This window comes from Camelus ferus, chromosome 1 (genome assembly GCF_009834535.1).
Source record: "Camelus ferus isolate YT-003-E chromosome 1, BCGSAC_Cfer_1.0, whole genome shotgun sequence".
Taxonomy (NCBI): Eukaryota; Metazoa; Chordata; class Mammalia; order Artiodactyla; family Camelidae; genus Camelus; species Camelus ferus.
Window position 1 is genome coordinate 90,347,145 of NC_045696.1, and position 144,179 is coordinate 90,491,323.

Consider the following 144,179-nt stretch of genomic DNA (forward strand, 5'->3'; position numbering starts at 1 on the left):
AAAAGGCAAGACTATGGAGACAATAAAAAGGCCAGTGATTGCCAGAGGTTGGAGGTAGGGAGGGATGAATCAGCAGATGACCGAGGATTTTTAGAGCAGTGAAAGTACTCTGTATGATGCTATAATGGTGGATACGTGCCATTATATATCTGTTACAACCCACAGAATGTACAACACCAAGAGTGAAACCTAATGTAAACTCTGGAATTCTGGTGATGATGATGTGTCAATGTAGAACCCTCAGTTGTAACAAATATACTGCTCTGTGGAGGACGCTGATAATGAGGGCGTCTGGGAGGATGGGGAGAGACAGAGAGTTTATGGGAACTCTCTGTACTTTCTGCTCAATTTTGTTGTGAATCTAAAACTACTCTTTAAAAAAAGTCTTTTTTAAAAAAGCAACAATTGTTTTACCAAATATTTGAAGAAAGATAACAAAATTCTTAAATAAAATGTTAGCAAACTAAGTCCACCAATGTACTGAAACTTTAAAAAAAAATGTAAAGTTTATTGCCAGAATGAAACAATGGTTTAACTTCAAAAAAAAAAATCTATCAATGTAGAAGCCAGTTTAACATGTTAAAAAAGGGAAAATACAGAATTATTTCCATAGATCTAAAAAACTCATTTAACAACTGTAAAGCCCATTTACAATTAGAAAATAAACTCAGCGAAGTAGGAATAGAAGGGAAAGCTTATGACCTCATAAACGATGTCCTCTAAGAAATTACAGCAAATATTATACTTAATGAAACATTGGAAGTGTTTCCTGACAATCAAGAAAAATTCAAGGATTTTCAATATCAGCTCTTCTGTTCAGCCCTTCTATTCAACCCAAGGCTTTAGTCCTCACAATAGGCCAGAGATAAATATAAAATATATAATGGTTGGAAAGGAAGAAAAAATTCTTGCCATTAATTGCAGACAATATAATTGTTTACATATGCATTTGTTTTCTGTTGCAGGGTAACAAATTACCACAAGTATAGCAGCTTCAAACGACACACATTTATTATCTCATAGTTCTGTAGAATTGTGTTCTCTGCTCAGGGTCTCAGAAGGCAGAAATCAAGGTGGGGCCCTGCTTTTGTTCTCAGCTGGAACTGAGGGTCCTCTTCCAAGCTCATGCGGTTGTTGGCAGAATTAAATTCCTTGTGTTTGTAGGACTGAGGCTTCCATTTCCTTGATCACCTGGGGACTGCTTTCTGCTCCCAGAAGCTGCCCGCAGTCCCTTGCCACATGGCCCACACTGTGACAGTGTGCTTATTTAGGGCTAGCAGGAGAATCTTCCCCTTCCATGGGCTATACGTGTGATATAACATAATAATGGGAGGGACTATCCCATCATCTTTGCCATATAAAATAACCTAATCAAGGCAGTGACTACCATATTCACAGGTCCTGCCCACACTTAGGGGAGGAAATTACATGGGTGTGTATATGAGAAGGTAAAAATCTTGGAGACTTTCTTAGACTTTTGCCTACCACACCACAGAAAACCTAGGAGATTTTTTTAAACTATTATACTTACTATGACCTTGTAACTGGTTACTAAATATAAGATCAACAGATAAAGAACAAAAGTATTTAGACAAGAATCATCTAATTTTAAAAATGTAATAAAAAAGAAGATTCCAATTTTAATACAAAACAAAACAAAACCACCAGGTATTTAACTAGGAAAAGAATTCTAACAAAAAGTGGTACATGATACAGGGAAAGTTATCAAACTATAATGAAGGACATGAAAAGACACCTAAACAAGTAGACATATTTACCACAGTCACAAATGACTAAACTTAATATTTTAAATAAATCAGTTCTCTCCAAAGTAATCAGTAAATGCAATGTGATTCCATACAAAACCCCAACAGATTTTTTTTTCATGGAATTGTCAAGTTCATTCTCAAATTAGTAGCAAGTAATGAAAGGAAAACTACTGCTAAGAAAAGAATTGAAGGAGCAGGAAGAAGGCGAGAAGGGAACTCACACTTCTGGGTACACTGATTTCCATGCAGGTCCTCACACACGTCCATTTATGGCAAAGGTGGCATTCAGACCAGTGAGTGATGCTGGGACAACTGGCTATTGATTTGGGGGAAAAGTCACCTTTTCACACATATATACAAAATTATGGATGCTAAAGACTCAGGGTGGAAAATAACATCTTAACACCTGTAGAAGAAAAGAAGAGGCTATTTTTATGACACTGGAGTAGAAAATGAACTTCCTAAATAAGATATAAAAGCACAAACCATGAAAGAAAAGACAGGTCTGATTACACTAAAATGTAAAACGTATGTAGAACAAAAGTCAATTGTACATGAAGTGAAAAAAACAAGCCATAGCCTGAGAGAAGACATTTTCAATATGTATAATCAACTACATCAACCTCTTGCTTCCACTGGGTTTATCAACGGAAAGCCCAGTGAAGTGGAGACAGGCTAGTGCTAATAGAGGGCATCTATTCTCCAGGTATCATGGATGTCCAAGTGACTAGCTGTGACTTTCAGTCAAAGACCACAGCTCCTGAAAGAACCCTCTGCACACAGCCTCACTGTCCCCAGCTTCCTTCTCCTCCCCACTGGCTTAGGGGTACAATGATCCCATTGGTAGTAGCCCTTATGATTTCCTTAAACCCTGCCCTCACCCTATTTACACTTACTTCCAATTGCCTAATTTAAATTTGCCCTCTGTTCTCTCCTGGGACGCTGACTGGTATAAATTCTGCTGTTAACGTGATGTACCCCTATTAGGCAAGTTACTTAACCTGTCTGACTCCAATTACTTCATCTATAAATGGTGCAGCCATGGGAATTAATTAACATGATTTACATAAGCTGCTCAACACAGCATCCAGAGCATGAGCAGACAGTAAGTGGTTGCTGTTGCTGTCATGATGGTGGTGGTTATTATTGTTGTTACTGCTAATATTTTTTCATTGCTACCCAATGATCTGAGTAGCACCTAACCAGCTGGGCAAAAAAAATCATTCAAAGATGAACCTACTGTCAGACTTAAAAAACTTCCCAGGGTTTTCCCAAAGTCACCATCATAATAAATGAACGCTCTTTACCAAGTGGAATTACATAAACTTGTCTTCTGTCCACTTACGATGAACGAGCCAGTCCAGTTCATCTCCTACAACAAGAGAAGTCCTCATTATTTGCAAAGCCAGGCCCCACCAATCACTCATATTCCCTCAGACACCTGCAGGTGTGTCAGCCGTAGCAGTCAGCAATGTGCTTGCAAACTCGGGTCTCCCTGAGCAGTAGCAACACAAACTAGCGGTGGAGGCTGGCCAGCACCCACTCCTGCACGTGTGTGCACCTCTGCTGTCTGCAGGCCTCAGGGGTCAGTTCTGCCAGCCAGTGACCATGACACTGGTCCTTGCATGCCTAATGACACTCATGTCCAGGTAGATTGTCCCCATTTAGGTTCAATTGTATACATATAGTTTTTAAATACTACAAGTTACAAAGCAAAATAAATACTTCAGTTGTTACGACATACTGAACTATTTGAAGAAAATTATGCAATGAGAATTGTGGGGAAACAGTGTTGCCTTGCCCCACGGAAAGGGATGAGACATTCTAAGCTGTCGGTATTTTCAAATCATGTATATCTGTTAATTCTGTTTTTATAGGGTATTTATCCCACCCTAATTATATTTGTGTAGTGTCTAAGATCTGTTAGAGTGTTAGAGCCTTAGACTCTGTGAAGGGTGAGGGAGGGAGCCTTTCTGGGGTGATGGACATGCTCTGTATCCATGTGCTAGTTACATGGACCCATACATTTGTCAAAGCTCGTGGAACTGCACATTTAAGACCTGGGCATTTATCTGTAGGCCTTAACTCAGAGGTTATAGGAACATGTAGAGGAATAGAAAAGTTAAAACACAAGTTCTAAAAGGATATACTTGAAAGTATATCCCATTGTACCAGTTTATTTATGTGACAGAATAAAATCTTGAAATACTAAGCAAATTGATCTGAACTCCCCACGAGTTTGCTGAATGGTTTCTGGTGAGAGGCGGTGACTCAGGGAGATTCTAGTGATGATTAGGCCTTTCCAGGGAGTAAACCATCCACATAATTCTAGGGTTAATGCCTCAACTATCTGTGTTCATTCAGAGTGAGGTTGACCTCTTGACACCCCAGCCTTCCTGGAAAAGGCTTCAGCCCCTAAGGGATTTTGATTTTTCAGGAGCATGTGCTCAGAGTCGCTGGGGTTACCCCCGAGGGCCAAAACACATGAGATCAATTCCTAGGTGGCTAAACAAGAAAACTCCAGATCATTGACTGACAGCTTACCATTAATCTAACAGGATGTCTCAAGCGGTATGCCCCAGGGCTTTTCCTCAAACATAATCAATAATTTGGATGAGAGTATAGAAAACGTGTTTATCAGATGTTCAGAAGCCAAACACAGGGGTGAGACCACCAGTAAGATGGGCCACTTGTTCTCACCTGGACAAGAACAACATCTGGGCCCAAGCCAAAAAGTTAAATTAGAATAAATTTAAAAACTAACTGCCATTAGGTTGAAAAAGCCAATTGCCAAATCCAGGGTGTGAGTGGGGAAACCTGATTTGATAGAAATAAGCCCTGTGGTTTTAATTGATCACTCGTGTGGTTATAAGCCAGTGCTGGTACCATTGGTACAGACTGACTGCACTGACAGGTCCACTAAACCCTGACTATCATCTTTGGTTCCAGGTGCCACCTTTTATGAGTGATGTGGACAAACTGGAGTGTGTACCAGAGAGGAGGACCAGAATGGTAGGAGATGTGAACACCTTGTTCTGCTACAAATGTTTTAGGAAACATATTGCTTAGCCTGAAAAAGAACAGACAGGTACAAGTTAGCTGACTCACCATCCTGGTTTGCCCAGGACTGAGAGGGTTTCCAGATTCAGAACTTTCAGTTTTAAAACCAGGATAGTCCCAGGTAAACCAGATCAAGCTGTCACCCTAGGTCAAGGTGACGGTGGGGAAAGAGGTGCCAGGACACAAGACTCTTGATTTCCAAATGCTGGAGGGGCTTATTCTCAGCTGCTGCCAAGTGGACCAGGGCAGTGGTAGAAGTTTCCCAGAGGCAGAGCTGAACTCGAGGAAAGGAAGGCTCTGAGGTTCCCAAGGAGCTTTCTCAGGAGAAGGAGCAGGTCTGCATGAGGAGGGGTTCATGACTCTTGGGATCTGAAAACCCTTTAAATACGTATACACCAGAAAATTCATCGTGGTCGCAACCTCCCCATACAGCAGTGCTTCGAAAGGAATCCATATGATATTAATCACAATTGTGTCTTGATACATTTGAAAGTGGAAGACATGATTTATTTTTTCTATACAGAATGCTTGGCTCCCAGCTCCCATACAAGTCCTCCAACCCCCTCCAACTCTAGCACACTTCTGAGTTTGCCATGGGAAACTCTCACAGGAAAGGCTGAGGCTGGTTGATGCTTGAGATTCCTTTCAATTCCAAGGTTCTACATGTCCAGGGCTTGGCATCCTGCCTAAGCTACAGTATGTGCTCAGGAAACCGTGGTTAATGCTTCTCGCTTCTTGTCATCTTTATCAGTGGCAGGGAGTACACTCATGTCCTCCCCCAAATACTTCCCTTCTTCCCGGACTCCATGCTGCCTGAGGCAGAACCCTCATAGGGAACCAAATAACCAAAAACCTGCAAAGGCCTTGTTGAATAAGGGGCTTGTTTTCTCACATAAGAGGAAGTCTGGAGATCAGCAGCTATGGGGAAGTCATTAAAGGGGCAGGTTCCTTCTTCCTGCCCAATTTCCTCAGTGTGCAACTCTTGTAGCAAAGTGGCTGCTGCAACTCCAAGCCTTGCATCTGCATTCCAGGATGGAAAAAAAAGGTAGAGGAAGGGCAAAGGGCGATAAGAGCAGGCCAGCTGAGCCAGACCCCTTTTAAAAGCCATTCCCAGAAGCCTTACACAGAAACTCCTTGTATGTCATTGGTCATCTCTGAGTCACACAGCCCCCCTGGGTGCAAAGGCAATGGCATGGTATTTAGAGGACATATCGCCACCCTGAACAACACTGAGGTCCAGTTAGTAAGGAAGAAAATGATATTGGGTAGGCAGAGAGCCGTGTTTGCCTCAGCCACCTCCTCTGGGCATATACACTCATCACCTCCCCAGCTGTTGCTGCTCCTTGGGGAACTAAAAAAACACCAGTCCTAATGGTAGGGCTGAAGTCTGCAGCCCCAAGCAGGAGGGCACAGACGTCAAGAAGAGAGTGAGTGCAGGCTGCAGTGCTGTGTCTTGGCAAGGAGCTCCATGACTCCCAATGCAGAACTGGTCACAGTTAATACAGAGCCCAGGGGATTTTTGTTATGAAAAACAGCACAGGTGGAAAAGGAAAAAGGAATGGATAAGTCTTTTTTTTTCCCTTAAGACTTTGGTGGGATTGGCATAACTGTTAAAAAGAATGTTCTACCAGGACCCTAGTTCTAAAAACAAAAACAAAACAACTGAAGATTGAGCCAAGAGGAGGCAGGCCTTGTCCAGAGTGAGTAATATTACATGGTTGTGCAGTAAAAAATACCAAAGAGCTAGTCCTGCTTAGATGATTCACAATTCTGACTCACTTGCTGTCTGCTGGGGCCTGGAAGTTGCCAGTGTGTGTACCCACATTAACCTGGTTGCCTCCAGCATCCGCTACTCAGGCACCCAGATGAGGAAGCCTATGAAGAAGGTTTTCCATCACCCCAACTGCAACTTCCTAAACCACATACAGTCCCTGGACCTGGACCAGCAGTACCAGTATCACCTGAGAACTTGTTAGAAATGCAAAGCTTCAGGCCCATCCGAGACCTACTGGGATTGTGATACATGAGCAAGTTTGAGAATCACTAGCCAAGGTCAGTGTCTACTAGCAGGGAGATATTCAATAAGAGTAACCAGACTATGGCCTTCTACCATATATCATGAGAGAGTTATTAAGCGAATAAAAAGTCTTCTGGACTCCGTACTATCTAATAAGTTCAGAGAGAGTTTAGGACACGAGATGAATTAGGAAAACCCTCTCTATAGGCCTTCAATTAAATTTAAATTTCTTACATTTTTATTATTCTAATCACAGCTTCTGTCTTGAAGGTCATAGCAAGAAATGATTTATTTACAGAAATTGATTTCAATAGAGTTTTGGCACCAAGTATAAGGATAAAATATATCAAAAAGCATTGCATATTTCTAGTATTGTTATAGCCTTGATTAGTGAGGCAGGCCTCAGTTTTAGCATGATACCTTCATATATTGAAGTCCTAACCCCCAGTACTTCTGACTGTATTTGGGGATAGAGCCTTTAAAGAGGTGATCAGGTGAAATGAAGTCATTAAGGTGGGTCCTAGTCCAATATGACTGGTGTCCTTATAAGAAGAGGAGGTTGGGACACAGACACACACAGAGGGTAGACCACTGTGAGGGAACCCGGGGAGGAAACAGCCATCTGCAAGCCAAGAAGAGACGCTTCAGAAAAAGCCAGCCCTGCCAAACCCTGATCTCAGATTTCTAGCCTCCAGAATTGTGAGAAAATTAATTTCTGCTATCTAATCCACCAGCCTGTGGCGCTTTGTCATGGCGCCCCTAGCAGACCAATGCAGTATACCGAAGACCCCTGACAGGGCTGGGGCTCACCTGGCACTAACTGTTGTGGGAGGCATTTGTGCTCTTCCAAAAACTTCCAGGTCCCTCCCTCCTGGGGAATGTAATGATATGGTACCTTCCCACCCCCTGAAGAAGCTAGGCGTGGCCATGTGATGTGCTTCGGCCAATAAAAGGTGAGAAGTGACATGTTACTTCTAGCAGGAACTTTAGGAGCCTGAGCACAACTGTCCCTGCTGTCTTTTCCCCCGGCCGGCCACAGCAAGGAGCGGGCTCCCTTGGGGGCTGTCCCTTCATCCTGCTCCGGGGGCGAGTGATACGGGCCAACCTGCAGCCAACCTGTGATGGACTTACAGTGAGAGCAGCAGATGAAACTTTGCTAGCTTAAGCCCTGCGATTTAGGCACAATCATACTTGCACCGTATCCTGTCCTCTCCTGACTGCTGCATCAGTTTCCTCACTATTTCAAATGAGTCAGCTCATTTATCAAATTTCAAACATTCAGTTGTTTTAATTCAGATAATAAGCATATCAGTTAAACCATTGTTGTTGTTGTTGTTTTGGGGGGGTTGGATTTTTTAAAGCCTAAAATATGTGATACCCGAATGCTGGTAAGAGGGCACAAGGCTTCTAGTAGAAGGTGGAAGGTGTCACTGAGGTTAGTCCCAAGAAAAGACAATTTAGCAAGTCTCCCTCTCAAGGAACAGCTAAAGGAGAATGTAACTCCTGGTTATCATCTCATTCATCCCATACCTGGCATTTTGTACAGAAGAGATGAAGCCAGTTGGGTGGTTAGGCTGGTACTAGACCTCACTCCTCCTGCCTCTCAGACCAGAGCCCTTTGCACCAGACTGTACTTGTTAGTCCTTGAAGAATTGGAAGAATTTTGCTTTCTAGCCAGCAAAATTACCTCCTTGTCCTAAAGCCTGGTCATAATTCTGTTATTTACCAATGAAAACCATTTTGCACTAGAATTTGTTCCCAAAAGCTAATATTCATATGATCTGACTCATATGCTTCCTTCAGCCTAAGTGTGCAGAACTTCTGAGGAACCTCTAAGAACAAACCCCATTTCTGGGCTACCAGGTCATCCACCTTTTTGCTTTACCTCAGGTAGCTCCTGGTGCCATTCCAGGCAGCCTCACTGCTGATCCGTGTTTGCTCACCCAGGCCTCCACTTCTGCCTAGAACAGCCTGCCCCTTGGTGGTCTCACAACTGGCCGACTCTTCTAAACCTGCCACAAATCCAGCCTTTCTTGATTAGCTTCCTGCCTTGAAGATCCTCCCACTGCATCATTACATTCCAAAAACATAACCTCTGCATGTGTATAAGTTGTCTTGGTGACTACGTCATCTCTGTGTTACCCAGATGGTTTATTTACTAGCACTTTGTCCTCACTCTTAGATGCATGCCCTGGTAAAGAGGGAAAGAAAAGCAGAGTATGGGTTTTCTAACACATTGTCCTGTTGCATAGGCTGCCATGTGTGGGCAAATGCCTTCCTCTGTGGTATGTGGAGTTGGTTTTGGTTTCCCTGATAACAACCTCCATGCAGATTTGATTGGTGAATAGTAATGTCATAAATAGTTGTGTAAGTCAATCGTTCCAGGAAGTTTATGGTATACAAATATTAACAACTATTGGGATTTTTCTTGGGAGAACATAAAATTCTAAGTATAATTGCTAGGGAAAAAAAAATTTTAAATCTTTTTTTTTCACTCTGCATTGAATGTAGCATCTTCTCAAACAGGAAGGGGTAAACTTTACAACTTCAAGCTTTAAATTATTTTTTGCTTGGAAAATCAAAACACTCCCAATTTGTAATATATTTAGCATCACACTTTACAAGTCACCAAGTAGAATGTTAGTTCATTCTCAAAATGGCAAATATCCTGTCTTAAGTGAGTGATGGAAAAACAAAATGCCATGCCAAAGTCACCAGAAAATGCATAATTGGCCTGTAACAATGCTGTGTTCTTAACCAGCATGACACGCCAAAAATGAGGGCTTACTTTGGAAAATTGCAAAATCCAATACATGTAGTACTGACTGTGTTCATTTCATTACGTTAAAAAAAATTCTGTTGCCAATTGTGTCAAAACTGGCTTGTCAAATCTTTGCAAGAGAAGGAGTTTTTTTTCAAAGTTACACAATCTAAATTACTTTTAGTTTTAAATGTGAACAGATAGTGGATTTTTAAAGAATTGTTTCATGCCCAAAGGTAAGTGGAACAGAGAATTGCGTAACAGTTCTATTCATCTGCTCAAGCTTGGTAATAACTTCAAGCTAGAAATGCTCTCCTTATCCTCCCAGATTCAGAAAACAATTGTTAGCTGTCCCACTGAAGCCCAGACCTGCATCTGAGGGCCCTTGGCACTGCAGCCTCTGCCTTGCCCCTGAGAGTCTGGCAGGGTGCAGGCATGACGCTGAAAGCTCCAGCCCTGGTCTTGGTCCCAAAGGAAAAGGCCATCTCCGGGGGCTCGCTGCAGCCAGTGAGGTGGTGTATAGGCCCAGTGTTTAGGACATGGTGAATTCACCCATGAGTCGCAAGTACCTCAGGGAGAGATTAGGAAGTCAAAAGCTCCAGGACAGCCCCTAGCTCCATTGAGCAGTTCTTTCCTTCACCAGCAAAGCGCTTCCCTCCAGGGGTCTCAGGAGAGATGTTGTGAATCACGAACATAGCATGGAAAATGTGCAGGTTTGGAGAGCTGAACCAAAACGCAAGCCAAGAGGTCACTTTGAGCATGGTAGTTGCGGACCCGGAGAACCAGATGAGCTGTGTTTTCTCCACGTGTGTTCCTAGTTCCACGGTTTGGAGATAAGGATCATCTCATCACACCTGAGCTTTGGTTAGGCAGCTTTCAGGTCAAGGATTAATTATCCATATTCTTGTCCCAATCCCACCAAGCTTCACCTTTGCCAAGGGGAATAAAAGGGACTCTGGAGTCACATTTCCTGACTCGCCAATAGCTCCAATAAAAGATGCGGTTAAGAAGGCTAACAGTAATAGCTAAGATTTTATTTAATGACCCAGCCGTTTTTAGTCCCTACCTTCCCTTCTCATGAGCTGTGAAAAGAAATTCACAGCTGATTCTATTCAAGATTATACCCAGATTTTTAAAGTTAATAATAATAATCGCAATCACATACATGGCCATTACTGTGAAGTGCTTTCATTTGGGTGGATATTAGTGCATGAGCCTCGCGGACAACTCTACGAGGAGGAGGTGCCCCAAGGCTGGGGGCGGGGGAAGTAACTGTCCTCGCCTCACACCAGTGCAGCTTTGAATGCATGCCTGGCTCCAGGTCCGCGCTCTGCGCGGCTGTGCCATCTGCAAATGGAAAGAGAAGTGAAGCAGAGCCTTATAGTTTGAGTAAGCCCCTCCTACCCCACTGTTAGCAGCTTCTGACTGTCCTTCCAGAGGTGTCCGTGTGAATGTCAGTGCTGAGAAAGGGGGAGTTGTGGAATCACATCAAGTGGCCTCGCTCACCTGTGTATCGGGGATGTTTTCATCTAGTCCCTGACACCAACTTTGCTTTTCAAGCCCCCACGGGAGAGAAGAATTTGTCAGTGAAGCCACTCAGGCCTTTGCAAAAGATCCCATCCATGCCAGTGGTGCGGCCATCCCCCAGGGGCTGACTCTGAGCCCTGGCCAGGGTTCCAGTGTCTATCTTAAGAGATTCCTTCTCCTCCCCCAGGGGCTTTTCTCCCTCCCACTCCTCCTGAGCCTGCTCTTCTTAAAGAAAAACCTGAGAGACTACAGCTGACAGCCCTCAGCCTGGGAGCAGTCACTTCTCATCTGGGCTCACAGCCTGGCCTGGCCCCTGAGGCTGGAGAGTTTCTGCAGCCAGGCTGGGAGTTGCGGGAGGTGGCGGGAGCGGGTGTCTCTTCACCAGCTGGTTCAGCCCAAAGTTGGCGGAATCTGCCAACATGGTCTTCTCAGGACAGAGACAGCTGATGTGTTCCCAGGCCTGGCACCCGCCACGGGGCAGCCTTATATCTCTTTGACTCCTGACAGCAGTTCCTGACTCCATAATCCATTAGGAACTGTCTAACTGGGGCAGCAAAATCATGCTTCAGTTGGCTTAAACAATAAAGTTGGCTTCTTGGTGCCTATAACTGAGAAGTCTGGACAGGGCAGGCTTTGGGTAGGTCATTAGCCCGCAGGTCAGTAGTATCCTGAGGGACCTGGCTTCTTTCTGTGCCTGGTCTCTTCCTTCATCCTGAGACCCACTCTCCTGAGGACAGCAAGAGGGCACCAGCAGCTTCTTGGGCCATGGCTTCCTCTCAGAGTCACAGCAAGGGAGGGAAGAACACGCTGTCTCAGAAGAGCAAGAGCCCCCACCTCATGACTCACTTGCTGTATGATCAGGCCACTCAAGATGGCTGTTCTCTTGCTCTCTGTATACCCCCTGCTCGACCAGGCCCCGCTTTGCTCACATGACTTTGCAATCTTCTTAATTATAGGGCTTAATCAGGAACTGCCTACGTGCTTGCCCGCTGCCCCAGCCACTATAAATGATAGCCTTCTTCCCCCAGTAGTGGAGCTCTGCTCACCCTCTGCTATGCACAGTGGGGTGTCACTCCAAGACCTTTTGCTTCAGACTTCAAAGATCCCCCATCTGAAGAATGATTGATGTCTCTGTCCTGTTTTCAGTCTCTTTCTTCGATCTTGAGGTTGGGCAGCTACAAGGCTTACAGGCCTGTGAGTTGCAGCCCGACACTTGCCTCAGTAGGTCCAGAGCCCATCCCTGAGCCCTGATAATGACCAGGAGGGTGAGGGTGGAGGGAGAGCCCTGGCAGGGCCCCAGGAGTGAGATGTGTTCACCAGCATTGGAGGGGGCAGGCAATGCTGAAAATCAGAGAAGCATCACCAAGAGGAAGAGGGGATAGCTTCTTTTTTATAACCATTTTTAAAATTGAAGTATAGTTAATTTATAATGTGTTAGTTTCAGGTGAACAGCAAAGTGATTCAGTTATACATATATATGTATATATATATATATATTCTTTTTTCAGATTCTCTTCATTATAGGTTATTACAAGATACTGAATATAGTTCCCTGTGCTATACAGTAGGCCCTTGTTGTTTATCTATTTTACATAATAGTGTGTATATGTTAATTCCAAACTCCTAATCTATCCCTCTCCCCCGTGCCTCCACTTTTCCCTTTGATAACCTTAAGTTTGTTTTCTATGTCTGTGAGTCTATTTCTGTTTTATAAATAAGTTCCTTTGTATCATTTTTTTGCATGTAAGTGATATCATATATTTGTCTTTCTGTCTGACTTATTTCACCTAATATGATCATCTCTAGGTCCATCCATGTTGCTGCAAATGGCATTATTTCATTCTTTTTTATGGCTGAGTAATATTCTGCTGTGTATATATGTGCCACAGCTTCTTTATCCAATCATCTGTCAATGGACATTTAAGCTGCTTCCATGTCTTGACTATTGTAAATAGTGCTGCTGTGAACATTGGGGTGCATGTGTCTTTTTTAATTAGAGTTCTCTCCAGATATATGCCTAGCAGTGGGACAGCAGGTTTATATGATAATTCTATTTTTAGTTTTTTAAGGAACCTCCATACTGTTATCCATACTGGCTGCACCAATTTATATTCCTACCAACAGTGTAGGAGGGTTCTTTTCTCTCCAAACCCTCTCCAGGATTTATTATTTGTAGACTTTTGAATGATGGCCATTCTAACCAGTGTGAGGTGATACCTCATTGTAGTTTTGATTTTCATTTCTCTAATAATTAGCGATGTTGAGCATCTTTTTATGTGCCTGTTGGCTATCTGGATGTCTTCTTTAGAGAAATGTCTATTTAGGTCTTTTGCCCACTTTTTGATTGGGTTATTTGTTTTGTTTTGTTTTTTGATATTAAGCTTTATGAGCTGTTTGTATATTTTAGAAATTAATCCCATGTCAGGTGCATCATTTGCAAATATTTTCTCCCTTTCTATAGGTTGTCTTTTCATTTTGTTTATGGTTTCCTTTGTTGTGCAAACACTTTTAAGTTTAACTAGGTCCCTTTTGTTTTTGTTTCCATTACTCTAAGAGACAGATCCAAAAAGATATTTCAGCGATTTATGTCAAAGAGTGTCCTGCCTATGTTTTCCTCTAGGAATTTTAGAGTATCTGGTCTTATACTTAGCTCTTTAATCTATTTTGAGTTTATCTTTGTATATGGTGCTAGAGAATGTTCTAATTTCACCTTTTACATGTAGCTGTCCAGTTTTCCCAGCACCAGTTATTGAAGAGACTGTCTTTTTTCCACCAGTTATTTCCTCTGTTGTAGACTGACCGTAAGTGTGTGGGTTTATTTCTGGGCTTTCTCTCCTGTTCTATTGATCTATTTGTCAGCCTTTTTTTTTTTTTTTTATTCTTTTGCTTTTCTTAGCTAGAAAAAGTATTTCCTCCCATTTTACTTGATAATGCATTTTTACAGAAACATAGTATTTACAAATATATAACTAAGAGACTGCTGGTCAAAAATCTTAAGCCGAAAATTTCATCAAAAACTGATTTACAAACAGCACCCCCAATTGTCAAGAGTGTCCCAGGGTGGAAAATCCGAACAGTGTTCTGTGATAAGAAATAAACTTTCCGGCTCTTCCAATTTCTGTAACCTCAGATGACAGAGCCGCGCGGGCTAAGCACCCACTCGACCCCACCTGTTCTTAGTGTATTCTCAGGGCTTGGATAAGGAACATGGGGCCTGTGGCTCATGGAACTGGCTCCTGAGTCCTCACCCACACTCTCCAAGCCGGGACAGCTGGGGATAGCCATGACAGCAGAGTCACCATGCCCTTCTTTTCTGCATATCACTGCCCAGTCCCCTCAGGCAGTTGGTGAGGGTACTTCAGCAGGCCTGTGTTTAGCCACTTCCAGGGAAGACATGTCCCAGCTCCTTCTTTCTGGTAGAGGGGAATGAACAGTTAATGTCTCTCAAAACCCTCCCACTCAGCTATCTGGCCTCTTGTTACTCAAAGGAGTAGGAAGGGGCAGGTGCGGATGCTCAGGGCTGCTGAATGCCTCTACTTAGCACAGCTGCCAGTGCCTGCAGTCAGTTCAATTAGAACTCAGGTCTCTTGGCTCAAGGCTTTGCCCCTTTTTAAAGTGACAAATACTCCTGAGAAAAGCAAGGCAGTGAGCCATGGCAGTCATTTACACCAACAGTGTGAATTAGCTCTTCAGCTCCTCCCCTGGACATTCTAATGTGGGGAAACACAACTGGGCCTGAGGCAAAAGAGTGTGGAAGAGTGAGGCTCAGAGGGAGGAAGACAAGCCTAAATTGTATGTCTAAACTGAGGTCAGGCTTGCTCTGGCTATGCTCAGTGATGGAATTGTAAAGTCCCTGTAGAAATGGTGGACCTTTCTACCACAGAAGAAACTGATTTGAAGTGCATTCATACACAGCATTTCATTTAGTTAGTTATTCAGAATGGGTAACACATATTAGAGAAAAAAAAAAAAGAACCACTGCAAAAGGGTATATAGTAAAAAGTTTCTCACACCCCTGTCCCCATCCTATAATTACTGATTTCTTATGAACCTTTTCAGACATCTTTGTATGTTTCCACATTTATGTATGTACTCATGTGTATACCGTTTCTTTTTAAACAAACAGCACATAATTTGCTCTACTTGACACTTCGTTGTCCGTTAACATTACATCTTAGAGATGGTTCAGTATCTTCATGCCTGGATCCCTCTCCTTAATGGCTGCACAGATCCCACTAGATGGAGGGAGCATAATTATTCAGCCATGGGATTTTTTTTCCCCAGCGTTTTACTCTTCATTCTTTCCTAAAATTTGAATTGATGCCTATGGTGTCAGGCACTGTTCTAGGGACAGAGAGCAGAAAATGAGATTATTTGAGGAGTTTACAATTCACATCCAGAGGAACATTCTCTTACATACTTCTCTGTGTCCATGTGTGAATTTATCATTTCTATAAACTATGGGGGTAGAATTCCTGGGTCAAAAGGTATATGCATTGCTAATTTTGATAGCTATTACAAATAGCCCAAGAAAATATTATATCAATGTCTTCACTCTCTGTACAGGATCTTTTCATGTGATTAAGTCACTATACTTTTTTATACCATTATATTTCTTAAACACAAACCAAGTTTTCTATATAAAAATGCTGACAGTAATCTGAGCAATGATTCAGGAACTAAGAGACATGACATATGGGACCCTCTTGGCGAGGATACATCTGGCTGAGGGCCAGATCCTGCTGGCCAAGACTTCCCTCCCTGCCTGTAGGGCAGTCTTCCAGCAGCCCCAAGAAGGAAAAACAGGGCAAGAGGTGGTACATGTGACCCAAGAGGACAGGCCCTTTGGAGAACATGGTGTGCATTTAACAATATCACCCCTACACAGTGTTTGACAAGGAGGAACAATCCACACACACAAGCACTGTAGGAGCTGAGAAAATATTGGTGGTACCCATGATAGACCTAGGCCCAATCTCCTTAGTATTTAAAGAACTTATACAAATCAATCAGAAATCCAACAACCCCACAGATAAATGGACAGAGGACATACAGTTCTCAATGAAGGAAATATTCTCCTATGTTGAAGAAAATCTGTTAATAAAATGAATGCTATAATGAAAAACTTTAGAAATGTGTGTCCCTGATCAATGTCAGTCTGCCCTAAGTGTAATTAATATCACTATTAAAACAGCTGACCTTGGAAGAGTCCCCTGTGCTCAGGCAGCCACACTTGTTCCCCTGGCTGTGTCTGTGTGTCTTCCCTCCTGTTTATGACTTTCCCAAGATCCTCACCATCTCATAAGCACTAATGCTGCCATCAGTCATTCCCTTCTCCCCCTCCTGGCCTCAGTGATAGATTCCTACTGGTCTGCCACTATCCTCTCGTCCTGTACGGATCCCCCTGGGGCTCTGCCCTGATCCCTTCCACTTCCTTTAGCTCCACAGTGTGGGGCAGGAGTCAGGGGTTGGGGAGGGGTGGACACCTGAACAAAATAAAGAGAGGTGGAAAAATGGTTGCTGAGAGTGCCTCTAATCCCTGGTTCTCCTGGTATTTCGCTCTTGTCTGTGGCTTAAGAATAATGGCCATCTCACCCCTTCACTGCCATGTGTCTAAAAAGAGTAGTCGACCCTCGCTGCCTCTACTGCCCTACAGCCCATCCATGCCTCACTTCGCTGGAATCTGGCTTTCACGCCCGGCTTTTGAATCTACACTGCACAAGGGTTATCAGTGACCTACTTGTTTCTAAGTTTAGTGGGGCTTCTGGGTCCTTATCTGCCTCTGCCCTGCTGACCACGGCAGCCTCCTCTCCAGCCCCAGTTCCCTGGAAACCTGTCTCACTTCTAAGGTCATTGTGTTATAAGAACCCCTATTAACGCAGGCTGCGCCCCATCCTTTCTCCACTCGTTCCCAATTTCATCTTATGGGAAATCACAGCTCCAAGCCTTGGAGATCTGAAGCAGGTTTGCTCTGAAACCCCAACGGCTCCGAAATCACAGCAACCGCAGGGGAGAGAAGCCGGTCCCCGAGTTGAGCTGAGGACACGGGGTGGCGCCGCGTGGGTCGCGCTCCCTCCGGGGAGTCGTCTCCAACGGCCTCCCTTTACCCCCTGCCGGCGCGGCCCCGCCCGGACACCCCCGGCGCGCCGCTGTGTGCCGGCACCCAGCCGGGGCAGCCGGAGCCTGGGAGGAGTTGGGCGGAACGGGGTACCCAGGGGCAACGGGAAGCGCCGAGAGGGCGCGGCCCGTCGCAGACCCAGGCCCTCTCCAGCCATCCGCCCCGAGGGCGGAGGGGGCGGGGCCCGCCGCGGGCTTATTTACTTGAGCGCCGGCGCCGCCCGCTCCGAGCCGGGATACGTCGAGCGTTACGCCAGCCACGTCCATGCAGCCCCTCCGGCAACCGCTTCCCGCGTCCCGGCGGGGGAACCCGCTCCCCGCCGCCCCGTTGCTCGCCCTGCTGCTGCTGCTCGCCCTCCAGGAGGCGGCGGGGGCGCCCGCGGGCTCCGGGGGTCCGGAGGACTCCGGGTGGCACCAGGACACGGAGCTGCCGCGCCGGCTTCTGTCGCAAGCGGCGCGCGTGGCGCTGCACTTTTTCAACTTCCGCGCGGGCTCGCCCAGCGCCCTTCGAATGCTGGCTGAGGTGCAGGAGAGCCGCGCGTGGGTGAGTGCGGGAGCGACCGGGCGGGCGGCGCGGGGGTCCGGCCTCGGGCCGCCTGGGTGGCGACTTTGGGTGCGCGTGCCTGTGCGCCCCGCGGTGGATCCGGGAGGGAGACTGCGATGCGCCAGGCGCCGGGGGAGATCCGGGCTCGCGCCTCAGCGTGGAAGGGCCCGTCGGTGCGCCGAGTCCGCAGAAAGCCGGCTCGTTCCGGCTGGCATTACGAGGCGTTAAGGAGTTTTCGAAGGGCAGCTCCCATACCTGGGAAGAGGTGTATGGGGAAACTGAGGTACAGGCCCAATAGGCAAAGCTGGGTCTTTTCTGAGACTACTCCCAGAGTTTGTTGCTATGAGGTGGTCATGGAGGGCGCGACCCACCAGTGGCTCGAGCATTAGGCCTGGGCGGAATTTCCAAAATCTAAGCTAATTCCCAGGCCGGACCTTGGACGGTCTCTTGTTAATTGCAGGTGCAGAAGCTTCAGGAATTTTCGCGTAGGCCTGGGCGAGAACCCTTCCTAATCCTGGCGTCTGCTTTAATCTAATGGGAGTGAGTGAACCAAGGCTGTTTTCTGTGTGAACGGAAAGAGTGATAATTTTGCAGCTTGTTTTTTTGGATGCTGATTGCAAGGCAGTGGCTGTAGGTACCATTTTGTGTCGATGGAGATACATTGCTTTCATCATGAAATAGAAGGTTACGAAAGTTACAGAACTATACAAAGTCTGCCCCAAAAGTAAAGATGCTCTTTCCAGTAATCCCCCAATACTCCTCAAAGACTGCAGACTCAGCCTTAAATAGAGTTCAGTAGAGTGTAAATAGGTAGAGTTTTAATAAGTGGCAGTAGGCTTTTTGTTTTTAAGATGTTGTAGACCTGGTGTTAGGGGTAGGGGAACGCCTTTTAGAAGCTTAGCCTTAGTTCTTCAAACACTTAACTGTACAACCCAGGTTGGCTTAATTTAACGATAGATGAAAGCAAATTATTCCTTGAAAAAGGCAACCTGTGTTTGTCATCTGTTATAACAAACTTTGCTGTCTCAGGGAGGAAAAAGTTCAGTTTTACCAGCCCAACAGAGAAGTGAAGGATCAGAGCTTGAGGCCTTTCTATCAAAGTAGGAGAATCACTACCTCCCAGAGCCCAAAAAGGGCCCCCCTGAAGATTTGCTCCCTGACTGTCAGTGGGAAAGAGTCCCTACAGAAAACCAAGGTCGCATATCTAAGGTGCACCAGTTTTCAAATCCTAGGTATTTTTTCTTCCTTCTATGACCATAAACGAATTAAATAATAAAGTAGTTTGCATTTTCATGCATTTAGTCACCCGCTTATTAAAAAGAATAAAATACTTGGCATCTTTCACAAAATAAACTCTCAAAATCTGAGTTAAAATTTTTCCTTTCTTTTCATAGAGAACTCAGTTACTGTTTTCATCTGTAATAATGTTGCTGAGTTTTAAAGGGATCCTTTTTTGTTTTTTGGCCTAAAAAAGGGAAGGAACCTAGTGACTTTTTCAGTCAAGAATCTCTAGAGACCAAAGTGATTTCAGTTTCTCCCAAGAATTCAGTGTAATTGCTTGCTTGATTCAAATTGCTTGAATAAGGAGAACAGACAGCACCTGCTTGGAGCCTTCAATGCAAGGAGTTTCTGCTTCAAAAACAAGAGTAGCTGTAGCATTGCCAAGAGGTGGAAAATGATAAGACCCTCAAAACTCTTTATCCAATCAATACATTATTAGAATGAGTGCTGAGTTGCTGCAGTGTTGGTCATTCCTCCAGGACTGACCCCGGGTGAGCAGGTGAGTGGGTGGGAGAGAGGTGTAGCTCAGCTGGTAGGGATCCTTCTCCATGCTGGAAGTCAGTGCACCCTTTGCAGATGAGAGGCTGGGACCAAGTCAGGATTTTTTCAAACTAATGGCACACTAGTGGGTTATGAAGTCTGTTTAGTAGGTTGCAGTTGTTTGTGTTTATTTGTTTTTAATGAAATATTTTGGAATACAAACGTTTAGAATGCATTGCAGAAAAAAAAAAGTAGTGCCTCAAAATGTTGCAAATTTATTTGTTTGAACTGGGTCATTATGAAGCATGCAGTTCTTGCTGTGGGTTTCAGGTGATAAAAATTTGAAAGCCAGTAAACCAAATGATTTTTTAAAATATATTTTTATTGAAGTATAGTCAGTTTACAGTGTGTCAAATTTTCAGTCATACAGGAACATACATATGTTCATTTTCATATTCTTTTCAGCGTAAGTACAGGATACTGAATATAGTTCCTTGTGCTATACAGTATAAACTTGTTGTTTATCTATTTTTTATATATTGTTAGTATCTGCAAATATAAAACTCCCAATTTATCTCTTCCCACCCTCTTTCCCCCTGATAACCACGTTTGTTTTCTATGTGAGTCTGTTTCTGTTTTGTAAATAAATTTTTTTAAAATTCCACATATAAATGATATATGGTATTGTTCTTTCTTTTTCTGGCTTACTTCACTTAGAATGACATTCTCCAGGTCCATCCATGTTCGTGCAAATGGCATTATTTTATTATTTTTTATGACTGAGTAGTATTCCATTGTATAAATATACCACAGCTTCTTTATCCAGTCATCTGTTGATGAACATTTAGATTGTTTCTATGTCTTGGCTAGTGTAAATAGTGCTGCTGTGAACACTGGGGTGCATGTATCTTTTTGAATTAAGGTTCCTCTGAATATATGCCCAGGAGTGGGGCTGCTGGATCATATGGTAAATCTGTTACTGGGAAAAGGGAAATAAGAATTACCTCAGTTCTTAGTCACCTAGAAAAAAATAATTTTTGATGAAAGACAAAAAGCATGATACAAGTAAGATCTTTATTAGTGAAGTAAAAAAAATAATGAAAGATACACTCCTGAGAATTGGGAGAGTGCCAACCCAAGAGAGGAAAAATGGCTCTGTTTCTTTGTTTTTCCTGTTTTTATATCCTGGTTTCATGATTGATTGATTGATTGATTGATTGGCAACTCAAGTTCCCTGCGCTCTGGTTGATTGACAGCTCAGCTTCCTTGTGTTGTGGATTGTTCCTTTCCCCTTCCTCTCTCCCTGCCCAGTGCTCATTTCTATCTAACCTACTTAACAAATCTATTTTTAGTTTTTTGAGGAATCTCCATACTGTTTTCCATAATGGCTGCATCAAACTACATTCCTACCAGCAGTGTAGGAGGGTTCCCTTTTCTCCACACCCTCTCCAGCATTTATCGTTTGAGGGCTTTTGAATGATGGCCATTCTGACTGGTGTGAGGTGATACCTCATTGTAATTTTGATTTGAATTTCTCTTTTTCTATTAGCGATAATAAGCATTTTTTCATGTGCCTATTGGCCATTTGTATGTCTTCATTGGAAAATTGCTTTTTAGGTCTTCTGCCCATTTTTGGATTGGGTTCTTTGTTTTTTTGTTATTAAGTTGTATGAGCAAATTAAGTTGTATTCTGCAGATTAAGCCTTTGTCAGTCTCATCCTTTGCAAATATTTTCTCCCATTCCATAGGTTGTCTTTTTGTTTTGCTTATGGTTTCCTTTGCTGTGCAAAAGTTTGTAAGTTTAATTAGGTCCCATTTGTTTATTTTTGCTTTTATTTTGTTGTCTGGGTAGATTGCTCTGGAAGAACATTGCTGAGATTTATGTTGGATAATGTTTTGCCTATGTTTTCTTGTAAGAGGTTTATAGTGTCTTGCCTTATGTTTAAGTCTTTAAGCCATTTTGAGTTTATGGTGTGAGGGAGTGTTCTAACTTCATTGATTTACATGCTGCTGTCCAGTTTTCCCAACACCATTTGCTGAAGAGACTGTCCTTATTCCATTGTATGTTCTTGCCTCCTTTGTCAAAGATTAACTGACCAAAAGTTTGTGAGTTTATTTCTGGGCTCTCTATTCTGTTCCATTGATCCATATATCTGTTTTTCTACCAATACCATGCTGTTTTGATTATTGTAGCTCTGTAGTATTATCTGAAGTCTGGGAGGGTTATTCCTCCAACTTCATTCTTTTACTTCAGTATTGCTTTGTCAATTCTGGGTCTTTTGTGATTCCATGTAAATTTTAGGATTATTTGTTCTTGTTCTGTGAGAAATGTCCTGAGTAATTTGATAGGGATCACATTAAATCTGTAGATGGCTTTGGGTACTATTGCCATTTTAACAATATTAATTCTTCCAATCCAAGAACATGGTATATCTTTCCGTTTCTTTAAGTCATATTTAATTTCCTTAGTCAGTGTTTTGTAGTTCTTCACATATAAGTCTTTCACTTCCTTGGTCAGGTTTATTTCTAAGTATTTTATTTTTGGGGATGTAGTTTTAAAAGGGATTGTTTCTTTTACGTTCCTTTTCTGATTTCATTGTTAGTGTAAAGAAATGCCACTTATTTTGGTGTGTTAATCTTGTATCCTGCTATCTTGGTGAATTCTTTTATCGGCTCTAGTAGTTTTTGTGTGGAGCCTTTAGGGTTTTCTATATATGGTATCATGTTATCTGCACAAATGATTTTTAAGACCTCTTCCAGCTCTGAAATTCCTTGATTCTAAGTGATTTCCTGATTCTGCAAGAATCACTCATTTTAGGAACACTGTTGCCCTCTAGTGATAAAATGCAGTAATAGCTGTGGTAGTAAATGCAAGGAAGTACGGAGAAGAAGTCAGACTAGCTGGTGAAAAGCCTGTGAGCATTCAGTTTTGTTTTCTTTACTAATTTGTAAGCAGAGATCACAGACCATGGCTTGTGTTCCCTCACTGCTGCTGCCTGATGCCATTTCTTTCCTGATCTTACACTACTCTTCTATGACCAGGAGGCCCCTGCTATTCTGATGTCACATGACATGGCCTCAGGACCACAGGGTGGAGGGGTGGGCGATTTGGGGTGGTGTTGAGAGTGCCTGTGCTACCCAGGGTATCCTGGATCAGCCCCGCTCCTGACGACTTGGGGCTGTCCCTTACACTGAGCAAGTCCTGCGACCACTGGCCCCTGCCCCAAGCAGCTGCCGGCCCTTCCCTGATGTTTAGAGGGACTGGCGGGATCTCTGTGCGCCGACTTCACGAGAAAGGCTCCATCAGTTCTTTCTACAGCATTTAACTTGGATTTTGTGGACATGACATCTTTTTTTGTGCCCACTCTTCATCAGTTTATGTAACATTTTTAATAATGCAGCTAGGTACTGAGTACACCTGGCTTAGGCAAGCTTAGGAGCAAAACAGCTGACTTCTGGTAAGGCCCCGGCCGCCCTTGCTGCCCCGGCGCAGGTGGGCTGAGCCTCTGTGGGCGCCCGCCCCGCTGTCAGCAGAATAGAGCCTGTCCTGCTGGGCCACTAGGCAGCTGGGAGAACGCCTGGTCTACTAAGAAAACGCTTCTTTGTTTATCACTTTTCAATCTGTAAAGCACTTAAATGCAGCATAATTCATCTAATTGCTGCTCTCCTTGAAGTCTTCCCTCCATTAGTGTCAATAATTCAGAGGTGATGGTTCACAAGACTAGGAAAGCAATACATCGAGCAGACCGTAGAAATGAAAACTGGAGAATGAAAGCAGTCGCAATGAATATGGAGAGGCAAGATATATAATAAAACACTAAAGTGAAATAATTTATACTTTCATGCAAGGCAGGCTCCTAAGTGCTTTTACAGCCCTGGTGAAAGAACAGGAAGGGGGCAGCTATCGGCAAGATGGAGGTGGCACTTAGCACGCACCCTCACTCCTCCACGGGGATGAAACATAGCAATCCTGGAAGCGCAGAACAGAGAGGCACAGAACTGCCCTCCTTCCTGGGCACTGCTCTGCTGAAATGGCAGGTGCCCCCAGGACCCCCACCCTACCTACCACCACAGCATCCACTTGGTCTGCAGGCTCTGATTGCAGAGTCTGGGTCCCGCCTGGGGTGGTCCTGGGGGTAAACCTGGGCCTTGGGCTCCTTGGCACGTGTCCCACAGTCACCCAAACTAGCATTACCTGGATGAGCTAGCAAGTAGGAATGCCTTCAACCAGCTTATTAATAAATTATTGTTGAATCACGAACATTTTTTGCCAGCCCACAACATTTCCACTTGTCTGAGCACATGTGTTTGCATAGCCCAGGATGTGTGTGATCATGGAGCATTAGTAGTGGTCCCAAATAAAGACCATGGTTGGTAGGTTGTAAATTTAACCATTGGGAATCTAGCTTGGCTGCACATGCTTCCTTGAACGGCATAGGTGGTTCTGCCGGAGAACAAATGTAAATAGCTTTAAAATAACTGATCTTAATGAGACGTGGAATGTTAAATCCACACACACAGTCTCGCAAGTCCAGCCTGACCATTGATCTCAAGGCATCAGCATGAATCACCCTAGAGACTTAGTCACACTTTTTGCAGGCGTGACATTTACTTGCCTTTGTGATGGTCCCTCAGTTGAAGAGGTTTGCACAGAGCTGGTCCCATAGTAGCAATAGCAATTCTCCACTCTGAGTTTCTTCTTAGGTTCATTCAAGACGCCTCTAGCCAGTAAAGGCGAGTTACGAAAGGATCTTGTACCATAGTTGTATACGAGACGGATGTGAATCCACAATGGCCCCAAGGAGACATGCCCACACAGAACACGACAGGAAGGATCACAAGTAATTTTGTATCTGTTAGTTTCACTGCTGTAACAGATTACTGTAAATTTTGTAGGGGAAAAAACCCCCACAAATGAATCCTCTTACAAATTTGGAGGTCAGAAGTCTGAAGTAGGTCGCACTGGGCTAAGATCAAGGTGTTGAAAGGGCTGCATTCCTTCTAGAGACTCTAGGGGAGACTCCACTCCTTGCCTTGCCCACCTCCTAGAGGCCACCTGCCTTCCTTGGCTCTTGCTCCATCCTCCGTCTTCACAGCCAGCAGGCAGCACCTCCTGAATGTAAGGAAGTCTCCTTAGAAGGACCCGTGTGAGTACACTGGGCCCACCTGACCATCCAGGGTCCCCTGTCCATCTCAAGATCCGTAACCTGGGGGGAGGGTACAGCTCAGTGGTAGAGTCCATGCTTAGCATGCACGAGGTCCTGGGTTCAGTACCCAGTACCTCCATTAAATAAACAAACAAACAAACAAACCTAATTACCCCCCAATTAAAAAAATTCCTTAACCTGATCACATTGGCCAAGTCCCCTTTGCTTTGTAAAGTAACATGTCCACAGGTTCCCAGGATTAGGACGTGGACATGTTTGGGAGCTGTTACTCAGCCTACCACCCCCAGCTTCTGGAGTGGCCGTGAGCTCCTGCCAGTACTTACCACACTGCCGGACACATGACTTTACCCAAGAAATGGCAGCTCTGGCTGGTCTCCGCAGCCTTGGTGATCTCACCCCCAAACATGCCTGCTCTCCACACCCCGTCTTGGCACTTGACTATAGGCTGCTGAGTGCTTGCTTCTACGTGGTAGTAGGCATCACTTCTCCTTGTTTCCTCCGCTGCGCTAGCATAGGGACCTGCAAGGGACAAATAGTGAGTATTTGTTAAATGGAAACAAAGGTAGCTGGAAGAGTGCTGGGACCATTGGGCATTCGGAACGGGAGGCCCTGACCCATTCCCAGCCCTTCTGCGGGAGGGAGGGAGACCCAGCACCTCAGATCCCTCTTACAACCAGCCTTTTCTGATTAGCCCCACCCTGAGCTAAGGGGACTTGGAGGGGAACACTGCCTCTGGCCACTTCCACTCTGGCTCCTTTGGAAAGGTCCAGAACTCGTACCCAGAGTTGGCTAAACAGTTTAACACCACAGTATTCCATCTCTTTTCTCTCCACTGCTTCTTAGCCTGATAGAGCAAAGTGTCCAAGGCTAAGATCTCCTTGGACCACAAGGGATGGGGCCTGATCCGAAGGCCACTGACTTTTGTTCCTTAAACTGCATTCGCCTTGTCTCACATGGCTCAAGAGAAGGCAAATGCAGTAATTCCAGGAAATAATGTAATACACTGATGTTCTCTCTGTCCAGAACAGAAGAACAGCACAGCAATTTTTATCCACAAATGAGTTGTTTACTTGTCTCCAACTGAGCCTGACTCATAAAACTAACCTTATAAAATGAAGAAGTTTGCTTTTCCTGGAATGGCATGACATTTATGTTTTCTTCCCAAATGTGAAGGCTGAAGAGGACATTTAGGAGCCGAATCTGTTAGGCCAGTGGGGCCCCCTGTGCGCAGGAGGGGAGATTAGAATCACTTGCAAGCTCTCAGCCCCTGACCTTGTCCCCACCGCCCACCCCCTCAACCTGGAAACATGAAGTTAAAGTGGACACCGTTGGCTCTAAGGCCACAGGAAGGGACCATGCTTAGCAACCAGCATCAGAGAGGGAAATCAAGAGACAGCCTTTTCCCACAGCACAGGGTTTTCTTCTTATAGATAAGCTTTTGGCAGAATCACGTCTTGGCTACTCCCAGGGTCCCAGCGTTTTTGTGGCTTCCTACAGCAGCCGACAACAGGGCTTCTCTGGGTACTGTCCCTGCTCTTCCATCTGCTCCAAGATTTGGCTGTGGTTTTGAGTTTAAAGGGGGTATTAGGTTTTTAAAATGTGCTCTTAGAATAAATAAATAAATACCTATTCTCCATCCCTTATCAAGTTTCTCAGGTTTATGTCCAGTACTCACATCCAGTATTTCAATGACTTGGCTTTAAAGAAGCACGCCAACATTATATAGTGTCTAATATACAAAGTTAGTCCAGTCGTGTGCTGGAGGAAACCTCTTTGAGCCACTGACATGAAAACAGCAGCTTTGTGTTTTAGAGTAAATAGCTTTTTCCTGAAAATGAGACATAACTTAGGAGAGTTGCTGTTGGCACTGCACTGGCTCAAGCTCCCATTTAGACCCTGCCTGAAAGAGTGTATCCAGGGGCTCCTTGCTAAGTCTCAGATCATCGTCACTTCCATACTGTTGTGGGTTGAGTTGTGTCCCCAAAAAAGATATGTTAAGTCAGCCCCCAGTACCCGCGATGATGACCTTACTTGGAAATGGAGTCTTTGCAGATGTAATCAAGTTTAGATAAGGCTATATTGGATTAGCATGGGCCCTGAATCCAGTGATTGATGGCCTTGTGAGAAGGTCACGTGGAGAGACTACAGAGGAAGAACGCCTTTTAGAGGCAGAGGCTGCAGTGATGGTGGCTGCAAGACGAGGAAGCCAGGGATTGGGGCCCGGCACCAGAAGCTGGGGAGTGGCAGGGAGGGCTCTCTTCAGAGCCTCAGAGGGAGCCCCACCCTGAAAACTCCCCAGTTTTGGACTTCTAGCCTTCAGAACTGTGAGAGGATCAATTTCTGCTGTGAAGGCACCCAGTTTGTGGTACTTATTACGGCTGCCCTGGGACATGGATTCACATGCCCTTCCTGGCCATCTCCCAGAAGGTCTGGGTGGTCTCGTCTACAGGAACCCAGCTTAAAGCAAAGTCCTACTCACCCAGTCTCTGACACACACACCCCCACACACACCCCCCCCACACACACCCACACACCCACACACACCCACACCCACCCACACACACACACACACACACACACACACACACACACACACACGGCAGCTTTCTTTCTGCCCTCCCTTAGAGTGACAGGATCTGTTTGACCTCCGTGCCATATAAGGAAAGAGCATATAAGTGGTCTGGAGCCAGGGTAGTTACTTACTAGCTTTATGACTTTGAGCAGTTCCTTAACTTTGGGCACGTGCCTCAGTTTCTCCCTCGTTAAAATGGGTATAAGAACAGTGTTTACCCGCAAAGGGCTCTTGTGCTGTGATAAGCAGTCCCGGGCACAGTGTGGAACCGCGGGAAGCCTGTGGTGAGAGCTCAGGACATGTATTACAGCTCTGATCCTGGTTCCCACCTGGTGGCTGGCAGGATGCTTTCCACACAAGCACTGAGTTAGTGCTTGACACTGATTTGATAGGGATCTGAGGAACATTTTTTTTTTACCCAAAACAAATAAACTAATGAGATGAGTTTGTCCTTTGAAAGCATTCCACTATATACTTTCTCAAATGGGACTTTAAAAGTGACCTGTGTCCCTCCCAACTGATGCAAGGGAGCCCAAAATCTGAGTTGCTGATCACCCCCCTAAAGAGCCCGCCCGTCCTGAGGCGGGGGGCTGCCCTTCCTCCTGGCTGATGGGGTCAAAAACCAGAAAACCTATAAAATAAACAACACACAAAAAATCACGTTAGAACATGAACCATGTCATTGGTGGTCTGTGATCGTAAAGCATTTAGTTCTAGGCTATAGTACATAATAAGTCCTCTTTTCTACACAATTCAAAAGAAATCTGTAGCAAAGAGCTGCTAATTCATTCCTTCAGGTTATACAGCCACAGGGTCATTTGCTTTGCTTGCTGGCTTTTTCTTTATATAAAGAGCCTCATTCTGGAAAAATTAGAACAAGGTGGTGTGCCTCTGGCTATGTTTTAAGAAAGGGATGTGAAGCCTCCTAGTCTGTTTGGCAGATGGGCGGTCTTGGCGGCGTGGGGGTGGGAGCCCCGGGATCCGCTCTCGTGGAAACGCCTCACCTCAGGAAAGCCAGGCCTGCCTGTCACCTTCCCTGTGTCAGCCTCCGCTCTTTCAAAAATGTCTGTTTAGCTTTTTTTTTTTTTTTTTTAATGTCTTATAATGACTGTGCTAGCTTTGCACCATGTGGCTGTGTGTGTAAGCGCAGAGGGAGGAGCACCTGAGCTCCAGAGCTTCTTGAGTCGAAACAAGCGTAGTGCGGTTCGCAGCACTCCTCAAATCTGATCCCACCAACAACACGGAGGACAAAGATGCAATTTAAGATGCAGGGTGGGGACATCCATACTGAGTTCCTTGGGACTTTTAACATTTTTAAAATGACTTTCTGTCTTATTAAAGGTCCATTCGTGTGCATGTTGGTCCTGGGTACAGAGCTGGAGGGGTAACACCCTCATCACCTTTGCTCACGGAGGCCCCTCTTTGACGCTTGCTCATTTTCTTTTATCTCCTTTTCCGTCGTTGACTGAAAAAAAATCACAACCTAAGAGTTGAGAATTATGTTTTATTCGGTGGCCTTACTGAGAACCACAGCCTAGGATACAGCCTCTACGATTGCTCTGAGGGACTGCTCCAAAGAGGTACGGGAGGAGCCAGGATATAGGGGAGTTTTTGCTGAAAACAAAACAAAATGAAACCATGTAGTTGAGTATCAGGAGGTTACTGCTAATGACAAAAACAGACATCTCAAGTTAATGATTTGAGTGCTTTTCTATGTATGGGAAGATGCAAGAGCTTGGGCTTTTTGAAATCCTTCCTTGGTGAGTATCTCAACTCTCTAGAGCCAGTGTCCTGTTTTTCTCCATCCTGAATTCCCCTCGAGGTGCACTGTCAGGGCTTGAAGGCTACAACGTTTTTTGTTTACTGAAATGGCAGGCGACATTCTTTGTCCACAGTGCCTCCCCTTGGTCATAAATTTGACCAATGTTTGGGATGCATTTCATGGCCAACTTTGTCCCATGGCTCTAGGAAGGTGCATTGTTAGATCAGGCGAGGATTCTGTTGATAGGCCACTCAACGTGCTGATTTTTTTGGATTAGGCCCTGTTGATAATCTAAAATTCTCTGCATTGCCGGCCTCACTCGTCTGTTATGATCCAGGAAATCTGTTCCCTTGTTGTTCCCCTGACTAGAGTTGCACTATTACAACAGTTATTCTATGTAGAGTTATATATATGATCAGTTGCCTCAAGACGTTTAGCCATCATTAATTTGTCAGAGGCCTGGTTACACACTGTAGTGCACGAGCCCACAGTCTTATCAAACAGAGAGGATACAAGTGATACAGCTAGTAGCGTTAACAGTCATAGAACAGCAGGGACAGGCATAAGGCATAAGTAATGTAGCAAATAAAACAACACAGCAAAACAGTAACAGTGAACAAAAGTAAAACAAATGATAGTGATTAGCGTAACTAGTTGTGATCTGATTGCAGTAAGCCACCACGTCCACAGGGGAGCCATCTGGAGAAGCCAAATTCTGGACAGGTCATATAGAGAGAAAAAGATAAATGTTTTCATCATCATTTACAAAGATATATTTTATCAGCTTGTAGGTCATAGTGTAAGAGGAAAGACTTTTCTGGAAAACAAAGATTGAGCCAGTTTATTTCAGAAAAAAGTCGTAAAATTATAAATCACATCTATCAATTCATTCAGCCCCATGTAATTCCAGCTAATCTGGATGAAGTCATCAGGTTTTCCATTAGAGTTTTGTAATTCCTTACCCAGTTCAGTGGTGTGATCTAAAAATTACCAGAAACATACTTGTCAAAAAGTCCTTTTTATGAATCCTCTTGAAGATCTTCATTTTATAAAAACATCAGAGTAAAACAAAGATCGTAAATGACAAAAGACTTAAAACAGCATGGTTAAAGATCTGATTAAAATGTCATTGACAGGAAACTTGGCTATTTCTGTGACACAACATTTTAAGATAATTAGAATTATGGCTGATGACACTGTATCAGGACATACTAGATTTTTAGGAATTCCGTATACATTTTGGAATATCTATATTCATGACATTTATCCATACAATATAACCTAAGGTTTTATCACCACTTATTTGACAATGTTCCCCATGTAATTTAACATACAAAATGAGCCTAATTAGTTTAATATCTCTCTATGGGATGTTTCAGGGGCTCTTTAAGTATCCCAAAGTTAGCTGGAGGTCAAAAGAATCTTAATTAGAATTTCATATTTGGGAAGTCTGTCAAAAAATCCAAAGATTTTAACAACACTTGGTCAAATAGGATCATAGGTCACTATGAAGCAATACTTACTCACTCAACCAAAGTAGCAATAAAAGATTTTTAAGGCAAGTACAGATCACGTAGAAGGCAAAGAAACTCACAATCTATTATCAAAAGTAGTTCAACGTTCCAGGAAGACTTTATCCTCTTAACAGAGAGAGAAACCCATACTCCAGTCCTGCACCAGCTCACTCTCAACAACAAAATGTATTTACCTAAGTTCAGTCTAATCCCAACCTGAACATGCACAAAACAGCTTTTTCAGAGCTGTCTTCCTACAAATCTTCCACAACGTTCTATATCCAGATTAGTTTGTCCCTTATTTTCCCATCCAGAAACAGCCGGCTCCAGGACAAAGTCAGTCTTTCCCCTTAACACAGTGGAGTTCCATTCCTTACACCTTCTTTTGCCAAAAACACACATCCTATGTTCCTTGCAAACAAACGTTTCCCTTATTGTTTTTAGTAGCTTTAATTACATATTACAGTTTTAACCCTTAAAAACTTTAGTGAAGACTCACAAGGAGCAAGTAATTGTGAACTATTTGTTGTGCCTGCATCTCCTGGTTGGCAAACTTAGGAATATTTCATTACCTCTAGAAACAGCAGAATTTCTTAATGTGGTTGGCACAAGACATATGCGTAATAAACCCAAACATCTTTAGTTTCCTTTTCTCACAAAAGTAGGTAAATTTAGACCTGTTTAGCAATTAATGTTCCAGTACTTTATCTTATTTGAAATGACCTGGATAGTCAATGAATTCCCATCATTTAACTTAATTTAGCAAAACTCTAAAGTTTTAAGGTTCCAAAAATCTGGAGAAACTAGTTTACGTAGACATACCCAAAACAGAACTACTAAAGAGTTCACCTGAAACTCTTCATCTCATTTATCTGTATTTTATAACTTGTGAAAATATCATCATACCAAGTTGAATTTTTGGTTTTTTGCTGATAAATTCTGCAACAGAAATTACCCTAGGTGCGATAAACTGGCATTAATGTGAGATATTAATTTAATATTGAGTATTTCCTAGATCACGTGAACCTGAAATTCATTCTGGCCAGTTTCCTTTATATTTAGAAATACTTAATTTGTAAATGCTCACTTTTAAGTCAGTTAAGTAGAGCTCTTTTATAAGTTTAACTGAATATTTTCAGAGGTAGAGACATCTCTAATGTACACACTGACATAAACAGACAAAAGCAGAGATCTCACAGCTTCACTTTAACACTTCATTCTGTATCAGCTATTACAAAATAAACCTACTAGTTTATAAAGAACAGTTGGAATAAGTTAAGTTTATTTGCTCAGATGACTAAGACTTTACTATTTGTGGAAAAGACTTTTAAGATTTGTGTTTGTCCTTGATAATTCCTTACAGAAGCTGTGAATTAGATTTTGGGTGAGGGAGCCTTTCCAACAGTTTGAGCTTTAAAAGACCACTTTTTTCCTTTTTTTTTTTTTTTTTTTTGTATCAGGTTTTACCTGATTGAGCTAATTAGGCTCAGTGTCAGGCCATTGTGGGCTGTATCTGCATTTGTAATTTGTAGAGATTTGCAAGACAAATATAGTTGCTTTTAATTCCCCAAAGAAAGAACAGATCTGCTGCCTGAATTATACTAAACGATTGATTTGCCCAACTACATTTTCTCTAAGTGCTGCTGAAGATTACCAGCTAAACTGAAATTCAAGAGTTTTATGTTCTAGAATTTTGGGCTTCAGTTTATCATGCCTTCAAAAGTTTGCACAAGGCATTTACCAAAGGCCTCCTTTCTGAATGCACAGGTTAAACCCACAGCAGAAATCTCTTATTATTTTTATTGGCCTCTGAATATTAGCTCCCAGTTTTTATTTCATATTGTGTGGGCTCAGGTCACCTTGCTGGTTTCTTTTAGTATGTTTAATTAATATTGTCTGGGGGGCAGATTTATGTGCCCTCTTATAATGCCGGGGAAGCATTCTCCAATGAGACATCGTGTTTGTCTCACAATATGATTAAGCAGGAGAGAGATCATCACCTCATATAAAGCCCATGTAAGTATGCCAGTTTACATAACCTTTCATCTCACTTGTATTAACTTTTATACCTTTAACTGTAGTTTCTGCTAGAACCCCATTAATAAGCCTTGCTCTTACAAGGAGTCTTAGAAACTTTTTTTTTTTTTAATCCTCCAACTATTTTTGTCTAAAAGGCTCTGGGGTCCCCAGTGAAGAGTTGAGCCAAGGGACTCAGCCCCTTTTGTCAATCTTTTAACTTGATTAGTTGGCCTGTTGCCCCAGGTAATTACTGGTAAGGTATCTCAATGTAATTTTTCTCCCAGCCTTTATATATATATAAAATATATATATATATGCAGAGTGGACTTGTTTGGGGTCCTTTAGTGCTGGGGACTAGTAAGGGGTCCCTTTGACTCAACCTTAGGTAGTGTTGTATCAGAACCTTTTGTTTTAATCTCATTAACATCTGTTTTATTTATCACATTTCTTAATAACCATGCAAAGATTTTTATCCTTTTGGGAGGGATGCCTTTAAAATTTCCACCTTGTTGGGAAGAAGTCTTTAGACTTCCCCCCTTATTCTCCACCCCCCATTAATCAACCTAATAACTAATTAACCTATTGTTTTTATTAGCATTTGTAAGACCTATTGAGGGGAAGCGTAGACCACAAATAAGGCTTCCCAAACTGTTTTAAACTAAAGGAGTTCTGTAGGTTAGCCATTTTATACACACACACATATATAAAACGCTGTGTGATTTGTTTTTTTCATAGGTGCCAAAAAAACAGCTGTGTACAGTGAGATCGCTAAAAATTTACCAATTTAGAAGTTTCTCCAGTTGAAAGGCTCCAGGCCATTAAAGAACTGTACCTTAATAGCGACGCAAACCAGTAAGATGCAAGAGGTGTCCCCACAAGAGAGCGCAAAGAAAGCAGCCTGCACAAGGGCTAGAAGGTTTGCTCCTGAGAACAGTCTAAGGCAGGAAAGACCTGCGTTGTACAGGCAGATGCAACAAAGGTTAAGATGACAAAAACCCCTGAGAGTTGGCACAGCCAGGCAGTAAGATGACTCAGAATCCCACTCTGTCCGCTGGCTGCCACACATGTGCACCACGTGTGTACCTTCCAGACGGCAGAGGCCAAGCTCTCAGCACACGCGTGCACACTGGGAAGGCCGGATAGGACAGCTGCATCTCAAAGACACAGGGAGAGAAACGCAAGTTCCCCCTAGAAGGGTTTTGTTTCTTTAAGGTCAGAGTTCTGAAAAGATGTTTTATCAAGCTGGTGTTTTGTAGCCATGCACATACAAAATTAGGTTGAGGATGTCAAAAGAGCCCTAATCTGGCCATTTCAGGTTGAGATCTTTAGTTTCCCTAATCAAATAAGTATTCGCAAGTATAAATTCCAGAGGTATTGTATGGGAACCTGGCTGGGGTTTTAGTTGGAGGCTGGCAATCTGTCGCTCCTTTTTCTTTTGTTTGAAAGCTTTGTTCTGATTTTGAGGTCCGTTTATCCAGATACAGTTGCTGCTGAGGACTGCGTGGTGGCCGGTGTGCTGAGCTCCTCTAGGTGTCACCCTAGAGTCATTTCTACTTTCTTATGTCTCAGTTTCTCCCTCTCGTAGTGTAAGATCCCTGTGGGTGCTCAGATCACTGAGTGGTCAACTCTTACGTGTTTCCGGCAGAGCACATTTTTAATAAAATGAGTGAGTTGGCTGCACGGTACGAGGACTTGTCTCCACTTGCTTCTCAGCTGCCTTGAGGAAGCTGGCTGGGAGATGTCCCTTCTTTGGAGCTGAAAGTTCTCATGAGCTATCTTCACTTTTATTCTGACAAACTATTAAAGTAGCCAATCCAAGGAAAAAATGACAGGCCAGGCTCCCACCTGAATTACCCATCCAAACCTACTGAGTGTCTTTCAAATGAGTACAATCTTCCCAGTCTTTCAGCTGGGAATAACCAAGGTAGCTCTTCTTGAAACTAAGCTTCAAGGATAACCTACTCCTCCAGAGAGGAGTTTAACACCACTGAATAAAACTTAGGATCACCAAGCCAATGATGGGAGGTGTGAGAACCAGGAGACACTCCCCCAGAGTCGTCTGGACTCTGAAGGGGCACACGGGCGCCAGAGGCCTCCGCTGGTGCTGCCGAAACCCTGCCTCTGTGCTCGTGGCTGAAATAGAAATGGAGACAGTTTCAGGAGATAGAAAAGAACTTACTGCTTTGCCAGGCACAGGGAGTCACAGCAGGCCTTAAAGACTGTGAGCCCTCTTTGGGGTAAGAGTCCTGGGGTTTTACAGGAAAAGGGGACAGGAGGGTGATAACAAATCAGGGTGTGAGCAGGGGCTACGTTTCTTTCATCTTGAGAAGAGCTTGCTGTTGTTACGGAGGAATTTAGGAGGGGCTGCCCATTCTCTTGAGGTTATCAGTCCATGACCCTCTTTCAAGACCTCTAGGGTAAAAGCGTAAGTTATTCTAAGAAAAGAATGCACAGGGAAGGGAGCATGTTAGTCATAAGATCAATTTAACTGGAAGCACAGACCTGAACAACTTAATGGCCATCTTGTTAGTTTTTGGCTCTTTTCACGGGCACCAAGGCTCCAGATCCTCGTAGAGTTCAGGCGAAGGGGAGAAGTCCGCCCTGGGTCCCTCAGATGGTCGCCAAAACTGTCAGCTGAAAAAAATGCGTAACCTAAAAGTTGAGAATTATGTTTTATTTGGTGGCCTTACTGAGAACTATAGCCCAGGATACAGCCTCTCAGCTCTGAGGAACTGCTCCAAAGAGGTATGGGAGGAGCCAGGATATACGGGAGTTTTTGCTGAAAAACAAAACATGTAGTTGAACATCAAAAGATGACCGCCTGTCACAAAAACAGAGCTCTCGAGTTAATGACTTGAGTGCTTTTCTGTGTGTGGGAAGACGCAAGAGTCTGGGCTTATTGAAACTGTTCCTCTGATAAACATCTTAACTCTCTCAGACTAGTGTCCTGTTTTTCTCCATCCTGAATCTCCTCAGGGTGCGCTGTCTGGGTCTATGGCTGCAGTGTCCTTTGTTTACTGAAACGGCAGGCGATGTCCTTTGTTCACACCATTCATCCCACCTGCCGTGGGCAACCACTTGAAAAGGGCTGATGTGTATGCTTCTGTCTGTAAGTGTCCTTATAAAAGGTATTGTTGGTATTTGTGAAAATTTTTCTTTACAACATTTTTCTAAGTGGCATTATGCCATGCATTGTGTTGCTTCTGTTCCCACTCTCAGCCGTGAGGATCTCTTTGTTGGTGTATGTATGGTTAGTTGGCTGCCTCTCCTGCCGCATAGCACCTCCATTTTACCTGCACCCCCCTGGATGCACACCAGCTTGCCTCCACCTTCCTGCCACACACACGAGGAGGCCTCAAGGAACATCCTCCCACGAGTCTCTTTTAACAGCATCATTTTCTCTGGGTGTGTACCCAGAAGTGGGGTGTTGGATCATAGGCCATATGTAAGTTTGACTTGATCAAGTCAGCCAACTGCCCCCCAGCCAGGCTGCATCAGGCTACCTCCCACCAGCCATGAACCCCCAAACCCAGCCAACGATTGGCCCTCTTCACTTTCTCATTCATTGCCAGTCTGACAGTTGAACAGTGCTTCCTCACTACTCCTGTAATTTGCATCTCCAATTACTCGCTTGTGCGCAGGGTTCAGAGCTCCATTTTCCCAGTCAGGACCTGTGACGTGCTAGGACTGTACCCAGCACAGGCCCAAGAGCATCTGCTGTTGTTCTGTAAATACAAGCATCCTTTAAATGATGGTTGATTTGATAATGTTGTCCTCCTACAATTCTAGAGATTATTTCTGATCTTGAGTGACGTCGCTGGTCCTGTTACCTTCCAGTTAGGACTCACGCCCACATCTGCTCCACTTCTGCCGTGCCCACCCTGGTCATCCACCCCCTCAGCTAGCCTCCTGGAGTCTCTGCGTTCACTCCGGACCTCTCACTCCAGCTCTGGTTCTCTGTGCGCCAGCTAGAGGGATCTTTAAAAGCCTCTCCTCCTGTCCATGGCTTCCCAGTTCTCTTATGATGAAACCCTCCCCGTAGCCTGCAGGGCGGCCCCTGATTACCCAGCCAGCCCCTTCCACATCCTGGCTCCTGTCTTTCTGCCCTCTGGCCCCTCCTGGCTGCTCCCACAGGGCCTTCAGCACTGCTTTTCCTTCCATGTGGAATGATTTGTCACCCCCACTCCACCCTGACACCCCCAAAGTCAGTTCCTTCTGAATCTTCAGAGTTCAGCTCAAATGTCACTTCCCTAGACTGGACTCCTTCTCCAGTTATCTTTTCATAGCTCTTAAGTCATCCATGATCAAATAATCAACTCTACAGTGATCTATTTGAAGTCCTCACCTGACGCCCTGAGGGTAGCCTGTGACAGTCTGTTCCCTGTCCTCCTGCCCCTAACCCTAAGCTCCTGTTCAAAACTCTGGGGTGGATGCTGAATACAAAGACCTCTTTATCACGGCACAGCTTAATCAAAGACAGCCCAAGGGAACACACAGCCCTAAAATGGCCCGAGGAGTACAAGACACTTTGTCCCAGAAAAGAAGGCCTGGCGGGTGTTGTTTTGCCCAAGGCCCAGGGCTGCTGCCTTATCACAGGAGAACCTCAGAGGAACTTGTGACTCAGAGGAAGGGAGACCTAGAGGCCTTTGTGGGAGATAAAAGGGCTGCGTCTTGATAAATGGTAAAAAAGTACAACCAAAAATATAAAAATCGTGTTTTGGACAAAATGCAGGTGTTTTAAGAGCGCCTAATTAAAACAAAGAGATGGAATCGGGAAAGAAGATTACTCTTCAAAAAGACAGGCTCCATCCTGACTCAGCTCACAGCCTTGGTTAGTCCAGTTGCTTCTTTCCCGACAAAGAACAGGTACCAGCACCTCACTTTGCCTCCAAGAATTTTCGAAAAACTGTTGAGTTAAATAATACCTTAAGTACTTATTTAAAATATGCACAATTATATGAAGAATAAGGCAGATTTTTGTACATCCTTGTGGACAGCAAATAAGCACGCCCCAGTGTAATACCGATGGGAAGGTTGGTGGTCGTCAGGTTCTTTCAGTGTACGCACCTTCCCCGGGGGATTGCAGCAAATTCCATGGCTTCAGCCATCACCGCTGCTGCATCATCTATGACATTTAGCTGCCTCCTGGCCCTCTTCTGTGTCCCTGAGCACAAAGACGGTACTCGCCACCTCGGCATCCCCCTCCTCTTCTCTTGAGGGCCTCACCACCCACCCCACTCACCCCTAACTGGCAGCCTGAGGGGCACCCGGCTCCTGTGTAGGAGGCTGCGCTTGGGCCCCTCGGGACGTGAAGGGCAGGCTCCTAGATCCCGCATGCGGCATTCGAGGGGGCCCCAGGGCTGGCTCAGCAAGCGACTCAAGCCTTAGAATGGCTGCCTTCTGTGAGTATCAGCAGGTGGGGGGTGCCCGTGGCTGGCGTGAGTGACCCGTGTGTTCCTCTGACTCAGGTGGGGCAGGGAGGACGCCGAGCTTCAGGAGACGTGGAGACAGAGGCCACGGGGCCCCTTGTGCAGCCGCTTTCATGGAGGTCCAACTTACACCTTCTGACGGCTCACTGTGAGCTTCCAGCAGGAGGAAACCAAAGTAAAAGAAGCTAGACAGAGTCCGTGTTCTCAGCCTTCCCTAGCCTCCACCATGGACCAGACCCTGCTTTCCAGCTCAGTTCTTTATCTCCCTCATGTGGATAGGTTTTAATGATAAAAATAGTGACCATAAATATCACTGACATCTGTGAGTACTTATACCCTGGCCCAGGCACCGTCCAAGCCCTTTTCGTGCTGTGTCTTACTCTCTACAACACCCTAAGTACTTCGTTATGTTTACTTTACTGGGGCTCCCACAGACTTTGGAATCAAGTTCCAAGTTCTCTTCACAAAAAAAAAAAAAAAAAAAAAAAAGGCTTTTTGTGACTTTGTGCCAGCCTCTCCAGACAGCCTTTTTTCTAGTTTCACTGCCTGCCCAGGAACAGCAGCCTCTGCCTTCCATTCCCACACCGTGGCCCGGCCCCCCTGGCTCTAGGGAGCCTTTCTAAGCTGAGCTCCCCACATGCATCAGCTCCGGCCACAGCCACACTGTGTAGCAGCCGGTGTGCCTGTTCCCACGCTGGAAGCCGGCTGCTGGTAAGGCTGGCCTGGATGTCCTGCTTCCTTGTATCTCCCCGGTGCCTGGCACAGTAGGTGGTAAACAGTGACTGACTGAGAAGACAGACTTGTGTGTGTGGATGTTGTAATCTGTATGACTTTGTAGTTGAAATCAGTGTTTCAGCTTACACCAGAACTTGCTGTAAGATTGAAAATCAGCACTAAGCAAACTGCTCTCATGTGTGTGCTCTGGGTGCCCCCGACCCCCAGCAGTATCTCCATTCATGTGTTGAAATGTTTTTTACATAAATACTTGACACAGAATCCTTGCCCTCCATCCTCGTTTCCCAGAATTAAAAAAAAAAAACAAAAACTAACAGTAATGTATGCTATCTGGTCTATTTAAAATAAGATAATCCTGTTTGGTGGTTGTGTTCCTGGGCTAAGTAGTATTCAAGGGAAATTGATGTTCCCACAATCTAACTTAATCAATACTATGTGAAATAACTTCAGCTCCATGCAGCAGAAAGTTCCTTTTCTTCTGTAGAAAACACTCCTTTTATTGAATGAAATTGTGCTCTTAAAAAAAAAAATGATGGCCAATAATATAGCATTCTCCTAAACGATCTAATGTGCTTCAATGACATGGATATGAATACTCTAAAACTATGTGTTGGAATCAATCAACTAAGAGGTTTAGAAATACTAAACATGCCTTTCCAAACGTTAGAGGAACGCTGGCTTATGAAAGCTGCAAGGAAATAGGAGACCATAGCATCTGAGGACTTCCTCCGTATTGCTGACCCAGCCTGCCCCCAGACACAGGCCCTTTGCTGAGTCCACCGAAGGCCTCACGGTGGGTCCCCTCTGCCCACTCCGGTCTGGGTGTGGCTGCTTCCATGTTGTCCCTGCCATCTCAGCTGAGGTCTCCTCCTCCCAGATGCCCTCCTTGACCCCCTTCAGAAAAGTAGCCATTCTGCCCCACTTCTTTTTCTTCACTCATCACCTCCTGAAAACCCAGGACTTATTTCTGGTTACCCCTTTGTCGCTGGATCCCCTGTTCAGCCAGGAGAGGCAGGAGGGGGAGCTTATGTGGCCCAGGGCCCAGCTCAAGGTGAGGGCACTGACCGGCGGGGACGGAGGGACGGGACGGAGGGACGGGGCTCGCTCCCCAGCCCTGCGTGCTCAGGCCTGCTTCTCGCCTAGCTGCTCCCAGCCTCGGCACTACCGGTCCCTCTCTCGTCCTCCCTCTTTGTGAGTAGGTGTCAGACCAGCGAGCAGAGTGGCATGATCAGACCAAAATTTGAGATCTTTTCTCCTTGTAAAAAACCCCCGATTTTCTTCAGGTATAAGTGTGACAGCTGCCGTTTGCATGTCATGTTATCCTGAGAGAGTCGTTCTTGGATATGATGGTGTTAACAGAGCTTCCATGAGGCTAACTTCTGTTTCTGTGTTTCAGATTAATCAAAAGAAGGAACGTAAAGTTGACCTCGTGTTCACCACAGAGCTCTACAACCCGGAGGTAGGCTGCCAAGATTAGTGAAGTGTCCTGTTAACAACTCCTGTTAATTTTTTTTAAAGTGAGAATCTTAATATATAGAGACATGAAGGTTTGCTTTTGTTTTTTTCCTGCTCTGTTTCCTATTTGTTCTCAAGAACTGAAGAGCAGAGTAGGCAGGACAGCACCATGGCCTTATGCAGGCTGTGTTCAAGACAGTCCACCATCCCCTCCTTCCTTTGCCGCTGGGAGAGGGTTTCACACTCCCTTAGGCACCCGTGCCCCTCCCTCGCATCTCAGCATCTCTCAAATGCCAGCCTGCTCTTTCCCTGTCAGCTGGTGACATTTCTCAGCAGGCAGGCATAGCGTGAGGCCAGTTCCAGGAGCTTCCATGCACAGAGGCATCCTGTAGCACAGCAGACCCGCCACAGCATCTCCAGCCTCTACAGTTCTGACTCGGCAGGCCATGGTTTGCCAAGTGTCCTTTCCCTATTCTCAAGAAGAGAGTAAACAGAAGACTCAGAAATCAGAGCCAGATGAACTTGGAGGTGCCAGGCCAAGCTGGGAGGCAGCAGCTGGAACCTGGGTGGAGACCAGCCCAAACCCCTTTGTGCGGCGCTGAGTCAGAGCAGAGGGACGGGCAGGCGGGTCCGGCATTAAGGTGTTTCAGGGAGGCAGAGCTTCGGTGAAGGCATGACCCCTTCATCCGATGCTTCTGGAAGAAAGCCTACTGGTAGTCAGAAACAGGTTCTAACAAGACAGCAACACTCTGACTTCGCTAATTAACCTGAGAATTAACATTTTCTTAAAGCTTAAGGAGGGTGCCTTTGGTTTCTGTGTTGCAAACAGAAGTGTTAGATTGAAGCTTAAGGGAAAACAATGACTAGATTATTTGGACCAGCCCTGTTTCTCTGAAGAGCATGGTTAGCTAACTGAAATGTTCCACTTCAGGGTAGGAGGCAGGAGAGTTCTTTCATCTTCAGGCAACTGCTTTGATTCTGTGGAGCTGTCTGGGGACAGGGGCACAGAAAGAAAAACAAAAGGGGGCAATACCTGGTTCCTCTCCTCTTCCCTGGAAGTGGCTGTGACATCAAAGGATTCCACGTACCAGCCTGGCTTCTGCCTTTGATAAGCCTCTTCCGGAATGCCCCTTCGGTTGCACAGATAATTAGGATGCTAATGCACCACTGAAATTCCTTCCCATTTAAACCAGCACTCACCAGAGGAAAAGCTGCCCATTGGAAAGCCTATTTCAGTTTTCTGAATCAGTTCTAGGAGGGGCTTATTAAGCAGATCCAGTTTTGATTAGTTTGTTTCTTTGTGGGCTTTTTCTTTTTGGTTGTTGCTCTAACTGGGACTCTACCCAGTTTCAACGATTGTAAAAGTGAAAAGAACTCAGCTGCTCACCTAACCACGTAGTAACAGGAGTTCTTACTTAGGGGCCCATGGATGGGTTTGAGTGGGTCCATCCACGAACTTCCTCAAATTCTAGGCCCAGTGGATGGTATGAGCGGACATGCATTTTTCTGGGAAGCAGTTCCCTGGCTTTTATTGTTGAGTTAAGGAATCTGTGACCTAAAACGGTGGAGAAGCACTGTCCCAGAAATGAGTCATGGACTTGATGTCTACTTAAAGCATCCAGCTACCCAGCTCCACATGTCTCTGGATTGGAAAATGAGTTGGGGTGTTCCCAGAACACTGCACATTTGAGTGCAGACACACCTCTCTTGGTCACTCGGGTGGTTGAATTTGTCCACCTGGGTGATCTGTGCCTCTGCTTCTTCCACATGAGGTCTCAGTGCAGAGGTGGAGCTCTCACAGGGCCCTGGCATCACAGACACAGCTCAGTTCTGGCCACTTAATGGCTGTGAGACATGGAGGAGTTTTCCCTGTAAACCTCAGTCTTAATCTGTAAAACTGGAATAAGCGGACTGAGTGCGTCAGGCAGCTGAAAGGTACTGTTTGTGTTTGTGGGAACCAGCTTCCTTTTGGTTCAGGTTAGCAAGCTGGAGGTCCAACTAAGCACTATGTTGGTCCACAGTAGAGGGAAGTACCCCTGTCCTAGCAGTACTCACAGACGCCAGTGATGGTTCTTGGGAAAAGGCCCAGCACCCTTTCATAAGGGCACCGTCAGAAAGCCGGAGTTTAAACGACAGCAGAGTGAAGACTGTTGTGTTCTGCTGTGAGCGCAGAAATCACTATCTACAGAGCAGACCACCACGTATTGCTGCCAGCGCACACCTGCCGTGTACAAGGAACTCCCCAGTTGTGTGTGTTTGTGTATTGGGGCCACGGGGAGTGAGAAGGAACCATTCCATTTAATTCCAAAATCTTTTTTTCAGGAAGGTAACAAACGTCTGGGGAAATGTTCTGCTCGAGTGTTTTTCAGGAATGAGAAACCCAGACCGGCTGTTAATGTGACTTGTGCTCAACTCATTGAGAAGAAGAAAAGACACGAAAAGGATTACCAGCTCTACAAGCGCATGAAGCAACTTCAAAACCCCGTGGATGTAGTCAGCATACCTGGTATGAACAGTATCTGGAATTCCTATACTCAGGAATGCATGTTATTACTAAATCTTAAAAAGAATGATCATTTAAAATTGTATGCCTCCAAATGGCGCTTTAATTCAGCTACAGAATATGGTACCTCATTATTTAAACAAAACTCAGAAGTATCCTCTTCCTAGTCTTCACCTCCAGTGCATCATAGTGACTCCTCCAAAATGCACATTTAACCCCCCCCACCACTTCCATCCCAGATGAGGCGCAGGGCAAGAGTGGAATTCCAAGGAAGGGGTAGAGGTCTTTGCAGTAGGACCCACACGTGGGGGTGCAGTTTTCAGGGCTGGGTCCAGAAGCTGAGGAGATGCCTTAAGAGGTTTCTGGCGGTGGCTTTGGGAACTTCAGGTGACAAGACGCCATCACGGCCTTTCCCGCACCAGGGCAGGCCGAGTCGACTGTCTCGGGAACTTGCTGTGGAGTCAGTTGATCTCATTTTTGGTCCCGAGCTGATGGGCAGCGGTGCCGTCTCTCAGAAGAAACGAGCCCTGCCTGTGACGTGACTCAGCTGAAGTGACGCAGTCTGTTCTGGCCCTTGGCGGGGTGTGTGGGCAGCATCTGGGACTTGGACTTACTGGCAAAACCACAGAAGTCATCTCTGAACTTGCGCACTTGGGCATTATGCTTGACATCTGACCATGACAGTGCTCCCCGTCCCTCTCTCTCTCTCAGGTCACTCATTTGCCGGAGACCTGTAACAGACCCAAGTCAGCCTGGGAGGACCTGTGGTCTCCACTCCTGAGCGTATCTGTGTCCCATCCATTTACTCAGACTAAGTGCTCTGAAAAACACTTGCAGCTGAAAAACGCTCCTAGTGTTTCAAAAATTCAGAAGCTTGGCTCATTCTCATTATAGTTCTCTGACAACTTGGATTAAATCCTGTCCAAAGAATTATGGGAACAATTCAAAATCTTACATTGTAGTAGAATTTGCTTACATTCAGTACTGCCTGAAATAAATGGGCCAATGACTGATACTTAAAATCTACAGTTATTTCGGGATTGTTCCCTTCCTTAGCATTAGTTGGGGAAATAGAGTTTTATATATTCTTCTTAAAACATAAATTTTTGAAATTGTATTGAACCTTTTCCAGGATCACTATATTTTGGAGACTTTTTAATAGTGTAGGTTAACTGGATCATGTTCAGTTAATAAATCCTATATGCCCACAAGGTTCATTCTGTAACAGTCTAACTTAACGTGGCTACTGTGAAGCTTCAGAAAACTAATACGGGGAACCTTTTCAATCAACAAAATCTACAAGTACTCTTGTCACTTTAAGTTCAGCAGAAACGTTTAACGGTGCTATTTATAGCCTGTGTATATAAAATTATCTACTTAAAGCTGAGAAGATTTGGTTTTTAGATAAAGTGGATCAAAACCTGTTGGAATAGCTCTTTCAAATCTCAGCAGATCCTATTCAGGATGTGCTCAACCCAGGGTACTGGCCTGAGTACAGCTTTCTCTACAGTTGACTGAGTGAGATCTGATCTGTTTTAGGATATCCTTGCTCCGCCCTGTTTTTCCTCTAAAAAGTAGTTGTCTGGTTTTTATTCTGAGTAAAAATTGCACCTTTTCTAGTGAATTCATAAACTTCTACAGATAAGCCCAAGTATACTACATACAAAGGAAAAGGCTGGGGACCTGGGAATAACCAGAGAAAGTAAAGTCCTGGCGCCTGAGCAACTGCAGCAGGGCTACTGGCAGTTTTACCTTCAGATGTCCTCATACTCACGGTATCTTGTATAACTAATTTTTCTTCTGCAGTAATTCTTTTTCATCTCACAAGTTAAACTCACAGTGGCACCATAAGGTGAAGTTGGTCACTCTCGCTCCCATACACATGCCAGGAATTCAAGGCTCAGCTTAGATCTCAACTCTATGAAGCTTTCCCCAAACTTTCAGCCCAAAGAAACCTCTCCCTTCTCTCTATCCCCTCAGCTCTCTGATCCTCCCTCTCTTAAGGAAGGTGTCAGCTGTGTTTCTCCACTGTCAGCAAGTAGAAAGTGGGGCCCCTCTTTGTGTCCCTCATGGCACCCAAGCAATCAGTGAATGCCTTTTGAATTGACTACCATTCATACAGACCAGCCAGGTCAGGTTCTACCAGTATACAGCAGCATTTATGCTCAAGATATTTTACCAAAAAGGATTCATCTCCTAATAAGCTAGTTAGTATTACTCACATACTATACTATTGTTGGGCTTTAATATAGACTAAGAATCTCTCTGCCAAATTACATAAATGATGGTCCATGAACAGTTGTCTCATAAGTTACTTGCTAAAATTGAGTTCCTAAAAGTCACAAAAGGTAATTTATTAGTCATTGTATCCTACATACCTGATATTAAGTACATTTTTAATAAATGTTTGCTGAGTTGAAAAGATTGCAGTTCCAAAAACAATGCCTCAGGAAAACCCACTTGATTGATTCTTCATGTGGTCAAAAAAGTGGCAGAGATGCTGCCGCTACAGTGATTAACTTTAACGCCAACAATCAGCAGAGGACAGAGACATGTGGACTAGCAAAGACCAGTACACTGACTGTAGACCGAAACCGAAAGGTAATGTGGAGAAGATAAATGATAGATGCTTCAGTAGAATTAAAAAATACTTCTCAACTAACAAGATTTTAGATTAACTTTGAGTATCATTCTAGCTCTTATTTTGCATTTATATAGAACAGATAGTCCTTAAACTGTTTTATAGTAGCTTTACTTAGGGCAAGTTGAAGCATGTAAATCTCCATATAACATAGAAACAGGTACAAGTTCTATTACTGAAATTTCTGAAATTTTGCCCTAAAAATGTCTTAACACAAATGTGCTTTTTTGTGTGCCTTCAGATAATCACGGACATATTGATCCTTCTCTGAAACCCATCTGGGATTTAGCCTTTCTGGGCAGCTCTTATGTGATGTGGGAAAAGACAACACAGTTTTTACACTATTACATGGCACAGCTCAGCAGGGTGAAGCAGTGGGTAAGAAAAACTGAAAATTAACTTGTACCTTAAGAAATACAACCAATGTGATGTTCTTAGGCTAAATTCATATGGGTTTATAGTTTCACGGCAAGAGTTTTAATTGTGTTTCATTCACTGAATAAATATTTGAATGCCAGGTGATGTTTTAGGGACTAAGGATGCAGCAGTGAACAAAAAACAATGCAGCACCCTTATTGAGACTAATTCCAGTGAGAGAAGGTAAGGAAGACAGTGAACTAATAAACAAGCAAATATATGTCCAACGGTGTAAGTGCTAAGGAGAAAAATTAAGTAGGGAAAAGGGAATGCAGAGTATGACAGGACTACTCCTTACGGTCTAAAGTAAGGGCCCCTTTAATTGGAGCAGAGGCAACATTGGAGCAGAGGCCTAGGGAAGTGAGAGTGAGCCACCCTTCCGTAAGGGAAGGCGTTTCAGGCAGAGGGAACTGACCAGCAGCGTGGCTGAGGGGTTGGGGAAACAGCAGTGAGGCTAGTGTGGCTGGAGCAGAGTGAGCAAGGCGAGTGTGTGGGGTGCTCAGGTTGTGTTAAGCCTTGGAGGCCATTAGAAGGACCTTGTCTTTTACTCATTAGAGGGTTTTTAGCAGAGGAGTGACACGGTCTGACTTACTATAGGGTCATTCTGGCTGCTGTGTTGAGAACAGGCCAAGATAGCAAGTGTGGAAGCCAGGGGACCAGTAAAGTATTACAATAATCTAGGCAAGGCCCAGTGGTAACTCGGACCAGGGTGGCAGCAGTGGAGGTGGTGAGAAGTGGCTGGATTGTGGATATATTTTGAAGGTAGGCCAACAGTATTTATTGATGAGTTGGATATGGAGATATCAGAGAATGAGACAAGTCAAGTGATGAGTCTTAGGATTTTGGCCTGAGTAACTGGATGGACAGTTTTCATTTACTGATTGAGGAAGACTACAGAACAACAGATTTGGGTGGAAATTAGCTTGATTTGGTGTATTCTAAATTCTATAACCAGGTAGAGAATCTGTAAAGTCATCTGGATATAAGAGGCTGAAGTTCAGGGGATAGGTTTGGGCTGCAGTATTCCCACATGGATGGTTTTTTTAATAGCCACAGAAGTGGATGAGATCACAGAGAATGAGCATAGACAGAGAAAAGTTAGGTCAGGATTGAGTTCTGGAACACTTCGAATTTGAGGTTGGAGATCTGAGAAAAAGTGTTTCAAGACTGAGGACTGTACAACTGTATCAAATGCTGCTGGAAAGTCAGGTAGGATGAGGACTGAGAATTGACCATTTGGTTTCAGGCAGTTGGAAGTCGATGGAGAGCTTATCTAGAGCTATCTCACTGGCACAGTGTGGGCAAAACCCTGACTGGAGTTAGTTCGGGAGAGAACAGGAGGAGAGGAAGTAGACACTCTTTCAGGGAATTTTGTTATAAAGAAAGGGAAGGGCTGTAGCTAGAGGATGGGGAAGCACAGGGTGGAAGGAGGGCTTTTGTTGTATCATTAGGTTGGAAGATTTAATAGCATATTTATATGTAGATAAGGAAAATCCAGTAGAGAGGAGCCAAGCAGGACTTGTAGGAAAGAGAAGGCAGGCTTGTTGGAGTTAATACCTTTGAGTAGATAGGAAGAAAAGGCCCATCTGGGAGGTGACCTTGGGTGGGAGCACGGAGAGCCCCCTGGAAGAAGGAGATGAGTGTGGCATAGATGCTGGTGAAGGGCAGGTGGTAGCTTGTGGAAGTTCTGAATGTCTTATCAGTGAAAGTGAGGCAGTCTCCAGCTGACAGCAAGGATGAGACAGAAGGTATGTGGATGAGAATGGATTGTGGAGAAAGGTGTGGACTTGACGCAGTACTGCAGGCCCCTGAAGGTCTATGGTCACGAATTTAGAGGTCCAGTCACTCAGCTGTGCAGGTGTGGAAGTCGAGGAGGCTGAGTTGGGGTTTCTGTCAGGCAAGTGTGATGTAGGGGGCGGGCACTTCCAGAGTAAGCAGAATCAACTACTCAGAGAGGCGGGCTGAGCCAACCATAAGCACAAATTTCTTAAAGTCATTTTCTACATGGATGGGTGAAGCAGTGGGCTCACCATGGATAGACAGCTAGAGCATCAGTGAGTATCTTCTGAGTACTAGGATGTGTCTACCATCCAGTCAGCATTATTGCCAGGAACAGCTTGGTGTGCCTTCCAAAGACCACTTGTAAAAGAGACAACTGTTTGAAATTTTTCCTTACTTATCTAAATGAACACATTTATTTCCCCTTATAGAGTGCTTTTTAATAGAAGTGACCATTTAATTGATATATCAAGAGTCAGGATATAGCACTAATTCTTTTGTTAGATAAAAGTTTCTCTCATCTATCAAGACAGTCATATCCTCAACAAAAGGCTTCTACCTTAACTGGGAAGTTAAGGGGAATTTTTTTGTTTGATGTAGAAAAAGGTGTCAAGATTAATGAATGTCAGAAGAAAACTCCTTAGGAATAAAGCAACAGAGACAAAAGAGAAAAAGTTAGGATCTCTTAATGTCCGTGTTTTCCATTCTTCTGCACTTGTATATGACACATCACCAGAGTAATGACCCAGATGTACTGTGGCTCAAAAACGGCAGCCCTGGTTTGCTCATTCTAGCCAGCCTTTGATGTCCATCACCTGTCCATTAATAGCCCTCAACCAACCTGCAGGTAGGAAAGTGGAGACAAATGTGATTGTACAGCTCAGAAAACAGAAAAGGAAGGAAGAGAATGGTCACTGAGTAGGAGTTTTTGATTTTTTTTTTTTTTACCCTGAGGGATTTGGATTTTACGTAAATAATAATTGAATATGCACCTGACTTGCTGGGTCACCCTAGACAAATTAGGACTAGGAAATGAGGATTAACAAACTTACTGAAGCCCTTGAAACAAACATAAATCTAAATACTGAAGCAACTGGGAAAGCTGGTTTCAAGGTCGATACGCATTTCATCTGAGGGCTCCCTTGAAAGCATGCACCATCCAAGTAGATTATCAAATTCTGCTACTTGGTGGCCATGAAAGTTTCTTATGATCTTTCAGAAAAAGAAGCAACAAGCAACAGTTTTTTAAAAACCACTAAGATCGGAAAGTCTAGGTCTGTCCTAGAGACTGGAAGTAGGACAGCAGGGCTGACAAAGCCAAGACACAGAAGCAGGAAGTGACCAGAGGTGCTCCATGGCCCAAGACAGTTCAGGAAACTATAGGGATTATAGTTTTTCCAAAAGCTTTCTGGGTGGGAATTGCTATCTCTATACTCTGAATTAAACTTACCTTTAATTCAATTATGTAAGGAAGTGCAGCCTCATAACCTCATAGCCCCAAAAGAACACAGCCTGGGAAAAGAGCAGGCTAAGACAGACTGAAACACAAACATAAGACCTGTCTTACTGGCATTATTGCCTTAGAACTGAAGAACATGTCATTCCCAAAGCATGAGGACTAAGCGAAGGGCAGGGGAGATACTTGTTGGCTAGAGGAAAAAAAATGTATAAAACCACATGGTTCTCTTAGGGATCATTCTTTTGGGTCGGGGGTGGGGGTGGGTCGGGGGGGTGGTGCGGGGAGAAACGGGGATGCTGTGGGTTATGAGTAAGTATAAGGAAACAAAACACTTCAGTCTGTCTCTAGGAACATTAAAGTGCTGAGTTACCAGAAAATGGGACAGTAAGTCATCATCAATTTGGACTCTAAGGATTTGACATTGGTCATTATCTGAATACATAAGCCAAGGAGGTTATTTCTGGGTAATATAAAGAATGATGGCTTCCTGGCAGAGCCTCACTTGGTGCAGACAGTGCAGCCTGGATCCTTTGCCAGCCAGGTATGCAGTGTCCAGGCCGCAGATCTTCAGTAAGGCCTGCTTTTGGTTTTGTTTGAGGGTGCTTCCTCCTGGAGGAGGAAGAACCTAGAAAAACAGAAATGTAAGGTGTGTTTCAATAACTTTATTCAGGAAGGTCTTAATTAAATGGTACAGGGTGTCTAAGCATTATAATAATCCCAAATTTTGTTTGGATTATTTAAAAATAGGTAACATTTTGTATTTGGCAGAACAGTTTGTCAGATGGAATTTGAATGCCATCATTTGTTTCAAGCCTTGCTTCCTTTCTGCCTAAAATCTGAAGATTCCCATGATTTCCTTCAGAAATGCTATTTCAAAAACAGAAGGAGGCATTGTCCTGAAAAAACACTAAGACCAATTTTTAAATTGTAGAAATACATGGTAAACAGTCAAGCCTTGAGGAACAATGCAGGCAGCACGAAAGTCTGAGACAGAAATAGTACAACATAGCAGCCAGCTGTGTCAAAGGTCAAGATCGTCACCAAAGGAGGGTCAAACAAGGCTAAATTCACCCCCAAACCCGGCAATGCCCAACTGATCACTGGAGCCTTCAGGAACTTACATAAGACACTGAATTTTCTCATGAGTTCTATCTTTGCAGCCTGTATTTTGGATATTTGCTTTCATCGTTCATAGGTACACTGTTAGACAAAAGGGAAACCCACCCAATGAAGCAAAGTATCATAGAAGAGCAGTCAATTTCTGATGGAGCCAGGCCCTCTCCTGTCCTCCTCCCTCCAGCACCCTCCCCAACTGCTGGAAATTTCATGGCTTGAAAAAATCTCCATCACTGTAAGCAAAGGGAAGATAAAACTCAGTATCAAGTTAAGTCGTTTTTGTTTTTTCATATTCTTAAGTAGTCTCAGTGAAAGCCTTGTAGATCTATTTTAAAATTCTATTCCATTTTTACTAGCAAAGGGATAAGCACCCTTGCCCTCAACCTCCCCCCTCCAAAAAAAGTTAGTGTCAAAGAAAACAGGAAATTGGTATAGTCACTAGTAAAGTTTATAAAAATCAAGTGAATAAAGAAGGTAAGAGGAAGACTGCCTAGCTACCTGTAAATATCCAAAGTGCTGGTTTTAGAAGTGGTATGGTAAAGCATGAAGAATGTGGATGATGGAGACAGTAGGTCTGGGTTTGAATCCTGATGTCACTTACTAGCTATAACCTCAAGTACCCTCCCTGTAAAACCAGGCTCATTATACATGTTCTCAGGGAATTCTCCTGTCTTCCAGAGTATTTACTAAGTGCCTAGCACAATCTGGCCCATGGTGGCCTAGAAATCCTGGCTGCCCTATCCCTTTTCTTACTGCCTGGCATATCAGGGCTAACCTATTGGCTTGAGGTGCATACACAGTAACTAGACTCCTAAGGTTGTCAAATTCTGCCTGTACTCAATAGACCTTAGCCTCTATCAAAACCCATTAAAAAAAAAAAAAGACATTACTAGGTTTTCACATGCCTCAGTGACAAAACAAGAAGAATCCATGACTTCCATGTCGTAACACAGAATACCAACCACCACAGGAGATGAGGCTTAGACTTAAACAGGTAGCAGGAGGTTCAAGGCACCTAGCCAAAGCAAGGGTTTATATAAGGGGAGCCTTCCAAATTCTGAGCTAAAGTCAACTTACTCTAGCTATTGCACTAATTATTGTTTTTTCCTTCCTCTAGAAAACAAATGATGATGCAATTGATTTTGGTTATACTGTTCTACTTCATGAATTCTCAACACAGGTAAAACAAAACAGTATACGGAATTGTTTTAGCCGGAAGTTTTTGTAGATCATCATTTTAGAACTCTTATTTCCCAGGAAATCATTCCCTGTCATATTCACTTGGTCTGGTACCCTGGCAAACCACTGAAAGTGAAGGACCACTGTCAAGAGCCACACACACCAGAAGAAGCCTCTGGAACCGAAGAGGGATCAGCTGTGGCACCAACAGAGCTTAGTAATTTCTGATCATCTGCTTACACCAAATGACTATACTAAATAGCCAAAATCATTACTCTAGTAAAAGAGCCAAGGTATAAGGCATTCTGGTAATTTAGGGAAGCCTGGGATTACAAGTAAATACTCAAAAGATGTTGGGGTTTCTGTTTTTTGATTGGTTTGGTTTACTTTTAACTCTGGGAGCACGTACACTCTGCTCAGTGCTAAACAGTCTCCCTGCAGGTTCCTCAGGGTCTCAACCCTAAATTGCAAAACCTAGTTCATTACTATGTGCTGCAGCTGGACCAATAAGTATTTAAAAAAACACAACAAAATAGACTTGATGGTCACATCTCTAAATCTGCATTTCTCAATATTTTGAATATACTGTAACCAACTATTTTATGATGCTTTTACCTAACATGTTAAAGAGATAATATATTTCAGTGAAAGCAAATTATACGGAAAAAATTACCTGTTTAAAAGGAATTTTATAATTTTTTATGATTTCAAGCAAGTATTCCTTTTTAACTGATACCTACTTTCAAATAAATGTTTCTAAATAAAATGTGTTAAATGTGTTTGTAGAGATTTGTCTATAGTCAAAATTTGTGCTAAACTGGGATTAAATGATCTCTAAATATTGTGTAATTCAAATTTTACAAAAAAAAATATAGTATCTCACAGATAAAGCCGAGTGTCTGCAAATACACATTAAATGAAACAGTGATGTAACTAAAAGTTTACAAAGTATTTACAACTTTCATTTATAAGGACAATCTGGACCTAATGTTGGCCTAAGTAATTTATAAAAGCAAATACAACATATACCATTATCAGATTCAGTGGAGTAGCTAACCAGGAAGGAAGATTCGATCCAGGAAACGGGCCAGCATATGCCTCTCAAAGTTAATATCATTTAATGAATGCTTATATCCATGTCTGAAAACCTGTAGCCAGGAGGTGGGGCAGATCTCATCCTCTTAAAGGCATTATTAGTGAAATCAGGCTCACAAATGTGACCATAATTCAACCAGGCAAGGAATCTAAAATGGCCCTTTAACAGACTTAAGTATATCTACACAAACATACAAAAACTTACCGAATTTATAAATTCACAAAACCCACAAAGTTAAACCACGAAAAAATTTCTCAGTATCACCACTAGAACATCTTTTCTAGCACAAACTCTAAAACTGCTGACTTGATTCTATTAATACCGATTTTGCTAGCTAACAGAAAAAAATTAATCTGTCTTGACATAGAATTAAACCTTCTAAATACCCTAAGCCCTCTTTTCAATGAGTAAAGAATTAAGACTCAATCCGACCCAGTGGCAGTTATATACAGCATTACAGTGATTTTCCTACTCTCTTCAGAATTTTCAGAAATTCTAAGATGTACAGAATAACACCAGGATTTTGTCTGCATTCCATTTGATTCTACTCAGTTGCATTTTTCCTATCTGAATTATGATTCAGTTAGAAGTTAAACAAATTCTTTTGAAAGTCAGTTGGAAGATTCTGTATTAGCCCTCGAATGTCTTCCATGACATGAGTTTACTACACTAATTTCTCACAGCTTAGAAAATTCGATGACCTGTTCTGTGACCTTTCCTAGATTTCAAAGTGCTACAGTCACCTAACATGCTGCCTGACGCTTATTTGAATTACGAATGCTCACAGTAAATTGCCTGTGAATACATTAACTACTTCAATGATGCATTACAGTGGTGCTTGAAGACACTAAGCAACAATTAAAGCTCTACTATAAAAATGTATAGTTTTAGCAACGCAAATAGCTGTTTTCTACACAGGGATGTATTCCTACATGTCACAACGTACTACTTACCTGGTGGCTGCCTTGTTTCACTGGTATCAATTTAGAGACTCATCCAGGTTTCAAAAACATTAAAATCTGAAAAAATCCTAAAGCTTCAGAATTGATTAAGTGTCTTCACAAACTAAACAATGTAAGAGTAAGCAAAGAGGAAAGGAATAACAGAAAACTGTATCTTTAAGGGTAAAGTTATCAAACTAAAAAGAAACAGCCCGAACTCTAACTTCACACAAAATATTAATAGTGTGACACATCTGCATTTCATGTTTTGGGGGTGCAGGTGACATTACAATGGTCTTTAACCTTGTCTGTATATTTGAATAAACCAGAAAACTTCTCTTCTTGATCCAAAGAATTAGAGTATCTAAGGGTTGGCCTGGGTATTTTTAAAGTGCTGCCAGGATTGGGAATCAGGGCAATACTGCCTAGTGCTGCCACTATTCTCCAACACAAATAATACTGTCTGTCTTTAAATTAGCCAATAATTATTCTTTAGTAGTATAAAAGTAGTATAAAAGAAACTTATTTATGAATATCCTCATTAATTTTTTCCTTGTAGAGACTTTGGCTGGTATATGGTTTTTAAGCTATAACCAGACTAATGACTTAGCAAGAGATGTGGGTTCTGGTCCTGGATCGGCCCCTGTGTGATCCTGTTCTAGTTACTCCCACCAGCTGGGCCTGTGTCATTGCCTATGAAATGCTGGTGTCACATTAGATATCTAGACTCTTTCCGGGAACCATACCATCATAACCAGACCAAGTTAAAAATAAATCCAAATTTATCCATCTTATGTTCTAATATTTCTAACTGTTGGCAATAACCAGAGGAACTGTGCTAAGTTCTAAGAAGGTATTTCCTCATTAGGAACACTATTCAAAGTCATTATCAATACCGTGAGATGCTCACGAAATGCCAAAGCAACAATACTTTTCAGGCCTGATGCTACTGTAGCAACAGATATATTTATGGGAAAATGCAGTTGGTTTGGTGAGTATAATAACTGCATTATCAACTTGAAAAGTTAATGAGCTATATGATCTTAGACAAGTTACTTACCTTCTCTGTGCTTCTGCCACCTCCATTACAAAAATGGACATTTAGTAATTTACTTTCATAGGGTTGTAAAAACAAAATTAGATCATGCATTTCAAGCATTTAGCAAATGCCTTGAAAACACTTGCTCAATATTTTTTAAAGATTTTTTTTTCTAGGAACCTTAAGTTATAAAGTCAAATCTATAAATCAAGAAAAACAAAGAAATTTAAGCCAGTTATTTTATTTGTATTATTCACTAAGGGAAAGGACTAGGGCATGTCTATTACATCAGATGATTTTTGGATGAAGCAATTCTGAATATGATGGAATTGTCTGGCAAAGCCCAACATATTCTAGGAACAAAAGCTTAACATTTGTTCTTTCACAATCTCAATGAATACAATACATGATAAATTCTAACAGACTCAAATTCAGCTAGCATTTACAAGGTGAATGAAACAGACTAGGCAGCAAGCCTGTTAATTATAAATTTTTTATTATTTTGAGCTGCAGAAACACTAAAATGAATATAGATAAGAAAAGCATATGCAAGGGTCTGTTTTTCACCTCATAGGTCTGCAAAAAGTAACATTTATACTCCTAAAAACAAGCAGATAAAAATCTGCAGAAGCCACAAATTGAAGCAATCAGCTCTACATAAAATAGCTAGAATCTAGCTAGCATTTTAATCTCCAAATAAAGAATCTGAAAAACATTCTCTATTAAGATCATATAGAATCCATTCCTTAAGAAATAATTTTATCGCCAGGACTCATTTATTTTGTAACTGGAAGTATGTACCTTTTAATCTCCCTCACCTATTTCACTCCTCTCTCCTGACTTCTCCCTCCTCTCTAACAAACACCTACCTGTTTGTTCTCTGTATCTATGAGTCTGCTTCCATTTTAATGTTGGTTCATTTGTTTTTTACACTCCACCTATAGGTAAAAATCATACAGTATTTATCTTTCTCTGACTTACTTCACTTAGCATAATCTCTTCTAGGGTCATCCACGTTGTCACAAAGGAATCCACTCTTAAACAAAAAGGCTGCCAACTAAAAGATGACAATCCAAGATAGTATCATGATATATGCAATTCACTTCCAAGTATTCAGCAAAACAATTTTTTAAAAAAATGGAAGTATAAGACATAGATGGATAACAGACAAACAGATAAAGCAAACATGACAAAGGAAATTATTTGATCAACAAACTGTTACCAAAATTGTCCACTGTTGAGTCCAGATGGAAGGTACATGGCCATTCTCTGTACTGTTTTTTCAGCTTTTCTGTATGTTGAAAATTCTTATAAAAAATTTGGAAGTTTATACACGTTCTAAGCTTAGAAGTATAACAGAAATAAGCCTCTTCCCCCTTAAATCAATATTAAATGTATTTCTGTAATAATATTTTATTTGAGGTAAAAACCAATCAACAGAGGAGATATACATAGAATTGACTTTGATATAATAGAAGCTCCTGAATTTAATAGAAAGGGCTTCTAAAATTACTTGTTCTCAGCCAGGTTTCATTCCATTAGAGTCCATTAAAGTATCTAAACCTTGCATATTCAGTCAAAAAACTGAAGAAAACTAGTTCTTGGCTTTTCCTTTTTTTACAGGAAGCTGACCTGTAGCTTCTAAATACTTATTAATGAGGTCTTCTTGTGTGGATGGTGAACACGGCTGGTATCTGCAGTACTCCATTGTATATTCTCCCTTCCCCTGGGTGTTTAAAACAAACAAACAAAACAAGCAGATTAAAAAAAAAAACCCAACTATCAAGTCAAGTCACATAAAGACAAGATTTCATAAAAATGATCATCTTGTAGGATGGTCTCTCGAGCACTGAATTAAAACGTAAGCACCTGCTTACCTCTGTGCATGACCTGAGTTCAGTGGAATAACCAAACATATTATTTAGAGGGACCTGAAAATAAACATAGTAGATACTTTAACATTGCTTATTGAAAATGTTTGAGGAAAATACAGAGAAGCCTTAGCAATTTAATTCTTTTAGACTTAGGTCTCTACTAACTACTCCTGGTTTAAAAGATAGAAGCCAAAGAAAAATTTATTTTTGTTTCACTGCAAGTAGAAACCCTATTTGAAAATAATTTCATTTCACAGTCACAACTAGAAAGCAAATCTTCCAGTTTCACAGAGTGGTCACCAACAGCCTTCCCTCTCATCCCACTCCACTCGCTGCAGCTCAAGTGCTCAGACACGTTTCTTGGGTGAAAATGTGAATACAGCTTTCCTAAGGACTCCTCAATGACATGTCGGTAGTAGTGTCTTCAGGAGGCCTTAGGTAACGTAATAAACCCTTTCTCCCATGAGATTTAAGTCAAGTAAGGTACAGGCAAGGGAACTAAATACCCCAATAAATTAGAGCATAATAAGACAGCTATGCAAATAAAGCTATAATGAGAAATGGAACTATACATCTAAGAAAATGACATATTCACAAAGTCTACATGAAATAAATCTTATTTTTAGCTTTTGCACTTAAGATGCTCTAACAGAAAATTACAGAAATTGTCACACATATATAAGCCACAAACTCAACACTCAAATAGCCAGCGAAATGTGTCAGTTTGCTCTACGATTTCCAGAAACAAAAGCTAATCTGATTTCCTCCTGTGGTTAATAAAAGCCAGGTTGTCAGGAACCAACAATACTTACATCTGCATATAGTGTAAAATAGTCCTCAACTCCATCTTGTCCTGTGATTATTCCATTGCGTCGGTTAATTCCTGCAATCACTGCTCCCTGAAATTCATTTGGAGCTATGACTTCCACAGACATAATAGGTTCAAGAATACATAATGTTGCATCTGCCAAGGCTGGGGTTTAAAAAAAATAATAAATTGGTTTATTGATCTTTAAACGAACTGGGACTCTTTTCTATCCAAATATACACAAGGAAGATAGAGTACTCTCCCAAAGGTACACACACAAATGATGAGGTTAAAATATTTGATCTGGACTCATTTTTCTAGTAGCAGTAGCGGTCACTCTTCTAAATGGAAATTCCAGTAAAACACCACTTAATTCTAATATTAGTATGTCCATTACCATATTTTTATCCTTAAAAATCATTAAGCTGCAGAGAATAATATCAAAGGAGTCTTACAACAACATTTGATCAAGTCTTTTACAGTTTAAATTATGCAGCTGGGGGTTACTTATTCTTTCTGAAATCTTTCAGGAGTAAAGACACTGTCACATCTCTGATCAAGGTAAATCAATTCTTTCCTGTTAGTCCCTGGCAGATATTTATTCTTGGAGACAATAATCAAGTCACACCTGGGATCTGTCTAGGCTGAACAATCTCAATACCCAATTGAGAATTAGGAAACCAAGTTTTTAGTTTCTGCTCTGCCTCTAAAAAGTTACATGCCTTTTAGAAAAACGCAATCTTTCCCGGTCTTGCGTTTCTTCACCTACAAAATAAAAACATGGGCCTAGAAGCTAAGGGCCATTTAAGCACTAAACCCCAATGTGTACGTACACTCTTTTATCCCACTTAGACATAACCGGAACATATTTAATTTGGACGTTATGATAATGCAGAATAATACCTCAGCTCCAGGACTGGATGAGTTATCTCTAAATAAAGACTTTAAGCAAAACACAGAAAAGGTGACAAAGAAAATATTTTGTTTTAAAATAATCATAATTTTCCAAACATCAATTTGTTTATAATAAGCCAGTCAGCAATTATTCTCGTATATTCATTAAAGCACTTCTTCTGAAGATACTATTACCTTAAGTGCAATAACGGAAGGAACAGTCATTTAATATAATTGTATTTCCTTGAAATATTTTCTAACTCAAATCTATTCTAGCTCAGACCTATCTTTGACAAAATAGTCCTAATTAATGAATTTGTTCTGAAAAGAGGAATAACTGAACTTTGTAGAGTCCTAAGTTTCATTAACTAAACCCTGCAGAACCCTCCTACACAGATATTTATAGCAGTAGACTAATAATTCTGGACTGTACAAGCAGCTCTATTTCTCGTAACTTCTTGGGTTATTACAACAGCAGAGCTTCCTTGGCTCTTAGTAAGTGTAATTAATGCAGAAGGTACCCAGAAAGAGCGATGTGAGCAGACTTATTAAGATTTAGTCACACATTGTATAGTGTTTGCAACAGGTTAGTAATAAAAAAGAGCTGGAGTATGAAAGCGTCTTATTCCAAAGGGAAGGAAGGGGCCAAGTATACAGTGCCTACCTCTTAATTGTTGAGGACAGCAGGTCTAGTACTCAGTTTCATATTCCCTTACTCTGCTCCTTCCCTTTTAAACTCCCTCTTTCCTCCAAAATCCACCCCCCAATTTTTTCAAAGAACCTCACCCTTATGCGTGCCTTTCTCTAACCGCATTCCGTGTGACAAGACTCCAGCGCTAATTCATTCTGCCGTTTTTTAAATAGTTACCTGGCAGCCAAGTCCCAAAAACAAATTTCCTCAAGCAGATCCATGTGGTCTTAAGGCAGGAAATGAAAACACCAATGTCATCACAGAACCTCTGAAGCCTAAACTGGTGGGTAGAGGTGGTAATATTTCTGTTTCAGCCCACTAAGGATAGCGTTGATAACACCACACCAAGTGCTAAAGAGGTTGTGTGAGGAAGTGGTCAAGGGCTAGGGCTGTGGTTTGGGTTTAACACTTAGCACCTCCACTAACTAGCATGGAACCTTGGGCCATTCAGTTAACTACTCTTGAGTCACAATTTTCTCAACTGTTGAAGACCAGATATGGTAATTCCTGTACTCAGCATAATAAACAGCACAAAAGTGATCACTGAATGCTCCTATGATCACTCTGAGACACAAAGCTGGGGAATGGGTGGCAAGGCACAGTGCCAGGTGAAAGCACGAAGGGAAGGGGAGTGAGGGGAATGAGCGTTCACTATGCCCAAACATGGATGTGCAAGTGTTCTCAAGTACACTCTCATTTAATATTGTGTAATTACTCTCTCCAAGCAGCCTGGGCTTGCCCATTTCCACAGAGTTAAGTATGAAGTAGAGGCAGGGTTCAAACTCAAAGCCCAGAGATTTAAAAAGGGACACTGCTAAGTGAAATGAGCTAGCCATGACACTGGGTAGGACTTTACTTCTCTTCTAGAGTAGCTACAAGTTCGAGTTTCTGGGGGAGACCAAACATAGTGGTCTTCCCAAAAACTGGCCAGAAAAAAACTGATGGCAAATGGTCACATCCACTCAATTTCACATTTCAGTTTTAGTTACATCACTGGTTAATCTCAGGGACAAAGTTTAAATTGTGACTGAAAATAGTTCCAGTTTTTTTTTTTTTTAATGAAAAATACATGAGAATTTGAACTATTTTTCTTCCAATTTTGATAACAGGGAATAGCTCAAAAGTATAAGCTAATCTGATTCTAAGTGTATTTATCAAGATTTTCTCCCTAAAACTCTCATAATATACAATGGAAGTCTATGCATGAAAAGCTGATTTTGAGCGTGGAAAAATTTCCTCATACCCTGTTACATTTTTGTCTTTCAATCATGGAGAAATAAGAATTAGATGATGAAACAGAAAAGTAATGTATTTTTCATGCTAGCACCCTGCTTATTTTGCACATGTTTATCTAGCAAAAAAAAAAAAAAAGCTTCTCAATTCAGTTATCATCTAATGCTTTTCCTTCGCACCCCCACCAGGCAATCACACATAACAATATTTGCACACTGAAGTATTTAAAAACTAAATGGTATATATTCAACTGTGTAGTTAATATTCATAGATATGCAGACTTTCTTCATGAATATGTATATGTATATTATAAGCATATAATCTATATTTATTTATATTTCATATAGGTACAATTAAAAAGGATGAGGTTCTTTGTTAACTGATTTTACCAATTACCTTGCCTTATGTAACCTAGATCTCCAGGAAAGTTACCAATCTCCAGTCAAGAACTAGCATAGAACAATTGGTGATTTCTGATTTGTTTTAACTATACTTCTAAAAAGTATCACAATGTATTCATTTATCAAATCATCGTATTATACACTTTAAGTATCTTACAGCTTTGTCAACTGTACCTCAATAAAGCTGAAAAAAACCATGAAGTGATTACAACAAATTTGTTTAAGATTTATTAAAGAGGCAGGTGTTACCATCTGAATCAAGCCTAACAAAGTCTTATTTTATGACTTTATTTCCCTCTTTTCCTGTGAACACAATTGTCAGACTGTGACAAGGTCTCCAGATCACAGGTTCCAATCACATTTCTAATCGCTAGCTGGCGTAAAGAAAATAGAGGATTCTCTCGCCCTTTCACACTGAGAAACTAAATCACAAATTACTAGTGGCTCCCATTAGTTTAAGTAAAATAAGAAATTAGCAGTCTGGTTAAGGAATGAGCAACCTTCTCCAACCACTGCCGCACACCCGATCACAAAGGCTAACAGCCCCATAACAACATGAAGCCCAGAATTTGTACAGAATCAGTAAGTCCTGATTTACCAAATGCTTGGAAATGGTGTGTTAAGATTAATTTTCTGCTGTCCATCCTGACCCTCTTCCCCAAAAATATTCCTGAAATGTTTTGTGAATCATAATTCTCCTGTGTAAACACACTTGCAGACATTATGAATGAATTACCTTATAACAGGTATGGAAGACATGACAAAAAGAATGAATTTTGTGGTTTCCAGATAGAACTTGGAACTCCTTTGTTGAATAACCCTGATGCCCTGTTGTTATTTGCTTTTCTCTTAAAAGCAATGAGTCAGATACATCTGCAATTGCTTAGGGTTCTGTTCCATCACGGTTTTAACACACATATTATTCTATGTGAGAAAGATTGATGATTTTAGCAGTTAAGCAAGAAGTCTACACTGTGAATAAGGTTTACCGAATTCTTTCAAAATACTCTGCAATCCTCAAAATGCCTAAAAGCCTATAATGTCATACATCAAAAAGTTATTTCAAATTTATGGATTTTCTGACATCTGAATAAGTCACTAAAAATAACATGACTATAATGTTCCTTCAAAATATTTCTTAGAATTCTGAGCATTTCTGTCTTCTTTTCCATTAAAAATGGAACTTACAGATTATCTATGAAAAATATCAGATAATTTAGAAAGAACAAAGTAGGATTTTAATTTTACGAGAAAGAAGACATAGCAATGTATTCTCACTCTGATTCTATGAATATTTTCCCAGAACTGATCATGTTCCCTGATGTGCTGCCTACCACTGAGGGGAGAAGACCTAAACAGCACAGTACTGCCTTCTGGGGCTGATGGTCCACCAGGGAAACAGACATAGGGACACGGCAAATGCCAGACGCAGCATACCTTGTTTGAGAGCACCTTCTCCTGCACGGATGAAAGAGATTTCATTGGAATCCACCATGTGATGTGCTCCATCTTGCAGGACAAACCGGAGCCCAGAGAGCTTGTGACCAGACAGAGGGCCCTTCTCGCACGCATCCAGAAACCCCTGTTAGTGAATGAACATAACCTCTGGAGCAGGTGGGTTGCACTTGCAGATGCATTACCACGAACCCCCAAAAGTCTCAGTATTCAGGAGTTTAACATTTTCATTTATGCTATATTTCATTCCTTAAATTTTTAAAAAAAAGTTGGACAGCCTTACCATTTAAGTTTTATTATTGTGGCCTCTAGATGAGCAATCCCTTGGAAAAGCATATTACTTAAAGGTGTGAGCTGGTTAGAAAATGATGATGAGAGTGCCAGCAATCACTTTCTCATAACCTCATCAGTAATTATACACTCTCACGAAGCATTATAGAGACAGCATGATCTTAATTTTATAAGGAGGAAACAGGAAAGGTAAATCTGAGAAACTCCCGAAAAGAAAACCTCCATCAAAATTGGCATCTAATTAACAGCTGTGTCTTGAGCTCCTTCTGTATACCTATCACTGTTCTGCTTCACTGGCAGATCACTACATAATATCTTTAGTGTTACACAATGTCAGTAAGAACTAAAAGTAAAAGGTACTTTCATTTTTCCAAACAAGTTCTTTTTCAAAAAGCAGCTTTACTGAGGTATGATGATATCAATAAAATAAACCTATTTAAAGACTACAATTTGATAAGTGTGCAGTTCTTTTCCATTCAGTCACTTAAATATTTGTAGTGCTCCTACAATTCAAGTTAGTTTTTCATGGCAAGACAGTCACACAGCTGCACATGTAGCACAATATATTTCTGACATTTTAAAACTGTAAACTCTCAGTGTTGAGAAATATCTAAGCTTTCCTTCACCTACATTAATCTTTTAGAAGATAATTTCAAAGTGTGAATGACAAAATACTGTCTTGAAATAAAGGGTAATGAATGAAATATACTAATCACAAAAAAAGCTACCAAAATACTGAAACCAAAATTATGATCTATTATTGAAGATTCCTAAAAAACCTAAAAACCTCAATCTATAAGAATAGACAGTTGCTAAAGATTTTTACAACAGTCTTAAAGCCAGTGACCCAGAAAGCAAACAAAACACTAATAGCCCATCATATATGTAAAGCTCTTCACATTTCCCAAAGAAATGTCACAGTCTTACCTGATCCTCAATTTGTGAGGGGTTCAAATTGAAGTATTATATGCTCAGTTTAAAATGAAGAAAGTGGTTCTGAACACCAGGGTTTACCAAAAAGCATTTGAATCAGTAGCAAAGATGATGGCAGCACCCAGGGACTGGGAGTCTTAATGAATGGTCATTCTACTGCAACAGAACACCTAAAACTTGCATCAATCCCTGACAACTACTACAAATTTCAGTTGCTGATTACGATCAATTAAGTAGTTTCAATTTATCAAGAGAAATGTAATAACTATGATTCAGACACAGAATTATTTCCCCTCATTGTCATAGCATACATTTATAGCTCTTCAACTTAATGAATTAAAGATTCTAAATGAGATGGAAAGCTTAATCAGAAAAAGTAAGACTGTAACGAAAATGAAACACAGAAAAAAATGATTTGATACCTAGAAGACTGTTTTTGATTTTTCAAAAATACAATAAAGTTTATTTACTTATTTATTTTTTACCTTTTCTACAGCAGGCACAAATTGCTTTGGAACATTTGCCCCAAATGTTTCATCTGAAAACTCCAACTTAGTGTAGTTCTCTGGGTCCAGAGGCTCCAATACACCTATCACTTTTCCAAACTGGCCTGCACCACCTGATTGTTTTTTATGTGTAAACTCAAACCTAAAAGTGATTAAGGAGGAAAAAAAAAATCAACACAGCATTATATAATTCCCAAAATAAAACAGCTCCTACTAATTTAAATGAGAAAACACATTTCATCATTTTTCCCTTCAAATATAACTTGCTATAACATTTTATTGTAGAATTCATTTAAAAAGGAATCCTCTCCTTTCTATTCTTACTTGGAGGGAAGGGTGGTACACCACTAAAGTAATCCATGGTTCTAATTCTACTAATTCTGAATTTCATAAGAAGAAAATAAAAGTCAACTAATTAAAATCAGTCAGCCCAAGGTTTCTATTGTAGTAATCTACATTCCAAAGAGCTTGCCCATTTCTTTTGGAATGCTTCCCTTCCCTGGGACACAGGGTTCTCTCCTTAAACCTATATAATCGAGGACAGTTACCTGAAAGTAGGAGCTGTGCAGTTAATTCATACAGGTAGCTGCTATTTGATTTTACAACTTGGACACTATGGACTGAGGCAAAAAAAGAGAAGGGAATTTCGGGCGGAGTAACTAACACCTGGAAATGATTAACGGCAAAATGATTATGATTAACATAAGCCACTCAAATATACACATATACAGACACAGGTCAGTGTTTACTTCAAACTACTAATGACAACATAAATAGGATAAACACCTTACATACATATTAAATATATGTAAACACAGGCTACTAATTCTTTGAAGAAAACATTTCAAGAGTATCTACTGTTGCAAGGCATTTCTTCCTTTAAACAGAACCTTCCTCAAGACCATAAGGTGAAAGCAGCCAGCTGCTTTCAAAGCTGACTGTAGATAACTGGAGTTAAATGGACACTAACGAGCGTGTATTCCTGCAAACAGATCTGTGAGTGGGTTGGAAGAAGTAAATAGCAATTTCAGCAGGAGATGTCAGCTTGGAACAAGCAGATTTCATAGCCTGAGTGTGAATGTGCCTGAGGAACTGCCTTTAAAAGTAGTCTTCCAGCGGCCAAGAGCTTGAGGATGGGCTGGGAAAAACAAAACGCTGAAAGATTAATTTTCCTGGGAGGGAAACAAACAGCTATCAGAACTGAGAGAAGGAAAGCAGAAGAGAAACAACTGCCAAATCACCACAGAATTACTAAAGGGATTCCAAAACTATGGTCCACTGACATATTCTCAAGTATGCACAACTTCTCTAAGACATTTTAAATTGTTTTCGATTTTGTTGATAGTAATAAAATATCTATACAACATACTCTGGAACTGTGCTATCTGTATGGTAATCACCAATCATAAATATTTACACTGAACTTTATATTAAAGTTAAATAAAATTTAAAATTTAGTTCTTCAGTTGCACTAGTCACACTGCAAATGGTCAACAGGCAAGTGTGCAGTGTAGCTAGTGTCCAGGGCAGCACAGACAGAACACTGCCATCACTGCACAAAGTTCTACTGGACAGTACTGCCCTGGAGGACCAGTTTACAAGTAATCCATGCAGTTTTCCAGGATCATGGCTGAGCTAATAATCAAGTGGATGCCAAATAACAGAATACTTATGTGCCAGGCTTGTGCTAAGCACTTTTTATGGACTGTCTTACTTGTTCTTCACCACAGACCTATAAAGTAGGTACTGTTTTTATTCATGATTTTATAGGTGAGAAACCTGAGGGTCAGAGAAGCTAAGAAACTTGCCAAATGTGATATGGCTGTTAAGCAACAGAGCCAGGATTTGCACCAAGACCAATACTCTTAATCAAACATGTTTCTAAGAAGGCCAATAAGAAAAGAATATAAACTGATTTAACCTGCATTCACTTCAAAAGCCATTAGAAGACGCTGCACAAGAAAGATTTTACTGCCGCTTAAGCAGAGAATTGGAAGAACTCAGACACCACTTGGTAGGCAGCTAACAGGTACACTGAAGACAAAAGAACCCATGCTCCTATGGTCAGACCACTGGCATTTTGTGAAAGACAAATTAGTTTTGGCAAAACATTCTCTCTCACATTAAAATTAATGTTAACTAGAATTGTGTTGGTTGGTTTTATTGTATATCTCTATCTTGTAGCTTTAACGTGACTTTATAGTCTTACAAAATTTGCAAGTCATAAGCGTTTTTAGTTTTATGTTCATACAGTTATTTAAAATAATTTAATTTGCCTGATCCCAGAGATCCGTAATAATTCTGTTACTTTCAAAGTAACCCATACATTATTCAAGCTCGAGGATAATGATCCATTAACTAATCATTCATGAAGCTTTAGTAAGCAACTAAGATTTCAAGGACTCAAGAATAGGAATGAAATTCTCTTAATGCAGTTTATTTATTTAACATCTAAATAGGCAGTTGAAAATTTTTAATATAACTAGTTATATTTTAAAAAGAACCTAAATTAATATATGTACTTTAAGTAAATAAATGCCTGACATCACAACCTATGTTACTAGCCTTGATCTACAGAGACAGTAGTTGTATTCATAAAGCTTCAAAAAGGTGACTTTATCTAGGAAGCTCACATGTACTTCTCACAATTCTAACTAGTAATTACACAAGAGATGTTAAGTAGCTATTTGTGAAACTTAAAAAATTTCATTCTCAGCAAAAATTTCTTTCTGCATAATCAGAATGTTCTCAGCCACTCTTTCCTGGAGCAACATAATTCACATAATTCACACACATACACTCGGTGACAACCTAAGAGGTTGGCTGAAAGATGAATGACTAGCCCTGCCCAAGCAAAAGAGAAAAACCTCCATTTTTTTTGTAAAAGTCTTAAGAGGAGAAATTAACTCTTTCATCGTCTAGTAACTTGACAACTAATGGCTAATATTAACTAGAAAGGATGGGAAATGCCTTACTGCTTACTATTCTTTAACACTTTGATCACCCGATCACCCACTGTGGATCAGGTGCCCCTGAGGAAACTCAACTGTCACCCAGATTTGGGTAATGTGGCAATCAACGTGTTAAAAATCTGCTTATTCCAAGGACTTTATTTATGAATAAGTTTTAAAAGATATTTGAGAAAACACATTACAAATACATTTTTGTTAACTTAAAAAAAAACCCTACAACGTATATATCTACCCAAAGAAACAACAAAAATCCATCTTGAGAAAAATAGCAAAGAATCTTTATTTCCAAGCCAACAAGCTAAAGTGTCAGGTTAGCTATATATCTGATGAAAAGAAATCTTAGCTGCCTGATCTACAGCAAATCCAAAAAACAGCCTAGATTATAGTTCCTCTAAAGGTGACAGATACAGGTAATTAAGAGATCTGTAGAGTAAAAACGTGTTGTGTACTAAAAGTTTGTGCTTGCTGAAGGAGCGTTAAAAACTACTTTTGTTAGAAACTACTTCAATGTAGTGCTTTAAGTTCAGTTTTTAAATGTTTTAATCCTCAAAGTAAAATTTTCAAAGTGGAAGCATGGTGTTATATCAAAACCTCATCCTTCTAAGATCAGTAAAGGGAGAGAAGGGTGCAAGTACCTTTTAAAATTTCTCCTGACCTAAGTTACATAATTCTCCAAATTAATGCTATGGTTTGCAGTCTCATATTCTGATTTGGTGGGGTTGAGTAAGTCTGTTCCTGGACTCTCACATTGGGAAGGGAAAAGAAGGAATCGCATGACTCACTACCTGGAGCTCCTTCGCACTTTGCTCTGTGCCTGACACTGGGGGTGGTGTATTAAGGAAGTTGTGTTCCAGTCTGCAAGTGAAGCAACCACTCTTTCCACTGAGAGGAAACTAGAAGCCCCAGGGGAGATGCTCCATTAAGGCAAAGTCCAGAAAGCCCCTCCCTGCACTTCTGAAAAAGTTAACAGAAGGAAGGATGTAGTCCCTGACCACCTAGCCCAGACTCTCCACCCCCTTAAAGGAAGAGGCGGCTCTCTGCTCGCAGGAACCGGAGAGTAACTGTAGGCGGTAGCAGGGCGGGGCCACAAGAGCAGCCCTCTCAGGAACCAGCGCCGAGGCGGCAGCTGTCAGAATCGGAAGGAACGAGGAAGAGAGGGAGGGAAGGAGCTGGCGATCCCGCCCCTGCCACGCCCAGCCCAAAGCAGTAGGGCCACGCGGGCTGGACCGGGACGCACTTCCCAGCTTGAGCAGCCCCACGAGAGCCCAGCCGCCACTCACCAAGAATGGAAATCCCTCCGACCCACTACCCAGCCTCCAGGGCGGCCTCGGTGGCGGAGAGCTGCATCAACTACCAGCAGGGGACCCCCCACAAGGTGTTTCTGGTGCAGACAGTCAAACAAGCCAGCCTGGAGGTGAGTTGGGCAGAGGGCGGTGGGGGCACCTGCTACATTCCCTCCACTCCCTAGGTTCTCAGCGTGGTCCGCTCCCAACCCCGCCCCCTACCCCCGACTCCGATGCCTCTTCTGGGTCACACTGCTGACCTTCGGTCGAGACGAGTTAGCATTTCTTGGGGTGGTCTACACTCCAGTCTCGGGACAGCCCCAGGGCTATTTGTTGTTTTCACGCGGGAAGGCAGAGACGTTGGTATAGTTTTTATGGGAACTAATATAAGGAAATGTTCTCAATGAGGGGAGGCATTTTTCCCTTTCCACAAGTGAAACCTGTAGGAACCATTTTCAAAACGATCTTAAAACTGCTACTGTGTTTCTTATCTACTATTCCAGTCTGGACCAACAAAAGCTCCGGTTGTGCAAATGATTCTTCACTACTTAAATTTTAAGACCACTCTTTTATTAGACTCTTTGACCAAAATGAAGAGGGAAACAAAAAAGCAACAGAAACTGACAAAGCAAAATCAGAAAAAAGTATTGTGAGCTGAGGCTCGCTTTACCACCAAACACTACTGCCACTGACTGCTGTGAACGATGGGCTCCCTCTGGCTAAAGAGTTAAATTAAAGGCTCAAGGCCTGGGCAATCACTAAGCTCACTTTCATTTTAATAAAATCTAATAGATTTGAGACCGTCCCTTATTTATGCTACAGAAGTTTAACTGCTAACAGTCTTGAAGAGCTGAAAGGGAGTAGATACAATTTCAAAACCACACCAGATAACATAACTAGGTATAAACACTCAATTGTATCTTAATTCAAGAGTGAAATACCTAAACCTTCGTCTTACTGTTATAAAAATTTGTTCAGATAGCATTTTGAAGGTCCACTAATACACAAGTAAAAACAGTACTTAACATCATTTTGTAGTAATATGCCCCAAATGGAATTCATCTTCATTGAACACCATCTGGAGGATACACAGGGCTTTATGAAAAGTATTTTCAATGGTGTATCTTATTTGTCATCTTTAGAATTAAAATTTTCAGAATCTGAAATTTAGGTGTGGAATTTAGGATCACAGATCCAGAGTTTAGAGCCCGCTGATGATTAAAAGTAAATTATAATTGATTTTATTCATATATGCTTTTATCCCACCCTTTTATTCTCATCCGAAACAACCCTGCTAGAGGGCCTAAATTAGATGTTATATACATGGTGACGTGCCTTTTTCAAGGTCTAAAGCTTTAATCACTTACCCTCACCAGTCAGTAACCCCAAACAAATGAGGATAGATTCTTCTAACAATGCAAAGAATTGAGTTATTAATAACACCACATTTTCTCAATTTTAGGATATTCCAGGAAAAGGACATAAGTATTGCCTGAAATTTTCTGTGGAAGAAATTATCCAAAAAGTAAGTGAAATGTCCTTTATTATGAAATAAAATTCGATTCTAAATACTCCAGATCACCTCTGCTGATCAAATCATAGGATTAATTCAGTTTTAAAGAAAAATTGTTATGAAATCCCTGCCTCAAAAAAAAATGATCACACAGGGTCAGTTTTAACTTTTTGTGTGTTCTGAGATACAGTTAATATTTATATTGAGTTATGTGGAAGAGACATTATATACTTCAAGTAAATTTCCTTTAAAAATGTTATATACTCATATGCTAGTTCAATTTATGCTAATATGAACAAGTAAAGTAACTAACTCTCCAATCATCATCACTGTCTTATGTCTGTCTCATTTTGTTTTTCATTTCTTTTAATTAAAGAAAACAGTGCTTTTAGATATTTATGAGTAACAGAATGGCCAACTGATACCACCATGTTCAGATAAGAATCTTTCAGTAATAGGGCAGGGAAATGTTAAAAAAATTTTACACCTCTCAAATTATTAATGAGACCAACTTGAAAAGTACTGCAACTTGTACCATAACCATCTTGAAATTTTTAAAAGTTTGCCTTTTTTCTAAGTATAATTAAGAAGAGATACAGGCTAACACAAAGAGACTCATTAAAAGGCATTTGAGCTGCCAGACAGTTTTATAAAACAGAATCAGTGCTACAATCTTTTCATTTTACATCTAGATACAGACTGCAGTACCTGAGTTTGAGAAAATTTCTGTTATTTTTAGGAGAAGAGACTAAGAGTAACGGAAAGACAAAAAGTAACCAGAGTCTGGAGTTGGTATATAAGTCAGACTAAAATCTGCCTTGCAAATAGACATCCCATTAATACTGAAATATTTTCAAAGTTTTAAGGTGTGTTTATAAGATTACGAGAACTTACAAGTTATAAAATAAGTTACATAAGAAAATTACTGGGTCAATTAGATACTTCTGGAATAAGCACTCCCAAGTCAAGTCTGAAACAACACCATTAGGGGGACAATGCTTTAAATGTAATATCTCAAAGAACAGTAATTAGTAATGGATGGTCATCTACATGTAAAGATCTTTTGAAAAATATTTCAAACAGCAAGTTACAGTGAATTGCACAGCTGAAGTACTTTACCCTCCAATGGGACAAGACTCCGCACCAGAAGTCAACTTCACATTTGAAGGAGAAATTGGAAAGAACCCAGATGAAGAAGACAACACATTTTATCAAAGACTCAAATCCATGAAGGAACCACTAGTAGCACAAAATATTCCAGGTATGTAAATATGGAATGGAAAAATAGTTTTTCAACTTTAAGGTCAATATCAATTACCTGTGTTCAGAATTGTTCGTTGTTAACACTATGCTGGAAATATACTGGCTTTTGCAAAAATACTCAGTACTAATCTAATTCAACAACAACAAAAAAGGCCTTGGGACTTTTAGATCAATCCATGGCTTAATTAAATTATTTTCTGCACACATTTGAAGAAAACTAAGATATGATTTAGAATTTAGATTTTTTAAAAGGTTAAATTAATACTGCATATATAAGATAATTCCATTTACCATATATATGTTTCCCTCACCAGACAGTTTTGGAAATGTACCTCCGGAAATGAAGCCAGTTCACTATTTAGCCTGGGTTGCCTCTAGTTATATCATATGGCAGAATTCTACTGAAAATACATGGTATAAAATGGCAAAAATTCAAACTGTCAAGCAAGTGGTAAGTAATTTCTATAAACTACACTCTTAACAGGGTTAACATTTACTGAAAGTGTTATAATTCACGACTGGATAGTGCCCTTTCAGTCATTTTTGTATTTAAAATAGTGAACCTGGTATTTGAAAGAGAGAACAGTTATCAAGGCCAGAGAAGGTGAAGCTGGTTTCAAGAGATTGAAGTCCTGAGTTATAAATAATTTGGCAATGGTTTTTGTGCATAGCTAATACAGATTATTTCCTATGGCAACCTAAATTTTGTGTTCAAATCACTATAGTCATGCGATACTGAAACTACTTCTGCTTTTTTCCTCTACTGAAATGGCAGTGCCAGAGCTAGAGATATGGCTGGAATTTTTTGCCCCCCGAATCAGCCAGAACAAAAATATTAGCATCTCAATCTTTGTGAAGCTTACTTATGTAATTTTCTTTTAAAACCCCGTTAGTCATAATTGACAACCTCTTCTTGTTAACTTTGTGTTTTAAGTCCGATATGACTATTTCAAACTGCTTCTTTCTAGACCTTAAAGAGATAAAAATAAATTCATTGAGTTTAACCTTATTAAGAGGTTTAAGAGAAAAAAATGTCAACTAGTAGTATTTAATGGAATAAAGGAAAAAAAGTGCAAAGAAACCACAAGAGTTGCAGTCATCTCCGTAGGAGAAAAGGACTTTCCACTTGATTTGTTTCAGCTTGCTGATAACAAACTGCAAGACAGCCGGAGCACCTTTACTCCACAGGCTCTTTCAACTACTTACTAGATCCCCTTGGGCACTGGAGGGCAGGTACCCAATTACGGTACTCAGAGCGTGATGTCAAATACCTACATCACTATTACAACATTTTAAGAGAGCCTTTTTGTAATGCATGGTAATAGGTAGCAACCTTGGTTACAACACTCCTATAGGGACACCGAGGCCTCAGATAATTGAGTAGCTGCTCCAGGTTACAGAAGATATACAATCTTTTTATAGCAAAATATGCACAAGACAGTGTCAGTAGTTTCATGAAAGAAAAAGCCTAAAAACCTGCACCAAACTGCAGTTTTAAAGTATTAATGAAAATTCCAATAGAAGGGTTTAATAATATATACAGTGCTTCAGGGTATATATATTACGTATCTTTACCTATTAAGAGCCAACATATAAGAAACCTTACTGATTTTGACCTTATTCTGAAAGGACATTCTTTGTTGATACAGTCAAAGAAAGGACTGCTTCCAGATACTGTAAGGAGGGACTAGTATAGTTTCATCCGCTCCTGGGGCCACGTTTGTAATTACTGTTAGCCGAAGGAGCCACAGGAGTTTGTGTTGCCTCTTGGAGTTCAGAGCTTGTTTCAATACATCAATTACAAGCCTTAAAGAGCCTTGTGTAAGTAACAGCAAATCTCTGATAATCATGGTTTTAAACTATGTAGAAGCAATATTTCTGTGTATAAAGTATAAAGACTTTAATATGCCCAAAGCAGTTAGCAGCATAGATCAAAGCTTTTCACAAAATCAAGCATGACATTTATTATTTCCACTTTTTAAAAGAGAATTTCTATTATAAAATTGGTTTTCTTTAATGTAAACACTCATTTTATTAGTTTATCCCTTAAATTATGCTTTTCTGAACAATGGAAACATTAAGGAATCTTAAATGACAAAATTATAGACTGTAATGCTCTTATCTAGCTACCACAACTCAGAAACTAAAAACAGAAATGGTAAATGACTTTTAGAGTAACAAACGAGAAAATCGTGATTTTAAAATGTGGTTGGAAAGAAATCTTATTTAGAAGAGAATAGTTTTTCTGTCAGGCTAAATAAATTACAACATTCAATTTTTATTTTTACTTAAGTGGAAGTATTATCATCACCTATTAAGAAAAGCTGGTTTTTAAAATACAGATATCATTTTTGCCAATGATATTAAGTTCTAAATGCCAGGGTTTTTTTTAATTATAGCAAAGAAATGATGACTTCATTGAGCTAGACTACACCATCCTACTTCATGACATTGCATCTCAGGTAGAGTATCAGTTATCTTTATTTGATGCCACTTTCAAAATTAAGACTTGTTTTGTAGCCACAGTATGCCTTATTAATTTTGACTCTAAATCAGAATTCCTGTCAATTCAAACAGGCACCAAGTTGAAGTATACTACAGTTATAGCAATTTAACTTGTTTTATGCTGTCTTTGAGGACTGTTTTGTCTCTAACAAAATATAAATCTGTTTTCTTAAATGTTTTCTAAATTTCATTATAGCATCAATTTCCTTTACTTGCAGGAGATAATTCCTTGGCAAATGCAAGTTCTGTGGCATCCACAATATGGTACTAAAGTAAAACATAACAGCCGTCTGCCAAAAGAAGCACGGTTGGAGTAAATGAAGACCCTACCACCGGATGAAGTGTAAACATGCTTATTAATGACGTGTGTGCCAGTCTTCATTGACATCTACCTTAAGGGGCCAGATGAATCCCAAAATTGTCACTCTGTATAAATGGCTTAATTATAGTACCAGAATTATATAGCTTTCATAATAAAGAGTGTCACCATGAAAAGTGTCTTATCAACAGTAACAGTGCTATGTATATCCCATAATAAAAAGCTCTTAATTCCAGCCTTCCAGTATGTTTGTGTTGCATACTTACGGGACAGGGGCAGTAATGGTCTCTCTGAAAGCAACTTTTGGCTTTCCTGTGATACATGGACAGCCATACTCTCTTTCCAACCTCTTAAAAAAAAAGCAGGAGATCACTTTTTGGAATATTTAAATTGAAACAAACAAAAAACTAGAAGAAAAATCTAAGAATCTTAACTACCTTAGAAACATTCATTTAAATATGATAAGCAAATGATAAATCTTAAATCATTTATGTGCCTTGTGAGGATAAATATGTGATACTAAACAATATAAACTGCTTTTATAGATTTTATATAAATGAATTCTAATTTAGACTGATTAATTTACACTTACTCCAATTAATCTATCCATTAAAACTTCACCTTTGTTCCATCTTATTACATATTCACTGGGATAGCTTATGAATATGTTGTCAGAATTTTCTACTATCTCAACTCCAGAGATATAATCACAACCAGAATTTATAATCGTTAAGTCACATATATTTTGTTTTCATTCATATACACAGAAGAACTTTCCTAGGAAAGTACAAGCCCCACCTACCCATTCATTTATCTACGTTATAACCATCTCCCAGTACTAACTTAAGAAAATAGGCAAGAAACAGCCTGAAGTGTGGCCCCTGGTGCACCGACCTCCTCAGCCAGTTTCCTCCTGCAGGTTTCTCCCTAAGGCTGAGACCAGGATATACTTGACCTAACCAACCATGATCTGGGAGATGATGGATGGTCTTATTGCAAATCCCCTGAACCTTGATTCTAGAAGTCTGCAATGTTTTACAAATAAAAAGATTTATAAATCAAAAGTGATTAATCTGTAACACAAAGTGGAGGATACCACATCTGAATACAAACAAGAGTGAGCTTGAAGAACCACTATTAGTTTATAAATTGAGAATTATTAACCTTTACTCTTACAAAACACAAGACATAAATAAAGTGAATTTAACTTCCTTCTTATTACCTGAGCATAGATTTCCAGATGTAATTCTCCCATTCCAGATACAATTGTCTCTTTGCTTTCAGTGTCAAAGTGGACTTTAAATGTTGGATCTTCTCTTGTAAATCTGCCAATACCTTTTGAAAATTTTTCCAGATCATTCTTTAAAAAAAGAAAATCATTACACATTTTATTAAGCATGACAAGCGATGAAACTATTGAAACAACTGAATGAAATCAAATACATAAGCAGTTAAGAAATAAAAATGGTCCACCACCTAATTCCTAGGCCCTTTTAAATGTGAGCTTGGATACAACACAGCCAAGAAAGCAAAGAATAGTAAACTGACAGACTTCTTTTCACACTAAGACACAACATAAAAGTCTAAGACTTAACTCTATGCCCTTTTCTATTATATTGACAAAAACTGTACATTTGTGAAAACTGCCCATGAAGTGAAGAGGAGAATCTGTGTTACTGTGTTATATTTTAGAAATCCTACACACAATCAAAGGAATCAACATGTTTACCAAGATTCCACGGTAGATTCAAGAAGACAGTAAAGACCAACACCAAGCAAATGCTCGCTGAAACTTCTCCCTTTCAAACAACCTGCCTGGATGTGGTCTGATGCACCTTTATTCTCCTTACGTGGTAAGCAGAATAATGGCCTTCTAAGGACAGCCCCTAATCCCCCCAAACCTGTGACTGTTACCTTACACGGTAAAGGGGCTCTGCGGCTGTGATTAAGGTTACAGACTATGAGATGGGGAGATTATGAATAATCCGGATGGGCTGAACGTAATCCACATGGGCCTTTAAAAATGGAAGAGGAATGCAGAAGGGTAGGTCAGAGATGGGAAGAGGGAAAGAAGAGACAGGAGGTATTTGAAGCATGAAAGGGGCTCATTTCGCAGTTGGTGGCACTGAAGACAGTAGGAAGGCGGCTACAAGCCTAGGAAGGTGAGCAGTCTCTGGCAGCTGGGAATAGCCCTCAGATGACAGCCAGCAATGAAATGGGGACCCCAGTCCTACAACCACAGGGGCTGAATTCTACCCACAACCTGAGTAAGTAAGGAAATAAATTTTTCCCTAGAGTCTCTATCTAGAAGGGAACTTGCCAATATCTTGATGTTAGCCCATTAAGAACTGTGTCAGATTTCTGACCTACACCACTGTAAAATAATACATTTGTGCCATTTTAAGTCACAAAGTTTGGGCTAATTTCTTACTGCACCAATAGAAAACGAACATGCCCTGAATCACCAGTATTACAGCTATCACGTGTGGCTGAAGATGTTTTTGTTTTGTATATGTTACCTCAAATTCTAACCACAAGACTGCAAGACAGAACCATCCACATTTACAGGTGAGGAAACTAGGTACAGAGAAGTTAAGTGACTTGCTCAAAGCCACACAGCTAGTGCATGGCAAAGCGGGTACTGACTCCTGGCTTAGTCTATCTCCAAAGTCTTTTCCCTTTTCCCTGTACTAGTCAGGGACTCTCAACTCACTAGGTCATCCCTGCCTCACTACTGGGATTCACAGCCTTATACAGAGACTTCATTATTTGATTTGTATTAATTCTCCAGCAAGCAGACACCTCAAGACACCAAAAAAGCCTTCTGAATATTGATGCATTTGATATCCCCCCCATTGTTGTGAACTCTCAACAGTTAAATGTCTTACATAAACTCTGAATTTAGGAATAAAGTAACATAATATCTTTAATTTCTAGCCCTTCATCTTCTGAAGGAAAAAGTGACCAATTTGGCAAAGTACTTGGAACAAACTGTGGCATCTCACTGTGGTAAGATGTAAAGCTTGCTTTCCCTCGCATTCCTGAGATGGAGTGATTAAATGTTTCTTGCCACCTCAACATTCTCTTTTCTATAATGAGAAGGGTCTGGAAAATCTCAAGTTCCTCAAAATAGATGAAGTAGTAGCTGTTAAAGTATCCATAAGACCATAAATCAGAAAACATTCTGTAAACGATGGTTCCCAGATGACAAGAGATCATAAAATGTTTACTCAGTGCACAAACGAGTTAATTGCAATATACCACATTAACATGAGAGTTATGACTGTCAAGGCAACTTAAGAACTACACAATTATGGTTCACAATCAGGACTAATTCCGAAGGCAAGCAATGTGAATGCAGAACCTATTCAAGCAATTTGGCTAAAAAGCTAAATGACATCAAATCCAGTCATAAAACTGTTATATTTGAAAGTGAGAAAAACGGTCTTGTTTGCAGACCTTCCATGTTATAATCAGACATTTACTTCATAACTACCACAGATGTAGAGATGCATTATAATCCACGAGGCAATTAATCTACACAATATTCCAATATACTTTACAGTGAGGTTTTTCTACAACTGAGGACAAATGCCCCAGTTTCCCCCTTTCCATCCCATTACGATCTGAATCTAGGAAGTTACAACTAACACTCTGGAGCCAATGATACATGTTTACTATAGTGAAGAGTTACAAAGCAGTCTCATGAATATTATAATACCATCAACTTTTTCAAATATACTGAGGAGTACTTACTAATAGACTGGTAAATTTTAACAGATGATCTGAATACCAAAAGAGGAAATCAAGACCGTAAGACTGCTGGTTATCACAAGAGAACATATACATTGTGGAGAGAGATGAAAAAGAGCTCAAGTTTTTATTGTGATATGCTGAGCATTAAACTCCTACCTTGTTAGAAGGCTTCATTGCTATTGAAATGACAGGATCAGGAACATGAATGGACTCCTGAAATATTTTTAAAAGAACAGAGGATTCAAATACAGTACTGTCTGTGTCAGAGATGGATTAATATTAATGTTCTACTTTACAAGAGAACAAAAGACAAACACTAGTCAACATCTTTAGGCTAGACAAAATATATCTTGGTCTGTTTTGCATTAAATAAACAAATATATTAATAAAGACGTCTACTTATATGATCTTCTCCCTCCCAAAATAACAATAGAGTACCTGTTTACTTACTTGTTTAAGACCTTTAAGTTTGTCGACACTTTCAGTTTAACATGATCATTATAATGAACCCAAATGCTGAAATACGGAATTCCTATTGGCTAGTGGCTACATTTTCTATAGCTATCGTCTGATAAGTTACTTTATTTAATCAAAATATACTACAATCACAGTTAAGAGAAACAGAGAAAGGGACTAGATTCTTTATACACATGATACCTCATTTAATCAATCACAACTCTGAGAGGCAGATATTATTATCCCCATTTTACAAATAAAATCATTAAAGGCTTGGCAAGAAGAAAAAAATGACTTGGCCAAGGGCCAGTAGGTAGCTTAGGGTAGAAGTGAGACTCTGATCAATATCTATTTGCTTCAAAGCCTGAGTGTTTCCCTAAACCTCCAGTCCGTTCATACTGCTGATGGCAAGTTTGGAAAAAGCCTTATCAATAATACTGATTAAAGAAGTTCCCTTATCTAGGTCTCCTCAAAACATTTATAGATTTAAGATCTCTGTAGTGTCCTAACTCAACATGTAAAACCACAGACAGTAGAGAGTATTATATACAAAAAAGCTAAATTACAAAATAAAGAATTCATCACATGATACAGGGCCATTACAGTGCTCATCTGTTAGGGAGGGACCAGTTCTTACATAAAGGACCCACTGTACACTCCTTCACTGCAAATCACCTATCACCTCTGTACTCATACTCTTCCCTTACTGGATTCAGGAGAGGAACCACCCTCATGAACAAACAGTCATAGTGTAGAAGAGCCTGCTCTCCTGTAGGGGCAAAAATGGGGAGTGAGGGAAGGGGACTGAAAGGCAGGAAAAGCATGCTGTTTCCTTCAGGCTCTGGGAGTAATGAAGAAGGACCTACGAGTTCCACAAGGCAGGCTGTGCACAGTAAGCTGGACTGTCCAGCTGCATCTCGCATTTGGGGCGTGGTTCTGCTCTATCCTGATAACCCCAAGTCTACTGTAAATGTTACAGCCCGCTCCTATGGTTCTCTAGGGGACTGAGGGAAGGGTTCACTCTCTGGCTGCTGAGTTAATAAGGAAGGAGCACGCAGTTGGGACTAGCCTGATGATGGTGACAGCAATTAGAGAAGTGCCCACAATGGGGAGGCAGATTTCAGGATACAGGAGTCACAGCTACACGGTCCCAGTGTGTTGAGTGAAGATTTTTCCTCCATCTTAAACCTTGGGGGATCGTGGAATGATTTTACTAAGAAAAACCAGGTAAGTTAGCTAATCCAGAGCACTTGTTTAACTGACATTAAAAGAGCCACAACAAATCTACACTGGATGCCTGTGGCACTAAATGAAAACATCTGTGGTTGTTTTTCTAAAGTACTAAAACACAAACTTTTGAAACTCAAGTGATAAATAACTTTGAAATTCAACGACTTACCATAGAAAGGCCACTACTGTCTTTGTTTGTGAATGTGTCTCCACTAGCACAGTCAATGCCAAACAATGCACAGATGTCTCCGGCAAACACTTCCTCAACATCCTAAATAAATAACACAAAATGATACTTGCAAGTAGTACAAATCAGGACATAGTAACTAAAAAGTAACTGCACAATAAATACAGTGTACAAAACAAACATGACAGAATCTAACCATGAATTCTACAAAGGAGAAATTAGCTAGAATCAATGCAACACCAACAATCAACCAGGGTAAGATATACCTTAAAAAGAGCCTTTATTAAAAACACATCTCAATTGACAAGATTTTACCTTAAATGGAAACTAAGAGCTATGGCATATTTACTTAAAGGATCCGCAGTACTGACAGAACACAGAGCCTCACGTTTCTAAAGTTATTTCTATAGAATTAAAAAGTATGTAGTACCATATGTGCTGCCACAGTCCAACAATGAGATGTGTATGACAAAGGCATACAAGGAAAACCAGTAAAGGAAGTTTTGAAAACAAAGGCAGGAGAATGGAGCCCACTGTACTTAAAATAATCTTAATTTCTCACAGATGCAAGCAGTTAAGAAACCACAGGAAATCTAAGAACAAAGCACTGGTGCCTCTAAGTTTCCTGGCCTTTGTCTTTTTATTGACAGTTCATTCATAACAGCTGTGGCTGTGAATAAGCAAGTGTGTGTGGCTTGTTTTCATGGGCACACAGCGGTACAGACCTCTTAGCGTCTGGCCCATGAAAGAGCTGTGACAATCACTAATCCCACTAGCCTGCCCCCTGCTGCCTATCTCAAAAACAGCAATGATGTTCGATTTTGGGAGACTGTCTACTCATTTTCTAGGAGATACAAAAGTTATGGCCACCCAAAATTTCTGAATGTCATAAGATTTTGCTTAGATTAATAAATTTCTCCAGGAGCATAGCACTGAATTGGAAAAGGGTGCAAGAAGGAGACAACCCTCACATACTTGGTATTCCTGCCAAGGCCTAACCTAACGAGCCACAAAGGTGAGGACGGATTCAAAGCCAATTCAAGAATTCAAGCGATAAGCCAAAGTTTATTTCCCAGACCAGACCTGGAGAGGTTTTAAATCTTCAGATGGATTCTAGCACCAATATGGCCTTTCCATGAATACAAAGTTCTAGGGTTAAACAGAGCCTTCACACCCTTCACTTTTCAGGAAGCAAACCTATTGAACAATGTGGGAAGCTATATGTGAATTTATTCCACTGCCCTAAAAACCTATTATACACTTTATAATGACAGCCCTTAGGGAAAGTGCTGAATCTTGTGTTCTGAATCTCAGGGAAACAATAATCTCCTGTCCTTAACACTGGCCGCTGAGGAAATACAGCTAACTCATAAATGGTGATATAAAACGCATTCTTAACCTGTGCTAATTTAGCCCATACCAAAGTGCTACCTCAGAACTGCAGCACATCTAATTAAAAAAAAAGGGAAGAAGCTAGGAAAACATGTTCAACTGGAAGCGACTTTCTTGTGAGGCTCAAGATATCAAGAAGGCAGACCTACTTTAGGTGTGTCACAGAAATTTCTGATCTCACAACAATGGCTGGGCACTTGCCTCCATCATGTCGGCGTGCATGCGAACCAGCCGTTGCACCCGCACTTTCTTTCTTGTCCTCGTATTATAGATGGTGTCACCCTTCTTCAATTCTCCTTGATAATTGCGAACATAAGTTAACTGTCCAAATCGACCTGCCTAGAAGTCAAAATTGGGTAAGGGCAGAAAGAATGAAAAAGAAACACAGGAATCAAAATTAAGAGGAAAACTTCACAATTACCTCCAAATATTCCCCATCAGTTTTAGTAGTACAACTTATATACTTGTTTCAGTTTATTATCATAAACTACTTTAATACTAGTTTTGAATTCAGTAAGTTCAATGGTTGCTGTTTTTGGCATCACAATCCAAGATACTACTTCTGTTTCCTCGGAAATAAAAGTTATTAGAAAGTTTTAAATTATTTATATAAGTTATTTCATAAGTTCAGTTTAATACAATAAGACATAAAAATAAGGTATAACTATTAGAAAGACAACAAAAATATCATTAGAAATGCTAAGACCATATACTACATGTAAAAAAGACTGATAATCACCTGGAAAACTATACAAGAGCTCTGCAAAAATGACTGAATATAAATGAATAATCAAGGATCATTTCCTCGTGAATATAACAGTAGCCTATTAGATATGTATTTAAAAGTTGCCAATTCTTCCCACTTTAATTTATAGGTTTAACACAACAGCACTCAAAATCTCAAGAGTAATTTTTTAAAAATTTGGTTAGTAATTTTAAAACTCATTTAGAAGAACAGATAAAAATAGAAATTTCTGAAAAACTATGGCAATGAAAAGAAAATAACTCTGACTGATATAAAAACATATTAAATACTCCAAGGCATAAAATGCATAAACTAGCACAAATTAAACTGAACAGCCCGTAGAGTACAGTATAAGTATCTAAAATGTTTAATCAATTTGTCAATGGATGATAAAGGAGACATGACAATCAATGGAAAAAGATAACATTGTTCAAAAACTGTTAACTGGACAATTGGTCTTCTATTTGGAGGCAGAGGAGATACATTCAGATACCACCTTATAGCCTTCAGCAAAACAAATTCCAGTTGGGTTAATAATGGAAAAGAAAAACAGAAAAAAGGAGAAGAAACAAAAGTATTTATAAAAGATACTCAAAGAGGAAGATTTATAAGGTTAAAAATGAGAAAATGACTAAAGACAAAGACTGATATATCTGACTATATAAATTTTAAACTAATTGTTTTTCAAAAAATTTTATTAGAGAAAGCTCATACAAACAAGTAAGTAAAACACTGACTCTAATTTTAAAAAAGGAAAGACAAAAGAAATAGATAATTACAAAAGAAGAAATACAACTGCATAATAAATATATGGAAAAATGTTCTTTCATTAGGAATTAAGTCAAGATGATATATTAAAATACCACTTTCATTTGTGAAATCAGTAATGATTTTTAATACTCAATGCTGATAGATTCACTGAAATAATAATCTAAATATGTACATGAATTCTGAGAGTATAAAAGCAATCTGGCAATATAAATCATTAAGTATTAAAGTATTCCATACCTTTTACTCAATAACTGCTATTCTGAGGAACCGAAGAAAATATTCCTAAATACATTATTCTTAAAAGCTTTAAGCATAAAAATTGTCACTGCAATGTTATTTCTACTTTTTAATTTAAAATTACTTTTTCTGGAATTGAACAGACATTTTTCCAAAGAGGAAATGCAGATGTGAAAAGATTTTCAACATCACTAATTATCAGGGAAATGCAAATCAAAACCACAATGAAGTATCACCTCACACCAGTCTGGCTATCATTAAAAAGAACACAAATAATAAATGCTGGTGAGGGTGTGGAGAAAAGAACTCTCGTACACTATTGGTAGGAATGTAAATTGGTGCAGCCACTGTGGAAAACAGTATGGAGCTTTCTCAAAAACTAAAAATAGAGTCACCATATGACCCAGCAATTCTACTTCTGGGTACATATCCAAAAAAGCCCCAAAACTCTAATTTAAAAGGATACATGCACCTAATGTTCATAGCAGCACTATTTACAATCACCAAGATATGGAAGCAACTTATGTGTCCAAAAACAGATGAATGGATAAAGAAGACGTGATGTACACACACAGAGGAATATTTTTCAGCCATAAAAAATGAAATTTTGCCACTTGCAACAACATGGATGGACTTGGAGGGCATTATGCTAAGTGAAACAAGTGAGACAAAGAAAGAAAAATACTGTATGATACCACTTACCTGTGGAATCAAAAAATATAACAACAAACTAGTGAATAAAACAAAAAAGAAGCAGACTGACAGATATAAAGAACAAACTAGTGGTTACCACTGGAGAGACAGAAGTAGGGGAGGGGCAATATAGGGGTAGAGGGAAAAAAATGGTTATTATGGGATTATATGAAATTATGTGTGTGAAACTTTTGAAAATTGTAAAGCACTACAGAAATTAAAGAATTTTTTATTTAATAAAAGAAATAAAATTACTTTTTCTGATTTTAGAGTAATATTATAAAAACTTAAAAATAAAAAGTACAGAAACTCCCCACCCCCAATTATAATTCCATTCCAAAAATAACCAGCCTTTAAAACCTCCAACTTACCCATCTTTTTTCCACTTAAAGTATTATGAACAGAAGCAAAAACACCACAATAAAAAGCACAGCCAGTCTCTAAATCTTGGTTTCTAATGCCATTCACTTTAAAAGGGACGAGGGCTCCTAAAGAGACAGCTGTCTCTAGGGCTGGAGCAGGGAATATACAAGATAAGCCAGGAGCATCCTGTAGTGCCAGGAAGTAAGGAAGTATTAAAAAAAAAAAAAAAAAAAGCAAAATACCAGGGAATGTCAAATGGACGCAGAGGCCAACTGAAAGAGCTCCAGTGGCCAAATCTGGCCAATCTGGTAACAAAATAAGTAACTACTACTGGATTGTAACTCAAAAGTACAAAATAAATATCCTGGAGTCCATACTGATAAAAAAAGAATCTGAAACAACTCATATGTAGATACTGCGCCCTCAAGGAGCAAGAGCATTATCCCCACCCCTTGATGTAGGCTATGCATAGTAACCTCCTCCTAAAGACTCAGTATGGAAAAGAGGGGGGAGGGATGGGGAAGAGTAATTTTACAGTGGAGAAATCTATAACCAAATTTTTCCTATGAATCACTGTGTAATAGGAATAAAAGCTTAAGAGAAAAGAGTATTTCTACATATAGCAGTTAAATACAATAGAAAGCAACTTACCTCCAGTTTAAAAGCCAGGCCTACAAATGGGTGGGAATTGTCTCTTTCGGAGTTCATTAAGATTTTGGTTTTCTCTTGTGAGTCACTTAAAACAAAAGAAATATACATCTATGAGATGTAATATTTGATATTTCTTTTATATCAGTTTTTTCATCAGAGTTTACCTGAGAAAAAGCACATGTGTACTAAACATTTCTGAGCTTACACATAAATGAAAGTTCACTGAAAGAGAGCAATAAAAATTACTTGTCTGGCCTTAGTTATTATACTTTGATAGGTGCAGAGTAGAATGAAAAACACAGAAATGGTCTGCTAGAAAAAGAAAACGAGAGAGCTTAAAAATTTTTGTTTTAAAGCTCTTTTTTTAATATGACTGGTCCCAAATGAGAAAATTTTCTAATAATACAAATCTTGATAGATAATGGAACAAATCATATTTCTAATTTACAAATAGAACATGATATGGGAAGGTGTAATAAGTATTTTTCTCTATGCCAAAATTGTTAACCAAATAGAAATGGAGGTTGGTTTTTGTAAATTAAGAAAAAAACAAAAACCCACAAGTACAGCAAAACTACAAGAACAATTCTTAAATTCTTCTACAGTGCATAAACTAAGAATATTTCCAAGACTTACTCCTGATTGAGAATAGCGTAATTCTGGACTTCTGATGGATCTGGGAGGTATTCTAAAACAGCATCTAAAAGTGGCTGAACTCCTTTGTTCTTCAAGGCACTTCCCAAAAAGACAGGAGTAAATGATCTATTTAGAGTAGCTCTTCGAATTGCAAGCTACACAAGGAAAAATATTTAATGATTAGTTTATCTTAGAATTGTATTTGGTGTTTCAGATCAATTAAAAACTAACAAATGAATGAAATGAATTGATACTCTTTGGAGTACTGGCTCCAGTGGAGACTAGAATCAGGTCCTCTATAAATTAAGGTCAAAATTTAAAAAAAAAAAAAAGCTATTTAACTGTGCAATTGCTTTTAACATTCCTGGAATGTCACTAACTTTAAATCTGCCCCCCCCCCCAAATATATATATAGACACACACACACACACACACACACACACACACACACACACACAGAAAATAGACACACACACAGAACCATATAAACAGTATGCTAACAATTGTGTAAAACAGAGGGAAAAGCAATATATATACCAAAACAAACAAACAAACAAACAAAAAAACCATACATCAGAAACTATTAATTGGCAATCTGTTTTAGGGACGGGGCAGAGAACTAGGCAGATGGGAGCCAGGTGGGAGACTTTTTACTGTGTTTTTAATTTAGTTTTTAAATGTTTAAACCATATAAAGTATCATCTTTTAAAAAACATTTAATTAATTGATTTGTTTTCTTTCTTTTTTTTTTTTAAGACTGTACATACAGGAAACCAAACAGTACGAAACTATCCATTATTTAAGCGCCATGACAGTAACAGGCTCTAAAATAATGACCTCTGGGTCTTGTCCTCAACCCATCGTGCGTGTCCCACTCTCGCTCCTCAGGGGCTACTGGCAAAAGCAGGCCTCCGAGCCAGCAGTGCAGTTTTAGCTCTAGCAGCTGGCAGAGGCCAACAGCTGTGCTGTGGCCACAACACCCCCACCACAGAAATACAGAGCAGCATGCAATTACTTCTCAGTCCTCAGGAAAAAGCAGAAAACGAGTTATCCCCAAAAAGCTTAAATCAAAACATTCATAACCACAATTGCTAAACATCACAATGAAAAGCAGGGTAACAGCTGAGCACAATAAAAGGAATATAAAAAAGGAAAAATAAGCATGGCAAGAAAGCAATTATTATTTGAAACTATCTTAAAAACTTGCTTTTGTTGTTGCTAAGAATCAGTAATGGCCAGGTCATTGACCACTGAGGCTACCCTAGACCACAAGGTCCATCTTTGACTTTACAACCCTCTCTTATGTGTAAAAGTAGGGACATAGGAATCTTACCACAGTGTATTTCCCTGAAATTTCTCCTTATTTTTATCAGAATCATATTTATACTTGAAAATTGTTGCCTTTCTACTGTCCCTAATACTATATATCCAACAACAATACAGAAACTAAACTACACCTATGTATCCTGTGCAAAAAACAGTAAACATAGCAGGACTGAAACCACCTCCTTAGAAAGGCTTGCCTGCAAGGCTGGTCCCTGGCTGGAATCTGGAGCCTTGGATTTCAGAGGGTTCCCAGCATTCCCAGAACTGGTAAGACTAGCTCATTGTGCCTATGCTGTTTGTACAAAAAATATGTTATGTGCTTAACACCTGCTTTCCTTCTGGGAGTCTGGAATTTGGTACATGCAGAGGGTGTCTATGTAACCAGCCCCCAATAAAACCTTGGGTACTGAGTTTCTAATGAGCTTCCCTGGTAGACAACATTTCACAGGTGTAGTCATAACTTGTTGCTGGAGGAAACAGGCATGCCCTATGAGGAAACAGACGCCACTGGGAGATGCCGCCTGGAAGCTTACACTTGGCTTCTTCTGAACTTCACCTCACATGCCTCTTTCCTTTGCTGATTTTGCTTTGTATCCTTTCACTAGAATGAATCATAGCCACGAGTACAATTATGTCCTAAGTCCTTACTCATAGTGAATCACAGGTCTTGGGGACCCCTGACACATTCCCTTTAATAGATCAAAGCCTAACTCCCTATTGTGGTTTCCAGGATATAATCTTGACTTTAAGGTCAGACCTATACCTTCCTACATGGTGTTCCTTACTCATCAGAGAGCTGAGAAGATAAGGCCTTTATGAATGGTAAAGGACTCTCATATATTAGTAAGCATCTCAGCTTCAATAGGGTTCTTTCCTTGTGCATCTGATTTATAAACTCCTTGAGTACAATGTCTTACAAACAATAATTACTTATCTGATCTCTGCTAAGTGCATCAAGTGGTTTGGCAAAATAAGTATCAGTCTTATTTTATTATAAAATATACATAACAAAATTGACCATTTTTAAGTGTACAGTTCAGTGGCATTAAGTACGTTCACATTGCTGTTACCACTATCCATGTCCAGAACTTTTCATCAACCTAAACTGAAACTCTGTGCTGATTAAACTCCCTATTCTGCCTTCCCCCAGCCCCTGGTAACCCCTATTTCACTTTTCTGCCTCTAGGAATTTGACTGTTCTGGGTATCTCATATAAGTGGAATCCTACAATATTTGTCCTTTTACGTGTGGCTTATTTCACTTAACATAATGTCCTCAAGGCTCATCTATGTTGTAGCACGTATCAATCTGATTCCTTTTTAGGGCTGAATAATACTCCATTGTATGAATATACCAAATTTGTTTATCCATTCTTCCACTGATAGACACTGGGTTGTTTCCATCTTTTGGCCACTGTGAATCGTGCTACCATCAACACTGGTATACAAATATCTGTTTGAGTCTCTGCTTTCATTTCTTTTGAGTCTCTGCTTTCATTTCTTTTGGGTATACAGAAGTGGAATTGCTGGATCATATAGTAGTTCTATATTTAACATTTTTGAGAAACCACCATACTGTTTTCCACAGCAGATGGAAACCACATCATTTTACACTCCCACCAGCAATGCACAAGAGTTCCAAGTTCTCCACATCCACATCAACACCTGTTGTTTGTTTTTCGAATAACTGCCATCCTAATGAATAAAGTGCTATCTCATTGTAGTTTTGTTTTCCCTAATGGTTAGCAATGTTGAGCACCTTTTCATGTGTTCACTGGCCATTTGCTATCTCTATGGAGAAATATCTATTCAAAAAGTGAGTATCAGTCTTAGGCAAGGCTCTTTATTTTTAAAGAGTTGAACAATCAACTGAAGGAATCCACATGGCCTTCCAAACAGCACAATAGTGCAAGGACCAACATTTAGTCTGCAAATATTTAACTGCTTTGCCTCTAAAGCTGTCTTATTGCTGTAACATTGCTAGTTTGTCTTCTTTCTTCTTAACAAGGATATGCCCAAGAGGTAGGCAGTTTAAGTATCTTTTTGTCTAGAAAAAACTTTGACTTTTCCCATTGCAAGATATTATTACATAACTCACTACTTTAAAAAAATGCCATGTCAAGTATTTTTTGAAGAAACCAATTATAGTCAATAAAATTACTCAGATTTCATTAATAAAACTCTGCATAAAAGCATCATGTCCCCTCCCTGTAAAACAAAAGAAAACAAAAAACCTTTTTCATATTAATATAAGACATATTTTGAGAGCACCTGCCTTTAAATCAGAAGTTGAGGGAATTTTTTCTTCCAGAAACATCTCACCAAGTTGCTCATCTGAATTTGCAACACATTCAATCAGCTCCTGCCTGTGGTCAGCTGCTGCCGCCCTGAATTCTGCTGGAATCTCCTCATAGCGAACAACCTGACTAAGAGTAGAAACGTTTTATTTTAGTACTTTAAGAATATTCAATTAAACATATAAACCACCAATGAAAAAAATAAGAGTTCTGATATATTTGTATTAAAATGGCAAATAAAACTAATGTACATTTTCAAAATTCAGATGGAACAATGGGCAAAATACTATAAACAGGCAAAGCAAATTGCTCAAGGTTATACTATTAGTAAATGGATAGGCCAAGATTCAAAGCCTGTCTGACTCCAAAGCCCATGAGTACAGTTGACCCTTGAACAACAAAAGTTTGAATTGTGTGGGTCCACTTATATGTGGATTTTTTCAATAATATGCAAAATATGTGTGTAGAACATTGTGTGCAAGACTGGCATTGAAGTGGATAGCCTAGCCTTACATAGGCATAAGGTGAGTGATATTTAATATAAAATTAATAATGTGTTCATTTTCTTACTGTTTTATAACTTTGCTTTCAAAGAATTACATTACTGTACAGAATGCCCTTCTCTTTCTCATAACTGGAGAAACTGTATCATCATAGGTAAGAAAAAATTTAAAATGTAACAATGTTTCTAATACTGTATTATGAATATGATTGTAATATCATATGCAATAAAAATTTTATGATTCATTAATTAGCTTATAGTCTAGGCTACTGTGAATCAATCATATCAATTACCACAGGCTACCATAAAGCAATCATAATGCTACTTCTTATCAATGCATGAATCATTATACCTGTAATTAAATATCAATTTCTTCTCATATTGCCTTTTCATTTGTGATACCTAGTGTTAGCAATACACATAACATCTACAGTGCTTTCTATCATAAGAAACTCACTGTATTGATAAATATATACAGTACTGCAAACGTATTTTCTATTTGTTACGATCTTAACAACATTTTCTTTTCTCTAGCTTACTTTACTAAGAATACAGTATACAATACATATAACGTACAAAATATGTTGTCAGTTGACTGCTTCTTATTAGTAAGGCTTCCGGTCAGCTGCAGGCTATTAGTAAAGTTCTGGGGGAATCAAAAGTTATACTCAGTTTTCAACTGATAGCCTCTAATCCCTACATTGTTCAACGGTCAACTGTGCTTGAAAATTCTATTAACTAAATTAATCACAACATCACAGTCTCTAACAAGCAGATTAGAGACCTAACTATTCCTTTCCATTAACAACAAACCCAATCATATAATTTTTAACACAGAAAACACCATTTTATAGTTCAAAAAAAAGGTTATTAAATATGATACTCTTCAACCTTGACCTCAGTTCTCCATTCCTCTAAGGGCCAGATGGGTAAGAGTCACAAATACAATATAGACAACCAAGAAATGGACATAATTGATATTTAGAAACATCAGTCTGAAAGTTTTCAAAGTATTTCTTTAAAAATGGAATCTAAAGTCAAAAAATAACAAGATTTTCAGAAAACACATTCCTAAAAAAATAAAAGGAAAAGAAGGCAACTGCAAATAGACAATAATTCTTATTACCCTAAAGAATGCTCTTCAAAGCCTTCAGAGCTTAACTTCTTCCTTTCTGACAAAGCTTCCTGGTTCCTAGCCTTTCATGTCAGAATCTTCTGTGGAATCAAGATATACATACCCAGTGGCTTAGTGCTGGGAAAGGGGGCAAGTACAGTAAAACGTTCCATCTGTGATTCTGATATACAACAAAGTTTAAAAGCCTCTACTTTAGAAGACAAAAACACATGCCCTGATAATTCTAGGGAAGTGGATTTACTCATACACTTACGAATATCTTTTGAGTCCTTATTTTTTATCACACAGTTCTAGGGCTGGGGACATAGCAACAAATAAACCTGATAAAAACCCCTGTCCCTTACATTCTAAGGAATGATAGATAAGCTGTGTTGTCACTTGCTTAGCTGTCACACAAAAAGTGACAGAAAGCCTTGTCCACTGAACCTGCTCGATCTTTCCCCAGCCTACAAGACGGCTGATAAGGATACTTCCCACAGGTAACCGATCACAATGTCCTTTGCCCACGTGCCAGACAGCAGTCCTAGTTCCACAGCAGGGGAGGGAAACCCCTCAAGAAGGACCTTTGGACAAACTGCCAGGCTACTGGGGCCACTCTCAGAAGAAAGGTTCATTATGAGCTCCTCACTCTCTAGACTAGTGCCACTCAAACTGTGGTCTGCAGACCTGAAACATAGCATGACTTGGGAGCATTCCAGAAACGCAAATTCCAGGCCACACCCTAGAGCTACTGAATTAGAATCTCTGAAGGTGGATCCAAGAATAAGTGTTTTAACAACCTCTCCAGGTGACTGTTCTGAATGCCATGGTTTGATAACCACTGGGCAATTACAAAGCTTTGAATGCAAATGTCTCTCAAAAGTTGACTGACCGACCAAATACCATGACAAAAGTTACCAACTTGCTTCTTGTATTGGCCAAACCACATCTGTACAATTTTAAACTTCTTTTATATGTTAATCTTTTTATCTTTGTAACCCCTTAAGTAGGTAGAGGAAATATTTATGATCCCTATTTTCTTCCCAGGTTTTAAGACAATGCCCATAGTAAATGCTCCAGAAAGTCTACAAAATGAATGAAAGAATGTATAAAGAACAAATAGATAAAGAGATATTACATCACTAGCCCAAAGCCTCCTTACACCACACGATGTATGTTATAATGTGATATAAATGTATTACTCAAAGAATAACATACTCTCTCGGAAGGAATACTAAGCAAAATGGGAAAGTAACCAGGACTAAAAGCATTAAAACAAAATCATTTCAACGGATATTCTTCCAGACATATTTCAAAAAGTTTATTCTGTTTTAAAGAACTCATTCTTTTCCTTCTCTTTGATACTTTTTAAAATATAAAATTTTAATAGTGTATTTTTAACACTTACCCAAAGTCTCCATCAAAGTAGATAGCTCGTTCCTCGATAAGATCTATAATACCTTTAAAATCACCCTCCAAACCAATGGGTAACTGCACAAATGCTGCATTATGACTTAGTTTAGACCTGAAAAATAAAAATACGTATGTTTACCCCTTTTTTCTCCCCAAATCCCTTTGAAATGACAAAATAAATATAAAAAGAAATCAACGGCAGACCTGTGGAATTTATCAGTAGGTGAGAGCAGGAGATATAAAGCAGTTAGAAACAGACTGACAGCTAAACTCATTGTGCTCAGGAAGCCACAACCTGATGTAGGCAACAAAAAGAATTCTACAATAACTATTTTCCCATCAGATCCCCAGAATATCCTGGATCAGAAACAGAAAGGGGAAGAACAGGTCATTGAGTGGTTGGCCAGGAAATTAAAGGATGGTGTGGTAACTATGCCCACATCTCATTCTTGGCTCAGCTGACTCTGCTGAAGCTGAGGACAGCTATGTGAAAAGGAAGTTCTTAGAGGGAAAACTCTCAGAGTGGGTATTAAAGCCAGACACTTATCGTCAACCTGCACCCCTGCTCTGGCAGAACCACTGAAGAGAAACTACACTCACCAACAGGGGTTCTCATCCAAGAAAAAATATGGTCTAGCTACCACAGTTTAGTCTAGATTCCAAGTGCCCATCTATAACTAGGGATAGGTAACTAAGAATCACCAAATTTTGAAGGAAATCAATAGCTTGAAAGACAGTGAGCTCAAGAAATAGTACTAACCTCCAAGGAGAGAGTTACTAGAAAAAAATAAAATGTAAAAATCTGAGAAGTACTCACCTCTTTTAATAAAGATGTCACAATAAAAGGGAAAGTTTATGGAAATTAACTATATAATTGCTGGGATTAGAAAAGAATAAAAAACAGGCTAAATAACAGAAGGGATGTAGATGAATATCAGATTAGTGAGTTAGAAGACTGAGCTCAAGAATTCTCTCATAATCCAGCGCAAAATGAGAAGGAACGAGAAAGTGTAAGAAAGTACTGTAGAAAAGTTAAGACATGAGGCTAGATTCAGAGGTTTCAAAGTGTGTTTAATCAGAGTTACAAAATGAGAAAACAAATAAAAGGCAGTGGAGCAAAGAAAGTAGTCAAATAAATGCGGAAAGATAATTTTCCTGCAATTCAGAAAAAGACTCGGTGGAAAGAACCCGTCTATTGCCAAACACAAGTAAAACAGAATAAGGCTAAAAGTGAAAATGTTTCCTTCTACCAAGAAAGTACTACAAACACCAATAAAGGAAAAGTTCACTCTCAAATTCTCAAATACGTTAGTTCCATCAGAGAGCACACAGCAATACTGTCACTTGAAGTTCCTCAACACTGTATCATTTGTCATCAGACAAATCACTTAGTGTCTCCACTACCACAAGCATTGCTGCCTACAACCATCAGCTCTGCCATGTAAAACTGCAGTGGGAACTCCACAGCTCCATTTACACATCTACCAGAAAGGTGAAAAGTGCAAACTGTGACACTTTTCAAAGGCTGTGTGAAATACGTAGTATTGTGCAAAATGTAAAATGATATCAATACCACTTACTGGGTTACGTCCGGTTCAGAAAGGAAGTGTTGCTGATGTCTTAGCAAATATGTTACCAAGTGAAAGCAAGAGAATACAGCCCACTACTTTAAGGCATTAATTAAAATTCCTCAAATAAAGGTTAAAATTGAAGAAGATCCTCGAGGTTTATCTAAATAAATGCAAAGTACTTTTAGAACCTACCCTAGACTACAACTTCTCTAATTATAGCAAAACACTATAAATTGCCAGATTGTTTGCTGAATTCACCTTCAACTTTCCTAAAATTTAAGTCATATTTCCCCCATTTTACAGAGAAAAGCAGTTGATGAAATCACATTACAAACTGAACTATGGACCTCAGTGTCTTATTTACAAAGTTAGTCATAAAAATGAATTTTAAAAAGGAAAAGAAAATTTAAGGATAAAGCTTAATGACACTGAATTAACTGTCCTTCTGGATGTAAGTTGTTATCCAGATCATGACCTGCCTCTGTTCTAAGGTTCAGTACCTCATTTGCTGCAGGGCCCTGGCTGGGTTGGAGCCCATTCGGTCAAGTTTGTTAATGAAAGTTAGAAAAGGAACATTGTAGCGCTTCATCTGACGATTAACAGTCATGGTCTGGCACTGCACCCCTCCAACGGCACACAGAACAAGGACCGCGCCATCCAGTACTCTCAGGGCTCTTTCTACTTCTATTGTAAAGTCCACGTGCCCTAAAAGAGACAGTGAAGTGTGTGAGGGTCTTAAAAAGCTGTCTGATTTTTCACAACATGAACAAGTAAAAGTTTTTGTATCTCTGATCATACATAAGTCTTCTATTTAGAATGTGAATTCCTTAAACCACCAATACCGTTCACTTACCACAAGGTCCAGGCGCCCAACCAAATCAGTTCAAAAAGATACTAGGCCATGGGCATCTCTGGAATCAGCTGCAACATGTAAAAGGCAAGAACTTTCCTACCCACAATTTATTTGCACTATTTTCCAAAGAACCCACTTAAGGATGAAGTACTTGAGGTCCCAAGTCAGATTTCTCTAAAAGGGAATTCACAGTCACACTTTTGAGTATTATTTGATACTCAAAAATGAGCTGGGTCATAGTGAAGAAATGAATGTGCTGTTGCCAAAACAAGCTGCAATAAAACCCAAAACGCAACTCACCAGGAGTATCTATAATGTTGATATTGACATCTTTCCACATGGTATAGGTGGCGGCTGACTGAATAGTGATTCCTCTTTGTCTCTCTAGCTCCATGGAATCCATGACAGCACCAACCCCATCTTTACCTTTCACCTAAACACAAGCACAGCCATTCAGATTTCTCTGTCCCTGCATTCCAAGAAGAAATCTTTACTGAGATCGAACCAGAACACAGAGTTAACTGACACAATTTTCAGAGAAACCTCATTGTCAAACCATTTCATTTCATGAAACAGAAAATTGATTACAGGTTCTGCCCTCTATTAATTGCCTAATCCTTTTTTCACTGCCGTTTTCAGCAGCTGCTACCACTCAGCAATTACCTGGTCTGAGAGCCACCCTTGCTCTCTGCACTGTTCCTGCCCACCAGCCTTGTTAGTCTGTGAGCAGGTGTTCAGAGAACAGATTTTTCCCTGTTGTGCTCCTTGTGGATTTTGAGGCCTGGGTGGGAAAGATTCATCTTTTAAAGTCTGTGACTGAACAAGATGCTCTTCATCTGAAGTAACATTTTTAAGTGGAGAGTAAAGTTACTCAATATGTAATTTCTTCAGGAGTTTTAAGATTTTCTAAAAAAAATTTTTTCCCAAAATATTTTTTTAACTATTAAGCTTATACTACATATCATCATTTTAAACCCTTTTTCCACTTAACATTATAAACATCTCTTCATAACATTTAAGGTCATCTAAATATTATTTTAATGGCTGCTTAAGAATACATTATATTGACTTAATATTCTTAAAAAACAACCTACTCAGGATACCCATAGTGATGGTCTCTAGACAGATTTCTCAGAGCAACATTTCAAGCCAACTTGAGCTAGCCACTTTGTGGTATGACTGTGGTTAAAGATCCACTGTTATCATTCTTTTAATCTTCCAGGTTTTGTGAAATTTATTAAATCCTTACAAAACAAAACTGCAGTTACACCAATCTGGAATCAGCCGTCAACCACATACCTCATGCATCTTTGCAATTCTGCCAGTATAGTAAAGCACTCGTTCTGTTAATGTTGTTTTCCCAGAATCAATGTGAGCTGAGATTCCAATATTTCGTATCTTTTCATTAGGAATCACCCCTGATGAACACCATCGGCAGATCTTCCAATTAACCTGAAAAAATAAGAGCGCTCAATTCAATGCACTTTTAATGGGATAATAGTGAGCAATTAGAAAGGGTTTAGTGGACATTTTTCCTTCAAGAAATCTCAATGCTCATAAAACATCATATGAAACAGCCTGGAAAGGCAAGAGGGAATGTTTCAGCCTAAGAAGGGACTGCAAAGGACAGAAAGGACATATTCTTAAAAATAAATAAATCTGAAAAGAGATATTCAAATTAATTAAATAAACAAAAGGGGACAGATACTTTTAACACACGTCACAGGTTTTAAAATATACACTGGGGCTGATAAAATCAGAAAGACAGCTCCCAACAATTACTTTGACAAAAAATTCAGTTTTTACTTTAGATTTTACTTTGATTTTTTTTTTCCCTTCCCCCTTACTAGCTAGTAAGGATGTCTGAGGACTTCTATGCTCGATGCAGTGGTGCCAATAACTTCAAGGCAGCCCATAAAAGGTTTCCAATTCCTTCTTCGCCAAAACAATTAATGACATTAAAAAAAACCCGGATTTTACTCTGGAGGTGAGAGGGAATCCTGCATTTTATAGAATCAAGGCACAACATTAACTTCTCTCTATAAGGCTGCACATCCAAAATGCACTGCAGCCATTTCGGGGGAAAGGGAGGCAGAACTTGGAAAAGATAGGTAAAATACTCAATGGAATCTGGATGATAGGCGCCTAGCTAATTAAATCCTAGGGCTACCAGCGCGTAAAGCAAAGGAGGTTTGCATGACGGGGAAGGCTCGACTGCGACCTAAACCTACTCCACTCTCCGCCCCACCTCTACCCTCCCCGCAAAAGGCAAACAAACCACCAAAGAATAGTACTACTATTTAGGCACTAAACCAAATAACCCAGGGTCGGTTCGAAAGAAGGAGCAGTCAGCTCAACGGCACTCGCAGTGAAAAGAGCACTGGATGAGTCAGAAGCCCCGGGTTCGAGCCCTGGACACACTAATTCTTCTGCTGTCTTGACCTTCACTCCAGTCACTTCTCTTTAAGGTATACCAAAAATAAGAGGCTTAACCATAAACCGGAGGCCCACCCAACCTCCCAAGGCACCGAGAAGCTGCTCCTTAATGACCTACAGCTGTGCAAATAGAGCGGCTTTTCAGCACCGAGGTCGACAGCTCGCTTTCGGAGCAGTCAGTAAAGAGGTGCCAGGGAGGGAAGGCCACTTCCTCCCTGGCCCCGTAGGCACCGCAAGGTCCTGGGGACAGTCCCTGGTTCGGTCTCACTTCGCCGGTCTCCACTACCTGTTTCCCCTGCCAGCCCAGGGAGGCGGGCACCCGCAGGAGAGGCCCGCGCCCCACGGCCGTGGCGGCAGGCGGCGGCGGCGGCGGCTCCCAGCAGCCTCATGACGAGCGCAGAACTGGTACGAAGGTCCCGCGGCTCCGGCTTTGCCCAGCAACCAGCACCACTGCTGGAAGCTTTCAAAGTCACGCCGGCAATCACGCAGAGAGAACACTTCCGGGGCAAAGGATGCCAAAGCGGAGAGGAAAAAAAAGACGGAGAAGCTTCCGGATCTCAGAGCAGAGCAGCGCCCTCCGTTGCCCCGACGCCCTCTGCCGACGTGGAAGAGAAAGTGCAGTCGCTTTGTGGCGCTAATTCTGGCTTTAAGACGCAGCTCTTAAAGGTGGTTGTTTTGCCGACATAATGGAGAAAAGTTTATACTTTAAGTTTAAAAAAATGCAAAAATTTTTATCTATGCTACTACAAATATGAAAAAAATTGATCTATAGGACATGACCTGAAAAGAACGTGGAATAATAGTGAATTATCAACTGCAAGTGCTTTTACTTATTTCAAAATGTCCCATCACTGTTCGATGTTAAACGTTATGTGTACACTCCATTTAAAAGACGGCATCCTTGACGATTCCACTTGGACTTCTTAAAGGCAGCTCAAACTTTTTATGTACAAAAAGGAGCTAATGATCTTCCACCCAAAAACTTCTTAAGTCTTCATCAGATAAATGTAAATAAACTCCGTTCTTCTAGTTGCCCAGAACAAAAATGTCACTTTGACACCACTCTTTGACTCTTCCGGTCTAGTCTGTCAGTATATGTTATGGGCACTACACTCAAAAATAGATCCAGAACCTACTTCTCCCCACCAACCAAAGAACCACCACCTCTCTACGTTATTACTGGAATAGCCTAGCTGACCTTATTGCTTCCGCCCCGCGGCTGCTCAGTCTATTCCCAACACAGTAACTGAAGGGATCTATGGAGAGAGACCATGTCATCTCTCCGCTGAAAACACTCATCCAGTGATTTTCTTGTTGCTGTTCTCTACTTTTGTGTAGGCTTAGAAATTTTCCTAAAATTTTAAAAAACTACTTTAAAATTTTAAAAGGACTAAATTAAAAAAAAATTTAACCCTCAAATAAGCAGGTACAAGGCCTTGCTTGCGCAACCACACCAATGTAGCCTGCTTCACTTGCTTGCTTTCCTCCAGACACTTGGCCTCCTTAGGAGCTGATCCTCACAGAACCAGAGCCTTTGCTTCCCTCTAGATACCTGCATGGCTCTTCTTTCTTCTATTGAAATAGCCTCTGTCAGTGAGGGGTTCCCAGACCAACTCTTCTGAAACAGCCAGCTCTTCCCTATGTTCACACACTGCTTCATTTTCCTCCAGAACACTTAGATATATCCAGACATTTTACGTAGCTATCTGTTGTCTGACTGCCGTCTGACAACGAGAACCTAAGTTCCATAAGGACAGTGATTTGGCTTTGTTCATTGCTATACCCCTTGTTGTGCTAGGAGCTCAACAAATACTTGTTAAATGAGTAAGATCAAATAAATAGAAATCAGAGTAAATTACAGGAGACAAGAAAAGAAAAACCAGAGATTCAATGCTGAATTTCGAATTCATTTTTGGTATGTCATCCATGTATTAACTTGTAGTCAAGGATTTACTTTGATGAATAAATCCATTAATGTTGAATATACTTTTAAGTAAACTTGTTCATTTACAGGCTTTCGAAAATGTAGTCTTTCTAAGCCTTTGTATGTATTTGTTTAAAATATATAAATTAAATAATAATTACATAGATGGTAATAATATTAAGGTTTTACTTTAATTTTAAGATATAATTATGTTAAGTAAAAAAGTGTAGCTGTTACTTTTGAAATTACTTTAACAAACTATGTTTCCTTAAGTAAAAATTCATACTCATTATCTTGTGTGTGTGTGTATTCATATTGTCTGTGATTATACCAAGTATAATATACTTTTTTTATACTGAGTATATCTTCATTATTTTTATTAATCACCACTTTTAACCAAATAAACTTTTTTCTCCACAGAGAAAACTGGAAGACAAAAAAATCAAGAAATGCCAGCTAAAATTTTGTAAGTACACATTATAGATTTCTTCTGTTAAGTTTTAAAGTGGCAAAATACACATACATTATGTCATTCAAAGCATTTGCACTTTCTGTTGATTTGTAGTCATTTTATAATATATAAGAATAAAGATAAATTCAAACTATCTTTAGTGACCAAAGCTTTGTATCGTTTCTTTTCCTTAGAAACTGTCCAAGTATCCAAGGACTAATTTAACATTTTCTAAGGTCTGGAAAAGTTAACTGAGGATCTGAAAAATTAGTTTTAGCTCACACATTGTCCTTATACTTAATAGTATTATAGTAATTTTGTAAGATCAAAACCCCTTTAAGACATCTGTATTACAATTTTATTCAGATACACCATTTGATATTTTGTAATCTTATTTTGTACACCATTGGTGGAATCAATAACTTACTTGAGCTGTAAGATCAGTATAGGAAATTTAAAAAGTTTAAATCATGAGAAGTTCAATCTTAGTTTTATATAAACTAGAATATTTCATTAGCATTAATATTACATAATACAGCCTGGAAGAAGACATATAGCTGACTTTAAATATTCATGCATTAGTTGGCCCAAATCCATCTACTTGTCAGAAATATTTTTTGTCTTCCTTAAAAATACATTTATAAACCTTACATTCATAATCATTACTTAAAAGATCATTTGTTTTGAAACTTTTATTTTATTTTATTTTCCAGAGAGGGAAAGATTTATTACTTGCAGCAAGTAAGGAGCATACTTGGGATCCTTCCCAAAACAGTGACTAGAAAGCTTTAGTCTCATAATCATAACAGAGGCTATTATTTAAATTCACTTGTCCACATCCCATGCAAAAGCAATACAAATGGTTTATTGATTTTTTCCTCTGAAGACATTTTGGACTATGGGTTTTTTTGGACTAGATATTCCTAGTGACACATATTTCATATAAATAATTGTTTTCTGAAATTCGTCTTTAAAATGTGTCAAGTAGGAGGAGAAGATGGGGAGAGGAAAAAGCAAGAAGGAGAGCTAGAGCCAGCTTTATACCAGCTTAAAAGATAAACTGAGACATTGAAAATCTTGAGTTTGAGCAAAACTCAATTTGAATCAGCAGCACCAAACAGGAAGAAGGAGCGCTCCACCAAGTGGGGCTGGGAAGAGACTCGGAGGGAAGAGGCAGAGGGAAAGCAAGGGGATTAGCTGATCGGCTAGGGCTGCCTGCTGTGGGAACGCCGGGTTGGCTGTTTTTAACCTAGAGGCATTGCAGGCTTAGGTTTTGGTTTGCTTGCATGAGCTACTAAGGCATTAAAGCTGTCTCACTCTAATGGCCTCATTCTTTAATTTAGTAATACAAACATGAAAGTATCCCTGTAATAGTCTAATTACCTTCCCTCTTCAAGGAGAGAAGAAAGTTCAAATATAAGCCATACAGTTAAAAAGCGCTGAAGTATGGAAATAAAAGATGGGCAGACTTCTACATAAACAAAGTGGTCTCTTTAGACAAATTACAGAGAGGCTCTCTTCCTGAAGTTTTGTCAGGTGGTTGGTTACTTTGGGAGACAATAATAAGAATGACACTGGGACCAAAGAGATCATCACAATGCAGAGTTACTGCAAAATCCATGTAGTAAGGGACAGAGGGACCTCAAGGTTTCTCAGATATGTATACTTACACCAAATTCAGGGTCCTAATTCACTGCAGTGAGGTAGGTCTAGGTCAAACTTCAGTAGGATCTCCGAACTGACCACTGTCAGTCCCTTCAGGCTGCTATAGCAAAAATACCAGACTGGGTGACTTCTAAACAATAGAAATTTATTTCACATAGTTCTGGAGGTTGGGAAGCCCAAGATCCAGGCCCCAGGAGATTCAGCAGTCTGGTGTGTCCCACTTTCTGGTTCGTAGGCAGCCAACTTCTCACTGCGTGTGCACAGGAGCTCTCTGGGGTTCTCTTTTACAAAGGCATTCATCCTGCTCTGAGGGCTCCATCCTCATAACCCAATCCCCTCCCCGGCCCCACCTCCTAACTCCATCACATTGCCTCAGGCTGGGACCATCTGATTCCAGCATGCTCCTGCCACTAAAAGCTAAAGGAGTCTTAAAGGTAGAGTAATGAAAACCTATCACTGAGACTGAAAGTCACCAGGAAAATCACTAAAGTAGCAAGGAGCCTAAGTATTCAACTTGGCCTTATTGTTGTTAATGTAAGAATATTAACATTTTTAACAATTCACCGAACTGTTAATATCCTTACATTCCCCAGAGACCCAGGGTTCCAGAAAGATCAGTGGCAGTCCATAAAGAAAAAATAATATGTGAACCACAAAGCACGGAGAGCCTTCTTTTTTATACTGGTTAAGTTGACTTCAGAATTACGATAAAAATAAATTCTGAAAAAAGCCAATTTCAGCATCATGTGAATGTAAAGAATTGACATGTAATCCACGTCACATATTTTATAAGTGGCCCCTTAGGAAGCACTGTGGCGTAAGAAGAAATATATATTTAATTCAATTTTAATTTGCTTTTTATGGTAAACAAGTTGGGATGAAAAAAAGTATCTATGAATTCTCTAACTGCTATATGACACATAGAAGTTATACTGTCTTTAGTACAATTATTTATTAAATCATGTTTTCATATTTGAATATAATGACTCAAGTTACCATCAGTGTAATAATTTAGGCAAAAGGAGAATTACAGTGTCTACTGGGATTTTTCTCTGTCAAGTGAATTTATGCAAAAGTGTTATTTAAAATGTATGCCTTTATGACAACTTCCCAATATGTTAGTATGTTATTAGTATGCTAAGTTATGCATAAGAGGAAAAATTTAACATCTTTAACTAATACATGCTCAATTATTTTCCATTATAAAAATGAATCGACACATATGTATCTTATTGTAGTGACTAGTTAAAGGCATGAAATGCCTGACTGGTACAATTAATAGGACATGATACAGAAAATTAGAAGAGTAGAAGCACAATCACCCAATTCTACTTCCAAAGTTTAAAAAGAAAGATATTAGGATTATAGAGTGATAACGGGATTTTGTTCTTTTTCCCCCTTGAAACAACAAAAACTTGAGTTAAGATTTTATATTCTCAGAAATTTCAAACCTAACTTTATAAAAACAGATTAATGTTTGAATTCTAGAATGAAAAAAAAACAAGAGCTGAATCTTTAAATAGTATAATTAAAAACAGAACAATTGAATTATTAAGTACCTTGCTCAAACACACACATCACCCGTCTAAGAAATTTTGAGACAATCAATCATTCAGGTTTGTAGAATACCAAATGCATTTTTCTAAATGTCACAAAAAGGCTGAGCAGAGTTTCTCCAAGGACACTCCAACTTTAGAATGTTAATCGGGGAGATAGATTAAGCTGTCTGTGGGAAAGGAGAACAGAAATATTCTACCTTAAGATGCTAAAGACAAAGGTCAATGTAAAGTCTGATGAATGTTAAAAATGTAACACAGAACAAAAAAAGAATACACAGTAAAAAGAAATTATAAGAAGAAAATTCATGTATATTAGCAATTTAAAATCTCTTTGAAAATGAACTATTTGATTATTGTGTTCTTTATAAAAGTAATTTTTTGTAAGAGTACTAGTATAGATTCACTTTATTTTTAAAAATTCTTTAAGCTAGCTTTCACCTTTATGAACATCACTCTTATAGTGTTAGTAAAAACAGATAATTTTCTAACATTTCACTTCTTATAACTAATTTTACATGATAGACTAGCTGTACATTCAATATTGAATATATAGGATACATAGCAACAGGAAAATAACTGTGAAAGCAAAATCAGCATGTGAGCTTTAAAAATTAGTATGTTTTAAAATGATATAGAGTGTTTAATGCTTCTTGCATTGTTGAAAATCAAAGCTTTATTCCTAAAGTAGGGACAATATAAAGCTAGCACTTCCAAGAACATTCAGACATCAGAAGAAAGTTGCTAAATACAGTATTAATTCAACAACAAGAGATTGGTCTTATGTGTATCACCCAGCACCATTACTTTCTCTGTTAAAACCATGGAAACTAAACAGATCAAGTGCAATGCTATTTATTTTTTGTTGATTTTCACAGGTGATCCTTTGATGTTGAGTTTGTCCACAAAAGCATTTGATCTTCTTCCATATTCAATGGCTGGACTTTGGTGAAGTTTCTCCCTGAGAAATATACATGTGAACATTAATATCATTTTTAAAGTGGTCATAAAAAATCAATACAAACACGATAAAAACCACTGTACTGTAAGGTGAATTTTATCTTAGAAGTTCCTTAGTAGCTTTGAAAAACATATAGCAGACAACTTCACTTAATATTTAAGACAGCAACATCTGCTTTCCTGAGACAGATTTAACTCTTTACCGTTTAACCGTACTGTCCAACATGGTAACCAGTAGCCACATCATTTACATTTAAATTAATTAAAATAAAATAAATTTTAAAAATTCAGTTTCTCAGCTGCATCAGTCACATTTCAAGGGTGATTCAATAGCCACATGAGGCCAGTGGCTATCATACTGGCAGCACAGATACATAATGTTTTCACCATTGCAAAAAACCATTTCAGAAAGTTCTGTTGGACAGTGTTGGTTTATAGAAAATGCCACTGAGAGGGCCATAAATTTATAGATCATCTATAAAGAGCATGCTTTCTCTAACTGGGACCTGGATTTCCCAGTCAAACTTGGCACCGCTAGGTTTTTATCGATAAAACTTTTCAAAGTGAGGCAAATACTATCTAAAATTGGCATGGGAGCAAGTTTTCTATAGAAAACAAATCAGGTTTCTAAATTTCTAAACAAGTATTTTAAAATAAAAGATGGTAGCACATGAAATTCTACACAAGGCTTCTGATTTACTTGGTACCCACTTGTCCACCGCTGGTTCAGGGAAGCCTTCCACCTTCTGCTGCAATCCTCCACTCTCTTATAGCCTAGAACAGATTTCTCTTTTAAGGCCTGGTGAGGCCTCTCTCCCTCTCTCGAGTTTAAGTTCAATAGGAATTAGATAGTGTTTTCCATTTTCCCCCCAGAGAACCAAATTGAATTGCAACTCTAGAATATATACTAAATGTGTCAAAATCTCTATAATCTTTAAAGTGTGGTTTTAGTACATTTATACTGTCACAGCTGTTTCAAAAGGTAATTCCAAAGAAGGCTAAAGTTTTTGCAACATTCTTCCAAAATATCTAATAACAAAATAATACAGATATTAGTTTACATTATACACATGTCCAAAAATGTGTTTACCATTAAATACTCTATTTTGACTTGTTAGGGAAGTTTTGTTAAGCCTTTTAGAGATAGCCCCTCTCTCCTTACCATACCCCTAAGCACCAGTATCTCTGTCTGGTACGGAATGTATGACTCCTGTCATATCCAGTTGAAAAATCTGTTTCACAAGAACAACCACATCATAGTACAGCACTTTTCCTTAGGAGGATTTTAGCTCCTATTGACTAAAGCATAATTTGCCAGTGAGTTACCAGTCATATAATCCTAAAATATTATTAGTTTTTAAATACAAATTTAAATTGGTGCTGGAAAACTCAGATATAATGTAAAATTATTACAGGTTTCACAAAAGATATTATTGATACAAACAACTTGGATGTTAATAAAAATTTCCTGATAACAGAAGTAAAATGACATAACTTTTCTTCTAATTTGTCTTTTAAAAACACAATTTATTTTAGAGATAACTTTTACCTTCTTTTAAGCTCTCGGGATCCTGAATTCTCAGTGACCAACGCTCCGCATCCTAGAGTTTTCTAGATTGCGCCAGTGTCCCCCCGGTTTGTACTTCAAAATCTCATTTTGCCACTCCTCATCAAAAGCATGAGCATCACCTACATTAAATATCAAAATTAAGGGGTAAGTATGAAGGTACCAGCTGTCAGTAACTGCCTTGCTCCCCATAGATTTCATTCTAGCCTGGTGTTTCCATCAGCCTAACCTTAAAGTAGAGGCAGGAAACTGCTTACAAATATGAAGGTCTCGGACTCAGAGTAATATTTCCATTCTATTTGTTCATCTCCTATTTCTGTTGATAATTTGGTTATTGATGACCTGGTTTTTCACACACCTGCCTGGATATCATATTATTCTATCCAATGGACCCCAGGACCCAATTGCATTCTATCTCACAGTGATCATGCTTTTCCTTTGTACTTGGAGGAAGCTACTCCTGTGGCCAGCACCTCACAATTTCCCGGCATAACTTGGCCTCACAAGCTTCTGTTTCAATTTCCTGAGACAGGTTACTCATCTCAACGGTCAATTTATTTGTTATGAAGTAGGTAATCTAAATTCCATAATAACAATAGGTAAATGATAATACTTATTCTTTCAGATTGCCTATATAATAATGTGTTACTTTACTAAAATTTTCTTCAATATGTTAATTATTGTGAATTACTCTGTATATATTTAAATATGGCCAAATTATAAAGGTTAAAATTAAAGAAAGGTTAAGATGTGGCTTTCCCATCGACAGATAACTGGATGAAGAAATTGTGGTATATTTATACAATGGACTACTACTCAGCCATAAAAAATAAAATAATGCCATATACAGCAACATGGATGGACCTAGAGATTGTAATTCTAAATGAAGTAAGCCAGAAAGAGAAGTAAAAATACCATATGATATCACTCATATGTGGAATCTGAAGAGAAAAAAAAAGGACACCATGAATTCATCTACAAAACAGAAACAGACTCTCAGACATAGTAAAGAATCTTATGGTTACTGGGGAAAGGGGATGGGAAGGGATAAATTTGGGAGTTTGAGATTTATAAATGTAGGCCACTATATATAAAAATAGATTTTTAAAAAGTTTCTTCTGTACAGCACAGGGAACTATGTTCAATATCTTGTAATTACCTTGAATGAAAAAGAATATGAAAACGAATATAGGTATGTATATGCATGATTGGGACATTGTGCTGTACACCAGAAACTGACACACTGTAACTGACTGTACTTCAATAAAAAAAATGAATAAAAAGAAAGAAACTACATACCCATTAGCAGTCATTCCCCATTCTCCTTTTACCCCCAGCCCTTGGCAACCACTAATCTACTTTCTGTCTCTGTGGAGTTACCTATTTTTGGACATTTCATATAAATGGTATCATAGAATTAAAAAAAAGATGTTGTGGCTTCCATCTCATTGCATAAGAATAATTTTATCCAACTCCAACCTTAAGATAATTTTTTTCTAAAATGATATAATCATTTAAATCCTTTACTATGATAAAACATTTTTATTCAAAATACTTCCTAAAAACTGGAAATGAATATAACCTGAAAGCTATAATGAGAAGAGTGAAGACACTAGAAAGACTTAAATGCATTGAAGAATGCATATAAAATCTAGGGAACCGAAAGGTTTGCTTGGTACATATATGATTTACTATCTAACAATACCAGAAATTTGAATCTTATCTACACAAAAGCCTAAGTGCCCAAGAACATAGAATAGTTTAAATAAATTATGGCCAACTTATGATAAGGTAACCTATTCCAAATGTTTTCGAAAAATAACATCATACATAGGTGACTTCAGAATTACAGTGTAGAATTAAAATAAGCACAATAAACTATGGCAATAGTAAAATACTAATTTTGAAAAAAAGTATGTGTGTTAATATGTTTATATACATATAAAACTATAAGAAAGAAATACACTAAAACATTAATCATAGTTATTTGGGGTTGGAATTATGGATAATTTTAATTTTCTTTATACCTTTTAAAGCTTTTCAAATGTACTTCTTTGACAATCAAAAATATATAAAAACTCCTATTTTCTACTGACAGCCTTACTATAAAACAATTCAAAAATTCCATTTCCAAGTATAAAACAAAAAATAAATGATACTCAACAACAATCACAATAAAAAATGGATCTACAATGAAACCACAATTTTATTACTGCTTTGATAGCATATTTCCTATATATTCATAAACTGCCTGAAATGATATCATATGAAATATTTCTATAAAAATATTCACCAAGTTCTACTAGTACAGCTGCTATTTTAACTTTCAGAGAAAGAATGCTATTTTCTGTGATAACTTACTTTCATTCATATTGATGAACTCTTGATTGACCTCTTCGTCTCCGGTCCTGTTGTTCTTTGACTTTTTAATGACATGAGCTCGGTCTTGGAGATGATGACCAACAGCCATTTTTTCTAATCCACTTTCAGAATCTCTCAGTGCTCTCCTAGTTTCCTTTATCTGTGAAAATGAAGAAAATAAAAATTGGTCATTATTTAAATAAATATAGAATGGATATACTTCCAAACTCCTCAGAACCTATTTACCTACAGACGTAAGACCATAGATCCAATGCTCTAAAAATAATAGGTACTCAGTTCCACTACCAACCTGTCTCTGATATTTCCTGAACTGCTTTAAATTAAAATGTCCAGGACAAATAGAACCAATACAATTATTAAAAGAAAGAATAATTTAATTTTATAAAACAATGCCTTCAACACTGTCCTTGACAATTAATAGATGGGAGTACATACTAGCATTCCTACAAGCAAGGGCGACTTCATGTTGGTGGGCTTGAATCTCATGACTCCTACCTAATGACCCTATCAATTAGAATATTTATGAAAGCCAAGGACTGTTAACATGGTTTGCTGTGGGACATCGACAATTGCATTCTCTTTTCATTTAAGATGTATGTCACTTATAGCAAGTTAAAATTTAAAAGTCTTTGCTGTACTATGGCAAGAGTATCATTAAAAGGTATGTCTTTACAGGTAAGAACTGAAAAATGAACTACTTACACCCATTAGACAGGCAATCCCAAACTTTCTTTACTATAAGTACTAACAAGGAAGTGGAGAAATGGGAACTCTCATTCCAAAGTCTGTGGGAGCCATTTGTTTCAATCAACTTGGTAATTTCTAGGTAAGGATGAAGACACATGCCTCCTCCAACTCAACAATACCATTCCTAGCCCCTCTGCACAAGGAGACAGGTATCAAGATGAGTAAGTGAAAAATTAGAAACATCTATACATCTATTAATAGAAAAATGGATTTTAAAAGTGTGGTATATTCATATTTCAGACACTATACAGAAGTTAAAATAAAGAAACCAGAGTTACACATATCAACTTGAATAAATCTCAGAAGCAATTACTGAGCAAAGTCATGTTGCAAAGGACACATGCAATATGAAACCATTTACGTGAAGTTTAGAAACCTGTAAAATAAGTCACTATACTGCATATGAAGCATATATAACTAATAAGATTACAAAAAGTATGCATGAGAATGATAAATTCCAGATACAGGCATACCTCAGCGATACTGTGGGATCACTTCTAGACCACCGCAATGAAGCAAAAATTGCAATAAAGTGAGTCACATAAATTTTTTGGTTTCTCAGTGCATATAAAAGTTATGTTTATAATATACTGTAGTTATTAAGTGTGCAATAGCATTATGTCTAAAAAAGCAATTACATACCTTAATTTAAAAATGCTTTATTGCTAAAAACTGGTATCATCTGACAACACAGGGTTGCCACGAACCTTGTTTGTAAACAACACAATTTATCTGTAAAGTGCAATAAAGCAAAGCCCAGTAAACGAGGTACACCTGTATAAGAAAATGGTTCTCTTTGGCAGAGGCAGAAAAGGAAAAGGAGGAAGGAGGAGCATTTTGGAAACCTGAACTGAATCTGCAACGTTTTTGCTTAAAAAGAAAACAAAGTAAGAGACAAAGTAAATAGAGAAAAGTGTTGATTTGACTAAATTGGATGGAAGGAATTTGGGGTATTTATATTATTCTCTATATCCTTTATGTATACCTGAAAAATTGTGAGTTTAAAAATTCATTTACTGTAAATATAAATTAAAAGTAGACATTCATTTCATGAAACAAAGACTTCTTCTAGTATCTACTTACCTTGTCAACATGTGAAGGTAGTAAACATTGATAGATATTTACATGAAAAAAGCCACCAGGACAGGGGTGGAGGGGTTTGGGGAGGCAAAGAATGCCTTAAATAAATACAGTTAGCTTTATTGCTTTGCACAGTGACCCATGTTTTCTTCGACCCCACCCCTTCCCTGGCCAAGACCAGGTCAAATTTTAAGTTAAAAGTTGATATAGGTGATCTATTATCCCACAACTTTATAAAGTTCCAAGAAAGTACTTACTCCTCCTGGAGCCCTACGGGTTTGAGTTGAGGCCTGGAAAACCTTTGGCGGTTCATCCCCTACTTTGGAATATGTCATAACTGAGGAAGAGCTAAACGAATGCCCATTTGGATCCATTGAAAGCTGACCCTGGGGGCAAACATAAATTGTAAATCCAGAGAACTAAGTCAAATACGAAGAACTAATGTCAGAGTATTCAAATAATTAACAACACAAACTAGAAGTTCTAAGGATACTGTAAGTGATGAGTATGATCTATCCAAATGGTAGGTACCCCTAGAAAGGTCCTAACTTCCTTCCATATTTAACAGTTCCCACTCTCCTCGTAAGGAATAAACAAGTGATTCACTCAGAAACCCTCAAATTTTTGAGATCAAAGACTCATGGTTAAACTTATAGATGCTGTGCCCTGAAGCATGTGATACTTTTACAGTCAGCGGTTGACTGTGTGTGCAATTTTGCCAACCGTGAGCCAATCAGCCTTATGCCAAGAAGTTTTACACCTTCTGTGGGTACCGATCGCTACATTTCTAAAATCATTAATAATGCCCTGGATTTGAACATTCTGAAATGAACCTCAGATTTCAAACTGGATGACTAAATAATATGGGTGGTCTTCATGCTAAATCAAGTTATTATTTTGATTAATATGAGTAGAAAAGTAAGAGTATGAGTACTAGTTTTTAAGTATTTAGACCGTATGAATCTAATCCAGTGCCTAAACATCATTCCTGAGATTTCTATTTTTCAAAACACTAGAAGTTAATTAATCTCTTAGGTGCTACAAATCTTCTTAAGTAGACAAGTTATATATAATTTTTGAAAATCTAAATTCATATAAAATTTTCATTTACAATAGTGACCTTCAGTAGGATAAATGTTTCTGAGGTTGAATTTTTTTATTTTGAAAATTTAATTAATACTATTTTTCAGACTTGTAGGTTGTGAGATCATTTTGAGATCATCTGACCAGAATTTTTAAAATGTGAAATAAAATAGAAAATTCTATCAGCACAATCTGTAAATAGTATGATCATTTTCTCATGAAACTGTTATTTCAGGTATACAATATAAATAGTACACAAGTACTGTCATGATGTAAGATGTATTTTTCAATCACTGTGACCAGGGTTAGAAGACGGTTGAAAGCCACTATAATATAGGGTTACCAATAACTGAAAACAACGTTCTCATCAGTTTTTTAGTACTTACAAAGTTTCTTTGTAATTCCTGCATACTGTTTCGCATATTTAACATCATTCGGTCCATTGCCTGAAAAGGGTTGACATCTGGACGCTACAGGATATTAGGAAGTACATTATTAACTACGAAAGAAGCAAATGAACCTTCCCACAACAGCTGAAAAGTGTTTTCTTGATTTTTGCTGTGGGACCTCATGCCGGGATCTACCAGGCAAAGATAATTTAAGGAAAATACAATGAAAGCAATTTGTTAAAGAAAAACTTGAAGCATACACAAAATCCTAAATAGCCAACATATAAATGGTTAGGAAGTTGTAACACTATAAATACAGGCATATATATATGTGTATATATAAACATGTATATACATGCAACATGCAATCATTCAACTTGCTCAAAACATAATTTGGTTAATATTTAAATACTGAGTCGTGCAGTTGTGGGCGAAACAGCTCTAGCACAGGCTAGTTTTCAAATTATTCCTTTTTCCCTCTGGGTACCCCACCAGGCAAATAAATAACACCTGGGTATAAGACAACAGTGTCACCTTCAGCAATACCACAAGGCTGACAGAAGCTGCCTTGGAGTAGCCAGCCCTCCTGTGATCCACTCCATTAACAGGCCTTGAATTTGCTGCCTACCACTGAAGGCTCAGTAGGGCCCACCCTCGAAGGATGAGGTATGCTCCTTTAGAATAGTTAAGAATTCCTCCACAACAGTGGTTTCTTAGCCAAGAGTGATTTTGACCCCAGGGGGACATCTGGCAATAATTATACTCATTTTTGTTTGTTACAACTGAAGAGGGTCTGTGACTGGCATCTGCTGGGTAGAGGCAAGGGATTCTGCTAGACATCTTATGAAGCATAAGACAGTTTCCCAGAACAAGAATTATCCAGCTCAACATGAGAGTAGTAGCATTGAGGCTGAGAAATTCTGCTCTAGAAAGTCTGCTATTGCTTTTTAGGTTTTATCACTAGAACAGTTACCAGAAATCAAAAAATGAAGCACATGTTCTAGTGTGTCACCCAACACATCATCTACTATTATAAGGAGTGTGTGAGTCAAGGAATTCCTACCACTCAAGTAGAAAGAGTCTTTTGAATCCTCTAAGGCACTGTTGTTCAATGCTGGTATTTCAGCCCTTCTGGAGAGTCTTTTGCTGTGTGCCACGCTGGGACTCAATATAAGACGTAGCAAAGGCCTGTTTATGTCTCTGCATTCTATTGGGTTTTTATTGTTAGTTACAATGGGAAAACAGATGGAAATTTCTCTTTAGAACCTGCACTCAGCACAGTAGGGAACACAAAGGCACGTTTAGGAGATACTGATACATCTATGGGACTCAGAGGACTGCAATAGAATCAATCTGCATTTCACAGACTCAATACAATTCAGGAAATACTCTGAATTTTTGACTTCAACATGTAGGTTGAGAATCAGGGCTGTTTTAGAGATACAATTCAAGAGAGATGGTAGGGAAGGGGCGGAGAAGCAGGAGGAGGAAAAGATCAGATGTTTGGGTGTATTCTCTCTCTTCTCAATTCACTGTCAAATCAGAAGGGCTATCTTCTCTGTCTTATTCACTACTGTATTCCCAATACTTTAAAAAGAACTCCTGGCACACAAGAGGGCTCAATAAATATTTGCTGAATGAATGAACAAATTTTCTCTAGCTTAGCTCCCGTATATCCAACAGTTTACCAGATAAATCCACCTGGACAGCCCACAGATGACTCAAAATGCAAAACATCTGAAACTGAAATGATCTCTCTGAACACCTCTGCCCTCATATCTGCACTGCATCAGTGCTCTGTTCCCTAGCTCAGTGGCCAGGGAACTACCAACCTACCTAATTCTTCATGCCAGAAAAACAGGCATAATACTTTCCTTCTCCCTCTCTACAGATCCACCCCAACTCAATTCAATAAATCACCAAGTTCTATCCATTCACCTGTTTAACTCTCTCTCAAATGAGATTACTTCTCTTCATCACCACAGCTATTCCCAGAGTAGAAGCTATAGCTAATACTTCCTAGAAGCCTTCAACAGCTTCCTAGCCTCCCTGCCTCCACTGTTGTCCCTGCTAATCGCTTTCCTACCTGCAGGCACAATGATCTTTCAAAAAGGAGAACCTGATTCTACTATTTTGAATTGAAAATTCATCAATTGCTTCCCCTGCTCCTAAGATTGAGCCCACAGTCCTTAGCAGGGCCCAGAGAAGTCCCTGGTCACCTCTCTATGCTTATCTCTATCTCTCCTTGAACTCACACCGTAGGGCTAACTGACCCTAAACATCTTCGAGCTCCCTAGCCTCCAGGTCTCTGCACAAACTGTTTCCTCTATGCTGAGCACTCTTCTCCCATCCCTGCTTTTCCTGGCTAATTCCTATTAATCCTCAAGGTTCAGAAAGTCTTCTCTAATTGACCTCTACCCACCATCGCAGAAGGTCTGGGCTTTTTTCTATCTGTGCTCCCACAGCATGCTCAACTCCCTTATCATTTTACTGATAACTGTGTTATAGCTGCTTTTGTCCCCCCATTCATTACTTGTCTCACTAAAAACTGTCCAGGAAGGACAAATGTCAAACATTGAGAGAAATGGCTGAAATCTAACACAAGAGAATAAAACAGGAACTTTCTCATGAGAGTACAAATGCATCTGTAGGAAATGCTCTAAGGTCATGCTATTCTCTGCTACTCCTCAGATTGCTTTTAAGTGTGTCAGAAACTAGCACCACAGAAAACAGAACCAAAGCCCAAACAGGTGGGAGAAAAGCTGGTTGCAGAGAAGCCATTCGTGGACATGGGAAAAGAAAAGCATGAACAAATTGGCAATAGAGTCCTGGAGAGAGCAGCCAATTTGAGCTTTTCCAAATGTGCTTGCCTATCATCATGAGCATGAGGAAGTCTCCAACTTTCAAACACAACTAAGGGGATCCCTTTTGTAAATCAGGTGAATGGTCACGTATTAAAATGTACTTTTTCTTTTTGAAGATTGATTTTATATATGTTGAAATGACTCACTTCACAAAACATATGCCTAAACACTCTAAGATAAATTTAATACATGAAATAAATTTTCAGTAAAAATGCTAAAAAGCCATCATCAAAGTAAGTGCAGCTGCATGCCAATTCAATTTGCTTAAGCTAATGAAAAATAAATATTTTTCAGAAAATACTGCTAAAATGGTTTGTGTCTTACGATACGAACCATACCACCAAAACTGCCAAAAGGCACAAGGGAACGCATTGCCTAGGGAAAAAAATCCAATTAATTTTGGTTATGATATTTGTTACATGATAACCTCTGAAAAAGAAGTGTACTGCATTAATCACATAGTTCAGAGCTAACCAAGTCATAGAATTTTTTAATCAAAAAAACTTCAACATATATTTAAAACTTTTTCTGCTTATTACTCATGGTCGAGCCTGACAGGAGCCTGGCAGGCAAACAGGGAAGCCTCATGTCACTCGTAAACAAGACTACTCTAGTATTAGTTATTAATATAAAGGCAGTTCAAAGACAAAGTATTTGCTATGGATGGAGACAAACATTTCTCAAAAGAAATGCAAATTCACACAAAAATTGAAACATAAGATACAATGATTAAGATTATATCTTTCTTTTGCTCAACTGTTCCATCTTTTTAAAAAAAAAATCAGTTAATCTTGCTGGTAATCAATTAAAAATAAAAGTATCTACACTAACAACATTTTAAAAGATTAGTAGAGATATTGGGCACAAAAATTAATGAATACTTCCTAAGAACTAATTTATGGAATAAAAAAATGTAGACTTCAGCAAGGCTTACATGCAGATTTTAAAATATTTGGTCTGTGATAGGGAAAAGAACAGTAAATATAATAGATGAAATGATCAAAATTATAGTTCATAAACTGTATTCCTTAATAGGTACAGATGGATAAAAATAAATTTTTAGATGTGTATACAAATTAAAAACTTTTATTACTTGGAAGTTTCAAATGTTGAAAATAAATTTTGAATTTCTTTGTAAAAGGTATATACAAGGTTTTATAATCATTCAGTGAAAGATAATTTTCTCCCTGTGTAAGTTATATTGAAAACTAGAGAAAACTGTGTGTTTATATTAAATTTTATAATAAATTATATCATATGATATATACTTATACTGTATATCTAGAACAGTAATCTCCAAAGTATATTAGAAGCACCAATAAAATTTCTCTTTCTATTTCTTTGTACTAAAATGAAAAACAGATTTCAGATTGACTCTGGCATTATCTCTCAGTCTAAGTGTCAGAAGAGCACATGTCATAATCTGAATTATAGATTGCCTAATTAAATAAATTTACAGATTAAATGACCTAGCTGCAAATAAAACCAATCCTCCCAAAATGGACAACTGGCTTAAAAATATCCCAAAAAAGAAATCATTACCTGAGGAAAATGCTAATAACACAAACACAATAAAGTGGCAGAGCTGCTGCTTCTCCTACTTTTATAGGAGTCTTTGTTTTCCTTCACAATATGGCTGATAAAGATGACAAATGTCAAGAAATGGGCCAAAAACAGAAAAAATTATCAAGGTGTCTATTTGAAATATAAATTTTCATCCATTATGCTTAAAAGGATCAGTATAATGACTTGCTACTTCATCAACACACTCATTTTAAAATTTATAACTTCATGAAAAGAGAAAAAAGAAAGCTTTGTATAAATCGTTGTTAAAAGTTCAAACAGAACAGCTAGCATGCTCAAAAAGCCTACTGTTTTCTTGGCTATGTTCTTTTCAAACTAGGCAGCAGTCTTTTCCATTTTCTGCAGTTTCGAACTTCGAATATCTTTACATCTACTTACAAAACACTGACTTAGAAAAGTCAAGTTGGGATAGAGATCTTTTGTTGTTATTGTTGTTTGGTTTTTTATTTCTTTTAATTTCTTTTAGTTTCAGTATGACATAAGTCTTTCATACTGAGCTATAAACATGTCAGAAAAACATGTCAGGAAAAAAAGGAAAGTCGTATTTCACCAGTATACATTTTTAAAAAAATGAGTTTTGGCTAAAAGAGAAGCTGAATGTTCCTTGGAAAACCTGCTGCAACTGGATGAAGTTCCTACATTTAAAAAATTACTACTGTCCTTCAACTGCCCTAGGACAATGCTCAGTGCTCTTGTTTGGCAAAGGATGTTCAAACTTCGAAAAAAATGCATTGGTGTCAGCTTTCCAAGATAGCTGATACTGTATAATGTAACTGAAGAAAAATATATATGACTTGATTTTAGATGTAAGAGGCAAGTAAATCCTACCTAGCAGTATTTACTATCTAAAAAGTTATAAAACTCAAGGTTTTAGGAAATGGTTTGGTCTAAATCTGATATAGTGAAAACTACCATTTACTTTTTATTTAGTAGGTCGATGAATACTGCAGTTTTTCTTGGGAAAATGTTGAAAGATATTAAATTTAAAAATAAGATGATAGGTTCATATATAGGCGATCAGTGCTCTTAACTCAGCATTGGCTAAAAAAAAAGCTTAAGGCTTTGGAGCCTATTTGAATATCATCATGCCCTCCATTAAGGCAGCCACTAGCCACATGCGGCTATTTAAATTTAAAAATAATTAGAATTAAGGGCGAGGGTGTAGCTCAGTGGGAGAGCACATGCTTAGCATGCACAAGGTCCTGGGTTCAATCCCCAGTATTTCCATCAAAATAAAACAAATACATTATTTAAATAAACCCAACTGCCCCCCTCCCCAAATAATTAGAATTAAATCAAAAATTCAGTTCCTCAGGTACCACTAGGCATATTTCAAGTACTCAGTAGCCATCTGTGGCTGGTGGTTACCATACTGGACAGGGTAGATTTAGAGCATTTCCATCATCCAGAAAGTTCTGTTGGATGCTACATACTTCAGCCTATAGATATGGGTCATAATCTGAGAGAAAAGTTAATTTATGCCTATAAATTGGACAAGGTTGCACCTATTTCACTTTTTCATTCAAATGTTGGTCGTGGCCTTCCTTTATATTCAGAATTGTTTATCTACTTGACTTTCTTTATTCAATCTTCACATTTACACAATCATATTACTTCAGCTATGTGGGTTTTTTTGGTTCCCAAAACTTGATTTCAAGCCACACTGGCAAGGCAAATATGAGGCAAGCTAAAATACAAACAGTTCTAAATTATAAATCTTACAAAGTGGTTTCATGGAAATTTATCTCTTTGTTTGGTTATATATTTCTTATTCCAGCTCACTAAACATTCAGATGTTTTAAACAAGTAGCCAGGAAAGAAACAGTTCTACTTCCAGTGGGTGACCAGCAGAGTTACAGCTGATGTGACAGGCATTTGCAATGAGATCTTTACAGATGAACTATAAACAACTCTCTTTTCTATGCTTACAAGGGAATAAAATCATCACTTCTTGCTTCTTCCACAAAGGTTATGAGTAGCTCATTTATGCACATAAATACAAATACTATGTACAGCCCTACTCTTCCTTGCTAGTTATATGGTTATGGTTGGATGGTTGTGTGGCTATAGCAAATTATAAAATATTTCAATGCTCACATGAAAGGTAAAATTTCAGAATGTCATAATTGATTTGATATTTTCTGCCCTCTTTGATAATTTTTCCTTTGAACTTAACTTTAGACATTTATGGAAATTTATAGTCCTAAAATTTAAAAAATATATATGATACCACAATTAACTAATTAAAAAAACTAATTGGAATGTGAATAACATATATATTGGAATAATATGCATATGAAAATGTAAGGATTACTTTTATTTAAATGAAAAATGCAACTTTATCCAAAACTTCTTAGGAGTATTTGAAACATTTTGTTCTATTTAAGATTATTGCAAACAGAAAATAAGAAAAAATTTTCTAGAAGATTCTGAAAGTTTCCCAATTGACTAACTCATATTTACTGAGCTCTAAAAATCTACATTTCAGTTGCAGAGATTTATCTTTTAGAAACTTTTGTGAATTTGTTGTACTAGAACTTCCATTCCTGAGGCTGAAAAAGCAATACAAATAAAATAAGCAGGAAAGAAATTAGTTAAGGTATATAAATATCCTAGGTTTTTTGGGGGGGCGGTTTGAGCTGAGTATGGTTTGTAACCTTTTAGCTTTGCTCTCAGACAAGACTATAAAAACATATTGTAGTTATACAAGGCTTTTGGATATAGTTAAAAGTTAATCTAAGTTTTGAAGGTCCAAGGTAGCCATGAAGAAGACTGGTTTTTCCTGGCCCAACGGAGATAAGCATATACTATAGCTTTGGATGCTATTTTAAAGCAGAAAAAAAGTGTTGTAGGGGACAGGAAGGATATTTCCCTGTCTGTTCTAATTTGATACATGGGAGTAAATTATAAGGTGAGAGAAAAAACCTATATATATATAGAAAACAATGCTTTAAGTTTGACTTATAATTTATAACTCTACCGTGTTAAAAGTTTTGGTAGCACAGTAGAATGCTATACAATTAAAAAAGCATTGTTAAAAGAATTGAGCTTTCCCATAGTTCCCTCGTAACAGTTTTCTTCACTAACTTTAAAGTAAAGAACTTACAGTCAAGGAATTTTCACCATCCTCATGTCCCGTATGATTACGAGCTCTTCCTCTACCATCAGTGATGCCGAACAAGTCTCTTCCGAAAGGTTCAGAGAAATTTCTCATCATCTGTCGCATACTTTCTCGGTGTGCAATAAAAGAATCACTGTTGAAAATACATGTAATCGTGTAAGAGTAAGTGTTGGAATTTAAATAGTAAGTAGGCAGCTTAATACTACAAAGAATTATTTTGAACTAATATGCTTGTTAAAGAGACAAAGGAAGAATTTAGGAGAATAGATTTATCCCATAAAGACTCACTATTCACTAATACAAAACCTGTTCTATTTGTTATCTACCATATTCACTTGTGTATAATAGTTAAAATACATGTTTATTTATCCCTTACTGTATAAAGTTGATAAACACAAAGTAACACATCTCAGGTGGCTTAAGTCCGCACTAAAGGAAACTGCAAAAAAAGGACTCTGAAAGATACTGCTACCAGGTACAGGTCACTTTGGGCAGTCAACAATATAAATTCTAGCGAGAGCTAATAAAGAATGCTGACTTGTTTATTTTTGTAACTCTTATTTATGGAATGTGAGCATTGAGAACTATACCTATGTTATGAACACCATGAAGATACAACATTATTTTAGTAAAGACAAAGCTGCAGATCACCTCTCTGAGGCGAACTTTTGTTTCTAAGAATTCTAAATACTAGAAATCACCACATAGTAAAAATATCTTCTGTCTCAAGATAGTGATTCTCAAATTATTTTTGAAGTTACCAATCAACTAGTGAACAGGTTAGAAATGCAAGTTCCTGGCACCCCTCGCCCCCAACCTCCTAACTGAATTCACTAGCTCTGGGTGTGGTTTGTGGACATGCATCACTAGCGATCATAACTCATGTAGTCCTTCAGGAGCCTTTGAGGAATATGCCCCTTCTGTGTCTATAGTGCCTTAATTAATTAGGATTCACAGCTTTCCTTCTAAGTTTCCACAGCTGTAAAATGAGGCTACTATCACATATCCCTGCTGTGGAGATTAAATCATGTAATCTGAAATCAGGCACAAAGTACGGTATCATATAGTTTGTTGAATGCTAATTTCCTGTATCTTCTTAGCTCATGTATGAATGCCACTCCCTTTTATTCTATTATCAAATACTTCTAATAAAAAAGCGATGTATTTTATTTAAAAACACATAAAGCAATAATCACACTCCAGGCCCTCTTCTTCGTGCCATATAAATATCCATGTTTTTAATCTGATGTTGTTCCATTTATCTCAAATCTCAATCAAGAATCTAAAAGTTTTTGCCTTATCACAGTGGTAATGTCATTTCTGTTGGAAAGTCACTGACCCATTGGTCAATTCCTTGTTACTCATCCTAGAACTTAAGGCACATCACCACTGGTGCTCACTTTACCAAGGCAACCTTATTCTTCCCTGTAGCCCCCTGTTAGGACTGAAGCCCCTCATAGTTTGCTCTCCTTTTAGACTTCACCTCACTTTCATCTGCCTTAGGTCACCCGCTTCTAATTATAAATTCTAATCTTCTGATGTGATCATGAGAAAGCTCGAAAATTCCATCTTCCTTCAGTTCCAGGCAGAAAGAGCTTCTCTGAGTTCTGCAGTATTTATATACATAAACCTATCCCAAGGGAGCTCAGATTTATTCATATGTAACCTTGGAGGTTAAAAAAGAAAAAGCTTCAAGTGCAATTCATGAGCAAGCCACTTAACTGGATTTGTGTGTGTTTGTGTTTACTAAGAGGTTTTTTGTTTTAATTCAGCTTTGCTTAGGTATAATTTACATACAGTGAAATTTATCCATTTTAAATGTACAGTTTGATGAATTTTGAAAAATGTATAGTCACAACCACCACCACAATCAAGCTGTAGAAAATTTCCATCGCCCTCAAAGTGCCCTCTTGCTCCTTTGCAGATAATTACCTCCATCCAACCCTAGTTACCACTGACAGGCTTTCTGTCACTACAGTTTTGTCTTTTTCAGAATTTCACGTAATGGAATCAGACATTATGTTGTCTTCTGCGTCTAGCTGCTTTCAGTCAGCATAATGCTTCTGTGATTCATCCATGTTATCTGTAGTTCATTCCATTTATCAGCAGTTTACTTAAAGTGTTATTGCTAGGTCCATTGTATACGTATGATTTACATTACAATATTATTACAAAACTGTTTCTAGTTTTTGGCTATTATGAATAAAGCTTCTTTGTGTATACACAGTTAACATTTCTCTTGAGTAAAATACCTAGGAGTGGGATTGCTGGGTTGTATGGTAAGAGTGTGTTGAACTTTAAAAAAAGGTAAACTGACAGTTCCAGTGGGCTACATTCTTGCTAACACTTGGTATTGTCAGTCTTTTTAATTTTAGCCATTTCAGTGGTGGTATAATAATATCCCATTGGGGTTTTATTCTATATTACATGGCATTCAGATACCTTCTTTGATAGAACATCTGTTCAAATTTTCCTCCATTTAAAAAACCAGGTTGTTTGTCTTACTGTTATGGAGTTGTAGGAGGTCAGAAGCCCAGAATAGGTATCACTTGGCTAGAATCAGTGTGCTGGCAGGGCTATGTTCCTTCTGGAGGCTGCAGGGAAAAATTTGTTTCCTTGCCTTTTTTATTTTCTAGAGACTGCTTGCATTCCTCGGCTTGTGGCCCCTTTCCCCATTTTCAAAGCCTGCAGCATAACATTCTCAAATCTCTCTCTGATGTGTCCATATTTTTAAATGACTCGTGTGATTAAATTGAGCCCACCTGGATAATCCAGGTTACTCTCCTATTTTAAGGTTAGCTGATTAACACCCTTACTTCCATCTATAACCTTAATTGCCCCCTCCCATGTAAAATGACACACTCACAGCTTCTGGGGATTAGGATGTGGACATCTTTAAGGGGGCACTATTCTGTCTACCATAGACATATTCCTAAAATCACAGTATTTAAAGCAATTTCCAACTGTTTCTGCCAGTCCACATAAAATAGTCTTAGAAGACTGAAAAGCTACAAAATACAGCTTGTGATTAACCTGGCACTCATGCTGAATGGGATGTCTAGAGCTGATGATAGAGACAAGAGATTAGAGAACATAAACCTGAATTAGGACCAGCCAAAAGAGACTCTGAAAGCACCAGCTTCTGAAGAAGTATCCACTCCAATGGCAGCATTCTCTCTGCACTGATGGCCTGATTTGTAACTATTACTTCTTGTTACAATTCAAAGGGACGTTTGAAGTCCTTTATTAGACTACTAAATGATTACAAAGGGTTTTTTTAAGTAATCAATTTATGATCCATGTCAATGAAAACTTTCTGTTCTTGCTGTACCAAAGAAAGGCTGCTATTATACTTCCCCTCTCCCTCCCCTCGCCATGTTCCCGATACTCTTCCAGCTACTATTTCCTTTTCTTTAGTTCTTACAACCTTCCAACAGTCCCCTATGCTTGTGTCCTTTACTTCCTTGTAGCTCATTCCCTTTACTTCTTCTTAAATGCCTTTTTCCTTCCCTTTACCTCTGCATTAAAACTCCATGGATTCCCTTAACCTTCCAATTACTAATACCCAAAGGTTGTCCCTACCCCTTGAATTCTCAGCAGCATCTGTTAACTTCAGGGGCAGTGCACTGTTCTCAGCCTTGTTTGATAAATTTTTCCTTTAAATTCTCCCTTCCTTCTCACCCTTGACAGAGCTGCCTTAGCATGAGATAGGTTACTGGTGGGTCAAAATGTTGATACCGTATCCCTGGGGCAACAGCCAGGTGGGCCTGAACCCTCGAAAGCCCTGGGGCTGCTTACTTCCAGCTTCCATCAGTCTCTCCTTGTACCCCAAGGTGCTTTGCAAATGTTTTCTACTTGTGAATGATGTTAAAATGCTGAGAAGCACTGCCCTCTAAAGACTTAATTTCTCTGGACTTTACCTGGTCTTTTTTCTCCCCTCTGTGGATTCTTTCTATTAACTTGACCATGTTTCAAAGTCCCCAGAGGCACTCAGTAAAATGCAGATTCCTGACACATACACCAGGGATTTTTGAGTCAGTATTCTGGAGCGTGGCCCAGTAATCTGCATTCCAACAAGCCTTTCAAGAACCCTAATGCAGATGTTCTAAGGACCTCAAATGAATAAACATTAATCAATCCTCTTCAACCATTTTATCACGGACCTCTAGTTCAATTTTTGCTTGTTTTGATGCAAATGGTCTCCATTTATTTAACAAACATATACTGAATACCCATGTAAAAGGCACTGTGCCAGGCAGTGGGGACAGAGCCCTGACCAGGAAGTTGTAATACTTTCTGAAGTACTCAGAGTATAAATTGCAAATAATGATAAATTATTGAGCATTTGCCTACTTCTATCCAAGTAAGTCTTTGTGTTTACTGAAGTATAGTTGATTTACAATATTATATATTAGTTTCAGGTGTTTTAATTACCATAGTTTTGAAGTATAGTTTGAAGTCAAGGAGCATGATGCCTCCAGCTTTGTTCCTTTTCCTCAGGATTGCTTTGACTATTCAGGATTTTTGTGGTTCCATGTACATTTTAGGATTTGCTTTAGTTCTATGAAAAACGTTATGAGTATTTTGATAGGGATTACATTAAATCTGTAGATTGCTTTGGCTAGTATGGACATTTTAAAACTTTTATTCGTATCATCTTCAATTTCCTTCATCAATATCTTATAGTTTTCAGAGTATAGTTCTTTCACTTCCTTGATTAAGTTTATTCCTAGGTATTTTACTCTTTTAAATGTGATTTTAAATGGGATTGCTTTCTTGCTTTCTCTGACATTTCATTGTTATAGAAAAGCAACAGATTTCTATAAGTTAATCTTGTATCCTGCAACTTCATTGAATTCATTTATTCTAATAGTTTTTTGGTGGAGACGTTAGGGTTCTCTATATATTGTCCATGTCATCTGTAAACAGTGACAGTTTTACTTTTTCCCTTCCAATCTGGGAGACTTTTTCTTTTTTTTTCTTTTTCTTTTTCTTTTCTGATTGCTGTAGCTAGCCCTTCCATTACTATGTTAACTAGAAGTGGCAAGAGAAGGCTGTTCCTGATTTTAGAGGAAAAGCTTTTAGATTTTTACCATTGAGTAATGTTAGCTGTGGGTTTGTCATATATGGCCTTTATTATGTTGAGATACGTTCTCTGTATACCAACTTTGATGACAGCTTTTATTATGAATGGATATTGAGTTTTATCAAATGTTTCTTCAGCATCTAATGAGATAATCATGTGATTTTTATCTTTCCTTTTGTTAATGTGGCATATCACACTGATGGATTTGCAGATACTGAACCATTCTTGTATTCCTGGAATAAATCCCACTTGATCGTGGTGTATGATGCTTTTTATATAGTGTTGAATTCAGTTTGCTAATATTTTATTGCAGATTTTTGAATCTATATTGATCAGAAATATTGGCCTGTAATTCTTTTTATAGTGTCTTTGTCTAGTTCTGGTATCAGGGTGATAGTAGCCCATTAGAATGAGTTTGAGAGTGTTCCCCCCTCATTTTTTTTTTTTTTGAAATGGTTTGATAAGGATAGGTATTAGCTCTTCTTTATACATTTGGTAGAATTCCCCTGTGAAGCCATCTGATCCTGGACTTCTATTGGCTGGGAGTTTTTGATTACTAATTCAATTTCACTATTAATGATCAGTTTCTTCAGACTATCTACTTCTTCCTGATTCAGTCTCGGAGGTTTGTATGTCTTTAGAAAATATCCATTTCTTCTAGATGTCCAATTTGTTGGCATATAACTGTTTGTTGTATTATGATTTGTTTGTATCTGTGATACGCTTGTAGTTTCTCTTCTTTCAATCCTAAAAAATCATTTAACCTAACATTTCTAACATTGTCTTTTTCCTTAGCCAGCTTTTCTTCCTTATGTCTGTATTTCTGTTAAACACATAGTCATTATTCTCCAAGTCATCCAAATTCAAAACTTCAGGAACGAGCTGGCTGTTTGTTGGGTTTTTATCTGTCCTGTGTTAGCTCCAGGAGAGGAAAGGGTGAGGTCTGTTTCCATGGGAAGAATAAAGGAGATAGCAGGTCCTCTAGTTCAATCTCCCTCCATCAAGAAAAGTTGAGTTTGGTTTACTTCTGAATTACCATTAAATCTTTTTTTTTAAACAGTTCAGTGGCTTTTAGTATATTCACAATTGTGCAACCACTATTATTCCAGAACATTTTCATCACTTCAAAAAGAAATTCCATACCTGTTGGCAGTCTCCCGTCCTGTAGCCCTTGGCAGCCACAAACGTACTTTCTGCATTTGCATATTTTGGGCATTTCATGTACCATTGAATCTTTCATCTTATTATTTTCTTCCTGGATTCTAACATCTAGTAATTTGAATAACTTGGAGCAGTCATATGTCTAAATTATTTTACACTCAAATTGACACGACGGCTTATCTGGGCATAGAAATCTACATAATTTCCCCCTAGTATTTTGAAGACATTGCTTCATTATCTCCCTTATTTTTGCTTAAGTCTGATGACAATCTGGTTCTCATTATTTCTAAGAAATTTATAGTCTTCATAAGTTTATGATTTTTTAAAATATATTTTTATTATATTAAAATTACATTGTCATGGGTCCAAGTATAGAACTTTAAAAAAAGATCCTGTCAATCCTTAAATTTCCCTTTTCAATCAGAGTTCTAAGGATTTCAGCCTTTCTTTAGTTCTAGAAATTGTTCTTAAATTATTTTTTGGGGTGTGTATTTACTATTCTTTTTCTATCTGTCCCTTCCTTGTAGAAGTTTTAACCCTCTGTGATTTTTGTGCTGCATATTGAAAGAAATTTCTTGGCTTGGTTTCCCAGGTTACTAATACAGTCTTTGGTTGTGAACATTCTGCTTAACAGTTTTGTTTTGTTTTTTTAACTTTTAAGGTCAAATTTTAAATTTCTGTTTATCTCTGGTTAGTTGTTTTGTTTTGTTTTTTTAATGACTGCACTATCCTCTGACATCTCTGGAGCTCTTTCACATTTAGCCATATATTTAACATTTTTGACACTCTTCTTTCCTTAATATCCTAATATTAATAACTTGCCATGTGATATCATTTCTCTTCACTAAAGAACCTAAACATTTCTTGTTCTGCGGGTATGAATATTTGCAACAGGTTCTCTTAGTTTTATCAGAAAATAATTTATTTCACCCTTTATTCTTAAAGAATAGTTTCACAGATAAATCTAAGTTGTCAGGTTTTTTTTTCCCCCCTGCAGCGCTTTAAAAGTGTTTTATACTGTCTACTAGCCTCTGTTTTGTCTGGTGACAAGCCAAAGGTAATTCAAATTATTAGTCTCCTGTATACAGTTAATGTATTGTTTTCTTTTGTTTCAAGATTTTTCTTTTTATCTTTGGCTTTCAGAAGTTTGATTATGATGGATATATGCATAGTTTTCTTCATATTTATCCTTATCCATATTTATCCTTATCCATATTTCCAGCTTCTTGACTCTCTAAAGTTTTATCTTTCACCAAACTAATTTGGTGATTTTCATTATTATTTCAACTAATTTATATGCCTCATTCTCTTTATCCTCTTCTCCAACTACACCTATGTTAGATATTTTGATATTTTCCTACAAAAAATATTTTTATTTTTTTGTTTGTTTTCAGATTGATTTTTATTAACCTTCAAGTTCAGTGACTCTTTTCCTATGTCATCTCCATTCTACTGTTAAGCCCATCCAGTGAATATTTTCCTTAAAAATATTGTATTTTTCAGTTCTAGATTTTCTATTTGGTTGTCATCATTCTCTAGTACCTTCTCCAGAAAGTTGTTTTTGTATTTCATCCTGCCATTATAGTGTTATCTCCAAGAGGGTTGGTACACTGGATCTTTCGTGGCCACACTCCTGAAGGTAATGGAGTCTCCTGAAGATATTAATTACACTTTCTATAGTCTTTGTTTCATTAGCTTTGTTTCCTTAAATGTTGGTTCTTCTGTTTGGTGAGCATAGCTTCTGTCTTTCATGATGTTACTTTTCCTCAAATACGTGCAATTTTTTTACATATTTTGAACAAGATAAAGAAATTAATTTCAGAGCACAAATGCTTAAAAGTATTTCAAGTGACTTTATAGATATGAATTAGGAGGGAGAAGCTGTGCTTAGTTTGGCTCAGTATTTGAGATTTCCTATTTTCACATCCTCCCAAAACTCATTCAGTCCAAGGCCTAACAGACTACTCCACTGAAGCTAAGATTCTGGATTTAAGTTTTGCCAATTTTGGGCAATTAATTGAGAACTGGAAGGCAGAGGTGCAGCAGAGCCTATATGGATGACTACTTCTCTTTGTTGGTAAGCACAGTCACAGAGGTACGTAGTTTCTCTGTAGCAGTATTAGCAGAACCCTGAGTGTCTCATCACTAGAGCTTTATGGGTATTGGGGGACAGGCAAGTGAAATCCATTTTGCTTACATGCTAGCAGGTACACAACACTTTCGGAGCCAGGAGCAGCGGCAGCTTCCCGATTCAGTGACTCCTAACCCTGGAAGTGGAAGTTGCTCCCTCTGTGGTCTGAATCTGTGATATGACTTTGGGAGTCATTCCTGAAAGTTCAGTCTAGAATCTTGTTTCTTCAGCCATCACAGTGATTCTCTAAGCCATTTAATGCCCTGTAATAAATTGTTTTCTGCCTGTAATTGCTAGAGTAAATTTTGTTTCCCACAACCAAATATCAATGTAGGTGGGCAGGTTATACGCTTATTTTTGTCAGCCTTAATTCCCATTCTAGGACTTCTGAATAAGATTGACTATTTCAACTACTTAATCATTTTTCTTTTAAGTACTCTTCACTATTTTTTCTACTTTCTTTTCTTTCCCTTAAAAAGGCATAGGTTACTGTTCTTGGGAGTAAAAGGGGAATTTTTTTAAAAATTCAAGTTAAAAACAATTGAAGTCTTGCTGATTGTGTTAGTCCTCTTTATAAAACAAAGACTACCTGAAAATAAAATAACATACAGAAAATATTGTTTGTCTTTTCTCCTAGATTAGAAGCTACTGGAAGAAAGGGAACGCATCTTGCTTGCTCTATCCATTGTACAAAATTATCTGGCCCACAGATGTTTCTGGATGGAACAATAACCAAAAAAGGATAGGAAAAGAGCCATGAAAGACTTTTCAGCACTTTAAAAGCATTTAAATGGAATATTATGCCATCTTTAAAATCTCCAGACAGATATTTATGTACTGATATGGAAGGATTAGCAGGATATAGAGTATACCACCTCCACTCATGTTAAAAAATCCATGCACAAATGCTTATAAATGTATAGAATATATCCCTAGGAGGCTATGCAGCAAAACGGTACAGTGGTTGCATTCTGAGAGGGTGAGTAGATGGCTGAGGGCCAAAGGTGAGAAAGGAGTCTTTTTTTTTTTTGGTCTTAAAATAAGCTATTTTATTGATGTATAGCACACACAGAAAAGTGCACAGATCAATCTTAACTGTACAGCTCAATGAGTTTTCCATCTTACCCATTTTTAAGTGTATAGTTTACTGTTAATTATATCCATATTGTTGTGAGGCAGGTCTACTGTGCCTACTGTACTGTATGAGTTTTTGCCATAAACATGTATTACATATTTCAAAAACACACTTTTGAAAATGTAAAGCACTTTGATACTTTATAAAATAAAGTATTAACTGCCAGATGTTAGATGTTACTAAGTTTTATAGGTTTTTTAAAATTTTTTTATAAAGTTTCATGGTGCACTTGTAAATATGGAAAACTGAAATGGGAAAAAAATTCTGCAATTCCAAATTCAATGTAAATATTCAGTTTGGGCTGTATAAATGTGTTTTTTTTTCATAATAGTTAAAAAAAAAGCTTATTTCTTGGCAATTCCCACTAACATGCTGTAAAATAAAGTATGCCATTTTATCTCTGTGAAAATCCTAAAGATTCTCAAATTTTGGTATTCATGGTAACATGCTACAAAGTTTTATGTTTTAATAAATTAGTATTTCTCAGGTGTTTCTAATTAGGCATTAGTTTTCAAAATATGCTAAGACAGAAGGTGTACTCCAAAAACTCTGTGTAGTTCTGATGTCTTATTGCCTTAAACTTGAATATAATTTCTGAAAATTGAATGCAGAAATTTGCTATCTAGAATGTTTCAAATCATTAAATTGATTCTACCATAAATGGCGTAATGGTGAGTGTTTTAAACTTATCTAAAGGATTTATTCTTTTTGTTTAAACTACTATGGTTAACTAAATTATTAAATTATTGCTTTGCATTTCAGAAGCAATATCTCAGCAGTGAAGTTTTACTAAAAATAAAGAACTAGGTGTCAATATTTCCAGGAATTATAATCTAGTCTTCTACTCAGAAAGCAGTGCCATTTCCCAGGTACCTCTGATGATACTACAAAGTATTAAAGTGAAAAAACGAAAAGGTGAGTATTCTCTAAATAAATCTAATAAGGAGTCTGTTTATGAGAGTGTTTCCAGATGGTTTTGCTCTACAGATCTTGGGCAGTATGAACTGTTTTAAAGGAAACTGTTAAGTAGAAAAAGAAATGTATTCACGACTGACACCAGGTCCTCTGCATTCCTGACCGGCACAATAATGTTCAACCACCTCTGCATTAGGACCACTGCTGGTCTGGATAATTGATCCAGATTCTAAAAATTTGTAACACATCAGTACTCTTACTTCATGTGTTCTCCTGCCGTCACTCTTGTCCTTCACATACCATCCACCAGGGGACACTGCTTTGACTACTTTCTAGCCTCCTTTCTGTTGACAAATTTTATGCAAAGTCACAAAGAGAAAGAGCTCTTCAGCATGTGCAGGCTGAGGATGCTCTTCATGCAACAGAATACAAAAATTTCAACAGGAATCCAAAAATTAAACTATTCTTAACCAAATTAGTAACTGAGTCTCTCAGAATGAAGAAAATATTTAGTTGAATGATCAGCATTATCTACAGAAATGTACTAAATTCACTTAGGAAATATGATAAAATGAAGACACTAGAGCATTAGGTTTATTTACATATTACTCATATTTCCTCCTTTCCAACTAAAAACAGACTAACATATTAAGGATTAATCAAGTAAAGATATTATACATAAAATGCAGAAAAATATTATACATACAATGCAGAAAAATATTATAAATAAGATCATTTTCCCATGAATTTTTATAGGATTTTTAGTTTTGAATTTTTGTCTGATTGATAGGAGTGATTGGCATGGAAAACTTAACAGACTACTATTCCTAGATTTGCCACCTATTAAAAGTTTGAAATCACTATTTTAGCAGAATAATAGGCAACCAGCACTATGAAGAAGTTGTGACAATTTAAAAATTAAATGGGTCAGTAGTTTTACACTTTCCCAAATCAAGACCTGAAGATCAGAGGTTAGTTTCAATTAAGGAATCAGAATTTGGTGTATACATCTCCCTAGTTTTACTTAAAGAGACAGAGTTTCAAGTAGTTGTAAAACCCATAAATGAGTTGTCTTAAGAATTTCTAATTTTTATTTCAAAAACCAGATTATTCCAAAGTATTTCCTAGTTAGATGATACTCAGTGCCAGATGATACCAAGAAACTGAAACTACTGTTAATTTTGTTACTTGTACAAATGGCATTATGGTAATGTAAGAAGACAATATTTTTCAGAGATGTATTTAGCAATACATATAAGTGAGATGAGAGGAAGTCTGGAATTTGCTTTAAGACATTTTGAAGACAGCAGCAGCAATAGAGATGAGTAAAGCAGCTGTAAATTTTGAAATTCTGGGTGATGAGGACACAGTATTGTTATACTGCACTACTTTTGTAGTATATATTTTAAACATTTCATAATAAAAATCTTTAAGGAATAAAAAAAGGAATAGAACTATGTAGAGTTAAAGGATTTCATACCATCTGATGTTTTAGAATGGATGATTCAAGAGAGAGTCCTTTTGCTTAGATCCCCATACTCACTGGACACTTAGAGCTTAGAATACAGGTCCAAATGTGGAGGAAAAAAGTGTTCACTCTCATTAATATGCAGTTACTTAAGAAAACCAGTCAACTTTCCTTTTAGAGATGTCAATGAGAGTCAAATGCAATGAAGAAAGATACTTCAGGGAATACAAGTTTTCTTCAGTGAATAAATGAGTATTAAACAGCTATTATTTTCCTATAGAAACAGAACACTTAATGAGATTTATTTTTCTGATTGCATTATACTTGGGCTAAAAATTCAACAACTAACTGTGGCTCGTTAAAATGTTGCCCAGGTTTCTCTTTATTTAAATAGGAGTAGGTATATTTATATGTACAGCAAATGCTAAAAAAAAATCTTACTTTTTTGGATGACATGAACAAAAGACTGTCTGTTGGAAAAAGCATTAAGACAAAAGTGGGCTCCCAGTCTGGCTTTTGCACCTGTCTGAGCCATTCAGGGAGAAATCTGGCTGAACCCCAGACTGAGTTCAACTCATGTCTACCCAAAACAGCAGCTGCTTGGAGATAACACTTTAAGATTTCTCTCGTTCAAGCTTGAATTTTTAACAACGCCAAAGTCTCTTGTGGTAGCAAGAAGCTGTGTTAATATTTCAAAAATTAAGCTAATACATAGCTTGTTTTATAAAATATAAAAAGAAGAGTTATTATATTTTTCTATCTATTCATATTGTTCTCTTTCAAAAATGAATGTTTCATTCTTCTAGGAAAATAAATTAGAAAATATAACGATGCTTTACAAAGTTCATATCCTATAAACTGGTCATTTTGTGTACATAAACTACTCTAAAGTAATAATTTGAAATGTGGTTAAAGATTTATCTGAAAAATATTCTTTTCACTTCGACAGGATGTAATATTTTGCAGCTACTAAATTCATGCTTTAAAGAATATCTAAAGATTAGGAAAATGTTTACGGTATGTGTTGAGGAAAAACTGTATTTATAACCATAAAGCTTGGTTTCAATTTTGAAAAAAATTTCATATCTAGAAAATAGAAACAAAATACACCAAAATAATGATAGTATCTAAAATCTTGGGTTGCATGATTTCCTTCACCAAATTTTCTATAGTTTACAGATTTCCCATGAGAATGCATTTTCATTGAATAAATGAGGAAAAATTTACTTATACTATTATGATGACCATACTATCTCTTACAAGATTGCTGACGCAAACCACAATCAAACAGAATGAAACTTGGCACCAAACACATTTTTTCCACTCCATATTATTTACCTATCAGAAGCTAGGAAATACCTTCCCCCACAAAAAGCCTTAACTCCTAGATTGATTTTGGGTCTCCTGGGAATATCAACATACAGTTTTTTTTTTTTAAGAGGCTGATAATATTTCACTTAAGAATAAGTTCCTGTTTTTAAGACTCTCTCAAATACATATTATATATATATTTTTCCCAGAGTTACAATTTTACTAGCCTGTACAAGAATATAGATACTTGTGCTTCTAAGTAAAAAAGGTTAATGCTACTTTTATTTCTTTCTTTTAAACATTTTTATTGATTTATAATCATTTTACAATGTTGTGTCAAATCCCAGTGTTCAGCACAATTTTTCAGTCATTCATGAACATATACACACTGTCACATTTTTTTCTCTGTGAGTTATCATAACATTTTGTGTATATTTCCCTGTGCTATACGGTATAATCTTGTTTATCTATTCTACAATTTTGAAATCCCAGTCTATCCCTTCCCACCCTCCACCCCCCTGGCAACCACAAGTCTGTATTCTCTGTCTATGAGTCTATTTCTGTCCTGTATTTACGCTTTTTGTTTGTTTGTTTGTTTATTTTTGTTTTTGTTTTTTAGATTCCACATACGAGCGATCTCATATGGTATTTTTCTTTCTCTTTCTGGCTTACTTCTCTTAGAATGACATTCTCCAGGAGCATCCATGTTGCTGCAAATGGCATTATGTTGTCGGTTTTTATGGCTGAGTAGTATTCCATTGTATAAATATACCACTTCTGCTTTATCCAGTCACCTGTTGATGGACATTTAGGCTGTTTCCATGTTTTGGCTATTGTAAATAGTGCTGCTATGAACATTGGGGTGCAGGTGTCATCCTGAAGTAGATTTCCTTCTGGATACAAGCCCAGGAGTGGGATTCCTGGGTCAAATGGTAAGTCTATTCCTAGTCTTTTGAGGAATCTCCACACTGTTTTCCATAGTGGCTGCACCAAACTGCATTCCCACCAGCAGTGTAGGAGGGTTCCCCTTTCTCCACAGCCTCTCCAGCATTTGTCATTTGTGGATTTTTGAATGACGGCCATTCTGACTGGTGTGAGGTGATACCTCATTGTAGTTTTGATTTGCATTTCTCTGATAATTAGTGATATTGAGCATTTTTTTCATGTGCCTTTTGATCATTTGTATGTCTTCCTTGGAGAATTGCTTGTTAGGTCTTCTGCCCATTTTTGGATTGGGTTGTTTTTTTTTTTCTTATTGAGTCATATGAGCTGCTTATATATTCTGGAGATCAAGCCTTTGTCGGTTTCATTTGCAAAGATTTTCTCCCATTCCGTAGGTTGTCTTCTTGTTTTACTTCTGGTTTCCTTTGCTGTGCAGAAGCCTGTAAGTTTCATTAGGTCCCATTTGTTTATTCTTGCTTTTATTTCTTCTAGGAGAAAATTTTTGAAATGTATGTCAGATAATGTTTTGCCTATGTTTTCCTCTAGGAAGTTTATTGTATCTTGTCTTATGTTTAAGTCTTTGATCCTTTTGAGTTGATTTTTGTACATGGTGTAGGGGAGTGTTCTAGCTTCATTGTTTTACATGCTGCTGTCCAGTTTTCCCAACACCATTTGCTGAAGAGACTGTCTTTATTCCATTGTATATTCTTGCCTCCTTTGTCGAAGATTAGTTGACCAAAAGTTTGTGGGTTCATTTCTTGGCTCTCTATTCTGTTTCATTGGTCTATATGTCTGTTTTTGTACCAATACCATGCTGTCTTGATGACTGTAGCTCTACAGTATTGCCTGAAGTCTGGGAGAGTTATTCCTCCAGCCTCTTTCTTTCTCTTCAGTAATGCTTTGGCAATTCTAGGTCTTTGATAGTTCCATATAAATTTTATTATGATTTGTTCTAGTTCTGTGAAATATGTCCTGGGTAATTTGATAGGGATTGCATTAAATCTGTAGATTGCCTTGGGCAGTGTGACCATTTTAACAATATTGATTCTTCCAATCCAAGAGCGTGGGATATCTTTCCATTTTTTAAAGTCTTCTTTAATTTCCTTCCTCAATGGTTTATAGTTTTCTGTGTACAATTCTTTCACCTCCTTGGTTAGATTTATTCCCAGATATTTTATTACTTTGGGTGCTATTTTAAAGGGGATTGTTTCTTTACTTTCTTTTTCTGTTGATTCATGGTTAGTGTAAAGAAATGCAACTGATTTATGCTACTCTTTATTATGCAGGGTCTCAGATAATTGACATAGCAGTCCCATCCATCAAGGGAAACTCCTTCCTTCCACTACACATGATAGTAGCATAAGCAGATTGTTATGACTCTCTTGATCATAAAGTAATGTTCCTTAGTTTCAATGAGGTATGTGGGTCCATAAAGAAAATACATCAGATGATTTAAGTTTTGACACTAGAAATAATACAACATTCACAAGAGAATCTTTAGGGCATGGGCCTTGACTTCTACAAATTTCTAAGAGACCACAGGGCTAGGCATATAGTAGAAAACGAAGAAATACTTGAAGAATGAATTACATTTCCATAGGCAATTTTATTTTCCTGCCGTTTAGAAGCACAGTTTACAGTGGTGGTATGGCAAAAGGCTTTGATGTTAAAAGAGTTGTAGGAGTGACTATGGCTTCTTCCCATTCTGTAAGTACAGATGGTACCAAATGGCATTCCCTGACCCAGCAACTACGTCATAATCATGTTGTGCTCCCTGGCTCCTAACTCAAGTTTGTACCTAACAAATCAAAGATGCCCCAAATGAACAGCCTAGCTTATCTAATAAGGTGATTTTATTTTATTTCCTGCCATGGCAATATTCTCACTCAAGAAAATGACTATCTCAGTCAATGCCTATCTTATATGTGGAATGCATTACATTCACTTTCATCTCAGCGAATTGGTCAAAGCAGTATCCTCCCACTACTTCCAAAGAGCAAAGTAAATAAATTTTAAAAATTAAAAACAGAATTATAGACATGTAAATGTTAGCCCCTGATGAAAGCAAGGAGATTAAAAAAAGTAACATCCTGTGAATATATGCAGGGTTTCTTTAACAACCATATTGTGGTCATCACAATATGGCGCCCATATGGAGAGTTTGGGTGGCTTAAAGGAATGTTAACAATTTATGATGAAGAATAAGGCTGATTTGCCAACCTGTTTCTGAGTCTTTATAACAGCTGATAAGTGGTAACACAGCTATTCTTTGTAGACTTGCATGATCAGGATTTCATTTCTATAACTCAGAAGATTCAAAGTTTATGTTTCTGTACAACGTAGAAATTTCTAGGTTATACTACATATACGTAAACTTTTATATTTAATAATCAGTTTTTTAGGGTATAGGATAGATGTCCAAACCATTTTAACCTCAAATTAATTTTCCTATCCATCCATCCATATTTCTGTTCTTAAGCAAATACAAATCAGAGGAGAAAGTAGTATTCTTGAGGGAAAGCTGCATGCCAGGAAGTGCTAGCTTTTAGTCTTAGTGCTTTTAACCAAATTACAAGTATTATTTATTTTAAAAGATATATATGAAGGTATACTGTGAGGCAATTTTCACTGATAAAACTTCAGCTCTGAAACATATTATGATACATCAAAAAGTCTCAAATACATAATAAAACACCAAACTTTAAAATATCACTTTTAAAGTTTCCCTTTACTTTTCTGATAAAATATTTAACATGTACTGTTACAGGAAGATGAACATTGAAAGTGAATATATTTGAATTCAAAGCTACAGATTTTGTTTTAAAATCCTTAGTGTTTAACAATTTGACCACTGTATTTACCCAGTCTTTACTTTTTGAAAAATTCAAATTTTATGTCCAAGAAGTATAAATTTTTTGTCTGCCACTTTTGATGAATTAGCAAATTGGTAGTGTGTGCTTGTTATTGATAACCCTGATTCTGAGCTAATGAATTATTTAGAAAATGGTAGCATTTAAATTAGAAAGTGCCAACATCAACAATAGCACCCTTTGAATGTAAATACAGATCTTCCTCAACTTACGATGGGGTCATGTCCTGATAACTCCATCATAAGTTGAAAATAACTGTACATCAAAAATGTACTTAATACACCTCATCTACCAAACATCATAGCTTAGCCTAGTGTACCTTAAATGTGCCCAGAACACATTAGCCTACAGTTGGCCAAAATTCTCTAAAACAAAGCCTATTTTGCAATAAAGTACTGAACACCTTATGCAATTTCTGTACTAAAAGTGAAAAACAATGGTTGTGAGTGGATGGGTTGTTCACCCTAGTGACAGCGTGGCTGACTGAGCTGGCTTGCTGCCTCTGCCCACTTCATAGGAGAGCATTCTACCACGTATCACTAGTCTGGGAAAAGACTGAAATTCAAAATTTAAAGTATGGTTTCTACTGAATATGTATTGTTTTCACACCACTGCAAAGTTGAAAAATCTTAAGTGGAACCATTGTAAATTGGGGACCAGCTGATTACTTTCAGCAATCCAGCAATCAACTAAATACCACATCAACTACAAACAGAGTAAACGACATCAGACTGTTATTAAACATTACTTACTGAATACTTTCTACATGTCAGACATTAAAATAGCCACTAGGGACCAGACCCAAAATGTTAGCAATTGGGATATTTATATAAAAGATGATAAGCATGGAACCTTTCTGTGTTCCTTAAGGTTAGTTGATGATTTAATAAGGAACCTGTCATCGTTATGAATTCCTTATGTTAAGTAATGGATACTCATTTTGTTTGGGGTTCGGGTAACAGGAGTGGGACAAATGACAGATTACTAAACTCATATTCTCTTTCTCCATTACCTCCCCTAATTACATTTATTCTCTATATTATTAATTGTGAAGCAAAAAAATTATAAGTATAAATTAGTTTTATAAAGTTAATTACAATAATTTTATCCCAAATTTTTATGACATGGCTGCCTGCATTTGAAGAAGGCCACAGAGTGATGACTGAAAGACCTACTGACATGTAACTGGTGGTCCTATCTGTCCTAAGCTCAGGGCAAGAGTGTCCTTTGATGTATGCCTACTATTTGTGGTCTGTTACTATTTCTGACCCAGACTCTTGGGTTCATTGCCTTTGCTCAGAAATAGTCACCCAAGAGTTTAAATTACACTTCTGCTTGACATTTTAAAGAAGGTACTGATTATACATTCACGGTTAAGGTCATTGCTCTTTATGACATAATCAAGGACAATACAACTCAAAAGCTTTGTCATAATCTTCTTAACTGTCACCCATTGTACTGATGTCACAATTACATAAGAACCACCTCAACAGCTCATTTACTCTATGGATATATTTAGTCCCTACTCTCAGAGGGTTTTAAAGAGGAAATCATAATATACAATTTGAAATTTGTTAAAACGACACTGATCATAAACGTCCCAACCACTCCTAAACAAGTTAACTAAAACAGTATAATAAATTTGCCTGAGTCCGTATACCCCTTAATTATAATGAATAACCTTTAGAGTAAAAAGTTAATCATTTAATTTTTCTACATTAATCATTTCATCTTTTGTTCTGTTAATTTCTTTTCAATTATTACTTTTACATTTTGTTTTAATATAGTACTAACACATTTAAGCCAATATAATATTTTCCTTCAAAAGCAAACAAAAATCTACATAGTAAACTTAATATTTTAACCTTTTAAAAAATGGTCTCCAAGTTGCATAAAGAATAGAAGTGATCAAAATAAATTAAGACAGCAAGTCGAAATTCAAACTGGCAAAACACATGGGCAAAAAAGTAACACAATTTTTCCTGTTTTAGGGATCCAACTAGATTGTGTTCTTTTACATAATCGCTAGAGGAAGAACTAAAAAAAGACAAAACCCAGAAAATGAGATCATAATGCCACTAGTTTCTGGATGCCTTCGTTTTAAGGCACCACATTATTTCACTTGGAACCGTTTACAGGGGTTGGCACTTGTTTACCTGAGGTGGTAAATGCACCCTCTCTCTGCTTCCCTGCCCTACTTTTGACAGAAAGAAGAGTCCCTTTCCAAACAAGGCTACCTTTGTAACAAAGTAAGCAAACAAAACAGTGTACCTGGCAACTTCCAACCACTTCGAGGGGAGAGACAGCACAACTCTAACTTAATATTCTTATAAACAAGTATAATGGACAATACTGTTTTTAAAACGCTTCCCTTTTCGAAGACTTGTCCTCTACTAAGTATTCCCTACCCCTCATTTGAAATTGAAACAAGCGTGGGTCCTGTGAGCATAATCCTCACCAGACGGTCCACCGAGAGGGCAGTTTCGTCACAAGCAACGCCTTTGCAGCTGTGAAGACTGGACTCCCGAACGCAGGAAGCGTGGGGGTGGGGGGTGCGCAGTACCTGAAGTCGCGCCAGGTTGAGAGCAGCCCACACCCGGGTTTGTTGGGGAGGGGGGCCTGCTCGACTGCCCCCCACCCCCACCTCACGCCCCCGAATCCTTCTCTCCTCTCCTCGCCCTGACATCCCACTAAACCCTCTTCTCCCTTCCCTCTCATGTCCCCATGTCTTCCTCTCCCTCAAGCTGCCTCCGGTAGTCACCCGAATTCCGTCTCGCCGTCTGTCGAGTTTTAACTCGCTCTTTTCCCTTAACAGCTCCGCTCAAGATCCCTGAATTCCCTCGCGGCCGCGGGGTCCCGGGCCCCGACACTCACGAGAAGAAGGGATCATCCTCAAAGCTGCTGCTCAGCATCCCGAACATCCTGGCTCCGTGTCGGGCGGCTGCGGACGCGGACAGATTGGAAAACGATGTCACTTGCCGCGGCCGCGACCCCAGCCAGCCTCCGCAGCACTGTCAACGCTTCCCTCCCGGCCGCGACGGCCGAGCCGGCTGGGAAAGGCGGTGCCTGGCGGAGAGCGGCTTTCCCATTGGGCGCTGGTCCCGTAACGTCACCAAGATGAGGCGGGGAACAATGTGCCGCTGCCGTGGCAACCGCGATCAACACAGTGGAGGCTTAAGGTTTGGCCTCGCTCCAGCCAGGCAAACCACCGTGAAGTCTCCTGCAGGACGAGATAGCCTGTTCTCTGGGCTGCAGGAACACAAAAATTAGTCTACCCTCTATGTGACCTTGGGCAAATCGCCCTGGGCTTCGAATCCCAAGTCTCTTCGGGAAGATGGAGATGGATCAAGATTTGGGCTAAATGACATCCAAAGACCCATTCCACCGGCCACATTTTGTGATCCACACCAAAGTTCTATATCCGAAACACTCTGTGGTGGCTGGTCAGAAGCTGTGAACAAATTATGTGAACAAATAACAAAAAAAAATGTGCAAAAATTTTCTGAGTGAAGTTAGTAAATGGTGTACTCAGTACTTGAGAGAAATGGGATGAGGCCTATCAGATTTCAACAAAACTTAGGACTTTTGTGAGCCTAAACTGAATGCAGTGTTTCCCAAAGTGGGAAATGCTAAAGTTTTAGGTAGGCATGGTAATTTGAAAATCAGATGAGAATGTTGCTCTTTTCTGTCTTCATCCCAGTCCCTATTTAAGGAGCAAGCCTCACTATGATGCTGGTATGTCTTTAACACTTCTCCAGCATTACTTAAAGAGTAGGACTCAAGTACAAGGCCTGCAACAAGCAACCATAGCCAACTAAAATTCCACTACTATATATTTTTGTATTAATTGCATTTATATGTGAGCCTTCTATTTATGGCAAGTGAAACTGGTTTTACATTTAAAGTGGTGCTATATATCAATAGCTAGTCTTTAAAAATTTAAGTGAAAAAATGAGTTAATCTAAGGAAACTAGTATAGTTGGGATTTGGACATGTTGGGGGCAGGTGAGAGGATATCGTGACAGTAGTTCTCACATTACTGAGCTTTGGAAAAACACTGTTCCAAGGCTTTCCAGGAGACTAGAGACAAGTGGAGGAGAGAAAGAAAAAAAAAAAAAAAAAAGAAGGAACATAAAATAAAGAGACGAATGATGAGTCTAAGAAGAGAGAAAATGCACCTTGCATGTCCATCCTTAATTCAGTGGGATCCCCAGCCTCTCTAGAGGGCTGTCCTGTGGGGATAGAGGGTCATCTATGGCTGCACAGGGCCTCCTGGGATTGGGCCAGGGAGGTGGCACCCAGCCAGCACGAAGAAGCCTGCAGGGCCTGATACGGAGGCGGCAGGAGTACTCAGGGGTTATTTTGGGAGCCGGAAATTTAATCCTTTGGACCTTTTACCTCCCCACCTTTAGCCAAGTTCTCTGGCAGCCCCCCTTTCTTGAGATTGGTGGCATGAGGTAGGGCCGACTTCACAGCCCAAGTTAAGGTAGCGTAGCCCTTCCAGGGAAGAGGATATTTTCCTCTATGGCCTCAGAATGAAATTCAGAGAGCATATACATATTAGGGTTCTTCTTAGTTAGTTTCAATAAAAATGTTTTAGAAGAACTGAAATTATTTTCTCTTTAAAATAATACAGCCCAAGATGTTAAGTAGGCCACCCTTTAAAAAAATTAAATGGAATGGGGAAGTTATTGGTAAAAAAAAATGACAGTATTAAAATAGTCCTGGATTAAGGTCAATAAAGCAATTTGTGAAAAGTTTTTTCCTCTTGTTCCCATGGGGATTTTAGAATCACATTGTTAAAACATGAAAGCTTTAGTCTAGGCACAGGTTAGTCAGGGAATTTCCTAAAGCTTTTAAAAGCAGTTTGGGCCTAATGGCAAATGCTTAAGGGAAAAAAAAAAAGTTAGCAGAGGATAAAGGAGAGTTGAAACTAAAGAGACCTCCTAAGTTCAGATTGGGTGGGTAAGAGGTAGGAGATGAAAGAAGAGGTGGGTCTGGAGAGGATGAATACCAGAGCAGGGGAGAAGAGAGATGCAGATCAGGCCCAAGGAGAGAGAGTCCTGGGCTTGGCTGTTAAAAGAATCACAATAGCTCATATTTATTGAGTGTGTGCCAGGCACTGTTGTAGGTACTTCATGTGCATTAAATAATTGAATCTTCATTGGATTTTTATAGAGTAGCAATGTTTTTTATCTCTATGTCTGTAGGTAATGCAACCAAGACACAGAGAGGCTAAGAAAATTGCCAAGGTTCACACACCCAGTAATTGAACTGGGCGGGGTACCTGGAGTTTTCCCTGGGGAGGGCTAGCTGCATGGAATGTGGATGATGGGCCACACTTAAAGATGCAAGATGAAGGCAGGTTAATATTTTTCAAAATCATGCTGACAAACTAAATAATGGACCCAAACTAAAAAATATAAAATTCATTGGGAATATATTCAAATCAATTCAATTCAATTCAATTTTACAGATAGTTATTGAGTGCCTACACTCTGTCAGGCACTGATCTAAACATTGAGGTGTTGGTGAACCAAAGTGATGAAAATCCCAGTCCTCCTGGGGTTTATATTCTTGTGAGAACATAACGAAAATAAATGATGAGAAAGTAGTATGTTAAAAGGTGATAGGTGTCAGGAGAAAAAAATGGTAAGGGGAATGGAGGTGTGCAATTATACATAGGGAGGTCTCTGTAGACCTCATTGAGAAGGTAAATTTGAGCAGACTCACTGGAAGGAAGTGGACATCTATTAGAAGAGCATTCCAGGCCACTACAACGGTCCTGAGGCAGCATGTGCCTGGTGTGTATGATGTACTATTCATAAGTCCTGGAACTTACCTTCAGAGGAATGAGATGAGCCAAGTAAAGTGAAAATTACCTATTAGGATAATAATTCCTGTCTATACTTTTCTGTCCCAGGCATTGCATTAAGTGCTTTACATACATTTTCTCATTTAATCCTTACAACAACCCTATAGGCTAAGATGCTTATCTCGATATTACATGCGGAAAAACTGAGACCCAGGGAAATTTGATAATTGTCTAGTCAACTCAAATCCAAATTAGTCCTACTCCAAAGCTTACATTCTGGCCACTACCCTACTTAAACTCCCTGTAAAAAATTAATCACTTACTGAGTACCTCTATATACGAAGCACTTTTACGTACATATCTCTAACCACACTACAACTTAGGTTTCACTGGGAAGGTCACTGACTGAGTTGAGAGAATACAGAGAAAAACATGAGACCCAAGCTAATCCTACAACCCTATAACCCTATTAAAAACACCAAGACTTTGAAATATCAGTGTCTTCTTTTCTTTCATCCATTAATTCATCAACTATTTATTAAAAACCAACTGTATCCCAGGCACTATTCTAGGCATCAAAGCTACAAAATTCCCTGGTCTCTTAGAGTTTACACTCTAGCAGATAGTGCTTTTACCAGCTAATTCTGCAATTATTATTGTTTTAGCACTTCAGAATTTTCAAAATGCTTCTGAAGACATTATCTCAAGTTCCCAAGAAGAAATATACAGGCTCGTGAGTGCTGGACTTTCAGATTTACCATGGGTGTTAGGCCATTACACACATCTTCACTGCAGTTAATTTCAATGTGTCTAGGGTTTCATTGTCCTAATCCCTTTGTTTAAATTGTGCACAGAGATGCTGCAGGAGTAGAAGTCACAGCAAACTCACAGGGGGCACATGGAACATTTAAAAATTTTGAGGGAAACAGAAACTTAACATCTATGAGACATTGTGAAACTACTAGCTTGAGATGGGTCACATATTTCAATATTGCACTACATTCCTTTAGGTGGTATCATAGCTTCGGAAAGGTAGGTTTTTAGAAGTTACCATGATGACAAGGAAGTACCTTGTGAAAATCATCGTGGAACAGGAAAGGATGGTGGCAGAGAGTTCAATCTGTTCCCAAAGTTTGAGAAGTTGAGCCATGCTAGACCAGACACACCTGTCAGTGTGATTATTTAAGAATGATCTAAAATTCTTTTCTTTTGATGTATGTAATTTTTTTTAAAAAGGCTACTGAGTTTTTAGGGCACGCATACTTAAGTTTTTGGACTCACTATGTAATAAACAGAACTAACTATTCAGTATTTCTTCAGACCCGGGGGCACAGTGAAAATATTACTGAGGCACTAAATGCTCATGAACTGACATCATTTGGGGATGTCTCTCCTAACCCCATACCTCTTTTTTCAAATTTTTAAAAATGTAAAGTTGTATCACAAATCCAATTTTTATAAAAGGTTTGATTCATTCTTTTTAGTGTTATTCTCTTGTCAACTAGCTGTCTTACCAACCCCCTTACAGGCTTGCATTATAGCTTTACGAAAAATGGGGCAATCGTGCATACTGATAAGTGACTTACATAATAAAAGCATAAGTCCAAGGTTCTCATACTCCCTGTCACGGTCGCCTCTGGTCTGGACGACATCATTGTTCAAATTAGGAACAGGTACCTCTCTCACAAGATACTTCTATTAATGGGACAATTGTTTAATCAATTTACAAATCTACAATGTATATAATATGACTAGTGCCCCCTTAGGTGTCGCACACTTGGTCATGGCAGCCCCATTCCCAAGCCTGAATTCTTTTCACTAGTCAGAAGTTAATGCGTACCCAGCTCATCCACAAACTCATGAGCAAGGAATGTAACTTGATTTCCCTGTAGTTGAACTTAATTTATATTTTGTTCTCCCATTCCATTGGGAGTGACCCTTCCTTCTCTCCCAGGGAGACAATGGCAAGGTGCAGTTGGTTGCCGACCATGCTGCAACTCTGAAGGCATCTTTATTCCCCTCCCTGGGTGCAGCCAGGACACTAAGCATCTCACAAGGTGTGACACAGCCTCCCACAATGAAGAATGGTCTCATCCATCCTAAATGACAGTTAGCATTCTTCTCCTTTTGAGAAACATACTCTGTAAAGCAAGTTTTCCTTCAGCGAAGTAAAACTTCAAAGCCAATTTGAGTTCACAGAGGAAAAATTTCGTTATTAAATTCTTTCTTCCTACTACATCCATAGGCAGGGTTTGTTTTTTTTTTTAACTATCTTTTTTGTTTGTTTGTTTTTAAACAGAATCTCTCTTTTTAAAAAAATTTTTAGGAGGTGGTGGGGCACAGGTGATTAGATTTATTTATTTTTTGAGGAAGTAACTAGGGATTGAACCCAGGACCTTGTGCATGCTAGGCATGGGCTCTACCACTTGAGCTATACCCTGCCCCCCCACAGGCTGTTCTCATAATGAAAGAGAACTTGATGGTGTGAGATGACATACGTGTGAAGCTGCCAGGACTGTCCAAACTTTGACATAGGTTGTTTTGGTTTATGTACATGAAAAGGTTTCTGAATTTTCCTGAAAACAAAAACAAAAATGTCATTCAGTGAATAAAACAAGGACTATTACTCCAAAAACAAAGAACCTGAATGACAATGTAAAATACAAATGTTATTCATTTTTTAATAAAACTCAGACTTTCCATAGAGCCCATAATGGAGCCATGTTATGTAGATAATGAAAATCCACATTCAAAGACTGACTTAGTTTTTAAATTTACTTTTTAATTGAGGGACAAAATTTGAATATAGTAAAATCCACCAGTCTTAAATGTACAGCTTGATAAAATTTTACATAATGAGTAAACCTATGTAAAGACCACTCAGCTGAGGGTATAAAACATTTCAAATACCCCAGAAAATTCTCTCATGTTCCCTCTTAAACCATCTCTCTCAAAGGTAACTAGTATCCTGAGATTTGCTTCTTTTGCTTAACATTATGTCTGTAAATTTTACTCATATGATTGTGTGTAGCAGTAGTTTATTTTTTTCATTGCTGTGTAGTAGTTTATTGTATGAATTTACCACAAGTAATTTACCCAACTACTGTTGATAGAGTTATATTGTTCCTTTATTTTTCTTTTTGGCTTTTAAGACTAAAGCTGCTATGACTATTCTTGTACACAACTTGACTAATTTTTAAAATCAATTTAACATTCAGCTGTGTTTTAATCTTTACTGTCACTGAAATTCAGAAAACTTCTTTCTACAGACAATAATTTCATAAGGAGGACTTTTCTATTGAGTCAACTCTTTGATGTTTACAGTTGTCTGTATTTCTTTTGTGTCTAGTATAGAAGAGACACTTTGTTGTTTTTTAAGAAAAAAAAAAAAAGAAAACTTAGAATCACAGAGCCTAAAACAAGCTGAATAATAGATGGCATTCTATAAGAAATACCGTTGTGGTCATCTGTTCTCAGGAACTGTTTAATGTGACTGTCTAAAGCATAATTTTTAAAGTTATTTTTAAACCTTTGATAAGATTTGGAGAGAATTCAAGCTGTGGGTAGATGTCCCACTGAGAAGGCAATCATATGAGAAGGCTGTCCAGGGCTTGAGGGAATTATTTAGGAAAACTTTAAGAACTTGAATGCCTTCAACCTTGTCATATGCTTAGATGCTTTTACTGTTTGAAGTGGTAGGGGAAAAAAAATTTGCTTCCCTCTTAGAAAAGTTGCTTTTAATTTCAAGGCATGCAAGTTTTACTGATACCTGCGGTATATATTTTGGGATAACAAGATAAAGGGGTGACAGGTAGCAATAGTACGTGACTCCAAGATATACCTGGTTTATTCCTAATTCATATTATCTCTCAGACCTAGAAGCCCCCTTGGGATGCAGCATCCAGCAGGGCTAAAATGACTGAGTGGCACTTATAGCCTGTTGTGAGAAACTGAGGTGGGCCAGCCCTGGGATTGCTAGGGGGCAGGAGAATGCTGTGGTGTTCTTAATGATAAAAGCTAAAA

The 144,179-nt window shown here is 38.9% G+C and overlaps 4 protein-coding genes across 5 annotated transcripts; 2 read left to right on the forward strand and 2 right to left on the reverse strand.

The window, feature by feature from the left end:
• The first annotated feature begins 17,279 nt into the window (after positions 1–17,279).
• On the forward strand, positions 17,280–62,473 carry RARRES1 (retinoic acid receptor responder 1). Of its 2 annotated transcripts, none has more exons than XM_032485477.1 (6): positions 17,280–17,795; positions 40,152–40,214; positions 42,533–42,716; positions 45,596–45,732; positions 51,243–51,305; positions 61,585–62,473. In XM_032485477.1, the coding sequence occupies exons 1-6, from the start codon at positions 17,517–17,519 to the stop codon at positions 61,588–61,590; spliced, it is 732 nt and encodes a 243-aa protein (XP_032341368.1). In that variant the 5' UTR covers positions 17,280–17,516; the 3' UTR covers positions 61,591–62,473. The 2 variants fall into 2 exon arrangements, with proteins under 2 accessions (XP_032341368.1, XP_032341362.1); XM_032485471.1 differs by lacking the exon at positions 61,585–62,473 and adding an exon at positions 51,383–52,070 and having other exon boundaries at positions 17,285–17,795.
• GFM1 (G elongation factor mitochondrial 1) lies at positions 55,783–96,436 on the reverse strand. The gene is given in 19 exon segments (XM_006190224.3): positions 55,783–56,106; positions 56,258–56,311; positions 57,067–57,227; positions 61,719–61,863; positions 63,446–63,608; positions 73,588–73,670; positions 74,544–74,681; positions 77,234–77,290; positions 78,933–79,034; positions 80,544–80,681; positions 83,803–83,887; positions 84,439–84,593; positions 88,039–88,189; positions 91,085–91,201; positions 93,161–93,365; positions 93,814–93,946; positions 94,813–94,965; positions 96,236–96,295; positions 96,297–96,436. Coding segments are annotated over 19 exon segments (2,274 nt in total). The 5' UTR covers positions 96,339–96,436; the 3' UTR covers positions 55,783–55,974.
• Positions 67,560–73,556, forward strand: LXN (latexin). The gene is made up of 6 exons (XM_006190223.3): positions 67,560–67,852; positions 69,184–69,246; positions 70,318–70,495; positions 70,812–70,948; positions 72,897–72,959; positions 73,221–73,556. The coding sequence occupies exons 1-6, from the start codon at positions 67,724–67,726 to the stop codon at positions 73,317–73,319; spliced, it is 669 nt and encodes a 222-aa protein (XP_006190285.1). The 5' UTR covers positions 67,560–67,723; the 3' UTR covers positions 73,320–73,556.
• Positions 96,437–100,819: 4,383 nt separating the features above from the next.
• MLF1 (myeloid leukemia factor 1) lies at positions 100,820–137,404 on the reverse strand. Its single transcript, XM_014563954.2, is given in 9 exon segments — positions 100,820–102,506; positions 104,055–104,086; positions 104,088–104,194; positions 106,434–106,593; positions 108,539–108,667; positions 109,751–109,834; positions 112,951–112,992; positions 117,308–117,455; positions 137,216–137,404. Coding segments are annotated over 9 exon segments (855 nt in total). The 5' UTR covers positions 137,263–137,404; the 3' UTR covers positions 100,820–102,400.
• Between the last annotated feature and the right edge of the window lie 6,775 nt (positions 137,405–144,179).

What these genes read in the sequence shown, in the direction of transcription:
- RARRES1 (XM_032485471.1), top strand. Translation starts at nt 17,517, where the DNA reads ATGCAGCCCCTCCGGCAACCGCTTCCCGCGTCCCGGCGGGGGAACCCG. An exon ending in CAGAGCTCTACAACCCGGAG is followed by an intron (nt 40,215 to 42,532) that starts GTAGGCTGCCAA and finishes TCTTTTTTTCAG; the next exon opens with GAAGGTAACAAACGTCTGGG. An exon ending in TCAGCAGGGTGAAGCAGTGG is followed by an intron (nt 45,733 to 51,242) that starts GTAAGAAAAACT and finishes TCCTTCCTCTAG; the next exon opens with AAAACAAATGATGATGCAAT.
- LXN (XM_006190223.3), top strand. Translation starts at nt 67,724, where the DNA reads ATGGAAATCCCTCCGACCCACTACCCAGCCTCCAGGGCGGCCTCGGTG. An exon ending in TCAAACAAGCCAGCCTGGAG is followed by an intron (nt 67,853 to 69,183) that starts GTGAGTTGGGCA and finishes TCTCAATTTTAG; the next exon opens with GATATTCCAGGAAAAGGACA. An exon ending in AGTAGCACAAAATATTCCAG is followed by an intron (nt 70,496 to 70,811) that starts GTATGTAAATAT and finishes TTCCCTCACCAG; the next exon opens with ACAGTTTTGGAAATGTACCT.